Genomic DNA, 144179 nt, shown 5'->3' on the forward strand with positions numbered 1-144179 from the left:
CAACACTGTAGGTGTGCAGTTTCACACGCTGGGTTTCTACCATAAGGGGACCAGTGGAGCAGACGGGAAGGAAAACATCCCCTGAGAGGCTGGTTCAGCCTCCTGCTCTGTGGGAGGGCTGGGAATCAGCCTAGGAGGAGGCCAGAGGCAGGATGGACGATGGACGGGTGTTAGTGTGTGGCTAGAGCCAAGAACAAATGTGGGTGAAGGAGAGAAGGTCTAATTTAGTAAGGCTTGTGTCATAACTGTCTCTTCAACAACCACAAGCTACAAACTGAGCAAGATGACTGGGCATCCTTATTTAAAGATCCATATATACCCACAAGTATTAAAGAGCCATATAGACCCAGGAGTATTAATAATGCAAGCAGGACTCTCTCTTTCTTTCTTCTCCTCCCTCTTTTCTCTCTCCCTCCCTTCCTTGTTAAGATTCTTGTTCTATAAATCAGTGGCCATGTTAAATAAAAAAAAAATAAAGCTAATGAGTTAAATACAAGATTAAAAACAGTAACAATACTCTTGCCTTTATTTTCTTCATTTCTGAGCCCCCTTCTCTTTTTGTAAATCTTGGATCATGCCCAAGTAGTAGTTTCTGTACATCTGCCCTGGGAAAAAAGATGCCAATGAACAGTCTTCATTGATCTTATAGACACTTCCATAGCTATTATATGTCAAAGCAGAAGGTACCTGCAACTGAAAGTAGGCTATCCCTGTTTGTCTGGGTTCAAAGAGAGAAAGCACAGAAGGTACACATTGAGGTGGTCAGGGAATCCAAAAGTTTGTGAAGGTCTCAGTTTCCTTCTCTGACCCTAAAGAACTTTCTCAATAGCATCCTTAGTGACTTTCCACATTTAACTTTAGTTATGTTCTTACATTTTATATCATTATAACATTAGTTGCTCACATGTTTCGAGTGCTTACCCTATGCCTGGCACTGGGTTAAGCCGACTACTTATATTTTCTCTGTGTCTTCATCTTAGCCTGGTGTTACTCTCCCATTTTTCAGATGAGGAAATTGAGATGTTGACTGACTGGCAGGAGGTCACAAGCTTATGATGAGGTTTGTGCTGAAGGCTACCTGACACCTTTGTCTCTGTCTCTGAATTCCATGCACATTTTACTGTATGAATGCCTCACTACAGCAAGCCAATGGAATAGATGTTACGCATCCTATAAGAGGGACACTGAAGTTGAAGGGATAAATGTACAGTTTCACCATTGGGAAAAAGCAAAAGTAGAACTGGCACTTGGGGCCATTAGACTTCAAATTCAGTGTTCTTTCTCTTATACTTGCAATTATCAGCCACAAAGACTCAATTATCAGCCACAAATGACTCTAAAGCAACTTTAAAGTCATACTCCTATATTGACATACCTTCAGAGTGTCCTTTGTTTTTTGTAGCTAAAACTTTTAGGAAGAACCTGCATGCCCCAAAGTGTCCCTGTTTGTCATTTTAACCTTATAAACATGAGCTCTGTGACCTTGCGCTGAGCATACCCCAAAAATGGGTCTGCTATTTTTTCCTCCTTCAACTTTGACCTTAAACTGAGCATGCACGGGAATGTGGTAGCCCCTACCATGCTCTGAATAAAATCTCCAGGCTTCCTTTGTTGAAGACAGTGCTGATTTGAAAATACCTCCACTGTTCTCCTTGCTTGCTGCAGGTGCTAAATCTCTGCTCTTCTTGGCCATGCTCTTGTTGGCTTTGTACACACCAAGATGGGAGCTCATGGTGTCTGCTTACACATTGGTCCTCAGTCACTGGCAAATGAATTCTTCCAGGGCCTCTTGCCTGGGTCTTTCATTACCCAAGTCCCAAACTCAGGTGTTTAGTCCTTGGGCTGAGGAAAATAAGTCACAAGACCCTCAGCAGTTATTACCAAGGAACACTTTCCAGTGCATTTTAACCACAATTGTTCTCACCTTGGTTTGGCTACATGATTAATTTCTCAGGGTCCTTGTAGGCTTTTTTCTTTTTATTCACTGATTCCTTTTTGGCATCCCATTTGACAAGCAAGCCTTCCTTCTCATTGGTGTTGGTTTCCCTTCACTCTTCTGCCATGGGCCATTCATGATAGTCTATGCTCCACCCCAGATATGATCTCCCTGGAATCTCAAACTCCTAATGTTCCCTGGAAGGACTCATACATTTAGGGTGGGTAGATAACCAAAAGGGAGCTTTCCCAGCGTTTGAATCCCAGCCCTCATCCCCATATGCTCCCATCTTGGCTTCTTCATCCTCCCAGAAAATTTTTGAGGTGGACATAGGATGAATACAGCTCCAGCCTGTGAGGGAGAGCTTGGCATCAGTTCCAAACTTCCTCACTGCCAGGAGGCCTGGTCATCATCGTCTGCTCCCTTTCTCCAAATAAAATGACCCATTTAAGCCAGATTTTTCTGATTAAGGAGCTTCCTACTAAATGGCTTCAGCTGTACTTGTTGATTCATGAGCTTAGAAAAGAGCGCTGTTCAGTTGTGGTCCTCCCCCTTGGTCAAGGGCCTGAGTGAATCATACTGCTCTGGTGTCACCATGGCAGGACACACGCCACCCTCCAAGAGGCAGCTGCTGTGGGGGCGACTTTTTAATATTTTAAGTATGGAAATGTCCAAACATACAACATTAGAGCAAATGGTACAATGCGTTGAACCATCATCTGTCAGTTTTGTTTGATCCATGGCTTCCTGCTTCCCCCATCCACAGCCGGATTGCTTAAAATGAAACCCAAAACATTAGCTCATTTGATCCAAGAGTATTTTTGTATATTTTCTAAGATATAAAGACTATCTCTGCTTTGTTCATTTATTTGTTTTCTTGTGACACAGTCTCCCTATTAGCTCGGGCTGATCTTGAACTTAGGATCCTCCTGCTTCATGTTCCTAAGGGCTAGAAGTACAGCCATGAACCACTATCCCAGCTTTGAACAATCATTCCTTAAAGTTATTTGATATCCATTCAATGTTTGAATTTTCTTTAAGGTCCCAGTGGGAGGTATTGGAGACTGAATCCAGAGCCTTTGAGCTCAAGCCATAGTACCTAGCCCTTTTCTTTCATTTCTTGCCACCATGCCTGGCTTTCCATAAATATCTTTTTATATTTGATTCATTTAAATGAAGATGCAATCAGTTCCTACTGCATTTGAATAATGTGATCACTTATGGTTTTTTTAAAATCTGTTTCCCTTTTCTTTTTTCATCTTTCTCTGAGAGAGAGAGAGAGAGAGAGAGAGAGAGAGAGAGAGAGAGAGAGAGAACTGAGGTTTGAACTCAGGGCCTAGACACTATTCCTTAGCTTTGTTGCTCAAGGCTGGTAATCTACCACTTGAGCCACAGCTGCACTCTGGTTCTTTGCTGGCTAATTGGATGGACTTTCCTGCTTGTACTGCCTTTGAACTGAAATCCTTAGATCTCAGCTTCCTGAGCAGCTAGGATTATATCCTACCCACCAACATCTAGATGTAAACAATTTCCCAGAATATATGTTCACTGTATCCTTAGCAACAAAGAAATCCTCAAAGTGCCTTACCAACAGAGACCTTCCTGACACTGTTGAGTTCATTCTTTCCTGTGGGTGTGACATGAAGCCATGCGCCTTTTCCTGTTGGAATTCTAGAGTGCTGAACAAATCCATTCACCCCAATAACTCACAGTAATTAGCACCCAAAAGGTGTGTCTCACAACCCAGCAGGCTCTTTACAACCTTCATTTTACAGATGAGGAGCTGGTGGGAAGGAAGAGTCCATTCTTTGCATCCTCAGTGGATTTGAGCTTTGGAATCAGGTTGTCTGATAGATCACCCCAGACTTAACCTTAACTTTGCTTTACTATATAAGGCCTGGTTTCTTTAGTGGAGTTCTTTGTCCTTGCTGGCTGTGTCCAACCCTGAGGGAGTCAGGGAACAGGCCTCCTACCCTTTCTCTCTTTCACAAGTCTACACAAACCAGTATATCATACATTTTTAGCCCACACAGATACTTTGTACATTCCTTTACAGGCACACCATGCACTAAGCCCAGCTACATGGCCCATAGGCCAGCAACATAGGGTGTACTTCTACAAGCACTGCCAAGGAGCACACGTGTGCGCGAGCGTGCGCGCGCGCGCGCGCACACACACACACACACACACACACACACACTCCTGTTTGTTTGTTTTTCCCTGGTTGTATCCAGAGGAAAGCCTACTTGACTTCAGGTAGAAAGGTTGTCTATCTACATATCTATCAAGCTATCCTTTTTTAAATTTATTTTTAAATGATGGTACTAAGGTTTGAACACAGAGCCTTAAGCTTGCTGGGCAAGTGCTCTACCACTTGAGCTACATAGTCCCACATCCATCCATCCATCTATCCATCCACCTATCCTTCCTTCCTTCCTTCCTTCCTTAACAGGCTTTCTTAAGTCCTAGAAAAGCTCAAGGCTTTGGGACTCCTGGGCGCTATGGGCGACTGTGGAGTCTGCAGGATTAATGAGGCCAGTGTTGGGAGGCCCATGCACAGTGAGGAGCAGGTTGGTTAAATAGAGCTAAATTGAAATTCCCCATCTGAAGGAGGGGAGCTCTCATCTGTGGTTCTAAGCCATAGAAAAAACACCAACTGCTAGCAAGATAATCCAATTTCCTTTCTCAGTGGTGGGAAGGGGACTGCCCGGGTCCTCCTGCTCCAACTTCATGCTGGGTCTCAGTCTGGCTAGAACTCTTTACCCCTCCAGCAGGATTCATATCAAAGCCTCCGCCCCCCAGGGTTCATTAGAAGGCATTTATTTCTGCATATTCTTGAAGGGTAGGAGGGAGGATAACTTGATTCGCAATGCAAATGGCTTGGCTGTAATTTCTACTCTCCCTCCCTTCTCACAGGGAGATTTTGCAGGTCATTAAAAATATATGATTGTCTCCAAAATAGCAGTGACAGCCGCTGTGCTGGGCAGGGCCAGGTGCTGGTGTTTGAAGGCTACAGGATGATTCGGAATGGATTCCCCAGGCAATGAAGCCATGCCCTCGCTCGCTTGTTTGCCAGCATCTGGGCTCCAGATCACAGGGATGGATAGTAACTTGGTTCTGAGGCCAGTCAGGGCTTCAGCCCTCATCTGTCTTTTGCTCAGTTTTGCCTTCAGCTGCTGAGGGGCACTGGCAGGATTTTCCATCTCTGAGCTCTTGTTTTCATCCTCCATAAAGATGGGGTTAAATAAGGAGCTGGATGGAGAGCAGGTGGTGCACAGTAGGTGGGTACCAGCTCTGCTTGCCAGGTTCTCTCCCACTGCAAGCGTGTTGCCTGTCCTGTTTCACCCTTCTTTATCCCTCTCCCCTCTCCAGTTGTTGATGATGATCTGGTCTTTCCCATGATGCTTCAGGAAGAATCCCCAGAACTATATAGGCCTTTACCCTTAATCTTGTAGACATCATTGAATAGAGAGGTGGAAGCAGAATGAGAGCACTGATCTAAACCAATAGCAAGAAGAGAGTTTAGACCAGACAGGAGGGAAACTTCCTCCAGGATTCTCTTGGGAAGATGGATGGAAGCCCCTCTACCCTTAGGCCAGCCAGAATCCACAGATGCTCTGAGTTGTAAGGATGTTATGATGTACTGTCTAGATAATAAACTGTGAGGAGCACAGATGATCACCTACCACTATGACAGGAAAGCTATATATTTTTAAGGTTCAAAAATTCATGTCAGGGCTGGGAATGTGGCTTAGTGGTAGAGTGCTTGCCTAGCATGCAAGCAGCCCTGGGTTTGATTCCTCAGTACCACATAAACAGAAGAAGCCCGAAGTGGCGCTGTGGCTCAAGTGGTAGAATGCTAGCCTTGAGCAAAAGGAACTCAGGGACAGTGTCCAGGCCCTGAGTTCAAGCCCCAGGACTGGCAATAAAATAAAACGAGAGGAAAGTGATAGTAGATAGTTGGTAGAAATTTACACCACCCTTGTCTTTCAAGAGATGGTGTGTTCTGAAAATATGCCAGTGATGTTCAGGAAAGGTTTAAGCAAGTCTGGCTGACAGTGGCAGTCCTCACCTTTGAGGCTGATGTCATGAGCTTGTCAAATTAAACAAATGATACCTTATGTGACGTGAGATCTAAAGGAACGGTTATACAAGAATTCCAATTTTTAACAAATTTATTCAGCATGAACTCCAACTCTCGTTCTCTCTCTCTCTCTCTCTCTCTCTCTCTCTCTCTCTCCACACATACACATACACACACAGACACACACAGACACACACAGACACACACACACACACACAGAGGTTAACATTCACAGTTTGGTTTCACAGTTTCATGAAGAAATTCAGGCATCTGCTCTATAGAAGGGATGTGGAGACAGATTTAGTCCAGGTGTCTGGGAAGAGAGATCTCCTCTCCTCAGCTTGACCTCCTGCTGCTCTTCAATACCCCACCCCTCCACCCTCCATATCTGTCTTATGTTCCAGATGTTCAACTCTTTGCTGCTGAAACCTTCCAGGCCTATGCACATTTTGACCATGAAATGCTTTTCTCCTGCTTCTCTCCCCAGAGACCACCTGTTTGTCTTCTAATAGTGTCTTCTCTGGGCTTTCCCCGGAGGCAGCTGGTCTGTCAGCTATCAACTGTGGGAGAGCTGTGGCTGTCCCTGGGTCAGAAGCAGGCCCAGGAAAGCTGGACTATGAGCATCCCAGGGACTTACAATAGAGCCCGGATGATGATGGGAAGGAAAAGAAAAGAAGACAAAATATAGGCAGAGGGATAGAAGGAAAAAGGAAATTTTTGTGTGTTTTTTTTTCATTTTTTATTGTTATTATAAAGCTGATGTTTAGAGGGGCTACAAGTACCTCAGTCAGGTAATGAGTACATTTCTTTTTGGATAATGTCACCCCTTCCTTTGCTTTCTCCCAGTTTTTCCCTCTCATCCCCAACCCACAGTTGTATAGTTCATTTTTAATGTGTGCTGTTCCTTACATAATTTTTTCACCAAGAAATTATAACAATTTAAAATTTGTATATAATACACCTAATTACACATCCAAAACAAATAAAACTGAAGTGGAAAGTATTAAAGGATAAACATATAGTATGATTTTTTTTTTCTTTTGGATCAGTTGTGAGGCTTGAACTCTGTGCTTGGGCACTGTCCCAGAGCTCTTCAGCTCAAGGCTAGTACTCTACCACATTGAGCCACAGTGCCACGTGCAGTTTTCTGGTGGTTAATTGGAGATAAGAGTATCAGGGACTTTCCTGCCCAGGCTGGCTTTGAACTATGATCCTCAGATCTCAGCCTCCTGAGTAGCTAGGATTACAGGCATGAGCCACTGGTGTCCTGCAGTAGTTCTGCTCTTGTTTTGTGTTGGTCGTGGGGCTTGAACTCTGGGCTTGGGTGCTGTTCCTCAGCTCTTCAGCTCAAGGAGAGCACTCTAACACTTGAGCCATAGTCACTTCTGGTTTTTTGGTGGTTTATTGGAGATCAGAGTCTCACAGACTTTCCTGCCAGGGCTGGCTATGAACCATGAACGATGATCAGATCTTAGCCTCCTAAGTAGCTAGGATTACAGGTGTGAGCCACCAGTGCCCACCTTTAGTTCTGATTTTTATACCTAGTATCTGAAAAGGCATTAGTTATAAGAAAGCATTAGTTATAAGAGGCATTAGTTATAAGAAGTCTCAGGTCTATGACTTTTTGTTGGCATGTTTTATTTATTAATAAAGTAGGAAAAGAAAAACGTATATTATACATGTTAATGAAATTCAAATAGCTGTAAGGGCTTGATGGCATGCATCTTCATTCCCAGCTATAGGTTGGGACAGGAGGATAATGAATTTGAAGCCAGCTTGAGCAACCTAGCAAGAACTCTCTCTGTGTCTATTTCTGTCTCTGTCTCTCTGTCTCTGTCTCTGTCTCTTGCTCGCTCTCTCCCCTTCCTTCCTTCTCTCCCTCCTTCCCTCCCCCCCCACCCACCCCCCCCCCCCCCCGCCCCAGAACTCAGGGCCTTGTACTTTCCAGGCAAATGCTCTTCCACTGAGCTAAATCCCCAACCCCAAGGTTTCTCTTCTCCAAAAAAAAGTTAGCTACTGCTGGCACTGGTGGCTCATGACTGTAATCTTAGCTACTCAGGAGGCTGAGATCTGAGGATCATAGTTCAAAGCCAGCTCAGGCAGTAAGGTACGAGATACTCTTATCTCCAATTAACCACCAGAAAACTGGAAGTGGCTCTGTGGCTTAAGTGGTAGAGTACTCACCTTGAGCTGAAGAGCTTAGGGACAGCCCTCAGGCCCAGAGTTCAAGCCCCAGGACTGACAAAAAAAAAAAAAAAGGTTATCTACTGAGATAAAACACATACCATTTAAGTCACTTTAGCATTTAAATCACTTTCCATGTACAATTCAATGGTATTAAATAAATTCATAATGTTAGCAACCATCTAAAGAATGGCAATTACAGCCAATACTTATTTCTCCAATACAGAAAAGTCTCCCCCCCACCCCACACTTCCTGAATGAATTTGGTTTTTACTATTGCTGGAAAAATGGAGTTTGACCACTCTGAATTCTGACCATGAAGCTCACTTTCTTTGTCTAAGAAAACACACACAGAGTCCTTCTCTTTCAGAGCCAAAGGGCTAAACTTTTTGTTCCAAATTCTTCCCACACAAGCCTCATTAAGGCTGTGGACTCCAGGGGGAATCCCACATGAGTGCTGGAGATCCAGGTGCAGCAAGTGGGAATGGTCCCTCTTTATTACTTAGCATTTACTGAGCCTTTTAATCATTAACTAGTTGCCCTGGTGGAGTTAATCCCCTAGGCATCAATAAGAATGGTCAAAACCTAGCAGAAACTGACCTGACTGGGTTGTCCTGTTCTATTCCCAAACAGGTCTGAGGCATCAGCTGGGGCTATATGATGCCGAGGCAAAAACAGTGAGTGATTCCTGTTTCATCTGCATCATTTACCAGCTGTGTGACCTTGGATGCTTCCTCACCTGTTTTCTTGGTGGTTCTATGGCTGGCTTCAATCAGGGAGTGCAAATAGGTAGCAGATGCTCCACCACTTCTGTGTACCCATCAGCAGGCAGACATTACTAATCAATCACAGTCCTCCCTCTGCTCCTGGACAGAGCTCCATCATCCTGAGCACCTCCAACTGAGTGGATGCTCTGTGGGCTGCTGCTCATGCCTGGACTCCATGGTCTTTACGATTCCTTCCAGGGCTAACTCAGATAATTTTAAGCATTGGAGCTATTGATTGTGTTATGGCAACCACTAGCAACAGACATCATAAAACTGTGTTCTTCTATTCCAAGGATTCCCAAAGAATCTCAATCCTAAGAATACTCCAATAAGGATGACATTCTATGGTCCCAGAGGTCAAGCTTGCCTGAAACAAAGAGGGTGGCCTATTACTCTAAAACAAACTCCAAGCAAAGAACACCTGATTGGTGTTGGTGGCTCATGCCTGTAATCCTAGCTACTCAGGAGGCTGAGAAATGAGAATTGTGTCTTAAAGCCAGCCAGGGCAGGAAAGTCTGTGAGGCTCTTATCTCCAATTAACCACCAGAAAACAGAAAATGGAGCTTTGGCTTAAAGTGGTAGAGTGCTAGCCTTGAGCAAAATTGCTCAGGGATAGTACCCAGGCTTTGAGTTCAAGCCCAATGACTGACAGAAAATTAAAAAAAATTAACAGCCACCACTGTAACCATTACCCAGGCATTAGGAGTGAGGACCAGGACCTGGTCCTCCTGTGCAGAGGGGCAATTCCTACAAGAATTTAGAATTAAAATTTAGGATTAAATTTTGATAGGAAACTTGGGGAAACAATCTGGCAGTTCCTCAATATGTTAAATATATGAATACCATGTGATCTAGTGAGTTACTCCCTGGTATATTATATCTAGAGGAAATAAAAATATACATCCACACAAAAACTTATACCATGTTCATAAAAGCATTATTCATGATAACTCCCAAGGTACAAATAACCCAAATGTACATCAATTGATGAATAAATATATACAAATGGTAACTGTGTGTCTGTAATCCAAGTTCTTGGAAGGATAAGGCAGGGGATTGAGAGTTTGAGGCCAACCTAGGCTACCTAGCAAGATCCTGTCTCACAAATAAAATAAAACAGGATAAAATAAATAGGTACAGGGGCTGGGAAGGTGTCTCAGTGGTAGAGTGCTTGCCTTGCATGCTTGAGGCCCTTGGTTCGATTCCTCAGCACCACATAAGCAGAAAAAGCCGGAAGTGGGGCTGAGGCTTAAGTGGTAGAGCACTAGCCTTGAGCTGAAAAGCTGAGGGACAGCGCCCAGGCCCAGAGTTCAGGCCCCACAACCAACCAATAAATAAATAAATAAATAAATGGGTATAATATTCAGCCATAAAGAGAAAGGAAGTACTGAATCATTCTCTAGCCTGGATGACACCAGGAAACATTATGCTAAAGGAAGAACCTGATACCAAAGACCACAAAGTGTAACATTTCACTTATATGAAATGCTCAGGCTATGCAAGTACATAAAGACAGATTAGTGATTGTGTAACACTAAAAGAGATACAGATTTGGAGATTTGGAAGTGAAGACCAAGAGTTGTGAGTGTTTGGGGGCTGATGATGAAAATGTTGAAGAGCAGATTGTGAGATAAAGTAGAATATATACTTTTTTTTTTAAGGCAGGTTCTCAGTATGTAGCCCAGGCTGGCCTCAAACTCATGATTCTCCTAACTTAACCTTCTAAGTTCTGGGACTTGAAGGGCTACCATACCTGGATCTATTCAGGTCTTACCTTGCTCCTGTGTAACTTACTAGGTGCCCTCCAACACTTTCCTGACACACTGCTATGGTTCACGTTTGTCTGCATGCCTTCACTGGTTAGATGCCTCCTGTCCCCTTGCCCCATGTCTTGCTTTTGTTCATCTTCTTATCAGGCAAAAATTGCCTACTTCCTTGGGAAGCTGGAGCCTGTTGGAAACCTCCAGACCCCAGGCAGCACTTGTCACTGTAATTCTATGCAGGTTTCACAGCTTGATATACTGTGATTCTCTGTTCACTCACCTCCTTACCTCCCTCTACTGTAAGCGCCTCAGGCTGGGATGATGCTTTCAACAGGTGGGGTCCCAGGGTCTATCAAAGGGCCTGACCCATGATGATTGGCCCTCAGAACACAATGAGACACTTGGTGTCCCTGAACTCATGGCAGGAACCTGCATTATTTTAGTAAGTGGGCTAGATGGTTGCCTTTTAGAATGGCGAAGTGAGCATGGTTCATGTTTAGGCAGAGCCCTTGCGAGTTTAATTTGATCCTAGGACCAGCTTTTTCTATAGAAATCCAATTGTTGTATGGAATGAAGACATGTTGCCCCCTTAATTATGGAAATCTCCTTCGGACACAGGATCAATTTCTTCTCTACTGAGGGAAATTCCTGAACATCTCAGTTTTAAACAAAAGAGAAAACAACATCCTGGTGTTTATTTCTTTGTCAAGAGACAAAGTGGTTAGAAACATGAAGCATGATGAAAACCCACCATGTGTCCATTGGTTCCCCACCATGGATACAGAGCAATCCAGAGTGATGATCTTAATTGGTTCTCCAAGCTCATCCCAGTGTATGTGTGGTTTGTGATGTGTGTATAACTGTATAAACTGTACACAATTAAAAGCATACATGGCTTTTACATACACAGCTGTCCCTCAGAATCCTTGGGGAATTGGTTTTAAGATCCCTACAGATTCCAAAATCTGCAGATGCTCCAATCCCTTACCTAAAATAACCTAGTGTTTGTTCCTATAGACATTCGGTTATTTCTAGATTTCTTTTTTTTTTTCTCTTTGCTTATGTGGTGCTGAGGAATCAAACCCAGGGCCTCAGGCCTATGCAAGGCAAGCATTCTACCTTTGAGCCACCTTCCCAGCCCCTAGTTCTAGATTTCTTAGAATACCTGCCATAATGGAAATGCTGTGTAAATAGCTGTTATACTGTATGGTTGAGGATATAAATAAATATATGTATATATTTTTATTTTTATTTTTATTTTTTGCCAGTCCTGGGGCTTGAACTCAGGGCCTGGGCACTGTCGCTGAGCTTCTTTTTTGCTCAAGGCTAACATTCAACCACCTGAGCCATGAGACTCTTATCTCCAATAAAACCACCTAAAAACAGGAAGTGGCTATGGCTCAAGTGGTAGAGCGCTTGCCTTGAGCAAAAAAGCTCAGAGATAGTGCCCAGGCCCAGAGTTCAAGTTCCATGACTAACCAAAAAAATCCAAAATTTTGAGCTGAGATTGCAAGAATCCACAGATGTGGAAAACTGCCTACATGAAGGACTAAATTCACACACAACTACATAGGTATATATGACGTATAAAACCTTTGCATGATTTTAGATTTTCATCTTTAACAAAATGTCATCTGTTACCATAAAATAGCATGTAAATACAATACTATTTGTATCTATACTCCAAACTTTTTTCAAGCATTTCAATTAATTAATTTTTTTTCCAGTCCTCTGGCTTGAACTCAGGGCTTGGGCACTGTCCCTGAGCTTCTTTTTTCTCAAAGCTAGCACTCTACCGCTTGAGCCACAGTAGCACTTGTGGCTTTTTCTGTTTATGTGGCATGGAGGAATTGAACCCAGGGCTTCATGCATGCTAGGCAAGCACTCTACCACTAAGCCACATTCCCAAGCACTCTTTTTTATTTTTATTTTTTAAATTGAGACAAGTTCTTACTGTGTATCCCAATCTGGCCTCCAACTTACCATCCAACTCTTGATCCTCCTACCTCAGCCTCCTGAGTGCTGGGATTACAGGTATGTATCACTGCTCCTTAATGGATCTTACTTGGTACTACCACTCTTTTTCCTTTGAAGCTACCTATTTCCATCATCACTAATTCCAAGAAGCAGAGCTCATTGTCTGCCATGTAAGGGTGAGAAAAACAAGGCTGTGAGTTAAAGGAAGCACCAGACTTGACAGAGTCAAGTTCCAAACCTTCCCAGGTAAAGTCTCACACTCCTCCGACAGGCCCCAATTGCAGGGGAGAGCACTTCTGCGCATGCACATTGGAGGAGCCTGAGAACTAGAAAGGGTAGCTACAAGTTGGACACAACCCAATTTGATCCTCATCCCCTCTTGCAAGTATCACAACAAGCAAGAGTCAGTGTTTTAGTAGGACATCACTGTTTCGTACAATTCCTGGGCTTGAAACCTCACATGCAGCAAGCTGTGGGTTGATAGCAAACCAGTCCTCTGTGTATATCCAAAATAAGTGATGGCCCCATAAAAACGTGGATTTCTTTAATCTACTGAGGGAGCACCACTGACAAGACACCACAAGGGCACAGCTGTGTTTACTCCAGGGTCACCTAGTGTTATTTATAATAAATGCTAGCGCTTTTACACTTTGAATATGAAGTATGTTACTCCAGGACCAGACGCCGTTAATGGGCCCCCAAGGCTATGAACACACCAGCCAGACTGAGATTTTATAGCATCTATCATGGGACATCAGGATCCTTATTAAAGAAGAGAATTTTCTTTTCTTTTTTTTCTTTTTTCTTTCTTTCTTTCTTTTTTTTTTTAAACAGCATTTTCCAGAGCACCATATTTTCTGGGCCCAGCCCACAGGGAGAGCACTGCAGTGAACGATATTGCATTGTAGGCCGTTAGACAGGGTCCGAGGCCATAAATGCGAGGAAAGAAAATCATCAAATAGTATTTATTATGTGCTGTCCCAGGCTGATGCAGTGTGAGTGAGCCCCACGAAGCAGGTTAGAATGTCTTGACACTTTTCCCCGAGGAGCTTCTATTCAGAAAGAGAATGCTGAAGCATAAGTAAAAATTATGGCCTAATTCTCCATGTGCAATAAAGAATAAAAATGTAATTAACTTTGATTTACAGTGTGCAGTACAAACCTTGATCTACTCAACCCTCTGGAGCCAACAGAAGGTCTTTTTCATTTCAACCTTTGTTTTATAGCTTATCAACTGGTTCGGAGGCTCTTTTCCTATTTAGGAAGCCAAATTTACCCAATATAATCTTATCTCTCTTTGAGGTCCAAGAATCTCCCAGTGTTAGACTGATGTTTGTAGATGTTAGTTGTTGGATCATGTAGTCTGGCTTTGATGTCCAAACCCAGCTCTGCCACTTCACTAGGTGGGTGGCCTGACACAATTTGTTCTAGCAGTAGGGGATTCTGAGCCTTAGTGTCCTCATCTACAAAATGGAACTAGAAATAGTAACTATGCATTAAACTGATTGATAATACAGTTCGTATTATCTGTCATATCAAGACAAGATGGGTTATACAGTAGCTTGATCCCAGAATGTATCATAGAAATGTAATTTGCCTGCAGTAAATGTGCTGCTCCCACCCACTCATCCCTCAGCAACTAGGAAAGTCAGAAGTGAGTCGCTCAGTCATGTTCCTTACCTAGCTGAGCACAGCTCTCAGCGATGTGGCCTCACCCAAGGTTACATCGCACCTTCCCCCAAATGGAGAATGTGGATAGATACAAAGCTTTACCCTTTTTCTCAGTTTAGGACAAGTTGGAGGAGCCATCCTACCTCTAGCGTTGCCTGCAGGGCCAGCTATGACTTAGATGCAACTGCCTTACAGGCAGGTGTCTATCGAGTCCAGCTTTCCCCACCCGAGAGCTCTCTCTGCTAAACCTGTCTCCCTCTCCCTCCCCGCACTGCCATCCAAGTCAGAGTCCCCTTCATTCGAAACCAATCTAAGATCTGGCTTAAAAGTAAATTACTGGCTTAAATTTTTCTTGGCATCTGAATATCACTCGAGCAAGGGCTATGATGAAAAAAAATGTCCACGGATTTGTTTACTGCTTGTTAAGGTTTTGGCTATCTAGATTTGTTTCTACTTTCTGTTACCACAAAATACCATAAAAATGTAGTGGCTTAAAACAATATGCATTAGTTCTCTTATGATTCTGAAGTTCCTAAGTGTAAAGTTGGTCTCACTAGGCTAAAATCAAGTCTATTCATCTTATTTGGATATTCCAGGGAAGAATCTGCTTTCTTGTCCTTTCCAGCTTCTACAGGCTGCCTGTATTCCTTGGCTCTTGGCCTCCTTCCTCCATCTTCACAACCAGCAATATAGCAGAGCCAGTTTCTATCACATTACCCAGTCTTCCTGTTTTGCCTCCCTCTGACTCTCCTTCAGGGCCCTGTGATAACACTGGGCCTACCAAACTACTCTCCCTATTTTAAGGTCAGCTGATCAGCAACTGTAATTCCATCTGCAACAGAATTAATTCCTTCTTGTCATGTGATATAACGTAAGTTTGTGGGCATCTTTGGGGGACCTTCATCCTGCCTACCCCATAAATCCAACCTAAGCCACTAAACCAACAAGACAAATGGGAACCAGACCAAAGCAAGGAAAGATGGACTTACTCAGACAATTACAACATGTGTATATTTTGTCATAAGGGACAGTTCAGGAATTTGAGCAGCTGGGAAGCCGTTATGATAAGGAGGTGTTTGGGAGGAAGTAAGCACCGGTGGACAAAACCAATCCTGCACAAAGTAGAAAGGCTGTGCTTTGAATAAATTATCAAGGGTCCTCCGTAGTAAGTAAGCCTCCCTGGCTGAATCATGGAGTGTTGGGGGTTTGAGAAAGTGTAGGAATGGTGGTCCGCTGTCTCTGACATTATTGATCATCAAATGTCAGGCCACATAAACTACCTGGACAACTTTTGTCAAAAGTTACCTGGGGCAGGGCAGGGGAGTGGAGGCTGGGAAGGTGGCTTAGTGGTAGAGTGCTTGCCTAGCATGCATGAAGCCCTGGGTTCGATTACTCAGTATCACATAAACAGAAAAAGCCGGAAGTGGTGCTGTGGCTCAAGTGGTAGAGTGCTAGCCTTGAGCAAAAGAAACTCAGGGACAGGGGCTGGGAAGTTGGCTCAGTGGTAGAGTGCTTGCCTTGCATAACTGAGACCCTGGGTTTGATTCCTCAGCACCACATAAGCAAAAAGAAAAAAGCTGCAAGTGGCGCTGTGGCTCAAGTGGTAGAGCGCTAGCCTTGAGCTGAAGAGCTGAGGGACAGCGCCCAGGCCCAGAGTTCAGGCCTCACGACTGGACCCAAAAAAACCCCCAAAAAACAAAAAAACAAACTCAGGGACAGTGCCCAGGCCCAGAGTTCAAGCCCCAGGACTGGCAAAAAAAGAAAAAAAAATGTTACCTGGCACTGTGTGGGCTCAGCTGACATGCGGGGTTTTCTGGGAAGCAGAAGGCATTTAATACAGCTCAGGGCAGTTATACACATGGGCAATAGCTGACTTCTTAAGAACGAGGCTGCACGCCATTCTCAAATTTGCCTTTTTAGAGTCCGGAAACTTTTTTGGGGGGTGGGGTGGGGTGGGTCATGGGGCTTGAACTTTGGGCCTAGGCGCTATTCCTGAGCTCTTCAGCTCAAGGCGAGGGCCCTAACACTTGAGTCACAGTGACACTTTCGGTTTTCTGGTGGTTTATTGGAGATAAGAGTGTCCGGAGTTAGTTTCCTGCCCAGGCAGGCCTTGAACTATGATCCTCAGATCTCAGCCTATTGAGTAGCTAGGATTACAGGTGTGAGCCACCCGTGCCCTGCTGAGTCCCCAAACTCTTGAACTAAGAAATACTACCTTTGGCTGAGGACCCAGCATTGCAAAAAAGAAATGGGCCAATGTGGAACCCTTCCCTCAGTGATGCAGGCCTTTTGTTCAGTGTATAACTCACTCAGTGGCAATTTAAAAGGTCAAAGACAGTTCCAAAGGACTTGGCGACCTTGTCCATTTCCCTTGGCTCAGTGGAATGGAGTCCCTTGTGAATCTGTGGAAGGACATTGAAGTTAAGTTTTAAATAAACATACCAGAGCATATGCATCCCACACGAGTTGCCCCTTCAAAGCAGTTTCCTTGGAAGACGAATCACTTAGCCCAAGATGCTGTTAAAACCCTCTAGGTGGTTTCTTTTTAGACACTGCAGTGAATTCTTGAGAGGATTTTGATGAGGGCATATATTTATCCTTTCAAGATGGGCTTTGTTTTTAATAATAGCCAAAATTCATTCAGATCAAAGTCTGGGGACTGAGGTGCATAATCGAGTGAATGCCAGTTTAGAGTAAAAGACGAGGATGATAATATGGAGTGAGACCAGTTTTCTTGGGAGGCTCTGTGTGCTCCTGAGGGTCAAAACATGAGGATGATGGCAGCATTGCTGGGGTAATTTGGCAGTTTATGAAGTGACTTCATTTGAAGGTAGCAAAATTTAGGTTTTCTTTTTGGCTGGACTGGGACTTGAACTTAGGGCCTCACACTTGCTAAGGCACAGCTCTACCACTTGAGCTAAGTCCCCAGTCCTATAACTTGCTCCTTTTTCTTTCTTTATTTCCTTTCTTTCTTTCCTTCTCTTCCCTTCCCTTCCCTTCCCTCCTTCTCTTCCTCCCTCCCTCCCTTCCTTCTTTCCTTCCTTCCTTCCATCCTTCCTTCCTTTTGTCTTTCCTTCCCTCCTTCCTCTGTCCTTCCCTCCCTTCTCCCTTCCCTCCTTTTTTGGTGCTGGCACTGAGGCTTGAAATCAGGAGTGGACATTGTCCCTTAGCTTTTCCACCAAGACTGGCACTCTACCAATTGAACCACAGCTTCACTTCTAGCTTTTTTTGCTGGTTAATTAGGGGTAAGAGTCTCACTCATGGCCTTTCCTTCAAACCTCAGTTGTCCAATCTCAGCTTCCAGAGTAGCTAGGACTACAGGCATGAGCCGCTGGTGTCTGGTAACTTATTTATTTTTTAAAGTCTATTACTTTACTTCAGGGAAGCCTGCATCATAGTATTTAGAAGTAAGGGCTCTGGTGTCAGTATTGGAAGTTCAGCTCCACCATTTGCTAGCTGTGTAACTACACAGAGTCACTTAACAAAGCTTGTTTTTTTATCTGAGAAGGGAGGTTATAATACTACCACACAGGCTAGCTTTGAGGAATACATTAGGTCACAGATGTAAAGCACATGGTAAAATATGGAGTCTACTACATGGCATGGTATAAATATTCAAAAAATAATGGTTATCATTTTTTTCATGGTCATAACATGTACACATACACATAACCATACATATTGGTTGCAATTGTGATCTACTTGATTATCCTAGTCACTATTATTTATTAAACACTACTGGTTGGTCAGACGCTTGAAGCCTCACTTACTATATAGTCTCTTAGAAGTAGGTCTTTATCATTGACCCATTTTTACAGATGAGGAAATTGAGGTCTAATGAGGCTGAGTAAGTTGCCCAAAGGCATTCAGCCAGGAAGCTGTAGGCTAGGATTTGAGCCCAGCATTCTGACACACAGGCTGGTGTCTTGATCCCTTCCACAGAGCCTGAAATCTTGTCAGTTCTCATCTGTAGGACTGGAGTCCAGTGTGGTCAGTAGACCACATAGGTGGGATTTGAGAGTAAATCCCTGCTTACCAAAGTGGTTGAGAACAAGGAGCCACAGGGGCATCATCTTGTACAGAGCTGGCCTAGAAGCAGAAGCTGCAACCTAAAAGGAATGAAAACTTCAAACAAAGAACATACACGTTGTGTGGCTTTGCTCACCTCCTCCTACCCCGGAGGTACATACAACCTGCAGCACAGTGACCAGAGCAATGTTCTGAAAGCCTTTGGTGATAACCTAAGTATAAAAACTGCCCTGCTGACACCAAGGATCTCCTGAAAGCAAGGGAAGTGCTTCCATCAGATAACCCAAATTCCAGTGGGGAGTGGAGGAGGTGACAGACACAACCACTTAGTGCTCCTCTTTGGCCCACAAGTTGACACTGTGATCATGCACTTTTCCTGACACACGTTCCTGAAGTGGGTCTTGGTATCTGGGGCTGGCGGGTGGGGCTGGGCATGCCTCTTGACCTCTACACTGGCCTGGGACTCCCCCATCCGATAGTGCTTTCTATGTTGTCACATTAAGTCACAATGGTCAGGGGACACATCTAATGGTGTTCATAGTTTTGTCTCTGGCTGGTCTGGGATATTCATTCATTCCCTTTTTAAAATTCTGCACTTCTGTTGTCTTCCTTCTGTACCTGAGCAATTCCACACTGGGCTGCCCTGCCTGTAGCGTTCAGACCTCCTGGGAGTGATTCAGTAGCTCATGCCTACTGGGGTAACAGATTTTTGTCAAAGGCACTTTTTTATATGGTTCCATCTGCTACATATTTTTATCTGTTCTTAGTTGTTGCTGGAGTAGCCCTGTTAAACAATCCACATTGTGTATGCGGCTTGGCTTGGGAAGGGACAGAGCCATGTAAATTTAAATAGATGCTGGGTAGAAAGTGTTTTGTTTTCCATGAGAGGAACTATGTATCTGAAATTGGCAAGGCTCAACTATGCCTCCAGTGATTTTGCCTAAAATGATTTTCAATCTCCCAGTTTTTCTCCACAATGAAAACCCTGGTGTTTTCTAGTTCAGTATCAACCCTACCCCCATCCCAGTAAGTCACTTTTAGGGCAAGAAATTCTATAATTCTCCATCCATCCATCCATCCATCCATCCATCCATCCATCCATCCTTCCTTCCATGCAGGCTAGGTCTCACTATAGAGTAAAGGCTAGCCCTGAACTCATTATTCTCCTGTTTCATCCTTCTTGTGCTAGGGACTTCTTTATTAAATTTATTATGTTGAAACTTAAATATTTGCTTGAAGCTGGGTTCCAGTGGCTCAAGCCTGTAATCCCAGGTACGTAGAAGCATGACATCACATGGCTCATGGTATGAGAACAATCCAGGCAACAAAGTCTGTGAGACTCCATCTCAACAGAAGAAGCTGGGCATGTTTTGGAGGAAAGCCTAAAACAGGTGGGTCTTTGTCCAGGTGCATGTGTGGGCAGGAATTGAGACCCTATCTCAAAAATACCTGGCAAAAGACTGGAGGCTGATTTGTGCCAGTATGAGTAGGAAAGCTGAGCAAGTTCATGAGGCCCTGAGTTACCAACCAAAATAAAATAAAACAAAATCAGCATTATTTTTTTTTAAAGCAAGAATTTAGACTGGTATGACCAGTCTAGCATGCTCCAAGACTCCTCCATAGCCAAGCATATGATTCTCTATTTTGAGTAGTGGACATATGTGTGAGTCTCTGTGGCCCAAACAGCCAGTCACCATTCTAACCCAAACATCCACTTCATTCAGTAACTTAATAAATGCTGGCTGCATGAACAACTGAATTAATTAATGAATGCATACTGTGTTCTCACTCCAGGGAACACACATAAATAGAACAGTTTCCCTGCTTTGAGGAGTTTATACTCTGAAAGGGGTGACAAATATATAAATGGAAGTGTTGTTAATTTTGCTTTCTTTTTAATTTTACTTATTATCATAATATAGAATATCATAATACAAATTTTAATTTACCTAATTCTTTGTGTGTGTCAGTCATGTTGTTGGTATGTAATACATTTTCATACAGTGACTCTTCTTTTGTTCTAAAAAATAATTATTTTGGGTCCTGTTTTAAAAGTTAGAAAGAGAAGGTGAGCAAGTGACAGAACCTAAATGTTGTTGGCTCCCAGGCATGTTTGATTCCTAAATCACCTTGTGCATGTAAGATGTGTGAGCCCTACTGATTCTGGAAAGAAAAGCAAGATGACTCCATGATTTGACCTCAGAGAAAGGAAGCTAGTGGTATTGATATATTTTCAGTTCTTTCACTTAAGTAATTAGGACCTCAAATTTACCTGAATTCAAAATAGGCAGGAGCCGATGACTATATATAGTTAAAGAGTACCCATTTTCTGAAAACATGTTTAATCACTAAAAGACTATGATGTCTTTAGCCACTGTAAAAACATACGTAATAACACATATATAGATTTATTTATATACATAAATACATGCATTTGTATATATATATATACACACACACACACACACACAGGCATACATATACTATTAAACATAGTTGAGTATGCTTAGATCAAAATATTTACACTGCATCCACCACATTTTTCCACTTACCTTTACATATAAATTTTAAAAGAAAGTAAAGCTTTATTCCCTCACTATAGTGACAGGTTTTTTTTCTTACCTGTAAGCAGAGCCTAAGGGCAACTCTCTGAGCCTCAGTTTCCCCATGGTAAAACAAGGGGTTGGGTTTAGTGACTGGCAAGGACCTGCCAACTCCAGCATTCCAAGCATTTGCCTTTGATTCTGTGTCGAGATCTCCAGGAGCTGCTAACACTGGGAAAGTTTTTGCCCATTTCAATTTAACGTTTTTTAGAGTACATTTCTATCACACCACAGTTAGGTCCCATTGTCAGAGCTGTGTCTTAACGCTATTTCCAAGCTTGTTTCTTATTCTCACTTGACAAATGCTGTCATAGGGCTCCATCACTCCTAGGCTAACAGCTACCAATAAACACAAAATTATTTCCAACCGGCTAACATGCTGTTTACTTTCCAGAAAAATTGCACTTTCCAATCTGACAGTTGATCAAGGGGTACCCCGCTGCTGTCAGCAGGGAGAAATGTTTAAACACAGAGATGGGAGTTTAAACATTTTCTCATTATCACAGAATAAGGGGGAAAAACACAAATAAATAAATAAGTAAAAATGGCATCCAGACTCTCTAACCCCCCACTGGGAGTGTAATGAAGCTGTGTCATGTGACCAGAAGGAGTGGGCTTTTATCTCTGGGCCACGGTATCTTATTCAAGTGACACCTGTCACATGACCCAACTTTGGTCTTTTATCTGCCTTCCCCAGCCACCTTTTTGGGGGAATTGTCTTTCTAGAAATGTGCAGCCCATTGCAGCCCTTGTCCTGGACTCAGGGAGTATCGGTACCTTAACCCCTTAGATCTTTCTCCATGTGTTGTTTGAAACAACATATTATAAAAGTAAAACCAGAAATGGGAAAGGTCTCAAGGAAGAAACAAAAATCTATGGCATTATTGTATTTCATGTAAAATTTCAGGAATTGGGCACTTGTCTGCAGAGAACACTTATCTATATTTTAACAAGTCCAATTCTCAATTTGGGATCTGTTCTCTAGAGCAGGAGGTGAATGCCACTCAAGTACACTTCACTATAGACCTGCTGCAATGGTAACTAGCCAGCCTCACCGAGTGACCTGCAGTCACCACTGAAGCTCAACCAGGTGCCTGCAGCAACCCCAAAGCCACCTCCAAGTCCAGTATTACTCTGGAACCTGACTTGGTTTCTTGATTTCCTTTCTTTTAACATTGCCATTGGCTTGAACTCAGGGCCTCAAGCTCTTGCTGGGTCTTCGTTGTTCATTGCTGATGCTCTACCATTGAAGCCACAGTTCTACTTCTAGCTTTTGCTGGGTAATGGAAGACAAAAATTTCTTGATTTTGTCTGCCTGGGCTGGCTTAAAACCTCACTTTTCAGACCTCAGACTCCTGAGTAGCTAGGATTATAAGTTTGAGCTTGATTTGGTTTCTTATCATTGTCCAGTCTCCCCTTGCCAGGAAGATCCTGTGGTCTTGGGCATATTGAATTCCCCTGTGTCTTCTTCCACTTTATTCCACTCCCTCACCACGTGTGCAGCTGCTGCAGTTGTTGCTACAACTAATAGTACTACTACAATTACTACTAATACTACTATTAGTAATTCTGGCTAATTTTTATAGTGCTTACTATAGCACTATTTAGAATACTTCCCCCCCCACCCCCAGTCCTGGGGATTGAATTCAGGGTCTGAGCACTGTTTCTGAGCTTCTTTTGTTAATGGATAGCACTCTACAACTTGAGCCACAGTGCCTCTGGCTTTTCCTGTTTATATGATACTAAGGAATCGAACCCAGAGCTTCATGCATGCTAGATAAGCACTCTACCACTAAACCACATTCCCAGCCCTATTTAGAATATTTTAAAAGTATTAACTCATTTAATACTCATTGACTGCTCTCTGAGATAGATAATATTATATCTGTGTCTTATAGCAGAGAGAAATAAGGCATTTATACAGAGAAATAAAGCACTGTGCCCAAGGCGATGGTTAGTAAGTGGCAGAGTCAGATCTGCACAAAAGCAGTCTGGCTCCTGACTCTGTATACCTTCTTGGCAGCTTTTAAGGAGTTTTTCTCTTTTCTCATCTCAGAAGACACATCTCTTACCCTCTCCCAGGCCAACTGGCTCTTCAACTTGCTTCCATCTACCTCTGAATCTTCACCCACTCCCTCATTCATTTATTTTGTAAGCATGCCTATACATCATACACTGGCATTACTAGTGATTAAAATATACCAAAATCCTTATTCTTGTGGAGCTTACTCTCTACTAGGGTGTAAAAAAAAATCCACTAAACATAAAATATTGGTAAATCATATACAAAAATAGATCAAGAACCAGCAACATAAGGGGCGTGAAAAAGAGTGCTGGGTTGCAGTCAAAAAAAATGTGATAGGGTGTTCATTCAAAACACGTTCTGAAGCCAGCCTGGGCAGAAAAGAGAGTCATGTTCTTCTTTTTTTTCTTTTTCTTTTTTGGTCCATCTTGGTGCTTGAACTCTGGGCCTGGGTGCTGTCCCTCATCTCTTCAGCTCAAGGTGAGTGGTCTACCACTTGAGCCACAGAGCTATTTCTGGTTTGTTTTGGTGGTTTATTGGAGATAAGAGTCTTTCTTGCCTGGGTTGGCTTTGAACTGTGATTCTCAGGTCTCAGACTCCTGAGTAGCTAGGATTATAGGTGTGAGCCACTTGTGCCCGGCATTTTTTTTTTTTTTTTTTTTTTGCCATTCCTAGGGTACAGTGACACTCTTATTTCCAATTAACTACTAAAAAACTGGAAATGGCACTATGGCTCAAAGTGGTAGAATACTATCCTTGAAAACAAAAGCTCAGAGACAACATCCAAGCCTTGAGTTCAATCCCTAGGACAAAACAAATCTTCTGTATACTGGGTAAGGCCTGAACCTGCCATCCCAGCTATGGTAAATAATGCAAATAGGAGGCTCATGCTCTAGGCAAAAAATGAGACTCTATCTCAAAATAACCAGAGCAAAGGGCTGGAGGCATGGCTTAAATGGTAGAACATCTATGAAGCCCTGAGTTCAAATTTCCACACCTTAAAAATTAAAAAAAGCAGTAAAGTAATAAACAGAAAAGGATATCATCTTCTTACTTTGGACAGTGATGTATCTTATCTGCTTTCTGGAAATATGGCAGCATCTCATGACAATGAGAGAAACTGGACTGAGGACTAAGGCAAAGGACATCGACGCTGCAGTGAAGAAAGATGGAAAGGCCTTGTATGGTCAACCCAGTCGCTTAATGATAGAGATGTGTGAAATTATGTCCTATGGATCAAGCCATTGGATGTGGGTTTTCAGTTCCTGACAGCACAAAGCATCAACTCTATTCTGATTTCCCTTGTATGGAATTCTCTTCTTTCTTCTTCAATTACCTGCCAGGCAAATTCCCCCTTGAAGGAAAAGCTTGCCATCACCTCCTCTGAGATGGGCAGATGGGTATGTTGTCACTGGTTGGCTTTACTTCCATCTAACATTCCAACACACTATAAGGTCCCTGAGGGAAACGTTAATCCAGTGCCTAGAAATATGTCAAGTGAACTAACAAATGTATTAGAAAGATGATTTTATATTTTGGTTTATTTTGATTTATTTTACGCAATTGCCATGTCCCATAATAGTGCTCAGAATGGGGCTAATAAACTTTGATGAATTCATTACTAAGCGCGCATCAGGTCTTCTCTTAGTGCACATTTATCTGCTTAGGGATATAGGAAAGTTAGAAATACAAAATGTGAAGCTCAGTGGCTTCACCTGGACTAAGTAACACAATCCTGGAAATTCCTTTATGGAAAGTGTCAAGAACAATAAAAAGAGATCAAATCTTCTTTGTTGATGTAGTCATCAGGAAAAGACCTCTGAGCTTTTCCGTTCTAAGAACTGTAATTTCCCAAGATAATATTCCAGAAGTTAACCTCTATTGGATTCTTTCAAAAACTTCATTTTAAAAGATGAAATTCTTCAGGATTAACTTTAAGGTGGTATTAGAAGTACTCACTTAAAATATCAAGACATGTTAGGTGTCATAACAAACTTCCATAAAAATCCTAAATCTATCCTTCCTTCCTTCCTTCCTTCCTTCCTTCCTTCCTTCCTTCCTTCCTTCCTTCCTTCCTTCCTTCCTTCCTTTTTCTTGCCCCTCTCCTCCCTTCTTCTTTATTTTTTTCTATCTTGTGATATTGAGAATGGAGCCTAAGCACATGTTCCAACACTGTCCTACAGGACTTTTTTGTAACAATGGAAAAGTTCTTTGTATTATACAACGTGATCATCACATGAACATTTGAAAACTGGTCAATGTGATGACTGAGGAATTGATTGTTTAAAAGTTAACTTAAAGCCGGGTGCTGGTGGCTCACACCTGTAATCCTAGCTACTCAGGAGGCTGAGATCTGAGGATTGCAGTTCAAAGCCAGCCCGGGCTGGAAAGTCTGTGAGACTCTAATCTCCAATAAACCATCAGAAAAACCAGCAGTGGCTCCATGGCTTAAGTTGTAGAGAGCTAGCCTTGAGCTGAAGAGCTCAGGGACAGTACCCAGGCCCATAATTCAAGCCCCACGACTAACAACAACAACAAAAGTTAATTTAATAGATAATCAAACAGAATATAAATAGTTTCTCATGTGGCATTGCATGGTAGACAGTGTATGTCTGTGTTTTATGTGACCTAATATTGGGCAGACCACTGTTACACTGTAGTAACAAATAACTGCCCCCAAATATTAGTGGGTTAAAATATAACAGTTTTATTTCTCTTTCCCACTAATATTCATCACATATCATCTGAGAACTCTTCCATATCATCTTGTCCTAGGATCATCTAAAATGCTGCTGGTTACAGTAACAGGCCTGAAGGGCCTTTGACTAGCAATCCAAAGACACAGAGTCATTGAGTAGACTAGATCATGTTGCTCTGTCCACCTACTAAAAACCCAGGAAGGGCCAACCAGATGCCTGGGAGACAGAAGTATTAGCTGAGTAGCACTGAGGAGTAAGTAAGCACCACTAATCAAATCGGACCCCTCTAAATCAGTTTTTAAAATTTTAACTGTCTTTCTATCAGTCAACAAAATCATGGGAGGAATAAAACCATACACAAATACCAGGAATACTTACATAATTTTATTAAGCTTTTGAACAGGTAACTCCATTAATTAAAGGAGAAAGAAAATGAAGCACAAGCACAATTTATCTTTCATTGTAATTAGAGAGAGTAATTGTATCGATGTAGATTTTAAAATAGCCTTTCTTAGAAAATAAAACAAGTCTACTTATTCTTGCTATGACACAGTCTTACCAAAATTCCAAACATGGTCTATTCACAGTTGGTGAAGAGTTATTTTCAGAGAATGTTGGTGGTCAGCAGTTCTAACCTCTGCTATGGAAATCCCTTCTACTGGTCTTCATGTCTTGGGGGTGAGTGCAGCGGAAGTTCACCCCTTTTTTATTTGTGGGAACATGTGAACAGGCACAACTCTACAGACTCTTCCTGCTACATCACTTAAGTAGCATGCTTGAGCTTTTCATCTGTCCTAATTCTGTGGCCACCCTTTTGAGCACACCAGACACTTGCTTTGAATCCCCTAGATGGAATTTCTCTAACCCTGAGTTTTCTTTTTTGTAGTTAACCTTCCCTATAGCTTGGCCCCATGCTTCTCTTTTCCCCTATAACCTTCCCTGGAGCATGCCCAGAGTTGGAGGTGGGCTAGGGAAAGCACAGGCTTTGGGAATAGAGTTTGTACATCAAATCCTAGCTACTTATATTTGATTCTTAATCTTCTTTGTAAAATGGCAACCAACTGCACTGAAATCTTAGCATTATAAAGAGGATTACTCAGGATTAGGTCTGCAAACTAATAGGTGCACAATAAATATTTCAATATGACATTTAAAATGGGATGCATGGAGTTGAACATAATAACTTAAATATGGTCCGATCCATAGAGAGGAGCCTATTTCCTTTTCTTCGGACAACATCTTAGCCCTTCATTTATGTGGCCTAAAAGCATTAGCACTATCTGTTGGAGGCAGCCAGATTATACCATTAATTCACATTGTACTTCAAAGTGCCATTTTCCACTAAGTCATAGCCTTACTTAAGTTGTAGGCATTTAAAAACCAACATAGAATAGAAATTAAAATCAGATAAAATTTGATAGGAATAAATATTGCTTTGGATTGTTACTCATTAGCTCTTAGTCCTCTGAATCATGTGCTACAGAGAAGCTAAAAGTGTTGCATATTCTACAGATCTGATAAGCCTGTGGATAACAGAAAAATCAGAGATACTGAGACAACCGGGCCTGAGGTCTGCATCTGAACTCTGGCATCCTATGGACTATGGAGGAGTTAACGTCACTGAGCCTCAGTTTCATCTTTCATAAAATGAAAATAATAAACCATGATAATAGTATTATTTCAATGAGTTGTATTCTAAGTTGTAAGTGCATTCTCTGATTTTATTCAAGTAATTCATAAATATTTGACTAGGGCAAGACTCAAGTATGAGCCCTTTACCACATCACTACTGGCCTTCCACTAGGTTGAATGAATAACCATTGTTCTCTGAGTCCAGGACCTGTCTGTCCCATCATCCAGCCCATACCACTTCACATTTCAGGTACATCTGGGCAAGCTTTGTCCAATGTCTTACTTAATGCTCATGAAGGCAGATTTCTTTGGTCTACCTATGCATGTTTCCTCTCCCACCTCAGATACTGGGAGACAGTTACCATTTTTTAATTCTCTCTTAATTGGTTTTCCCTTGCTCTTCAAAAGGAGACATAGAGGTCTCTGGTTTCAAGGCTCTGATATTTCCTGAGATGATACCCCGGTGAAGTAATTTGAGTTTCCCTGGCTTGTTTTAGAAGGAGTCATTGTAGGAAACGGTGTATTGGCACAGGCAGATCTCCTCTTACTTGAGGGGTATATGTGTGTGTGCATGCATGTCTGATGGCTCTACAAGGCCTGAATCGCATCTTTGTAGATACTCTTTTATCACACCATCAGCTGGCTTATTACTTTTGCCATCACCCTGAACCACAAGGGTGAAATAGAAGGAGATAACCTGAAATTCAGTTCTAACCAGCAGCTCAATTCAAACTCCTAAAATCTGAGTGGGGTGGGGGTGGTAACATTCCCATAGTCCAGTGAGTGACTGAAGAAGCAGTGCACTCTCCCAGGAAATGATAACAAGTAGTCTTTAACAAGTCCTTGTGTTGACAACGTTATCTAAGAGATCATCTTCCCTGGAGACGTCTAAACTTTAATCCTCTCCTCGCCACACTGTTTTGTTGTTGTTGTTGTTGTTGTTGTTGTTGAGGGTAAATTGTAAATAAATACAAAAGTGGCAGGCTTCTGTAAGCACCTGCTCATTTTCCAAGTTCTCTCAATTGTTTGTCTCCTGCCTCTTATCTTGGAAAATCAACCTTGTGACCTAAGGATGGATCAAAATGATTGGAGCTGTTTCGAAGTCTTCTTAGACTCTTAGTCTATGTTCACTTTTGAATCCAATCAGCATCAAATTCTAGACAATGAGAATAGCAATTCCACTGCTTTATTTTTAGGTATTATGTGTTTGAGCATCGTATCTAAAACATTCCAGGACATAGGTGATGATGTTAAAACCCTGGTCCAGTATAGAATTATATTTGAGGCTTCTTAGTAAGCAAATAAAACAGAAATAGTCTGAATGTAGCCCTGAAAGAAAATGAGGAATAAACAAAATAAAAATAATGAACAGCAGAGTATAGAGTTGTAAGAAAAACCTAATGGATTGAGGGTTAAATAAAGGAAAAAGTGACAATAAATTATAGAAGATATAATATCGTAGACCTGTTAATAAGAACAAAGAAGTTTTAAAAATGACCATGCCTGTAATCCTAGCTACTCAGGAGGCTGAAATCTGAGGATCATGGTTCAAAGCCAGCCCAGGCAGGAAAGTGAGACCCTTATCTCCAATAAACCACTTGAAAACTGGAAGTGGTGCTGTGGTTCAAGTGGTAAAGGCTTGCCTTGAGCTGAAGAGCACAGGGACAGTACCCAGGTCCAGAGTTCAAGCCCCACGACCGACCAAAAAAAAAAAAAAAAAGACCCAAACCAGCCGGGCACTGGGGACTCACGCCTGTATTCCTAGCTACTCAGGAGGCTGAGATCCGAAGACCAAGGCTCAAAGCCAGCTTGGGCAGGAAAATCCATGAGATTTTTCGCTCTAGAAAACTGAAAAACCAGAAGTAGAACTGTGGCTCAAAGTGGTAGAGCACTAGCCTTGAGCAAAAAAAGAGCTCAGGGACCATTCCCAGACCCTGAGTTCAAGCTCTACAATTGACAAAAAAAAAAAAAAGAAAAGAAAAGAAAAGAAAAAAAAAAAGATCAAAACCTATCTCAGGGGTCACAACTGAAATTCTAACGCACCACAACCCACTGTTTGAAATACACCAAGCTTTGAAATAACCTGAGAAAAACACCAAGTATAGTACCCAACATGTGGCAGCACCCAGTAAACTTTAGTTCCTCTTCATTCTCTGTTGTAGACATCAGCATACATTTTTTTTCTTCGTGCCTAACACTGACATTTTGAAGATGTATCAAGAGTCTTAATTTTGAGGAATTGCTGCCAGTTACCAAGTCCTAATGCCCCAATTTACATTCTGACTCTCCTAAAAAGTGAATATTTTAACATAAATTCAATTCAGTGCAAAAGATTTACAGGCCCCCAGTGTCCATGTGATTACAGCTTTTAGTCTCTTCAACTTCAGCACTGTCAGAGTTTGTGGATCCTAAGCCATTTATTAAACAGTTTAATTGCTCTAACTTCTCCCTCTGTGGTTCATCTCCTACAGGTTTTATCTCCTTACGTTAGTTCTGAGGCCTTAGGGACATCACAAGATTACTCCAATAGAGGCTAAATCTGCCTCCTCCCTTCTTCAATTGCTGGCACAGGCACCAGGCTTGACTAGCTGCATTTAATTGATTTTCTACTGTGACCAATTTATGTCTACAAGTAATAGTTCTTTGTGAAAGAAACTGTATGTACATCAGAAAAGTAGCATTATCTCTTTCTCTCCCTTCTGGCTGTGTATATAGGACAAAATCCATAATAACAACAATAGAAATAACGATAATGCTTAAAAGGCGCCCATATCCGAGACCATTTTCATTAGTGTCTTTGATAATTTTATGAAGGATAAACCTTTCACATTTGGAGACTGCAGGTAAAATTCATCCTGTAAGGAAACAGCAAAAACTACTCTAGAATATATTTGACCTGAAGACTATCATGTAATTGTACTGCCAGTTAGTAATTCCAATTATTTATTGTCAAAATACAAACATGTATTTCATAAAAATGCTCTAGGGAACAGCGATGTCTCAACTTCCCTGTTCTTTGAAGACAAGATCGTTGTTGAAGAGCCAGAAGGCAGACATCCTTGATATGTATTTGCTTTTAAACGGTGACAGAGATCCAAGAGAAAATGGCAAAGAGCTGAGTCTTGCCCTGTGAGTGACATGGGACTGCACACATAGCATGTGCCAATGGTTACCATTTAGGCCTCAGAATTCTGTTAGGGAGCATGGACAATGTGTGTTTGTTAAAACCGTAGTAAATATCATGCTTGTGGTTTGAGATATGGCAAGTGTCACCAGAAAAGCTGGTTGACCCTGAACAGGAGCACCACTGTGATTCCTCTATACAGAGTATTGTCCTTCCTATTCTTCTAGAGGCTTCTGTACTGTGGTGTTTTTTGGCATTGTCCTACCTGGCTTTCTGTGCCTGTTAGCAAAACTTCTTTTAGTGTGTGGTAGCTTTGGGGAGACCCTCCACAGCACCCCTTCCTCTCAAGATTACCTTAGAGGATAATTTATACCACTAAGGTGACTAAATATCTCAGTTTACTGGGGACTGTGGCAATTTTTGAATGGAAGGACTGACATCAGTCTTAGGCAACTGGGATGTGGGTCACCTCTGATTTACTCTTGTCAGCTGACACAGAGATCTATCTGGCTAAGAGAAAGCAGCATCCATTCATCAATGGAAGGTCTCATCGTGTAGAGGGGTAAATAGCAATACACAGCTTAGGAATGAAGGTCTAAGTAGTCAGGCTAGGCTTCCTACAGTTGGGGATAAAGAGCTAGATTCAGAGCAGAGGTGCTCTGAATTGGTAAACAATGACCTGTCCACCTGGTAGTGATAGACTTTCAGTTCTGTCCATCAAGAGCTGGACTGGTGGGATCGCTTACCTGGAAAGACCTTGGTGGCCTCACGCTTTCTTCTTACCAGCATTTGCTAAGTCGGGTTGGGAGGTGACCCTTCCGGTAGGAGGCCAAAAGGTCACACATTTCTGGCTTTAGCCTCACTCCTGAAACTGTGAACAAAGACTCTTCTGTAGGAAGGGAAAGAGAAAAGCACCAACATATTATTCCCTGGGTTCTTTCCCAACAAATGTTACCCGAAGAGACATCAACAGGGCAGACTTATTTACTGTTTATACTGACTCATCTTGCTGACTCTGCTAATAGTTGTCAAGTGTTTCCTATTTAATTCAGTTCAATCCATATTTACCAAGTGGAGACTGGAGGCTAATGTTGGAAAGGTTTGGGAGGCACATTGAAGGAAGTGAATATCATACCAACGAGACTGGACTCTAGTCCCAACAAGGAGACACATCAAGCATCAGGCTGGCTATGTATTTTAGAAAGTTTTAAGTTCTGTTTCATGTATTAGGCAATCTATTTAACTACATACACTCTAGGTAAATTTTATAAATTAAGAAATACACACTGTAGGTGAATTTTATAAATTAAATTATAAATTAAATTAAATTATTTAGAACATACACTTCTGTGCACACACACACACAACTTTCACCCTTACACATGTACAGATAGTCCTCAACTTACTGATATATCTATTATAGCAAATCCCTGAATTCAATTTCAGCATTAAAAAATGCACTTAACACACTTAACCTAACTTATTGAACATAATAACTTGGCAACATAGTACATGGTAGAGTGTTGGATGTTTCCTAGTGATTGAGTAATTGGGAGGTGTGGCTCTCTGCCCTTGCCCAGAATGGAGTAAGAATGCCACCATCCCCTAAAAAGATAAAATTTCAAAATTTGAAGTCCAGTTGTCCTCTGATCCCTGCTTCCAGGACACTGCAGATACTCACACCTAAGGATGCTCTTGTCCCTCATTTAAAATGGCACAGTATTTGCCTCTAACCTACACATATCCCCCTCTAGACTTTAAATCAGTTCTAGATGATTATACCTGACACAATATACATGCTAGGTAAGTAGTTGTTACAGTGCATTGCTTCAGAAATATTGTTGAGATAAAAGTCTGTTCATGTTCAGTACAGATACAATTTTTTTCTGACTGGTTGGTAAATATGACGTTGATAGAAATCAGGGGCACAGAACCCTCAGGAATAAAGGGTCCACAATAGGATTTCTGTTGAATGTATATGGCTTTCTCACTCTCATAATGTAAAGAAAAAAATCTTAAATTCAGGAAGTCTGTATTTAGTTAATTGAGCACCCCTGCAGTTTGCATTTCCATAAATGACTAGGGGAATCATTAGGGATCTGCTGTTTCTAAGTGCTCACTAAGCTACAGCTATGAGTCAGGTTCTTTAGAGGTTAAAATGGAGTTCCATGGTGCAGCGGGGAGAACGTGAGGTGGAGGGATAAATTTCCTGGCAGACCGCTGTAAGTTTAAAGAGCTAAATGTATGTGTATTTTCCTTAAATGCAGTATGTTTTCAACAAAGAGTAGCCACTGTCATAAGATATCATCTGGAAAAAACCAGCAAAGGATAGGAACCATGTGGGTCACCAAAGTACACACATGTGCACGCATGCACACATACACTTACATGTACACACATACCCACACCCCCCCCCACACACACACATTTTCCTGAGGATATCTTTTCACTTGGGCACTTCTTTTGCAAGATTTACAGGCCACATGAATTTGAGTTGCTCAAAAATATCCCCTGTTTTACAAAGAGAGAAATTTCCATGTTTAGCACACCAAAATCATAAAACTCCTTAATGTTATTGTTTGCTGGAAGCTGCTCACACCCAAAGAAAGAAATAAACCTGCAATGCTGGGCCTCCCTCACGTGGACTGCACTCTGCTTTGATACTGTAAATAATCTGTGGCTTTCACGTCTTTGGCTTGGAATTATAAAAGCTAGAAAGGGGAGACCTCAAATCTTGTTGATATGCATACGACATTTTCACAGGGACATTATAATATGCACTTTTGCATTCTACTTTCTTTTAGCTCACATCATAGCATAAACAGTTCAACAGTTAAAATAAACAGTGTATATACTTTACAGATGACTAAAACCAAACTGTCTTAGGAGCTCCTCTCAGGGAGAAACCTCCTCTGACCCTGGGGACAGTGACAGGAAAAGCCAGAATTTCCCTCAGGCCTTCTTGCCCCTCAAAAGCAGGGGAAGGAAGGAAGGGAAAGGAGGTGAAAGAAGGAAGAAGGAAAGGAGGAGAGAGAGAGAGAGAAAGGGTGAGAGAGAGAGAGAGAGAGAGAGAGAGGAGAGAGAGAGAGAGAGAGAGAGAGAGAGAGAGAGAGAGAGAGGAGAGAGAGAGAGAGAGAGAGAGAGAGAGAGAGAGAAGCCAGTTAGTCAAAAGAATTTAAGTTTAGCTGTGGACTGTAAAATTCTCTTTCCCAGCTCACAGAAAAACAAGAAGAAAAAGAGGGAGGGGGAGAAAGAAAGAAAAAGAGAGAAAGAGAGAGAGGAAGGAAGGAAAGAAGGAAAGAAGGAAGGAAGGAAGGAAAAAGGAAGGGAAAGAAGGAAAGAAAGAGGAAGGAAGGAAGAAGGAAAGAAAGAAAAAAAGAAAGAGAAAAAAGAAGGGAGGGAGAGAGAGAAGGCAGGCAGGCAGCAGGCAAAAGCTATAGAACTGCTTTCCAGCAATCTCACAAATGCAAGCCTTTCCACTCTGGTGACTCCTCATTAGTTTACTGAATCTGACAGCATAATTATCACAGCTGCTTTGCGCTTAGAATAAATAAATACGAAAGTGGGTGTTTAAAAATTTTTTGAGATGGAAAATTCAGTCATCTAGACAGTCAGTAGGACAAATTTATTTAAAACTTTTAGATTCTTATGTATTTAGATCATTTCTGAACAAGATAATGAGATAGTTGTCTTTCAGTTTAATTGAGTCCCTAAGTTCCTGGCTGCTGGCTGTCACCCCTTTCAAACTTTGCTTTAACTTTCCTCTCTTTAGAAATCTGATCCTGGTGTCTCCATTTACTCTTCCTGGGCTGATAACCTGGGGAAGGTTGGTGCACTGGGGTGCAGAAAGTGACTTAATGGGATTGAAGGGCTAAATAACCTTTCACAGGAAACAAGATAATCAAATCTCCTTTGCTTGTCTGCCACAGCTAAAAGAGAAAGCATTCTTACAAAGAGCTTGGAAATCAAACTGTCCTTTCAAAATGTCCTGTCAGGTGGTGTTTGCACTATTCTTCCACATCATCAACCCATCAGCTAGAGTCACTGAGTATGTATAATTATTCAAAGTGTACACGTCTTCATGCTGAGGTAGCAATTTTAGCTCATGTGTATGTATGGAAGCCTCCTATCTTCAAAGCCCAAAGGATCACATAGTACCTTAAATTGAAGTTGCTAACTAACACAGAGTGCACTTACGACTCTGACTAGGGGCACAGAACATATGAATTTCCCATTAGAGCAGATGACTTTCCTTTCAAATTAATTAGTACCTATTTATCTTTTCCTCTCTCTCCCTCCTGCCTTTCATTCTCCAGGGCCAAACTTCTATGAACCCTTGTAGTCAATGAGTTAAAAGCTTTATAAAGACAAACATACTGTTCACTCTGGGGTAAGGGATACTAGTTAAGCTCACTCTGTAGATAAAGAAACTGAAGCTTGGAGGGGAAAATAAACACTAAAGAAGAAAACACAGTTTTAAAATTTTAAGTGTAGAGCTCAAATTGCCTGCACCATTTTGAGTGTGTGTGTGTGCACGTGCACAGGCGTGTGCATGTGCACGCCAGTCCTGGGCTTGAACTCAGGGCCTGGATACTGTCCTAGAGCTTTTTTGCTCAAGGCTAGTACTTTATTACTTGAGCCAGAGCTCCACTTTCTGCTGGTTAATTGGAGGTAAGGGTCTTATAGACATCCTGCCTGGGCTGGCTTTGAACCTTGATCTTCAAAACTCAGCTTCCTTGAGTAGCTAGCAGTACAAGTGTGAACCACTGGCTACCTTTTGATTTTAACTCATTCTTTCAAATAATAAAAATAATATAGTACCAATATTAAACAAAACATTGAAGAAGAGAAAAATAATCTACAATTCCTCTAACTAGAACATTTTTTGCATGCTATCAGCTTTGCTCATATGCAGTGTAGTTTTTACAAGTACATTCCACCATGCGATTTTGCATTCTAGTTTCTTGTAGCAAATGTCCCAGCAAACACTTCCATAATACCATGCACTCCTGTTGATGACTTTAAATGGTTTTATATGCTCAGCTAGTGGGCCAACATAAGTTCAATCAGTTCTCTAGAGTTTAATATTTAAATTGTTTTAATTTTTATTGAATAATTTTAAAGCATAATAGACACCATGGTAATGAATATTCTCATTAATCTAGGTTTTATTTTTTTCTGTTCTTTGGATAATTTTCAGGAGAATAAGACAAAGTACAGTGATGAAGGGAGTGAGCTTTCATTTGCATGTTTCCTGATGCGTGTGTCATCATGCTCTGCAGAGATCACCCCAATTTACACTCCCATCAGTGGAGAATCACTGTACCCCAACCTTCATAGCACTGAAAGTCATTTGGTCAAAGGAAAAAATAACCAATTTAACAGTTATTTGTATTTGTTTAACCTCTTGCAAAGCTGTCTATTCCATGTGCTGGTATGCTATTGTCTCTTATGTAAACTGCTACTTCAAGTATTTGTTCCATTTTCCACTTGATTCTTAATGCTTTTCTTATAAAACTCTATGATTAATATAGCAAACAAAAACAATAATCACCATTAAGTAAGGAATCTTACAACTCAAGGGTGATGAAATGTGGCACAAAGAACAGAATATAAGATCCACGAAAGATGTGAATCGCTAGTAATTGTAAAATTGAGCCCTCCAAGGTGAGATAATTAAACACATTACTTAAAGACATGTGGAATCTTTCCCTGGAAGGATGTAAAATAAATGGAACAGTAGAAAGTGCACAGATTGAGAATCAAACTCTTGGTTGTAATTCTGAGTTTGCTATGAAGTTCCTATAGCCTTCACAGGAGCAATGAGTTAGTGGGAAGGAAATGACTTGGAAGTCTCATGTGAAGTTAAATCTTTGCTCTACCACTTACTAGCTGTGTGACTTCAAGCAACTGACCTCTTTCAGTCCTCATTTCATTTCCCCCTCCTTCCTCCTTCCTTCTTCCCTCCTTCCTTCCCTCCCTCCCTCCCTCCCTCCCTCCTTCCTTCCTTCCTTCCTTCCTTTCCTTCCCTTCCTCCCTCCCTCCCTCCTTCCCCCCTCCCTTCTTTTCTTCCTCCTCCTTCCCTTCTTCCTTCCTTTTCTCCTCTTTTCCTTCCTGTTTTCTTTTCTTTGACCTTCTGGACAGGGTTTAGCCACGCAGCCAAGACTGCTCTCAAGCTCATGATCCTCTTGCCTCACCTTCCTAAGTGCTGGATTTACAGGCATGTGCCATTATGCCTGGGCAGCCTCAATTTTCTAATCTATAACATAATGAATGATAATAATCCCAGCCTCACAATTAGCATATAGTTTGAATGAAATTATGTAAAGAGCACAGATGCCCAACAAAAGGCAGTTACTATGATTCTTCTGTGACACTGCTACATAATGAAGGTGTTGGGATAGGTAGGGTCTATGATCCTTACTCTCCGTCTCTAACTCAGAGTCTCTTAACTCTTTTCTGAATGGTTCATCTTGGAGATTCAGCCTATGGGGCTAACACATTTAATCAACTTAAGGGATTGGCAGAGTTGAGAGACTTGGTTTACCTAGATGTCTCCTAATAACAAAAATCTATGCAACTATATTGCAATTTCAGATCCCTTTAATGTAAAGGAATGGGGTAATGACAACTTTGAGTATAGAAGGTGAATAAATATGCAATGGTAGATACTTTCTAATTTGTATCTTAATATATCGCTTTTTAAATATTGATTAATGGACAATTTAAAAGATGGGAAGAATTGTCTAACTTACATTATGAAGTCTTAGAATCAGCATAGAATCAAGACACCTGGCTCAGAATCGCTCTTCCATAACTATCCCCAGCTTCTGAATCTTCAAAAATATTCTGATTAAACTTTGAGTAAACCAGACAACAAAAACAACAAATAGCTGGGCACCTGTGGCTCAGGCCTGTAATCCTAGCTACACAGGAGGCTGAGATCTAAGGATCATGGTTGAAAGCCAGCCTTGGCAGGAAAGTCTGTGAGATTCTTATCTCCAATTAACCTCCAGAAAACCAGAAGTAGCACTGTGGCTCAAGTGGTAGAGCGCTAGCCTTGAGATGAAGAGCTCAGGGACAGTGCCCAGGCCCAGAGTTCAAGCCTCATGACCAACAAAAAAGCAAAAGCAAAAACAAAAACAAAAAACCCCAAACAGATGAAGTCTAAAATCCTATAGAAGTATACTAAGAGTTAACTAAGCCTCATTCCTATGTGTTTAAAAATGTTTAAATGGTTGCAAGAACAGACATTAGGCTTGAGAGTAAAAACTGTGATGGAATGAGTTAGGAATATATCACTATTATTAAAAAAAGACAACTTTAGAATAATATTCAATAGAATTAAGAGGAATATGGTATTCCTTCCCCGAGTGCCCTTCCAGCCCAGCCATCTAGACTCATCATCTTTCAATGCCTACTCAGAGCCACCTTGGGTCCCCACAGGCATTAATCTGGCCTTCTCTGGACATGTGGAATACTTTGCATCTGTTACTTGATCTGTACTTGTTCATATACCTGTCTCATTTCCTTAAGGATTGTAAGCTTTTTGAGGACAGAGTCCATGACTAATTCATTTTTTGTGTCCTTCTACATCACACCTACTAGACTCTCAATTAGTCTTTGATGAATGAACTGCCATATAATTCTCCCTCTCCCATTATGTTAGAAACCTGAGTCTAAGATGGATCCAGAGTCTTAGAGATAAGAAAAATAACTGGAACAGACTGAGAATAGGACACAATGAATGAAACACAATGATTTAAAAAGTGTGAGATATAGAATCTGTATTTGAAAACAACAGAGGCAAAAGCTAAGGAAATTAATCCTAGAGAAGTTACTTTGGGAAGTGATTTTGTCATAGGGATCTACAAATGCACTAAAGATATAATTGCTCTGTATATCATCTTTATAATAACAATAATTTTTTTTTTGGTCCGGTCATGGGGCCTGAACTCTGGGTCTGAGCGCTGTCCCTCAGCTCTTCAGCTCAAGGCTAGCGCTCTCCCACTTGAGCCACAGTGCCACTTCCAGCTTTTTTCTTTTTGCTTATGTGGTGCTGAGGAATCAAACCCAGGGCCTGAGGCATGCAAGGCAAGCGCTCTACCACTAAGCCAACTTCCCAGCCCTAAAAAAATTTTAAAGATATAATTGTTACACTATCTAAAAGAAAGTTTGGAGGTGTGTGTGTGTGTGCGTGTGTGTGTGTGTGTGCGTGTGTATGTGTGTGTGTGTGTGTGTGTGTGTGTGTGTGCGCGCGCTAGAACTCAAGACCAGGGCATGATACTCCCTTAGCTTTTTTGCTCAAGGTTGGTGCTCTACTACTTGAGTTACAAGTCTATTTCTGGCTTTTTGATGGTTAAGTGGAGATAAGAGTCTCCTGGGCTTTCCTGCCTGGCTAGCTTTGAATCTTGATCCTTAGATCTCAGCCTCCAGAATAGCTAGGATTATACACAGGGCTCACCAGTGGCTGGCCTGAAGTTCCTTTAATGGAGGGAAACAAAATATAGCTCAGTTTTAACAGGACACCAAGAATGGGGCCTCCTGGAGGACTTTCAGTGCAGAGATATTAGGGTGATATGAGAAAAGATAGATTAGAATGCCAGGGTTTCTATGAATCTATCTATCTATCTATCTATCTATCTATCTATCTATCTATCTATCTATCTATCTATCTATCTATCTATCTATCTATCTATCTACCTATCTATAGACAATACACCAGGTGACACACAGCCTTTGTAAAATTACTTGTAAAACAACTGCCAGCTTTTAAGTGTTAGGATTTTATTTTTTCCTAAAATGCTAAGACCTGTTTTAAAGGCGATGGGGGATTTAGCTCAGGAAGGAACAGTAGAGACTCAAGCCTGGGATTTGGAAAGAAAATAGGACCAACCCAGGGAGAGAAAGACAGCCTTTGATGTCTTGACGATCAAGGACCGTGGCTTAAGGACCAGACTCTTAAATCACGTGGCATTTACTGCCCTAGATAAAAAGTATTTTTCTGGATCAGTGTGTGTGCTTCAAAATGGCTAGGTTCCAAGATCAGTCTTAACTTTCCAAGGGCAAGATTTGGAAGGTTTCCTGTAAGGACGGAGTGGAGCCAGTTTCTAGAAGGGGCAGCCTAATGATTTTCTACTCCCCCACCCCCAAATCATTAAACAGTGTTCCTTTCCCAGAGCCTAAGTTCATAGTGAGGGCAAAGGGAATTAAGTGAAGAGGATGAACCTGTGGCTAAGATTAGAGAGTTGCCATGGGCCTAATTTTAGGTCCGCACTGCCCCAGCTGACATCCTGCACTGTTGGCTTGGCTATGAGGACCAGGCTCCCTGGCCATCTGCAGAAGCAATTAACTTGCTGTTGGGTATGTTTTGAGAGGGACTACCAATAATTTCTCCTTCAACAAATGTTTCTTCAGGTGTTCAAGAGTCAAGGAGGGAGAATGTGAGAGCTTTGCAGACAGTCCCACATGCCTGCCATTCTCATATTCACGCTTTTCTACTTAAGAGTGAGCTCCAAAAGGGAACTAATCCTGGAATTCCTGGTTTTTCATGGCAAATAACCCCCTGATAAATTTCCTCTGGCTCCGAGCTTATGGCTACAACCTAGAGAAAACACAATTCAGGACTTGGTTTGATGAAAATCGACAAAGATGGGTAGGGGCCGTTCTTTCATTTTGTGGAAGAATTTCTACAGCACACTTTCCTTGGGATTTTAAGCTGTCCTTTGCTCCACACATATATTTCTCACTTGCAGGTTTCATGCTTTAATTGTCTTCTTCAGAGGGTAGACAATAAGAGCTGGCTTCTTACAGATCAAAGGGGAAACAGAATATATTTTAAAATGACAACTCTGTTATCTTGCAACCAGACTTTAAAAAAAAACCCTAGAATAATAAACATATAAACATAAGCATCCTAAATGATTCTATACTGAAGTGCTCCCAGAGAAAACCATTTCTTGCCTAATTATGGCAGAGAAATTCTCTTTGCACATCACTCCCAAGAGCAAGTCTTATTTTTACACAAGTCTCATGCCTGGGGCAGCCCACCTCAAGGATGGGGGCTTTATATGTCTCCGTAGGTTGGGATCTTGGATACTCATGGATCCTCTCCATGTGCAAAGAAGGCTCTTAACAAAAGGTTTTTTTTGTTGTTGTTTTGGTTTTGGGTTTTTTTTTTTGCCAGGGGCAATGAAAGAGCAGGCTGGCACTGCCAGGCCAAGAGAATGCAACCCTCAGTGGTTGGATAATGTGCCCTTGGCCAGGACCACTGTTAGAAAGAGGTAAACCCCAGTCCCATCAGCTTCTTCCCTGGCCTCCTATTTTCCTTTCCAATTTTCCTGGTAGCTGGCCTTTTTGGGGGTCCTCATGTCACTCTATCTCTATGTGCATTTCTACCCCTTCCCCAAACACACATGCATAAGCACATGCGTGCACACACATACACACACAATGCCTCCTCCCTGCTTCCCTGTCTCTTGGCACCGACTCTTTCATCTTCTCCCTCAGGGATTCGAGATGTCGCTGCAGGAAGTGCTTGTCCGCCGAGGCGGCAGCAGCAGAGCCCCGTGGCTTTGACAAACCTCATTTAATTGGGAGGAAGCCAGGAGAATTTGAAAGAACTGAAACATCCACGAAACTCCTTTTATCAGGCATAATTTAAACTCTGCATGGAAAAACCCCTATATGTATAAAGAAAAGTCAACTTCCCTCCTGCTGTGAGCACTCCTCATCTCCCCCCAACCCCCAGCACAGGCAGGCTCCTGCAAGATTCCATCTTTTCATTTTTCTAAAAGTGTCAAAGTAGATTTGGGTTCTGTGGCGGGGTGAACAGAGGAGGAATACAGATTGTTCTGTCTCTCTCATCTGTGTGTATGTGAACGCATACACACACACACACACACACACACACACACACACACACACACACACACACATACACACACTCCTCTAGATGTACATTCACTAGAGCCCCTCTGTTGGTGACTTTGCTGTTAGTTGCCCGGGAAGAATCAAAACCCAAGTTCCTACCAACACATCAGTTTGGACAGTGATTGTTTCATCCTAATTAGCCTTCATCAGGCAAAAAGCTGGTACCCAGAAAACTTTGAAAAGCGCAGCAGTTTTCCTGTACAATAATAGACACTGAAGGAGGACCACTGGGGAAGTAGAAGTGGAAAGCAGTGTGTGTGTGTGTGTGTGTGTGTGTGTGTGTGTGTGTGTGTGTGTGTGTGTGTGTATACATCCAGGCATGTACACTTGTACAATGTGGTAGAGTTGGAAATCCCAATGCCCAAAGAAGAAAGCTGAGAAGGAAGGATCTAGGGGCTCAGACTGAGAAGAAGGGAAGGGGATGGGAGAGTAGAAGGGGTCCTGCTGGAGTAGGGCAGAGGTCTGGGGAAGAATTGCAGGTTGGTAGCCATGTCTTTCATCCCACCCATATGCCAAACCCTGTCCCTCCCCTCCTTCCACATTCCTCTTCAGATTCACCTCCAGCCTAATCCATCTCCCTTGAATTATTCTCATTTCTCCAAAGAATTGCCTTTAACACATGCAGTCTCTGAACATCTGCAGTTGATTACACACAGATTTTAGCTGTTTAAATATGATTTGTGCTAATATGTAGACGAGGGTGCCCTGTTTCCTCTTCTTTACCCTCTTTTCCTCCCACTCCACAAGATCCTTAAGGCCAAAGACCAGTCCCTTGTTTTCCTTCACTTTTTATAGCATTTCCTATGTTCTTGACACTTCATGGCAACTAAAGAAATTCCAATGACTGACCTTCTTACAGGTTTAAGTAAGACATTAACCTCCGTTGTATCATAAGGGTGATTTTGGGAGGTCTTAAACAACTCACTTTACTAATAAAAATTGAAGTCACAAACTAAGAATTTGGGGCTGTAGCAGGACAATGTCCTAGACATGCAACTGTGTTCACAGACCCTGGCAACTTGCGCCAGTATGCTTCTTGGGTATATGTCTATGCCTCATGGGCAGTATTTCCTCACCCCATCATACTCCTTCCTTACCTCAATGTACCCCCGCCCTTCGTACCCCATCCTTACCCACTGTACCCCAGCTCCATTTTCCCCTTACTCTCATCCCTGACCCTTTCCCCCAGTCTGAGCCCCTCGACCCTCCTCCTTAACTTTCCTTTCTCTGGGTTAAGACTTCAAAAAACTGTTTTCTGTTGAATGAGGAATATTTTCAAAGAGATCTCAGCTAAGGATAGTCTCCCCCTCTTCCTCCAGAGGGCCCTTGACTGCCCACATCCTCCACCCAGCCCTTCCTGGCCACATTCTGAGAAACACGAGGAGAGCTCCAGCCACATGACTCCATGGCGGATCTCAGATTTGGAGGATGACTTCAGGCAGAGCAGCAAAGGCTGATTTCAGGGTATCGTGGGTTTCCAGTGGGAGGCCAGCCCGGGAGGACACTTCCCCTCCCCCAGCACCCCACCTCGGCACTTCCTTCGGCAGCATCATATTACCAATCAAGAAAGGCCTGGCTCTCCTCTCTTGACATATCCATGTCACCTATCATCTTACTCTCTTACTCTCGGTGGAAAAAAGAGCAGGGGCTTGTTAGAAACTTTGGTTTTGCTTCTCCTGGCAGATGCTAGCTAAAGCAAACAACCAGACGCAACTTTCATCTCAGCCAATTTCTAACTGTAAGTGTATGTATGTGAAATGTTTGCATCATCCCAGGGAGGATCTTGTCACCTCTCCTCCCCGGGGCTTTCGAGTTTTAGAGAATTTCATTGGAAACTCAGGCAAGATTGAGTCCTATCTTCCTTCTCTCAGGCAAATCAATCTCTGACTTCCCTGCTGGGTACAAATTCTATGGTTCTCCTATGTTGAGAGAACACTTAAGACATGCACTGAGACTTAGCACATATGAACATGTATGTATGTCAGGTCACATATACACATGCACACACATACACACTCCCTCACCCACCATCAGGAAGGTGGTACAGCTGGGAAGGCAGGGCACTGAAATAATGGTGAACCAGTGCTTCCTGGGCAGACACTCGGTCTCTGGGGAAACCTTTCAACATCTGGGAGGCCAGGTCTTCAGCTTCAGGAACTCCACCCAGCCTAGAAAGAAAAAATGGGAGAGAAAAATAGTTTCTCCAGAGGCCTCCATTCTGAAAACATAAAGGGAGAAAACAAAAACTGAAGAAAAAAGTTGGTGGAATTTAGAATGGTCTCTGCAATAGAACCTTCCCGAGATTACTAACGTTGGTGGCAACTGGAAAAATAACTCCCATGCTAAAGCTCTTAACTAGCCCATTACTAAGATGAAGGGAGAAAACCTCAACATTCTCTCCTTTAGTTCCCCACCCTCTGCCGTGTCTCTGGGTACCATGTGCACACAAAAGACAGAGAACTTGTAATTATAGAAGCAGAAATATGTAATTAAGATTCTTCTTGGAGGGCTACAGTAGTCCCAGCCAAGCAAAAAAGCCTGGCTGAAAATATCTTCCAGGCTCTGGTCTCCAAAGACACCAGGTATTGAATCCTAAAGAGGTCAAAGGAAGAGAGACAATTCTGGAAGGTGTAGTTTGGTTGGAAAAAATGGCCCCAATAAACCTTAGAGCTTATTCCATCCCCAGGATGGAGCTTGGTTACTCTGATAAGGTGCAGAGTAAGAGAGATCCTTAAGCAGTCAAATCACAGTAAGGACTAGTCCTCATGTTGAATTTGATATTTGGAGATGAGCAAACACATCTATTGAGCAACAATTGTATGCTAGTAGGTGGTTAGGTTTGGGAGGTACAGGAAAAAATTTTTGGCATCTCAGTCTAATAGAGAAGTCAGATACTCACCAAATTATCATATAAATACTTAAATGGGACTGTGAGGAAAAGGCTTTGCTCTGGTCTGAATGTTTGTATCCTTCTAAAATTCACATCCTGAAACCTGATGACCAAGGTTGTGCTATTAAAAGGAAGGGCCAAAGCTGAGAATGTAATGTTAGAATGTTCAAGGCTCTGAGTTTGATCCCTAACACTACATATAATTTGTGTATATATACATACATATATACATATATACACACACATATACAGCAGGTGAGGCCTTTGGGAGGTTACTAGGTTATGAGAGAGGAGTTATTATGGGATAGAGGAAGCCCTGAATTTCAGGCATCATTTAGGAAGCACAGAGACCTTACTAAACACCGAATCTGCTGATACCTTTGATCTTAGACTTTCTAGTCTGCAGAACTATGAGCAATAAACTTACATTGATTAGAAACTATCTATTTTGTTATAGCAGCCTGAACCTCGTCATCCTGGACTTAGAGTAGGAGGAGATGGTCAGAGCAGGCTTTCTTGAGGATTGATGTTTGAGCTAAGATCTGGAGAACTGGGGACAGGCAAGGAATAGCCACTGCTGGTATGTTTCTAAGGTCCTTGTGCAGTCTGGGGTAGCTTAAGGAAATGGATCACTGAGCTGGGGTTCTAGCCAAGAGGAAGAATGTGTGCTTAGCATGCATGAGGCCATGCATAAAAGTTGGGTAGAATCAAGGCTTATTGGCTGGTTTGGGACAAAGACAGGAAGAGAGCCCTGATAGAAAGGTGAAGAAGGTGGTAGGGGCCAACCCTGCAAGCCTTGCATGTTTATAGTGCCTATTTACTTACAATACTAAAAGGTCTTCCACAATTTAATGCCAATCATTTCGGTGCAACCATCCCTACAACCTACAAATAAGTTTACAAACAGAAAGCCATAAGAGGGAAAACTGCAGATTCCTGAAGATCTGAAAAGTCATAGGACTGATAGCTAACATTTAGTTAAGTTTCATGGCTCTAAACTAATAAAGCAAAAAAACAGAAGTGCTTGCTGAATGTCAAATCTGCATACCAACTTAAAGCACCTTCCTAGGTGCAGGATGCAGAGGTCCTGACCCCAGGTTGTAATTGGACTAATTTTTGAATAATATTTGTGTAAGAAACTTTCAAATATCTGATTGCCATGAGGTAAAACTATTTCTGCAAATTGGTTACTACTCTCCAATTCCAGAATAACTGATTCATAAACAAAATAAAAAAGTTTAGGGGGCTGAGAAGGTGGCTCAGTGGTAGAGCGCGTGCCTTGCATGCATGAGGCCCTCCCTGGGTTCCATTCTTCAGCACTACATAAGCAGGAAAAAAAAAGCCAGAAGTGGCGCTGTGGCTCAAGTGGTAGAGCACTAGCCTTGAGCTGAAGAGCTGAAGGACAGCACCCAGGCCCAGAGTTCAGGCCCACGACCGGACCCCCCCCCAAAAAAAAAAATGTTTAGAAATTCCTAGTCCTTGCAAATCTCCAGGCCAGTTAGCACAGAAAGGAACCTAATGGTGAAGAGCTATATATGAGCCATGACCTAATGGAGGCTGGCAGGGAACCTCCATCCAGAGTGCCTTTTCCAGGCTCTGTAATAACATAACACAGTATTTGCCAATCCAGCAAAATGAGTGTGTACTTAGTAGGCTCATGTTAAAGAGGTTTTCCATCAAACCCTAATGAAAGTGCTGTGTCCATTAATAGGCCTTGCACAGTTCCACTGCACCTCTGTAAGAATCATGGAGAAAGGCCACTACATTGACAACCTGATTCCACTGACAATGTGTATAGACCTGTGTACCAGATATAACTTGTTTACTCCACTTACTTAGCAGCAATTACTTGGTCAGTTTCTTTGAGCCTCACTTCCCTCCTCTTTAACCTGGGAACACATTATATAAGGACTGAATATACTAATATATGCAGTATCCCGCTGAGCAACTAATGAACAAAGTGAGTAAAGTTAGACCTCTTAGCAGAGCCCTTCACAGAACCAAGAATTTTCTCATGTGATAATCTGTTGGGCAGGTAATCTAACCTGTCCAATAGAATGTCCCATGCTGAAGGAAATGCTGTATTTCTGCTCTGCCCAATATGACAGCCACTTCCCCTATGTGGCTATGTCTCCCGAGGAATGTGGCTAGTGTGATTGAACACCTGTCTTACACATGGCTACTGTTTTAGGACAGCTCCAGACATTGCTTCTTGCTTGAAGATTTGAGCAGAGAGAAGGTAGAAGATTGAGTGAAGGTCAGATATTACCAGGAGCAGGAGAAGAGGCAGAAGTGGTAGGTGCTATATGGTCAGAAAAGCTCAGCACTAGAAGGAAAGGCTGAGGGGGGACAGGGAGAGACAGCCAGAAGCTAGTAGCATTGTGCACAGCAGCAGCAGCATGAGTATTAAGGTGCTTTGCAGGTTTGAAGTTAGATTTACTTTGGAAGTCAGCAGTGAAATAAAGCAAACACTTAGCAGGTAGCACAAGAATTCTAATGTCTCAAGCCAGGTACCAGTGGCTAACACCCTATAATCCTAGCTACTCAGGAGAATGAGATCTGAGGATCAGAGTTTAAAGCCAGCCTTGGCAGGAAAGACTGTGAGACTCTTATCTCCAATTAACTAGCAAACAGCCAGAAGTGGAGCTGTGATTTAACTAGTAATATGCAAATTGAGCAAAAAAGCTGAAGGATAGTACTTAGGCCCTGAGTTTAAGCCCCAGTCGTGGCACCAAAAAATAAAATAAAATAAAGTAAAATTTCTCTAGCTATGGGTTAGGGAGCGATTGTACATCTCCAATAAAATAAATGACAGACAACAGTTTCCTGGAACATGTCTCCAAGACAATGGGGAATATCAGGTTCTACGGTGCTTTTGAAAATAAGCATTTGGGTTCTATAGGGCAGTCTAGGGAATGCTTTTCCTCTAAATAAAAGAAGCTTTAGTAGTATCAATTCTACATTCCTAACTTGTTTCATTCTTTCTACCATGCTATTCATTCTGTGACTTTAAAGCATGTGAACAGTATGTACGGAGCAATCACACAACATTTGGTTAGATTAAACAATTCCACATTTTCAGAGAGCAACATTGAAACGTTCACTTAGGATCTTGGTGGGTGAAACTCTTCCACGTTTCCCCACCTGTGAGACTGTGTTTTTCTTTGACATTTGAGCTCCCTTCCTCTGTCTCTGATGTTTTCCTCGCTGCCCTTTTTGCCTCCTCACTGAAGCAAAAAGAACAGAGCCTCGGCTAATTACTCTCAGATCAAATAATGCTGGTTATTGTAATTGGTCATTGTCCGAAAACACTGAAGTTCTTCTTAGCCCTGAGGTTGCCTGGCACAGCTTAGTTAGCTAACTATTCCCGGAATGTCTCTATTATCTGTTTTACTTTGCAAAAGAAACTAGGGATTTGTTGAAAGCTGGTAATAAAAGTCTGCCCTGGTCTGAGCCGAGACTGAGTTGAGAGGGCCTGGGAAAGCATGACCTCCATGAATCAAGTTCCCCCTCCAATGGCCACTCAATGATGTTATTTGGTTTCTCTGTGTCAGAGAATAATAAACCCACTAGGTTTTCTTGCAGGCCAACACTCCCACAGTTCTCAGGGCCTGGGGCATGGTTGAGGGGCACAAAACAACTTTAATGACCAAACTCACTGAAAGTAAAATGGTTCATAGAGAAAAACTAACACACTCCCAGGGGGCTGGCGGGTTGGCTCTCTCCCAGAGTGGGGTTCAGGGCCCCCAGATGGAGGCGCTGGGGGTTGTTGCTCAGTGGATTGAGGTCTGGGGGAATTTCTCTTTGCCTAAAGAGAGCTTCTTGATGTGACACTCACCTGTTCCAGACAATCTGAAGGCTTTGAGGCTTAGGCAGCAGGAACCATTCTGGAAAGCACATAGAGAAACATTTAAACACACACACACACACACACACACACACACACACCCCAAACAAACCAAAAACCCCCAAAACACAGCCCTCCAATCGGTTGCTAAAAAAAATACTATTAAAATTCTAAATGCTCTTCTTGGCCAGGATAAATGAGGATTCCAATTTTAAGCTAACTAATGATTTTTTTTCTTTCCCATTGTGGGGCTTGAGTTTAGGGCCTGGGCACTGTCCTTGAACCTTTATACTCTAGGCTAGCATGCTACCACTTGAGCCACAGCTCCACTTCTGGTTTTTGAGAGGTTAACTGGAGTTTCACAGGGATTTTTCTGCTCAGGCTGGCTTTGAGCTATGATCTTCAAATCTCAGCCTCCTGGGTAGCTAGGATTACAGGTGTGAGTCACTGGTGCCTAGTGATTTTTTTTTAAATGGCAATATTAACTTGTGATTTTTAAGGTAGACTCTCACGCTGAACTTTTGTGATTCAGTGAAAGGTCACTATTATAGGTTGCATTGTGCGCCCCCCCCCCCCAAATCCATATGTTAAAGTTCGAACTGTTAGTACCTAAGAATATGACCTTATGTAGAAATAGGGTCAAGGCAGATATAGTTAATTAAGATCAAGTCAGAAGGGTGGGCCCTGATAAAACCCAACTGGCATCCTCATAAAAAGGGAAAACTTGAAGACAGACTTCTATCAGAGAAGATGATGTGAAGACAAACAAGGAGAAAAGAACCATCTATAAGTCAAAGAGAAAGGCCTGAAACAAATTCTCCCTCACAGCCCTTAGGACCAACTTCATTTGCAGACCCTCTAGAACTGTGAGACTGTAAATTTCTGCTTCTTGAGCCACTCTGTTTATAGTCCTTTGCTGTGGTAGTCATAGCAAATTAACACAGTCAAAATACCCAGTATATTTAACATATACTGTGTGCATAGAGTTGTGTCAAGTGCTAGGGGGATGCAGAGAAATCAAAAGAAAACTTCACCCTTGCAGGGCTTTCAATATTCATCACATGAAAAGTCATGAGATGACTGATAGTACAGAGTCCCAAGGACTCAGTAGTGATAGAAACAAGGAAAGCTAATTTTATATGCCACTATGGTAAAATAGAAGTGAAACCTGGCTTGAATAATCCAAAATAGATGACCATACAAATTGTAATTTTATTTAGAGCCTTCAATAATGTTTATTCACACATATGTGTTTCTATTACTTCTGATATTAGTATCAACCCAAACTAAAATGATGAAAAGGGTAATTTTTCATTCAACAAAATTTCAGTGACTGTCAGGTATAGCTGTATATGCCTGTAATCTCAGCAGAAGAGGATCTTCAGTTCTAGGCTAATCTGGCCAATATAGCAAGGCCCTTTCTCAAAAAGAAACCAACCAATCATGTTTCCCTGCCCAAGAAACAAGAGTAACTAAGTGTCTACTGTATGTGAAGACCATAAGAGAAGCTGTAGCAGACATTAGCTGATGCAGCTTATAAATATCTTCTGCTGGGCGCTGGTGGCTCATGCCTGTAATCCTAGCTCTTCGGGAGGCTGAGATCTGAGGATCACGATAAATTGCCAGCCCAGGCAAGAAAATCTGTGAGACTCTTATCTCCAATTAACCACCAGAAAATCAGAATGGAGCTGTAGTTCAATATGGTAGTGTGCTAGCCTTGAGCAAAAGAGCTCTGGGACAGCACCTAGACCCCGAGTTCAAGCCCTATGATCACCACCAACAAAAAAAATCCCCTCCTCTTTCTTTTGAGATAGGGTCTTGCTACTTCACCCAGGCTGGCCTCCAACTCGCCTTTTGCCTCAGCTTCCTCCTGGCTTAAATTTCCTGCTTTAATTATCCAAATTGACCAAAGTATATATTGATGCTTGTTTAAAGTATTTCCGCTTTTTGTTTTTCTTAGGCTTGAAATATAATTGTTCTGGTTCTGAAAATCTTCCTATTTCTATATGAAAGGAATGAAGTAAGACTGTTTATCACAACTAAGAATTTAATCATAGAGTCACAAAATCATTTTAAGAACACTGACATATTTATATTGGTATGTGTATAGAAAAAACTAGACTATTGACTAGATAATGATTGTGGTTAAAGGGGCTTACCTTTTATACTTGTATGTTTATTTTCCTAAAATGAATTTTCGTTTTCAGTACTGAGGTTTGAACTCAGAGCCTCACACTTGCTAGTTACACTTAAGCCATGCCTGTAGCCCCAAACACAACTTTTCAGAAATTGCATATGCAGCTGGCCCTCTGTTTCTACAAGTTCTGTATCCATGGATTCCTATCCAAAGTTTCCTATCCAAAAACTCAACCAAGCATTGTTTTTAAATAATCATAATGAACCTGCACAGATTTTTTCTCTCACTATTGCCTAAACAACATATTATAACATCTATGCACATGAATTAGTCATAATAAGTAATGTAGAGATGACTTAAAGTACATGGGAGAGTGTGTTGTTGGTTATACACAAATATTGCATCATTTTATATAAAGGCTTTGACTACCTGCAAGTTTTGGTATTTGAGGTGTACTAGAACAAATCTCTGTGGTGCTGAGATATGCCATTAATATTTTCCAATTTCAAAAATAACTCCAGACAGGGTCAATATGATCAAAGTACATTATATGAATATATGGAAATAGCATGGTGAAAAATCTACTATGTTTTATTTAATACACCGGAATTTTTTTTTTTTTTGGTCGGTCGTGGGGCGTGAACTCTGGGCATGGGCACTGTCCCTCAGCTCTTCAGCTCAAGGCAAGCGCTCTACCACTTGAGCTACAGCGCCACTTCCGGTTTTCTGATGGTTTATTGGAGATAGGAGTCTCACGGTCTCTCCTGCCCGGGCTGGCTTTGAACCTCGATCCTCAGATCTCAGCCTCCTAAGTAGCTAGGATTACAGGCGTGAGCCACCAGCGCCCGGCTACACTGGAATATTTTTTAATTAAGTTTAATTAAAAATTGAAATTCAGACAGGCACCAGTGGCTCATGCCTGTAATCCAAGCCACTCAAAGGGCTGAGACCTGAGCCTTGTGGTTCAGAGCTAACACAGGCAGGAAAGTCTGTGAGATTCTTATCTCCAATTAACCACAGAAAGGCTGAAGCAGTAGAGCTTCAGCTCAAGTGATAAAGTGCCAGCCTTGAGCAAACAAAGCTCAGGGACAACACCCAAACCCTGAGTTCAAGCCTCAGTACCAGTACAAAACAAATAAATATATAAACAAATACTTAAATGTATGTTGGATTTCTAGTGCTAGAGTTGTGGATAGAGAAATGTGATATCAAAAGAGCCTAAAAGCTGAAATTACAGGTACAATCAAATATGACCACAAGCCTGGTGATTTCCAGTTCCAGGTGGATACAAAAGGAAGCAGTAGATTAGAGTATCTGGCTTTTTTTTTTTTTAAAGTATGTTTATTTTCAAACTACTTTCTGCTGCCTATTTCCAGTTCTTCCCTGGGCAAAGAAATTAACATTTCTTCACTCGGCTTACATCCCAAACACTAATCTAGGTAATGAAATCCATTTCAATCTCCCATTTTTCATCTTCCCTTTTTAAGAGTTCTGAACTGTTTTTGGGGGGCCTTTAACATTGGTCTACGATTTCCAGCTTTAGTGTTATTCATATTGGAAGTTAGATTCATTTGAGTACTGACTGAAGCAAGATAACTCTATAGCCTTGGTGACCCTCTGTTTCCTCAACCTAAGCTGTTTCCAAATCTGGGAAATGGGAGCCATTTTCCAGTTGTGGGAAAGAGAACATATAATTAAGCATTTGGCTCAAAAATATTAGTCCCATTCCTTTGCGTCCTATTGTCCTTCCTCCCTGTTTCTGCAGAGGTAGCAAGGTCTAAATAGGAGGCTCTGGAGGAGAGCTGGTTATTAGCTTCACCTGCAGAGCTTTTAAAAGCAAGCAGCCCTGGCTCCACCCCCCAGAGAGTCTGATTTAACTAGTCTGGTAGGGTCCAGGCATTGGTTAGTTGTTGTGCTGTTATTATGTCTTTAATGGTCTCCAGATGTCTCTGGTGAGGCTGAGACGGAGGATTGCTGGTCTTGCCAAGAAGGCACTCACCAGCAACTCGACATGCTCCCCTGAACTTCAGTTCCTCATTTGCAATCATTCAAGTGAGGCTGCTGAGAGAATTCCATTAATCAACATATACAAAAATGGCATTGCTGAACCTAGTATCTGACGCATACTTGATATGTTGTTCCAGGATATGAAAGAGGAAATGTGACAAGGGAGAAATCAGCTCTCATAAATGCTACCAAATAAAACAAAACAAAAGGATGACCTGTAAGACTTGTTCTAGGATCCCAGGAGTAACAACATTTTGAACTTGAGGTCCATGTCCTGTGTAGATGGATAGTAAGATTCACCCCACATCTGTTTTGTAGCTGTATTAGCCGAGATAGAGCAACTGATGTGGCCCAGGTCAGTTAGGGAGATGCTAGGGAGCTCAGCCAAAACTGATCTGTGGTCTGCCCTCAAATTCAGGCAGATAACCAATTGCTGAATGACCTTGTATCTCTCCCATCGATTTTTCCCAGTAGTTAAGATGCAGGCAATCAATGTGAGAATAATCCACAAGCAGATAGGCATTTCACACAACACCCTTTCAAGAGGAGACTGTTTCTCTGGCTTCAATAGCCTCTAAAAATAATAGGCCTTGAGGTAGCTTGTTTTCCTGCTCTTTCCAAAGACAGTAGTAAATCATTTTTCCTCTATCTCTTCCCTCTACAGTTCTCTTTAGAAGATGTCTCATTTAAGTTCAATTGGGATTTGGGAAAGGAAAAGCAAAGGAAACTTGCAAAAGAAACTAATAAAAGCAGCATATTTAAATTTCTAAAGTAAATGGAGTAAAGTTAAAATGAGAACTGCGTTGCTATAGCAAATGATAATCCATTTTTTCATACATGTTTAATAGAACTCATTTCACAATTCACTCCAGTTTAAGAATCTTAGTCAACAGAGAATTGTTGGCTGGTTGATTAAACATCACTGGGGCATTCTGAGTCTCAGCTCAGGGTAAAACATTTTCCAGTTACTATAGTCTTGCCACAGCTGCCCTAGGGTTATCTTATAGTGTGGTCTACTGAACTATACCTCTGGAATTTCCTGAATACAATACATTCTTGAGATACCATATATTTATATAGTTGATAATGTTGTTAGCCTTGTTTCACTATCTCAAGCAGTAACTTTAAAAGTGTACCACACACATTTGTAGTTTCTTTTCTCCTTCCTGTGCCTCACCCAACCCAAATGCTAGCCCCCTATGTCTCCAAACTGCTGATCAGAAGCTTCTTTAGACTTTGGCTCCAAGGGTCTTGACAAGACTTTATGTTTCTCGGTGCGCATCATCAGCACTTTGGAACGTAGTGTTCTCAGGGACCAGGCTCCTTGGCATTTGAAGCTGGCCTTCCAACTCAGATTTGTGGCCTGTCACTTTTGTAACCCTGCATCACCCAAAACTTTCTGTTGTTCTGAGACATTATCCTTAGAAACCTGTTTCTCAGGCTCAGAAGAGGAAGGAGAGACTAGACATCACTCCTGGAGAATGGAGAGTGAAGAGAGAGGACATAGCCTCTTATAGGGAGCACCATGGTTAATGTCTGTCTACCAAAGGGTGTCTGACTTTAGTCAGGCTTTTTAGTGTTAATCATATTTAATGATACATCATTTAACATTTGTCACTTTCTTGTAGGCTCTGTAAGTATTCTAGGGCCACCGCAGGTGGGCCCTTAAGAATAACACTAAGAATACACACAACTGGCACAAAATAGTATTCTGTGATATTGTTGTTATGATTGTTTGTTTTTCTGCAGTCTATCTGGCTGTTCCTTCTTAGCGTCTGAAGATTCATTTGGGAGGATGATTATTTTTTTGGAGTGGAGGGAGGGGACGGGTGTTAATACTGATCCTGCAGGATTCAGTACTGTCTTTTCTTCTTTCTCTATACCCTTCCTTGGGGGATTAAATTCATAGCTGGGGCTTTGGTGCTAACTTTAAACAAATTACTCCCAATTCTGTATTTCTAGATTAGAACCTTATAATCACAAGCTGTACTTCAAAATTGCTTTTCTTATATTTCCATCTGACTCCAAATGAAAGACCTTATAGTAACGACTATACTATTACCTTCCCCATAAATTGATTCCTTTCCTTTTTTATTTATTGAAGTAAATGGTGCTACCTTACCCAGGAAAATCTAATCAGTTATAACTTCTCATGGACTTTTCCTTGTAGATGCTTTAGATTTACCTTCTCCTCTCCTTCCTCATTATTACTGCTCTAGTGGAGACATCCTAATTAGGTTGTCTCCAATATAAAGTGTTGCCACATTGCTTCCAGTCTCTACCACCAATTCAATTCTGCATATAGTCTTCTAGACAATTTTTTCTAAAAGTTAAATCATTTCCTTATTTATTTATTTATTTTTTGGGGGGTCCAGTCGTGGGGCCTGAACTCTGGGCCTGGGCGCTGTCCCTCAGCTCTTCAGCTCAAGGCTAGAGCCCTTACCACTTGAGTCACAGCACAACTTTTAGCTTTTTTCTTTTTTGCTTATGTGGTGCTAAGGAATCGAACCCAGGGCCTCATGCATGCAAGGCAAGTGCTCTAACACTGAGCCACCTTCCCAGCCCTCATTTCCCTATTTAAAAACCATCTGATGTCTTCTCTTGGCTAGTAGGACAATTTCCAAACCCTTAGGAGGATGACCTGGCACTTGTCAATGTGGTCCTTGTTCACAATTCCAGCATTTTCTCCAGAGATGGCTCTCTGTCAAGTCAATATTCTAAATGCCCTGTACAATCAATGTGATTGATTGATTAGCAGATACTTAGTTTTTCTACTCTTCTGCATGTAATTCCTTTATTTGGGACATCCTTTTCCTCTTGCTCACCTGGAGAAAGCCATCTTCCTCCAGTTAATCTTTCTCTGAGTCATTGTGGAGATTCCGTTTATGTCTTGTTCTCTCAAAACCATCCCCAAGTTCCCAAAGTCAAGGGCAACTTCCACCAAGGTCCCTAAAGGTCTTCTGGGATGCTGTTATAATATATTTTTCAGACTGTGTGACTGAATTATTTTTCCATCTAGACTATATTGGTTGAGAGCAGGAATCCATGCTAGATTTCTCTTTTAATTCTCTAGTTCTAGAACTTAACATTTAATGAATGTTTGTTGAATGAGTGAGAAAAGTTGATGTTTGAATAAAAAATAAAAATAACACAAATTTACTACATACACCTTACTCTTAAAATGTTAGGTAACTCAAGAGATCCCACTTGTGTCCGTCCATCTCTTTTACAGAGCTGGCATAAGACACTGGTCCTGACAGTGGAACACAGCCCTGCCTCTGCTTTGAGCCGTTCCCTGGCATGTGCTACCTCTGGGAACTGGGAAAGTCCATTGAAGGATTTTCCTTTGTTTTTAATTTTTTTAAACACTTAAAGAGCATTTATTTAATTTTAATTGACAAATAGGCAGAGTTTCCTATTAGAAAGCAAGATTTTAGCTACTTCCCTCACACTTTTTCCTCATCTTAATTACTTTAAGATCATCTACTCCCCCTCTATAAAAACTAATAATTGCCACCAAATAAATTAAAGATGAGCAAACTAAAAATAAATATGGAAACTAGAAGAAACTATTAATGAAGATCAAAGTGGGCTGTGTATCTAAATTAATTTCACTGACTGATGCAGGGGATGGGTTAATAAAGATGTTAATAGGACCTCCCCAGGAGCTTGCGGCAGTGCTGTCCAATGACACAGTAATGAGCCCCGTCGCAGTTTATACATTCTGTGATTGCTGGTGGCTTCATTAGCTGTAGCAAGGGAGGAATGCTGGGGTCCCAGGGCAGCGCTGATGTCACAATCCACAAACACATTTCCAAGTGCACAGACTGGAAAATAAAGTCTGTGAAAAGACAAAGTAATTTGGAATTGGACTTGGAAAAATATCATTCTCTTGTCTCCAATGTATGGCATTGGTTAAATGACCAAATCACTGTATTTGCTGCTTGATTAGTTAAGGTGACGTGGAATTTTATTTTATTTATTTATTTTTTTTCGGCCGTGGGGCTTGAACTCTGGGCCTGGGCGCTGTCCCTCAGCTCTTACAGCTCAAGGCGAGCGCTCTACCACTTGAGCTACAGCGCCACTTCCAGTTTTCTGGTGGTTTATTGGAGATAGGAGTCTCATGGTCTTTCCTGCCCGGGCTGGCTTTGAACCGCGATCCTCAGATCTCAGCCTCCTGAGTAGCTAGGATTACAGGCGTGAGCCACCAGCGCCCAGCGGTGATGTGGAATTTTGCTATGAGCACTACTTTGAAGCCCAACAGGTATAGATAGTCTGAGTCACTCCCTTACTGGCTGGGTGACTCGAGAACACACACACACACACACATACACACACACACACACACACACACATCTGCACATATGTGTGTATGTATATATCTTTTTCTCTATAGATATTTCTAGAGGCAGAGCTAGATGTCTCAAACTTAGTTTCAACTCTCCTGAGTAAAGAGTAGATATTCATATTGTATCTATCATAAGATAGATGTGACTTCAAGTAAACTGCTATAGGCAAAGTGACTCTAACAGGTAGTGCTCAAGGAATTGTAATTATTACCTGGAGGCATAGTGCTTAGACATCTAGAGCAGTTTAGGTGTGGGAAACAGTAGGGACCCCTGGAAACCACTTAGGTATTTGAAAACAGAGTCATTTCTTACAATGTGGGAATCTAAGGAATATTTAGGCCCAAACAAGCAAAATGATAAGTAAATTCTGGTGCCATAGGGCATGTCTGATGTCTAGGAGGCCAAGATTTCTAAGGAGCTAAATATAAAGAAACAGAGGTAGCATCAGTATTCCCACACCTGTCATTGGGCCTGCACCACAGTGAGCCACTGAGTAGCTGAACTACTATACTACATTTCAAAAAAAAGAAAAAGAAAAGAAAGAAGAAAGAAAGAAAGAAAGAAAGAAAGAAAGAAAGAAAGAAAGAAAGAAAGAAAGAAAGAAAGAAAAGGATGAAGGAAGGAAGGAAGAAAGGAAGAAAGAAAAGAAAGGTAGGAAGGCTAACTTTGAGCATCTACTAAAAGCTAGGCAACCATAGCTGGGTGCCAGTGGCTCATACCTGTAATCCTAGCTACTCAGGAAGCTGAGATGAAGATCACAGTTAGAAACTTGTCTGGGACAGAAAAGTTCATGAGACTCTTATCTCTAGTTAATCACCAAAAAGCTGGAAGTAGAGCCCTAGTCTTAAGCAAAAACGTTCAAGGACAGTGTGCAGGCCCAGTGTTCAAGCCCCATGACTGACCAAGCAGTGGATGCCCTTAATTAATGCCTCTCTTACCATTTTTTCCCCAAGTGTAATCCACCAAATAACTCCTTCAGCTAATGTAATCAAGTTGATAGTGAAGTAGGCACTATCTATGATTATGTTCACAGAAGACACAGAGATTTGCTCAGAATCCTTTGAGCCAAAGCATAATAGTTCCTTAACATCCCAATGGGGAAAAGGCTGATTTTAGATTTCATTCTTCCCCTGTTCCTTAGTGGTACAAGGCCTTCACACTGGATGTAAAGTCAAAACAAAACATTCCAAGAGTGAGACTTCACATTGATCCATTGCTCTAGAGCCACTATTCCAGCCTTGTTATTTCTTGCTTCCACCTGGTGGCCGAAAGTTGAAAAAGCAAGCACGCCAAAAATCAACTGGGCATGGGCAGGACCCGTGGGCCCTCTGTGGGCCCTCTGAGCCCCTCTGGTGGGGCTTTTTGTACTGTTTTCCCGCCTTTTGATTCCCTCCAGCTTTCTCTAGTGGAAAAGTCATGTGAGATGTTCTTTCCTGGGACAGAAAGGACTGGGATAATCCCAGATGCTTCCCTGCAGCTGAACTCATGTCACCAATCAGGCATGATTTTCAGCAGATATTTCTTAAAAAGTTGGAAGTCCTCTGTGGACGCGATTCCTTCTCTATGGGAACAGGCATCAAAGAGACAGGAGTAAAATGCTTTGCACGCACATCAGGAACTAATTGCCAATTTGGCAAATGCATTGACTAATGTCATGCACTGTTATTTCTAAATCCTCTCCTGTCCTTGACCCCCAGTATCTTGATGTAAACTTGGAACCATTAGTGGAGTAGGATAAACTCTTCTGGTGCCTCAAATGGAATTGAGAGGGATTTAAACTCAGCGCTTTTGAGCGGTGGAATGAACTCAGCAGTACATTAATGCTAGGATTTGAGCTCACGCAGCGTGAGCGCTTTCAAAAACCGTGTTTAAGGAAGCAAACAGAGCCACGACAGACCCTTTCAGGAGAGCAAAAGAAGTTTGAAGAAACAATCAATGACACGTTAAACTCCACAACTGGGCTGCAATCATGTGGGCAAAAAAAAAAAAAAAGGTTCTCTTTATCACAGGATCTTTGCATCTAATGAGATGGTGACTGGACACCTCCAGTGGAGTAAGGCTCCCGTTTACTTTAGCTGAGACATGTCCAAATATTTAGCTGATTCTCTGAAAAGCCCTACATGATTCTGTAGCAAATGGGTTTTTAAGGTATGATCTTATCAGCTCTCCATTGCCTTTGGGAAACCTATTTAAAGGGGATTTAGAAAAAGAAAAATCAGAAATATATTGTGCTCAACAGCACACATGTTTAACTTTTTTGTTCCCTCCAGAACTTTTTGTTTTGTTTTGTTTGTGCCAGTCTTGGAGGTCAAACTCAGCGCCTGGGCACTGTCCCTGAGCTCTTTTTGCTCAAGGCTAGCGTTCTACCATTTGAGCCACAGCTCCACTTCTGGCTTTCTGGTAGTTGATTGGAGGTAAGAGTCTCAGGCATTTGAACCTCAATCTTCAGAGCTCAGCCTCTTAAGAAGCTAGGATTATAGGCATGAGCCCCTGACACTGTCTTCAGCTTAACTATTTTAATGGTCTTCAGATACCAAGTTTAGGACCAATACCTTGCCAGTTGATAGTTTATCTTCCTTGGATCTAGCTACTGCATTTACAATTGTCTTTCCTCAGAGTTCCAATGGTGAACCCCACATGGTGGTTAGACATGTCCTCTGCTTAGTTGGTCCCTAAATGTCTGAGGCTCAGATGGTAGTTGCCCTAAATGTATTTTCTTGGGAACAGACAGTGAAGATAAGAAGGCTGAAGGAAGTATTTCTATAGTAATCCACTATTTAAATTCCCACAACTTCCTGTCCTAGCAAATCTCAGCCAAGGTGAACGTCAGTTTGCTCGAAACTTCTAGGATCTTCTGTGCTATGAACCCACTCCATCCTAGTTGGCCATGAAATAGAACTTTAACCTTTTCAAGCTCTCGGAATAGTCGAACCTCCTCCAAGGTTTTTCGGCTTGCTTCCTAGGGTAGTTTACCAAGGCTCACCAAAATTTTCCCCTCCCTCACCTCAGCAGGTCAGCACAGCCCCGGTCCCTAGGCGGTTTGATTAATGGGTCTTGGTTAATTGTGTGAAAGATGGCAGCCCTTTTGCAAGTGTGACCAGTTTATTGTTCAGCCAATCACAGGCATCTCAGTTAGCATGTAAAAAGGGGGAGTGATTCGGAGGGGGGAAGGGGAGTGTTCTGGCAACTAAGTCAAAGGAGCATTTTGGGGGGTCACAGAGCAACACCCACTTGTTTGAGGGTATGTTACTATGCTCTGCTAAACCTGTAAACCGCATGCTCAAAGCACTTTTTTTTTCTCTTCCCTCTGTTTTCAAGCTTTTTTTCTCCCTCCCCTCCATAGTGCAAGCAAGCAAGACACTGGCTACTCTATGGATGGAGTTCACGTCCCAGGGTTTTTAATATTTCACTTTTATATTTCGGTTAGAGAATGATCCTGCTGAGAGTCTGGGAATCTGGGCTCGTCAGAACCCCTCACTGACACTTGGATATATTGCTCTGAAAGCTATCCCAGGAGAAAAGATTAAACAAAAAAAAGCCTACTTTTCAAAGCCTACTTCTCAATCTGCCCACATCAAAATAAGACAACTGGCCCTTTGAAGTAGAGGACACAGTTCTCAGACAGTTTGCTTCAAGTGGGGAGTGAAGGGGAAGGAAAGAAAGGAGGGAAGGAAGGAAGAAAGGAAGGAAGGAAGGAAGGAAGGAAGGAAGGAAGGAAGGAAGGAAGGAAGGAGACAGATTTTAAAATGATACACCACTCTCACCATCCTAGGTTTAATCGGACACAAAAGTCTGCATTGATGGCTAGAAAGCCTGCAGCCTGCTCAGCAGAGCACCAAGAAAACTGGTAACGCGTGGGAGAAGCCTGACAGTAGAGTTAGCACTGGGTGATTTCTTTTTGTTTCTTTTTTCTTTTTTTGGGGGGTGGGGGTGGGGTGGGGTGTGATGGGGGGGGTGTCCTGGGGTGTGAACTCAGGGTCTAGGTGCTGTCTCTGCTGAGCTTTTTTTTTTTTTTTTTTTTTTGTCAGTCATGGGGCTTGAACTCCAGGCTTGGACGCTGTCCCTGACTCTTCAGCTCAAGGCTAGCACTCTACCGCATGAGCCACAGTGTCACTTCCAGTTTTCTGGTGGTTTATTGGAGATAAGAGTCTCATGGACTTTCCTGCCCAGGCTGGCTTTGAACCCTGATCCTCAGATCTCAGCCTCCTGATTAGCTAGGGTTATAGCTGTGAGCCATCTGTGCCTGGCTTCTGAGCTTCTTTTGATCAAGGCTAGCACTCTATCACCCCATTACCAGCATTCTCTAAGTACTGACTTGGAGATAAGAATCTCTTAGACTTTCCTGCCCAGGCTTCAACCTGTGATCCTCAGATCTCAGCCTCCTGAGTAGCTAGGATTACAGGTGTGAGCCACCAGCACCAGCTGTCTATGAGCTTTCGTGCTCAAGACTAGTGCTCTCCCACTTAAGCTCTACTTCCAGATATTTTTTGTGGTTTATTGGAGATAAAAGTCTCATGGACTTTCCTGCCTAGGATGGCTTTAGAGAGTTATCCTCAGATCTCAGCCTCCTGAGTAACTAGTATTACATGTGTGAGCCTCTGGTGCCCAGCTAGCACTGGGTGATTTTTAAAACCTGTAGGAACAGAGCCTGTATTGTTTTTGCAGACATAGTCTAGACAAAGCCTAGAAATGGTGGAGTGGATGTTGATGGGCTTTGATAGTTTTCCCACGCCCAGAGCAATGGGGCTTCCTCAAACTGGTTGGATAAAGATATGTAAGGAACTAAACAGCACAGAACAATCCAATTTTTAAGATGGGCAAATGAATAGACATTTCTCCAAAAGCATACATATGGCCACTAAGTACATGAAAAATGTTCAGTATCACTAATCATCAAAAAATGCAAATCAAAACCATAATTAGCTGTCACCTAGGTAGTTAGAATGGATTTTATTTTAAAAAAGACAAAAATGATAAGTACTCGCAAGAATGAGGAAAGGGGGGAAGTCTCATATATACTGGTGGGGATGTAAATTAGCACAGGCATTAAAGAAAACAGTTGGGTGGTTCTTCAAAAAAGCTAGGATTAATCCTGGAGTAAGTGGCTTATGCCTGTAATCCTAGCTACTCAGGAAAGTGAGATCTGGGGATTATAGTTCAAAGCCAGGTTAGGCAAGAAAGTCCATGATATTTTTTTCCTCTAATTAACTACCAAAAAAAAAAAAAAGTTAGAAGTGGACCTGTGGTTCAAGTGGTAGTGTACTAACTCTGAGCAAAAGAGCTCAGGGACAGTGTCTAGGTTCAAGCCCCAGGACCTGAACAGAACGAAACCCAAAACAACAACAAAAGAAATCCCAAATACTAAAACTAGAATTATGCTATGATCCCCCAATCCCACTACTGCATATGTAGCCAAAGAAACAAAACCAGCATACCATATAGACATCTGCACTTACATGTCTATAGTAGTACCACAATAACTAAGACATGGAATCCATCTAGATATCCATTAACAGAAGAAGATGAAGAACTGTGATACAGCCAGGCATCAGTGGCTCATGCCTATACTCCTAGCTGCTCATGAAGCTCCAAAGTCAGCCCAACCAGGAAGGTCCATAAGACTTATCTCCAATCAACTACCAAAAAAGCCCAAAGTGGAGCTGTAGTTCAAATGATAGTTCAGGGACAGCACTCAGGCCCTGAGTTCAAGCCCCAGGACTCGCATACATATGCACACACATACACACACACACACACACACACACACACACACACACACACACACGAAAAGAAAACATGATACACACAGAAATACTATTTAGTCATAGAAAAATGAAATTCTATCATTTGCAGTAATGTGGATGGAACTGGGATAAGTCAGTGAAGTGAATCAGGCACAGAAATACACACAAATTTTGATGTGTGAAAGCTAAAAAACTTGGTCTCCTAGAAGTAGAGGAGAGAGTTGTGGTTATCAGCATCTGGAAAGTGTGAGGAGGAGAGCAGGTCAAAGAAGATGTTTAATGGGTACAGAGGAAGTTAGAAGGAATAATTCATTTCTGGGCGGAGGTATAGAGTGGTAGAGTGCATTCTTAGGACATTCAAGATGCTGGATTCAGTTTCAGCATTGCAAAAAAAAGGTATCAAGAGGAATAATTTCTCATGTTCTATAGCTCAGCAGGATAACTTCAATTGGTAACAACTAACTGAACATTTCAGAATAACTATTAGATCACTGGGATATAGTTGAGTGGATGAGCACTTGCCTAGCACATGTGAGGCCCTGGGTTCAATCCTCAACATCCCCAAAACAAAAACAACAAAATAGCAAATGGAGAGGATTTCTAATGCTCCCAGCACAGAGGAATAATATGCTAACTGATTTGGTTATTACACATTACATATACGGACTGAAATATGACACTGTACTCTATAAATATGTACAATTATATGTTAGTTTTTAAATGTACAATTACATTACATTAATGTCCAATGTCCAATGTTAATTGTGCTGGCTGAATGTGAAGTTGGGAGCTTTATTACTACTTGGAATGAGAAGGACAGGAATGGAATCTTGTCCAGAATGGTGTTAGCATAGTTCTCCTCTATGACAATTTTCTGGCTCCCATCACCTCTTCTGTTCCCCTTAAATGATTAAAGTTCAAGTGTGTAGCAGCATCAGCAGCAGCAACTCTGAAATGGGGGTAGGGGAAGCTCAAAAGGGACTTACTGATTCATATAAAGGGAGGCTCCTGGAAGAGATCTTGATGACCCATTAAGACAGTGCTTAGGCTTGCGTTATTAATATAGTCTGATATTGAGCCCAAGATATGCCAGACGCTGAAGATTTGCAGCAGCAGGGTTAGACATCTTGGCTGTGGCTAAAGTTACAACTCCCTTCTTTCCATAAGCTTAGCCTCACCCATAGTCTTGAGCTTCCCAAGCCAATGGAAGCCGCACTCACAAATGAGTACCCAGGTAACAAGGAGAGTGGGTACAAGAGTAGAGAGTCCAAACCCAAGTTCTAGAGACCCACAAACATAGCACATCCTTCTGTGTTGCGCTACACCCTGTGTAGCACCTAGCAGGTAATTGCTTAGAAAAGTTGACTTCTCTGAATTAAACACTTACTAGAAAAATAACACAAAATGTGAGCCTTCTTGGTGCTAAGCCTGGAGAATTTCTTTGTAAATAAAAATGGCATATTGCTTGGACTTGGCAGAACAATGAAAAATGTAGAAATTTTCTATTTTATTGGAGCCTTGTTACCCTATTTCACACAGAAGTTACAGGGAAACATTTCGGCTAAGTTTCTGTTATTTTCATCAAGATGTTCTATGATTGCCAGGACCTACTTAAAATCCAAATGGGTGAAGTTTGGGAAAACAGCATATGATAATCATGGAAGCTTCATATTTACAGCATCTAGAATGTTTCCTGTGACCCTAAATTTTTGTTCCCATAGGTGGTAGGAAAGTGAGGAAAGTAAAAGGACCAATGTTTACCTGGATGGAGAATTGGGTGGAGGGGAAAAAGCATAGGCAGGATAGAAAGATGAGAGCCAGGTTCTGGAAACCATGGTAACTGGAGATGGACTATTGCATTTTGAACCACATTCTCCACAAAAGGCTTTTCCTTTTTCTCTCAATTTCACAGCAAACAGAAAAGGTACTGTTCTAAGCTCTCTGGCTGGGACAACATTTTCCTTATTGTGTTAAATTCAAGCAAAATAGTAAGAAATGGTAAACCATTGTAAGTGAACAAAAAATATAATCATTCATAAAACAGTCGAAAGGATTTTAGTCTGCTGTTAGTTAGTTTGTTTGTTTTCTTTTTGTCAGTCATGGGGCTTGAACTCTGAGCCTGGGCACTGTCCCTCAGCACTTCAGCCCAAGGCTAGTGCTCTACCACTTGAGCCACAGTGCCACTTCTGGCTTTTTCTGTTTATTCCTCATGTGCTGAGGAATTGAACCCAGGGCCTCATGCCTTCAAGGCAAGCACTCTACAACTGAGCCACCTTCCCAGCCCAGTCTGTTGTTAGTTTTATGTAGGATTTAAAAGTAGTAGATGTTATATTACTGCCTCTTATATCTGTTGTTTTCTCCTTCTTCCTTCCTTTCCTTTCTTTTATTTATTTATTTATATTGTGAAAATACTGTACAGAGGGGTTACAATTACATGGGCAAGATAATGAGTACATTTCTTATCAAGCATTGTAGCCTCCTCCTTTGTTTCCCCTTCCCATCCCTTCCCATCCTCCCCCTGTCCCCCCACAATCCTCCCCGCCCCCCCTTTCCTTTCTTTAACTAATGGTCTTGGGGCTTGAACTCAGGGCTTGGACACTGTCTCTGAGCTTTTTTTTACTCAAGGCTAATGCTGTACCACTTGAGCTACAACTCTACTTCCAACTTGTGTGTGTGTGTGTGTGTGTGCTTAATTAGAGATAAGAGTGTCACAGATTTTACTTCCTAGGCTGGCTTCAAACGGTGATCCTCAGATCTCAGCCTCCTGAGTAGCTAGGATTACAGGCGTGAGCCACCAGTGCCTGGCCCATTTCTCCTTCTTTGACAATCGTACTATGTAACTTAGGCTGGCTTTAAAATCTATATATACAAGCCTCAGCCTACTATGTATATAAGTGACATGAGCCGCTATGCCTAGCCTTTTGTTCTCTTCTTCCTCTTTTTTTTTCTTTTTCTTTTTGTTAGTTGTGGGGCTTGAACTCAGGGCCTGGGTACTGTCCCTGAACCTTTTTGCCCAAGGCTAATGCTCTACCACTTTGAGCCACAGAGCCATTTCCAGTTTTCTGGTGATTAATTGGAGATAAGAGGCTCCTTGACTTCGCTGTTTGGCCTGGCTTCAAACCTTGGTCCTCAGATCTCAGCCTCCTGAGTAGCTAAGATTACCGGTGTGAGCCACTGGCACTTCCTGGGATCTTTTCTTCTTTGATCACTTTTTACTTTCCCTCTAATATTTTGCTCTCAGGAAACCATGTTACTCACATACAGTTGTTTGTAATAACTCAACACTTTGTAATACCAACAACTTGAGAAGGTTTTGGATTTAATAATGGATGAGAAAAGAAAATAAAGACTAGAAAAATCTGACGAAGCACATTCATCTTAATCTTGTCCTCCTCAGTACACATCTACTCCCCATTAATCCTATTAATGGCAGTATAGCTTGGATATAGCTTTTAATTGATCCTCTACTTTTTGATATTGTCATTTACCCTGCCTTACTGCTTATCTCCTCTCTTCTGATTCAACATCCTTTAAATGATTTCTGGGTAATCTGAATCACTTGGTATGACTTCATGACTACTTTTTTGTTTTCATGGATAAGACTTTTTCTTGTTATTCTTTTTGATAATGGGACTTGAACTCGGGCCCTGGGCACTGTCTCTGAGCTCTTTTGCTCAAGGCTAGCACTCTACCAAATTGAGCTACAGCTCCACTTCTGGTTTTCTGGTGTTAATTAGGATTACAGGTGTGACACTTTTTTTTTTTTTTTAATATATGTGTGGTATTGCCATTTGAATTCAGGGCTTGATACTTGTTAGGCAAGAGCTCTACAACTGAACCATGCTCCCAGACCGACAGAGACATTTCAAACACCTCCAACTCTTATGCAGTCAGTTTTGTAGGACAAAATGAACAAGTGTTGGGTCTAGAAGCAATGGATGAATTCTTAATAAGTATAATCTAGAGGCATCATACATGGTTTGTCCTAGGTCTAGCAAGGCTCTAACTGCTCTCTGTTCTTTAGCTTTCCTCCCTGCCCCTCCAGTACTTTGTAAGTTCAATAACCTGGCAAGTCAAATCAATGATAGTCAAGGGGCACAAAAAGTGAGGTCATGCCAGGCACTGGTGGCTCACGCCTATAATCCTAGCTACTCAGGAGGCTGAGATCTGAGACTCGCAGTTCAAAGTCAGCTCAGGCAGGAAAGTCCCTGAGATTTATTTCCAATTAACCACCAGAAAACCAGAAGTGGAGCTGTTTCTCAAAGTGGTAGACTGTTAGCCTTAAGCAAAAGAACTCAGAGACAATGCCTAGGCTCTGAGTTCAAGCCCCACAAACCACCACCACCACCAACAAAAAGCTATACCATGTCCTCACTCAAGGATTTAAAATCATATTGTTCCTTTGAACTACTGGGTATTAGAAATGGCTGTGAAACTCATGGTAACAATAATTCCAAATGACTTTTTAGCTTGCTACTTGTGTTTCACAGTCTCAACTACTATTTTAATACCTTTCTCATAAAAGGGTGAGTCAGGAAATACAGGAATCTAGAAATCTCATTTTTGCTGTTATGTTCACAATACAAGATAGACACTCTATGTAACCAATGCTCTCTTGTCATTGCTGATCTTCACCATATTCAAAACCTTGGATCAATATTACCTGGATTGTAGTTAGGTAGCTTGGAGACTCCAGGCCAAGTATCCTCTGTAGGGACACCCAACACCTGTATAAAATCACAGAAAAATGAAGGAAGATGAGGAAGGGAAAGAAAACTAGGTATGGAGCAGAAACAAAGATTAAAAAGGGCAGATGAACGAAGGAGGAGGACAGAGGAAGGTGTCACCAGACACCAGCTGATATACATGAGAAAGAAATTTTAGTGTTTCTGATCTTTAGTTTATTGGACAATCTCGAGCATATCCCTATGAGCCTATGCTCACTGACTGGCTTGTTATCTTGAGGCAGATTACACAGCCTGGCTGAAAGCCTTTCGCATCTGCAAATTGTCATGCGTGAGGATCCATGAGGATCAGGGTTGGCAGCTAGGGATATAGAAAAGCAGCAGTGGCTGTCCCTTCGGCCTTACATCCTGTCACCACAAGCATATTGACCGTAGAGACACTTGACAGCTTAAATCATACCTCAGGATGACCATTCAGCTGTTCCTCCGTGTGCTCAAATTAAAAAGGATTCAGATTACTGACCTCTGGGCAGTGGAATGCTAGCAAAAAAAAAAATCATTACAAATTTATCTCTAGTCCCTTCTACAAATTCCATCTCTTCTCTTTGTTTTCTCTGTGCTTAGCACCTTAGAATATGGTATTTGATGTTTCACTGGTGGATTGTAATGGCAACCCCCATTGACCCATGCTTTTGGTGACCAAATTGAAACTTAGTTTTTCATGAAGAAGTTATATGGAAAGAAAAATGTCTTTGAAAATAGGAAGCCAAAGCAGAGTTTGGATGGAGCTGTCACTGGGGCATTATTCTTTTAAGATAATCATAAAAGCCCGGAACCAATTACACAGGGAGTCTGTTTTGTGAAATAAAGCACAAATAGCTTTCATTTCATGACTACCATATAGTGCTTCTGCACGGTGCTGAACAAAGATGTTTCAAGTTTTATGGTAGGAAGTTAATTGCCTAATAATGGCTAAATATATAATCAGTGAGGAATCTAGGATCTTAAATCGATCCATTTGCTGCCTAGGACTCTGGCTGAGAAATATGCTTCTGGAAGCCCATGAAGCTTGTCCACAAACAAAAGACATTAAAGTGCTATTTTTGTCACATATAATAATAAAATCATACCACCCAGTAAAATCTTCTTGCTTTGATCCATTCTCTAAACAAACTGGAAAGTCACTGAGAGGATTATAGGCTTTTCCTATTGACCACCCTGAGCCAGAGGGAACTCTGACAAACTAGGAATCCACTTTGAAAAACCAACGGGACTAATTCTTCTTTTGTAGGAGAGCACAGCTCATTCTGCTTTCTCAAGCTACCATCTTATGTATTTGCACAGATGTATTTGTGAATGGGTGAGTGTGAGGCATGGCTACCCATTCATTTGTTGGTTGGCAAATCCCAATGGAAAGAGAAACAAAATAATGAAAAAATAAAGGAAATAAGTATATTTTCTCTAAGGTGAAAGTTATCAAACTTGTTGGTTACTTTGTATTATGTTTAACTAATGCCAACAAAAATGGATACTAAACTTTTGGGACAGTCTTATGCTCAAAGCCTCAAGGTTAAGCTTTTAGAAATTAAACAAAATTTCAATGTATTTTTAATGGAAATTTGATGATCAGTTTCCATTTGGAAGTTATAGAATTCTTTTTCACTTCAGACAATTACTACTAAAGCTTCCCTTCCCTTTCTAAGAAACTGAAGACCAAACATTGTTGATTTAATCCCATGAGGACTCTTTCAGAACAGCTAGTGAGTTCTGTATCTTAGACCATAGTGGCTATAGAAGCTGTCCACTGCCTTTGCTGAAATGGAAACTAATGGCATTTGGACTGATAGATTTAAAATTGGAATAGTTTATTCTCAGTTTTGAACTGAGTCCAAAATTATTTGACCAAAAAAACCCAGTTAACTGCAAATTTACATTTTAAAAATTGGCCACAAATCTATTATCTATTACATAGATACCTATTACATAGATATAAATACATGTATGAGTGCACACAGAGGAGATAGATGATCAAATACTCAAGGGGAAGTGGCTCAAGTGGTAGAACATCTGCCTAGCAAACATGAGTCTCAAAGTGCAAACCTCACTAACTGTGGTTAGATGTTGGAAAATTTAGAATAGACTTATTTATTTCAAAGAAGCAATTCCTGCATGAAGTGCCATGAGACCTCAAAATAAATTTCATATTTTTATCTGTGTAGACCACATTTAGTAAAACTCAAACTCAGGAATGATTTGTAATCTGCTTAATTTTCTAGTTTAGTTCACAGGCAACAAAAGTGAACATAGACAAACGGGACTGCATAAAACTAAAAAGATTTTATACAAAAAAAAATAGTAGAGTATGGAGACAACCTATGGAATATTTCCAAACTATGAATCTGATAAGAAATTCATATCCAAAATTTGTAAGAAACTCTAAAGAACTGTATAGGAAGAAAATAAATCACATGGACTTCAATACAAATTTCTCAAAAGAAGATATGCAAATGAAAAAATGTTTAAAATCAATACTATCAGAGAATTGTAGGTTAGAACAACAATTAGTTATAATTAACAGCACAGAAATATCAACTCTTTCCCATTGGAATGATCACAATAAAAAAGATGAAATGTAATTTTGTACTGTTGGTGAAAATGTATGTTAGAAAAGCCATTAAAAGAAAAAGTCTGAGTGCCAGTGGCTCATGCCTGTAATCTTAGCTACTCATGAGGATGAGATCCAAGGATCACAATTTAAAGCCAGCTAGAATAGGAAAGTCTATAAGACTCTTATTTCCAAATAAGCATCCAAAAGCCAGAAATGAAGCTGTGGCTCAAGTGGGGCATTAACTTTGTACAAAAAAGCCCAGGGACAGCACCTAGCTCTGATTTCAGGCCCACGACCAGCCCACACAAAAATAATGAACTAACTCTCTAAGTAATAAACAAAAGAGAAAGAAAAAAAAAAAGAGAAACCAACCTGTGGGGTTAGAGGCATGGCTCAGGTGGTAGAGTGCCAGCCAATAAGTCAAAGTGTCAGATAACAAGTTTGAGTCCTGGTCTCAGACAAACAAACAAACAAACAGTGATTAAGGAAGTACGTAAGTTCTTTCAAAATGAAACAACCCTATAACCTAGAAATCCCACTACTGAGTATACACCCAAAAACATGAAGTGAGGACATAGAGGGGACATTTATAATCTTGCATTTATTGCAGCATTAGTCACAAGATATGGAACTAACAAGTATCCATCAACATAAAAATAATGTGGCACATTATCCATAATGGTATAGCATCCAGGCTTAAAAGGGAATCTTGTCATTTGTGGCAATATGGAGAACACCGTTAAGACATTATGTAAAATAAAATAAGCCAGACACAGAAGCAATGAATACTTTATGACCTCACAGGTACAGCCTAAAGAAGCTGAACTCACTGAAGTATAATAGTGGTTACCCCAGACTAAAGGAAAGGGGAACTGGGGAAATGTTGGTTGAAGGATACAAAATTTCAGGGAGATAGGAGAAATAAGTTCAAGAGACCTGTTGAACAACAAGGTGATGATTATGTATTGCATTATTGAAAATTGCTGAGTAGATTTTAAGATGTCTTATGGGTAAGGGCAGATAAGTATGTGAAGTGATGTATATATTAATTGGCTTGGCTTGGCCAAATCCACAATGTTTATTTAAAACATTTGTTGGTGCTAGAAAATAGCTCAGTGGAATAGCAGTACATGAGGCATATATGAGGCCAGAGGGTCCAACCCCAGTACTACAAAAATGAATGAATAGTTAATTTAAATTTAGAAACCCACGTCATGATAAATATGTATACATTTGTCAATTGCTAAATAAAGAAATCAGTCCATATGGATATACTTCCTAAAGAAATGTCAAGGTCATCAAATGTAATGTCAGTGGTTTGTTGGTCACTGCTGGAATTCTATTACTTGAACCACACCTCCAGCCCAATGTTAATGCTTTTGTAAAACATCACATGAAATGTTTTTTCCTATGGCATTTTTGCTATAACCTTATTTATATGTGTTTGGCTGGGTTGAAAAATTATTTCCTATGAAGATTATACATTGAGCTGGGCACTGATTGCTTACACCTGTCATTTTAGCTACTCAGGAAGCTGAGATCTGAGAACCACTATTTAAAACCAGACCAGAAAATAAGGTTTGTGAGACTCTTACCTGCAATTAAACATACACATGCGCGCGCACACACACACACACACACACACACACACAGCCAAAAGTGGAGCTTAGCCTTGAACACAAAAGCTCAAGGATACTATCCTAGCCCTAAGTTCAAGTCCCAGGACTAGCACCAGAAAAAAATGACAAATGAATCCAAAGTTCTATAGTCCCTTCTTAGCTGTTTCTTTCCTCATGCACTTCCCACCTGGCCCAAATTTTTGTAAGGTCCGCTCCTGGATGGCCAGCAGACTCCACCCTCCTGAGCAGCAAAGTCTCCACCCAATACCTGCGTTACCTAGGCAACTGGGACACCTGGAAGAGGTCACATCTGCATCCACTGAGGCCACATCTGAATTTGATGTGGCCACACCCTTCTCTGCCCATACCCTAGATAAAGCCTAGCATAGGCCCAGATGCTCTCTCGCTGCTCTTTTCTAGCTCTCTCTGCTCTCTCTGATCTTTTCTAGCTCTTTCCTCTCTCTTTCCTTGCTTTCCCAGCTCTCTCTCTTTCCTAGGCCTTTCCCAGCCACGTGCAGTGCCAACCTTGCCTGGTCCCAGCAGGTCTACTGAATAAACCTACCCCTTACCTGAATACCACGTGCGTGCTGCAGTTCTTACTCAGCTACCTCTTTTTAAAAACCTAACAATTTTGATCATATTTACATGTGGAGATCAAAGTGAAATATATTATTATTATTGTGTTGTTGTTGTTGTTGTTATTTAGCACTTATTTTCAGCCAGGCACTGTAGTAGGAAAAAATAAGTCTAATCTAATTGAGATGCAGTGGTGTAAACAACAATAATGGTATTCAATGTGGTGATTTTCCTCATGGTTTCCCCAGAACTACAGATGCTGGAACAAAACTGCTAGACAGAAGTATAAGAAAATATGACTTTTAGAAATGACAAAATAATGGCATTTGCAGGGAAATGGATGGAGCTAGAAGGAATCATGTTGAGCGAGGTAAGCCAAGAACGAAGAGACAAACAGTACATAGTCTCCCTGATAAGTGGATGATAAATCCAAAATGTTAGGTGATATGACAAAACTAACAGGACTTAAGAAACAAAGAACTCCTACTCATCTGGTTGAACCACTACCAAATATCCCCATGCTGCTGATCACATATATGGTATATAACATATGAGCACCGTTATATATTACAGACTGTGATAGACAATTTGCTCCAGGAAAGTTAGAATGAACTTGTGACTTTAAATGAGCATCATTATTCCACAATACTGTGAATTTCCGGAAATTAAGTAATCACTTAATCACAATCAAAAAAAAAAAAAAAAGAACCTTGGGGAAGGGAGGGAGGGAGGGGATGGTAGGGGGAAAACAATGGAGGGGGTAACAATGTTCAAGAGGAAGTGTACTCATTACCCCACTCATGTAACTGTAACCCTCTGTATAGTATCTTTACAATAAAAAAATTAAAAAAAAAAAAAGAAAATATGACTTAATGAATCTGACCTCCTAGCACCCAAAATGCTTAGCTAAGTAATCTAGAACTATCTCCTTGAAGCACAGGTTGAAACTTGAGAAATAACTAAGGGAAATAAACCTAATAAACAGAGGACAAGATTTAAAAAGACTGAAGCCAGAATGTTCTTTTTTTGTATTTTGTTTAAAAAACTCACAACTTCATAGAATGAGAGAATCAAACACAATTTAAGACTCTGAGACCTTAGAAGGTTGGCTATAGTCTTGGTTTACCAGAACTGTGTTCAAAACCCATGAGTTCTGACACCAGACCAGTGTTATTTCTCATCTGTTTACTTATGTTTAATTTGAGATGAGCTGTCATGAATATTAACAATAAAACCACTTGGGTTTACTGAAGTGTGATAGACACAACATGATTTCCTGGTAGGACTTGTTGGACTGATTTGTTAAGACAGATTCACTCTTTTTTTTTTTTTTAGAAGTTTATGTCCAGCTCCAAATCTGACATGTTTTACTTACTAAATCACATAGTTCATTCTTCAAGGGGCCAGGGCTGGTCACCAGTGTTAGCTTACAACTTGAACTAATAACTCGAGTGGCATTGTTCCAGGAAACATCTAGTCTATTCTTTCTATTCTATGATGGCTGGGACAAAAAGACAAGTTTCATGTGATTCCATGGACAGGAGTACCTAGAATAAGCAAATTCATACAGATAAAAAAGTAGCTGCGTCCTAGGGACTGAAGGGACATGGTGCGTGGAAGCTAGTGTTTAATGGTTGAGGTAATGCAAAGGTGCTGGATGTAATGTGTTACAATGTGCAAGCACCTTGTGAGATGAACTGTGCACTTGAAAGAGCATGTGGATGAGTGTGGTAATTACTTCTTTTACACTAACATGAGAAGTCTCTGTCTCCGCAGAGTTCAAGGTACACTTGGTGTTTTATCTTCAGTTGGGAAGGATCCAGGGCCAACTATATGGTTGAATTAGAGTTGAGGGTGATAAGGCAGGTGGGACTGGAAGAGACTGCCCCAGGAAGTTGAGACAATAATGATAGAAAACAGCAGCCTGGGTGGTTATCAGTGGGTAGCTTCCTAGGCTGCGTTGGCACAGCAAAGGTTTTCCTAACTACTAAGAGCTAAGGTACTTAGTTCTCCTGTGGCCAACCTCGGTTTCTACAACCTTAATATATAGTTCAGGATCTCAAAGCAGATGGACCGCTTCATTTGTCTCTAAGACAATTTGGGTTCAAAGTGTGAAATGTAGATGGAAGTTTTTCTCTTACCTCCCAGATCTTCTCCAGCTGTTCAAGGATGTTGGAAACCCCAGGAAACAAAGGTTGACCCTGCAACATTTCAATAAAGATGCAGCCTGCACCCCTAGCAGAGGAAATAAGAGTTGTCAAGGCAGCCAGATACTTCAAACTGAACAATTAGGGTGTCTCCTTCTAAGAAATATTCTGGGGTCAGTAAAATAAGAGCTACCTGCTTTTGAAAATCTTGGGCAAAAAAAATCCTTTGTCAAACAAAAGAACAATTTCAAGATTTTTGTTAAAATGAACAAAACCAGAGTTGGGAGCACACTTTAGTTATCAAAACTTTCAGGTCATTCAAGCTTCCTAGCTCTCCATTTTAGGAGAGAGAGGGGAGTATGCACTTTGCATATCCTTTCAGTCTAATGTGTACTTACTATAAAAAAAAATCTGGTTGATGTGTCATATACCTATAATCCCAGCCTTCCAGCAGCTAAGGCAAAGGAATCACCAATTCAAGACTGGCTTGGCTCTATAGTGAGACCCTGTTGAAAGCAAGCAAGCAAGAGAGAGAGATATAGAGAAAGAAACAGACAGAAACAGAGATAGAGTGTGGGAAGGAAGGAGGGAAGTTCTAGGAAGGCAGGAAGGAAGGAGGGAGAGAGAAAGGAAGAGAAAGAAAGAGAGAAAAGGAAGGAAGAAGGGAAGGAAGGAAGAGAAAGAATAGGAAGGAAGGTGAGAAGGAAGAAAGGAAGGAAGAAGGAAAGGAAAGAAAGAACAAAGAAAAGAGGAAGGGAAGGAGAGAAAGAAGAAAGAAAGGAAAGAAAGAAGAAAAATTTTTTCAGTCCCCTTCCTCCCACACATGGCAAGTTAAATTATGACAGGATCAGTGTTTTTTTTTTAACTTATTAAAAGAGCTGTTATAAACTCAATTATAGATTTTTATCATACTATTACATGTAAAATAAAAGGAATATCAAATAAAATAAATTGGCTTCAATATTCCAACATTTTACTTTTGGTACTCAAAACTTGATTGAGACTCTTTGATGTCTGTGTTTACCCACACTGTCATCCTCTGTATTAAAAGGTTGGTGATACAGCATTTCTTAAAATAAATCATAAAAGAACCAAGAGTCATAGAGCTGGGCTTCTAAAGTGGCTTTTGCAATTACATAGTTAGCTTACTTTTGACTCCTGTTTAAAGAATGTTGCTAAACATGTCCGATTCACTCCTCCATAGCCATTTGGTTCATAGGGGTATAAAAGGACAAAAAAAAAAAAACTCTCTTGCTTGCAGGGTTTTCTTCCAAGTCACTGACACCCACTCTGCAAGTTTTGATGCTGGCTCTTTTGATGTTCACACTTGTGCAACCATGCTCTAGTTCCAACTGCAGCTTGGCTGCCTGCTTTCACTGTAGGCTGCTGATAATTATAAAATGTACCCCAACTTAGCAGGAAATGTGCAACTTAAAGTAGATTAAACAGAGAAAAATATCTGGTCAAACTGGAGGATAATTCCTGAGGGGCAGGAAGGAATGAGAAGTATTTTGTTAACAATGCATGCATATTTTTATGTCATATGTGTACTACAAATACATCAGATGACTGATGGCAGAAATTATCCCTGCAGTTCAATATTCTTAGTTTTTTTAAAAATTAGTTTTATGTGTTCAGCATAATGTATAATTTTGCAGACTTCATCATTTTGCCATTCTTTTATGGCATAATAAAAGAAGGACAGTTAGTGAAACATTTCATTACAGGTGATCATACTTAAAGATGTATTATCAAGTTCATTTATAATATAGTTTTTTAAACATTACTTATGTTTATTACATATGATAAGTGTTTTTCCATCTAACTATAAACACTTTCTATTTAATTTACTTTCATTAATTATATAGCAAGAAACAGATTAGGGGGAGAGTACTGGGGCTTGTACTCTTTTTGCTTGGCTTTTTCACTCAAGGCTGGTGTTCCACTATTTGAACTACATTTTCACTTACAGATTTAAAAAAAATTTTTTTTTTTGGCATGTATTAGAGATTGAACCCAGGATGTTGCTCTTGCTAGGCTAGTGCTCTACCACTTGAGCCACACTCTCAAGTATTAAACTTCCTTTGTCTAACAAATCTAGAATATAAGGTTATTCATATATACATGTGTGTGAATATATATGTGTGCATAGTGTGTGTCTATGCTTATAGAACTCTTACAGGACAGACAAAATTCCAACATCCATAAGTAAAAAACTCATTGGGTGCCAATGAGTACTATAGAGTACCATGGTTACTATAAGTACATGGTTACTATAAGTAACCATTATTATTTGAAAACTATACATTTTTCTGCTTCTACATTTGCTTCTCAAAGCTGTTTTAGTTTTTATTTACTTCTTAAACTTAAGAATACAAGTCATGCGGCCTACTCTGTTTTGCCCACTCCATGCTGGCCTTAAGCAAATATTATAAATATTCTGAACATTCAGGTCCAGACAGGGAATCGGCTCCTATTTCCTTTTATTCTGCTGTTTTGTTCTTAAGTCTTCATTCCCCTGGCTCTTCCTACCTTCTGTATCCTTCCCTTCTCAGTGGATTTCTGGTCTGTGGAGACGCCCTTGGGGCAGCCCATGTAGATAAAGGGAAACTTCACACGAAGGGGAAAAAAGGACCAAGAGGCATCAAACAGCAAATTCTTCCAGAAGGAATGGTTGTACTGGGTCATTTTATTGCCCCAAATGTGGTCCTTTCGTCAAGTCAGAGGAAACAGCTTACTTGTGGTCTACTTTTTTCTGGTTATCTTGCTAACTTCCCTCTATTCTAAACATGAACAAATTCTTCCATAAGACAAAATCCTTAGGCAATGGCTAGTAAGGAGGGTGACATTGCAGGGGTTTTAAGTTTCTCAGAGGTGCAAGGAGCACATGAAAATTGTGGTGGTAGAAATGAATCCGAATCAGAATTTTTTTTTTGCCATTGAAGTTAATTCAGAATTGCATACTATATGGCAGTGACAGAACATTTCCATTTGCTTCCCCTAGACCACATTTTACATCCGAACATTTATATAGAGAAGCCTGATAGTAAACAATTAGACAGAGACAACTTTCTATAGTCTCTAAACCAGCAGCTGCCTGACATCTGTTCTAAAATAAATTCTTCAAGGCCCAATATATAAGACTGAGCCCTTAAAACATTATGCTAAATGAAGTAATCCATCTACACGAGCTACTAGGACAACCATAGAGACAGACAGATGGAAGTTAAGACAATAAAAAGTAGAACAGTGCCTAAGAGGTGCTTTGGGGAGGGGTGGAGAAGGACTGTTTATTAGCTACAGCTTCACTTTCAGGTGATGAAGGGTTCGGTGGATGGACAATGGTGCAGCTCATATACACATTTGGGTTGTACAAAGTACCACTGAATTATATACTTGAAAATGACTAAGCTTGGTACACTTCATGCCATTATATTTTAGCATAACACAGAAAAGGAAAACATCACCACCAACATGGAGAATTTTCCTCTCTAAAGTCTTTAATGGACTCCTTTAAAGTCTGGAAAGGACAAAGAGAAAAAAGAGGAAATGTGGGGAGCCGAGAGAACATTGATGACTTGCACTGAAATAATCAATATGGCCTAATTTTGCTTTTCTCATAATTAACCAGGACCAGGCTCCTTTGCTCTGGCCCCCTACTGACACTGCACCACCAGGCCTCATTGTCAATGAGAGGCCCTTGCCTGGCAGGCTATAATTGCTTTCTTTAACACAAAGGCACTAATACTTAGCTGAAGCTTACTTGCTGTCATCTATCTCCTAAAAAGGCATTCAGCAACCCTCCTATTGGGTTACACAACCTAGCAGAATAGGAATTGTTTTCACTTTTTTTATTCTTTTTCAGTTGGAAATCTCTCTACTCACTGCCTCTTTTAAGACTCTGAAAAGAAAAAATGAGGGAGAAGAGATTTCAATGTAAACATCCACATTCTAGCAATTACTTTGAGAGTGAACAAATGTAGTAAACTCGCTGGAAGATGCCTATTGTTCTACTTCTACATTACTTTTTTAGTGTTATTAGGCAATAATGATGGTATGAATTTGAATAATGGCAATAAAATGTGTAGTTGAATTTTTATAAGTGGCATCCTTATTCATGGTAAAATTCAGGGAATACTAATCAATGGTATAATGTTCATTTTCGTGTATGCAGTAAAAAAGGGTATGAGTTACATGTTTTCAGGGAGACTTAAAGAGCTGGTAGAGGAGTTGAGGAAATTACCCAGTATGCAGCACAGAAGGTGCAGGAGATGGAATGTATGAAAGAGAGAATAAAAGATAGGACTACTAGACTACAGTTCAATAATTTTGTTCTTTAGAGCTCTAGAAAGACAGAAATAGAGACAATGGAATACAGCCAAATTTTTTTAAAGTTGCTGATGAAAGGCATGAATTCCTAAATTGAAGAAGCATTCTAGACTGATCAAAATTCCACAATAGCCTCATCATAGTGAAGACTGCATAGTAAGAAGGGAAAAGAAAGAATTCTTAACATGCAGAGAAAATGAGAGCTCACTTGCATAAGGAAGGCTCTAAAGCTAAAAGTGAACTTTCGACAGCAACCATGGCAGACAATTGTATCTTCAAAATTGGGAATTAATTCTATCTTCAAAATTTTGAGAGAAAACAACTGTCAGTCTAGAATTACATCCCAGAAGAATTGCCTTCCAACAATGAGAGTTAATCTTCACATAAACTAAAGCCAAGTAGGCCACCAACAGGCCCACACTAAGAAAAATTCTAACCTCAGAAAAATGGAAAGCTACTCCAAAAGTAAGATCTATGGTGCATAAAGAACTCATGAACAGGGCTGGGAAGGTGGCTCAGTGGTAGAGCGCTTGCCTTGCATGCTCAAAGCCCTGGGTTTGATTCCTCAGCACCACATAAGCAAAAAGAAAAAAGCTGGAAGTGGCGCTGTGGCTCAAGTGGTAGAGCGCTAGCCTTGAGCTGAAGAGCTGAGGGACAGTGCCCAGGCCCAGAGTTCAGGCCCAATGACCAGACCTCCCCCCCCAAAAAAAAGAAAAAAAAAAGAACTCATGAACAGCTTCAATTTTATTTGTATTTAATGAATTTAATAAAAAAAAACAGCTTCTATATTAGTAAAGTAACTCACTGTGTGTATATGTAGGCAAGAGTTCTACCACTGAGTTCCCAGACTGCAAATCATATTTTGGAACAATTTTCTTTTTTAGTGCTGGTGATAAAACACGGAGCCTCAAACATGCTAGGCAAGTGCTCTATTTCCTAGCTACATCTCCAGGTCTGAAGTAATTTTAAACTTACAAAAAAGTAACTCTTATATCCTTCCAACAGATACTCCATTGCCAAAGATGTTTCACTTCCATTTTAGTTTATCCATCCATCCATCTACCCATCCATCTGTAATCTATCATCTACTTATCAGTCCATCCCTCCATCCTATCTATCTATCTATCTATCTATCTATCTATCTATCTATCTATCTATCTATCTATCTATCTATCTTCCTTGAAGTATCAGAGAGCAACTTGTGACTCCTAAATACTTTTAGGTATTTGCTAAGAACAAAAGCATTCTCTTCTATAACAAATAATAATTATTTTAAAAATCAAGAAATTAAACATCAATCCAATAGCAGATGTTTAAATTTCACTCTTTCATAGCTCCTTTACCTGTAAGATCCAATCTAGTGCACTTAGTTGACATGACAGGTGTCTCCTTTAATCTGGAATTTTTTTTTTTGGTCTTTCTTTGCTTTTTAAATATCTTTCATCATGCTGGGTATTGGTGGCACGTGTCTGTAATCCTAGCTACTCACGAGGCTGAGATCTGAGGGTCGAGGTTTAAAGCCAGCCCACTCAGGAAAGTTCATGAGATTCTTATCTTCAATTAACCACCAGAAAACCAGAAATGGTGTTGTTGCTCAAAGTGGTAGAGCCCTAGCCTTGACCACAAAATAGAAGCTCAGAGTCAGTGCCCAGGCCCAGAGTTCAAGCTGTTGGACCAGCAAAAATAAAAATAAAAATAAATCAAGATTTGGTGGTAGACCAACACTAGGAAAATTACACCAATACATTTCTTTTAAAAATGCACCCATTGAAAGCAATGATTGACAAATAGGACTGTATAAAATAAAGAGTTTCTTCACAGAAAAAGGAACTATCACCGTGAATGGGAGAAAATACTCACCAGCTATTCAACAGATAAAGGGTTAATATCCAGATTACACAAAGATTAAAAGAAAGGCAGCAAGACAACAAATAATCCAATTAAATGGGCAAGTGAACTGAACAGACAGTTCTCCCAGGAAGAAATACAAATGGCTAATAGATCCATGAAGAAAAATAAAGGAAATGCAAGTTAAAACCACACAAAGATTCCATCTCATTCCAGTCTGAATGGCAGCTATCAAGAAAACAAAAACAACAAATGTAGGTGAGGATATTGAAGGAGGAGTTGTTGGTGTGAATATAAACTAGTGTAACCACTATAGAAATCAGTATTGAGATTCCTCAAAAGACTAAAAATAGGCCTTCCTTATGACCCTACCATACCCTATTAAGTGTATCTCCAAAGAAAAATAATACCAGCATTATTGTAGCATTGTTCACAAATAGCTAAAAGTTGACATCATCTAAGATGCTTAACAACAGAAGAATAGATAAAGATGTGTGTGTGTGTGTGTGTGTGTGTGTGTGTGTGTTTGTATGGGCAAAGATGTATGTATAGATACACACATCTTTATTTATATATGTATATATATCACATCTTTATTTATAGTATATATTATGTAATGAAATATATAATGGGGCGAGATGGGAGGGCAGGGATGATAAGGGGAAACAAAAGAGGAGGCAACAATGCTTGATAAGAAATGTACTCATTACCTTGCTCATGTAATTGTAACCGCTCTGAATGGTATTTTCACAACAAAAAACTTATTAATAAAAAAGAATAAATGAGATGTAGAACTAAAAAAAAGAAATATATAATGGAATATTACACCGACATAAAAGTGAAATCATATCATTTGTGGGAAAAAATGGATGAAATTGGAGAGCATCATGTTGAGCAAGACAAGCCCAAAAACAAAATATTGTATGTTTTCACTCATATGTGGAAGCTAGACCTACAAGACATATTCATGGGCATGTACATATGATATATTCACATATATAATTATATATATGGAAAAACATAGAACATGAATCTAACTAAGGGACTACTTTGGAGGAGAAGGGAACAAAATAGAAGATGAAATCTGTTGAAATAGTTTTAGAAAGGGGGAAAAAAGAGTAATGAGAGAGGCCTGATTAGACTATAATAGTCATGTGTGAAAATATAACAGTGAAATCTACTCCCCTTCCAACACCTCCTTTATACATGAAAGCTAAATAAAAAGCACCATTGGGTTGGGTGCTGGTGGCTCACACCTGTAATCCTATTACTCAGGAGTCTGAGATCCAGATGATCAGTTTGAAACCAATCCAGAAAAATGTTCACAAGACTCTGTCTCCAAAATAACCAGCATAAAACTTGACAGGAGGTATGGTTCAAATGGTAGAACACCAAACAAGCAAGCATGAAGCTCCAAGATCAATCCCGAAACTGGCAAAAAAAAAAGGAGGATACTATAGAGATGCCGAGTACTGGGCTTTGAACTCAGAGCCTGATGCTCTCACTTAGCTCTTTGACTCAGGCTGACACTTCATTTCTTGAGCCATACTTCTACTTTCAGATTTTTGCTGATTAATTGGAGATAAGGGTCTATAGGATTTGTTTGCCTGGGCTGACTTTGAATTAAGAACTTTGGCCAGGTACCAGTGGCTTACACTTGTAATCACAATTGCTTAAGAGGATGAAATCTAAAAAACAAAACAACAACAACAAAAAACTATTATAAGGTGATGCACAAAGAGATTACAGTTCTATGTGACAGGTAATGGGTACATTTCTTTTTTTTTTTTTTTTTGGGTCCGGTTGTGGGACCTGAACTCTGGGCCTGGGCGCTGTCCCTCAGCTCTTCAGCTCGAGGCTAGTGCTCTACCACTTGAGCCACAGCACCACTTCCGGCTTTTTTCTTTTTTTGCTTATGTGGTGCTGAGGAATCGAACCCAGGGCCTCAGGCATGCAAGGCAAGTGCTCTACTACTGAGCCACCTTCCCAGCCCCATGAGTACATTTCTTTTAGGACAGTGTCACCCTTCAAGAGGCTGAAATCTTGGTAACAGTTTGAGGCTAGCCCAAGAAGAAAAGTTTGTTAGACTCTATTTCTAACATAACCAGTGGAAAGCATGGCTGGATACATGGTTCAAGTGGTAGAGTTCTGGCCTAGCAAGCATAATGTCCTAAGTTCAAACCCCAATATAACCAAAACAACAACAACAACAAAACTTTGTCTAAAAGCATAACATCAAGCTGGTTCATTGGCTATGACTGCAATCTTTACTACTTAGTAACCTGAGACCTGAAGGATTGTGGTTTGAAGCCAACCAGGACAGAAAAGTATATAAGACTCCATTTTAACGTAATTGGCAAAATGTTGAATTGGATGTGTGGCTTAAGTGGTAGAGCATCAGCCATGAGCAAGAAAGCTGACCAAGAGTACAAGTTCCTGAGTTCAGTCCTGGCATTAGCACATATACACAAGAAAACTATAACATTGAGATATGAAAACATAAGCCCTGAATCAAGAGAGACTACTTATAACACTTATAAATGAAAAATAGATTAGTATCTAGAATCTATGAAGACCTATAAGTCAATAACAAAGGAAGGGATTCAGAGTCAGGCCAACAGAAAACAAACCATATGAATAAGTAGATCATAGGAAAAAAACCCACAATGAACAGATGTCCAATCTTACTAGTTATTAGGGAAATGCAAATTTAAATCACAGCATGCTATCATTCTATACATTTGATTAGCAAAAATGAAGGATTAGCCAGGCATTGGTGCTCACGCCTATAATCCTAGCTACTCAGGAGGCTGAGATCCTAGGATCATGGTTCAAAGCCAGCCCAGGCAGGAAAGTCCATGAGAATCTTATCTCCAATGAAAACCACCAGAAAACTGGAAGTGGCGCTGTGGCTCAAGTGGTAGAGCGCTCTTGTTGAGCTGAAGAACTGAGGGACAGTGCCCAGGTCCAGAGTGCAAGCCCCCTAACTGACCCCCCCCAAAAAAGAACTATAATACTACAAATTTGGTGTAGATATGGACAAGGTATATCCTTTGCCTATACTGCTGGTATATCAACTGTTACAACCATTGTGGAAAACCAACTGGCACTGTTTTATAAAATTGAATATTGACATGCCTTTGTTGTATATAGCACAGTTATCTCTAGAGTATTCCTTAAATATAAACATCATTCTGTCCAAAGTAACAGAAACAAAACAGAAAAACAGAAATGTTTGTCATCAGGAAATAAGTTGTAGGTATACAGATCGACATGGATGAATCTTAGAAAGATAGTACATGAAATAAAGACAAATCTCGGAGTATCAAACAATGTAATATCATGTTTACAAATGCTCAAAACAGTTTAAATTAATATTTATTTTATTTTGTTTTATTTTGTGCCAGTCCTGGGGCTTGAATACAGGGTCTGAATGCTATCCCTGAGCTTTTTTTTTTTCCCCCAAGGCTAGCACTCTACTACTCTGCCACTTCTGGTTTTGTGGTTAATTGGACGTAAGAGTCTCAGGAACTTTCCTGCCTGGGTTGGAACCATGATTCTCAGATCTCAGCCTCCTGAATTAGGATTATAGGCATGATGTACCAGTGCTGGGCTAAAAATAATATTTTAAAGAATGCAAATTAATGCAAAACTACTATTTTAAAGTAAGGAAATAAAGAACAAAAGGGAAATAAACCCAAATTTAAGTAAAAGCCACCCCCCCCCACCAATGGAGGGCAGGTTGATGGGGAAGGCATGTCAGCTGGTGCTGATTATATCCCGGTGGTTACAGTGGTAGGGGGTCAGGGGGTTCACCATATTATGCTTCTTAATCTATACCAGCTCTTTCAGTTTTGACACCACTGACATTTTGTGCTGGAGAAGTCTTTGCTTGGGAGCTGTCTTTCACATTACAAGATGTTGAACAGCATCCCTTATCTCTCTCTCCAGTAGAGTGTCAGCGACACTCCCTCCTGCCCCTCAGCCATGACAATGAAAAATGTCTCCAGACATTGCAAAATGTCCCCTGGGGAGCAAAACTGCCCCTGGTTGAGAATCATGGATCTACCTACATATTATATATGTGCTTGAACATTTGAAATATTCTGCAATAAAACAATGTTCAAAATTGATGGGTAGAAGTTTCACTCTGTCAGTGAAACACAACCAGGAAGACATCATTAAGAGCTGAGCCTCCCTGAGTCTGCTGAAAGCCTTTGATGTGAGCCCGCAGAGCTGGGAGAGCTGACAGCTTCAGGGGTTTTGACTAGCAGGTGATATTTCTAGAAATGATATCTAGTACCAGAAACCTATGACTCATAAACACTGGAGGAACATTTTTGCAACCTTTCTCAATTCTTTACAAAATCTAAAAGCTTAGGTTTGCCTTTCAGGGCCCTGTTTAATTCTTTTTTTTTTAAAGGAAAAAATCTATTATTGACTGATTGATTGATTGATTGATTGATTCATTGTGTGTGTGTGTCTGTATGTGTGTGTCGGTATGTGTGTTTGTGTGGTGGAGAGAGAGTCCTGGGACTCAGGACCTAGCACTGTCCCTGAGCCTTTTTTTTTTTTTTTTTTTGCTAAACATTAACATCCAACCACTTGAGCCACAGCTCCACTTCCAGCTTTTTGAATAGTTAATTTGAATGAGAGGCTTTCCTGCTTGGGCTGGTTTTGAAGCATGATCCTCAAATCTCAGCCTCCTGAGTAGCTAAGATTACACATGAGCCACTACCTCATTATGGCTCATTTTTAAAAAATGAGTCCATGTTTAAATTCCTTCTAAAGCCTTAAGAGACGTCCATGTATTATATTAACTTAGAGGAACTGGCTACTGAACTCATTCACATGTCTAGCTGATTGTGATAGCTCCAGTGTGTGGTCTCCATTGGTTGTTCTCAGTGACAAGTGCCTGCGATACCACGTTCACTGCGATGGCCATTAACCCAAGTGCCTCCTCAGCTATGGGTTCTGACACTTGACTACAATCTCAACTCATCTCTCAGGGGGAGAGGTTATTCCCTTCATTTTTTAAAAATGGAGAGACAGCAATTGTGAGGTTATATGACATTTTCAAGATAACAGAATCCATGGTATTTATTAGAAATATAATTGGCATGATAGCTGGGTGCCGGTGGCTCACACCTGTAATCCTAGCTACTCAGGAGGCTGAGATCTGAGGATGACTGTTCAAAGCTATCTTTGGTATTATCTCTTACCATATGTCCAGCTCAGAGGAATATTCAGTGGCTCCCAGCAAAGCATCAGGAGGCCGGTACCAGAGGGTTACAACTTCTGAAGAGTATGTCTGGCTAGGAATAGACTTGGCCCGAGCAAGACCTGCCCAGAGGAAAAAGCATAGAACCCATTGTCTTGGGCCTTCCCGGGAACACATAATGCCCTATCCCAGGGAAAGTATAAGTGGGAGAGCAAGCAACATTTAAACATGACACACATTTAAGGTGTTTCTATGAAAACCACTGAATATCTTGATCCTTGGACATCATTATATTAAGAGGATATCTGAAAATTTGGCTTCTTTTGTAGCTAGATGTGCCAGCCAAGTGTGGTCAGGTGACTACATTCTTGCCTACATAGCATGAACAGAGTGACATGTGAACTTCTGGGTCAAGTGCTTAATGGAGGGGTTAAATATTCTGCATCTGTTTTCTCCTTTCTCAGACTGTGATGAGCAGGAAGAGACAATCTCCTTCAGCCACAGTATGACCATTCGACATCTGCCCAACAAGGAGGGCACTAGACATATAATGATAAACAAAAGTAGACCTCAGCTGTCTCATAATGCTTATAGTCTAAGTGAAGGGGGGAAATCAGTTATATACAGCAATATCTATATCTCTCTATCCATCTAAATACACATATGCATACATGTATGTGTGTGCATTTGGGTAAATAGAATTATAAACTTTAAGTGTTAAAGTAGAAAGATATAGTGATAGGGAAATGTACACCGTTGTATTGGTGGGAATACAGGCAAGCTTCCATACTTAGGTGAGCAGGAATGAGCTTTCATTCTTGCGGGAGACTCTAATATGGTCTGGTGTTAAGCTCTTTTTCCTCCTTGATCCAGTCTGAGAATTTGTAATATCACTCAGATGAAGGGAAACCTACTAAGTACCCATCTGTTTTCCAAATGTCTCTATATCAAAAGTGGACATGGCTTTGGCCATCTGGCTAGACTGGCAGCTGATGGAATCCTGAGAAGTTACCAAGCTCTCCCTCCTTCTTGCCTCATGTTTCCTGTAGGGTAGCTTGATATCCTCACAAAGCATCATATTTCCAGGCCCCCAGTTTTCAAAGGCCAGGCCTCGTCAATACTTTAGACAAGTGTACACAAAAGCATCATTGTTCACCAGCCAGAAGGCGACTTGAGGAGTGACTTACCGAAATCAGCCAGTTTGAGCTCTCCCAGGTGACTGATGAGCAAGTTCTGAGGTTTCAGGTCCCTGTGAAGAACGTGTTGGTGGTGGATGTATGCCAGGCCCCGCAAAAGTTGAAACATGAAAAGCTGGAAGGAATGAATATTACTGAAGGACATTCGAGCTCCTATGTGTTGATTTCTCCTCTAAATCAAAAACAGTCATCTAAAAGAATATAGTGAAAGTGTCTCTTGAGAGACGAAAGGAAAAAAAAATCCCATTTGTTCAGAGGGAGGAAAAAGGACAAAGAAAATTAAGTAACTGGACTATATCTTAAACAAGGGATTCTGGCTTTTCCTGACATCTCGTTTCCTTGATACTGAATTACCCTTCCCTAAAAATCTGAAGTGGAACTTTGAAGTTTCCTGGGAACACTAGTTCTTGATTTAGATGTGAAAGATACAATTTTTTTCCCTATTGATGATCTTGGCAGATAAGATCAAAGTTGACCTGGAAATGATATTTTAAAGTTTGTAACAGCTTAAGTTTTCCAGGCTTTCTGATAGGAAACCCTTTTAAAAGCACAATACAAGGAAACTCAAGTAGGAAATATATCTTTAGATGGTGTTAGGAAATAAAACCATCATTATCTTTATAAGCCTTTTTTTTCATTCAACTGTGCCTGGGAACAGTTCCTGAACTTTTGTACTCAAGGCTAGTGCTCTACCACTTGAGCCACAGCTCCGCTTCTGGCTTTTTGATGGTTAATGGGAGATAGGAGTGTTGTGGACCTTCCTGCTGTGGCTTGTTTTTAACTGCAATCCTCAGATCTCAGACTCCTAAATAGCTAGGATTACAGGCTTGAGTTACAACACCAGGCTTATCAACCTATTTTTAAGGCCTTAAATTCAAAGTCAAAAACAGAGACATATACAGTATAGATGAAGAGGAATTAAAGGCCAAAAGAAATGAGCTCCTCTCCAAAATATAAAATGATAAAATAAAATTATAATAATAAGTAGTAAGATGAAGAAAGAAGAGTGTGATTGTAAGGGATACATTCTGGCCCTTTATTTTAAAATGTTTCATGTGATGATGAAACTCCAAAACCAAAGGTATCACCAAGTTCCCATCAACACTGAAGCTTCAGGATGAAAGAATAGGTAGGGCTCTTGCTATTTTCCAGAGCCCTTGGTAGTGGAGACTTCAGACACCTACTTATGCCAACTGAGAACATGTTCTGGCAGTTTAGAGAAGAAAGAGCCAAGCTTGCATTCCGGGGATCACAGGCAAAATGGCAGAGGAGAGCCATGAGGATAAATCCGTTTTCCCCCCATGGCATCTTGGAAACTATAAACTTCAGAGCTGCTTAGGAACAGAATTAACCCTAACAAATGATATAGAGACATGGGAGTCAAGCTCTAAGGATTTTACCTGCTGCACACAGCATACCTGCAAATGACTATGGAAGTTCCATGCTCCCACCTCAAGTCCAAAGTCATTTAAAAATGATTGAGACAGCTGCCAGTGGCCCATGCCTGTAATCCTAGCTACTCAGGAGGCTGAAGTCTGAGAATCATTGAAGTCAGTCTCAGCAGAAAAATCTGTGAGACTCCATCTCCAATGAACCAGCAATGTGCCAGACTAGAGCAAGAAGGCTGAATGAGAGCCTGAGATTAGGAATTCAAGTCCTGGTACCCACAAAAAATAAATAAATAACTAAATAAAATTTAAAACATCAGAAATTTCTTAGGACTTCTTCAAATGTTCACTGATCCTATGAGTCTTCCTAACATTTTTGTCTTCTGAGATTTCCAACACACACATACATACACACACTATTCATTTAACCACTCACTATAACACTAAGCAACCAAAGCACAAAATTCTTATATAGCATTTAAGCCTCTCAGTTTGTTAAAAATATACATATAAATGTTAGACAATCTAAAGAACCAATTTAAACTCCAGCCAAAAGAAAAGATCCCATAGTATATCCTTAAAAATATGTTCCAATGAGAAGACACTAAGGAAAGAGGGAGAAAAGGGCAAGTGAGAGCAGGGATTAGGAAGCCAGTGACCAGGGAAGACTACAGCATTGGAAGGTAATTTGTCCTCAACTTATAGATGAAAAATCAGGGCTCAAGAAAAGTAAAAACATGTCGAATATGATGGAACATGCCTATAATACTAGCATTTGGGAGGTTGACTCCGCCTGGGCCATGTAGTTAAACAGACAAGAAGGAGGGAATGAGCTGGCTAAGTCAGAGACAGCTTCTCAGTCGGTCAGCTTGAAATGCCTTTCATGCCCCAAAAGTCAGCAATTCTAATTAGCCACACCTCCTCCCACCTTCCTGCTGCCCAGTCCCTCTACTCTCTGCCTCTTCCAGTATTTGTAAGCAAGAGGCTCTGCAGTGTTAAGATATGTATCTCACAGTCACAATTGCAGGCCATGCAGACTAAACTCAACACCCACTCACTCTGATCCCATGACCTGGGATCTTCCTTCATCAATTCCCCCATCATAATACAACCAAATCCTGGGGCATTTTCTCACTCAAGTTAAGTCAGATGGTGGGCAGACTCTTTCCAGGTTTCCCAGACCCCAGGGATTAGAGCAGCTTCCAACACAATCAGGTTGAGTAGGAACAAAACAATTCAACTGAGCTAATGCCATCTGGGCTAGGAGTCTTTCAAAAACTCAATTTATTGTTAGGTGACAGTGGCTCCTGCCTGTAATTCCAGCTACTTGGGAGGTTAAGATCTGAGGATTGTGTTTTAAAGCCAGTCCAAGCAGGAAAGTCCATGAGAAAGCTTACCTCCAATTAACCACCAAAAAGCCAAAAGTGGAGCTGTAGCTCAAGTGATAGAGTGCTAGCTTTGAGCAAAAAAGCTCAGAGATGGTGGTCAAGCATAAGTTTAGCATCAGGTCTGGCGCGCACACACACACACACACACACACACACACACACACACACACACACACACACACACACACACACACACACACACACACACACACACACACACACACACACAGAGAGAGAGAGAGAGAACCCATTCGCAGTCAGCCAACCCAATTCAGAAAAGCCCAAATCCTTCCACTCACCAGGAACCCTTGGACTTGTTCTATTAGAAACCAGATACAGGTTCACTTCACTTCAGCTGCCTTTCTTTGTCATTTTTCAAAATAAGTCTCTAGCTTTGTCTTGTCTTTGTCTTCTAGCTCTTGCTTTGTCTTCTAGAGAACCCATCTTCATCCTGAGCTGCATTTCTTCTTTTTCAACCTAGTTTCTCTTTTCTTTCTCAAATCTTTTCACTCTTCCTTCTCCATTACTCAGTCCATAGTTAAATTATAGCACGCTCCTTTCTAGTTCCTCTCAATTGAGACATGACTTAACTGCTTCTCTCTGCATTCTTAAGTAAATGCTACTTCTCCCATAGTTTCTTCATAGCCTCAATCACTGAACAGTAGAATGAGCTGCCTTTTCTTCTCCAATACCACTTCAATCCCATCACTCTCCAACCTGAGTTCTGGGTGTCCCTTAGATATCCATGCCATCCAGCTACATCTTCCTCCACCCCTGTTCTGGTTGTCATCTACTTATCTGCTTGTCACTACCTTTCACTGACGACTGGTATTTGGGCCACAGCTGTTTCTCACAAAACCAGTGCCCTTGAGACTATGTCTAGCCAAACTCCTCAGCTTCTATGATCTGCTTCTTCAGTCCTCTTCATCCACTAAGTCCCATGATCATATGCTAAATCTTTCCATCCTGTGGAAATGTTTGTCCTCTGAAATCCAAGTTCACCTTCTCATGGAAAGTGTTTCTGCTTCTGCAGTAATCATTTCGTTCACATTTTTTAAAACCATGGTCACCAATGCCTTTTGCTACAAAATCCAAGATATGTCTCTAATTTCTATATGTGTCAGTGTTAGAAACTTTACTTTTTCCCACATTCTTCTGATTTTTTTCTCCTAACCCCTCTGATTTTTTTTTATAGGTTCTACTTCTAACACATACATTGCTGTGCTTTAGGATCCCTTCCTTGACTTTCTTCTCTTATTCTTCTGCCACTCTCTCCTAGTCATCTTACTCCCATACATGGCCACAGTGAACAACTGTATTCTAATCATCTCAAAGTCTTAACTCTAACTTAGATTTCTATTTTGATCTTAAGTCCTACATAGTCTGAAGGTCACCTGAACATCCCATAATCATCTCACTCAGCATGTCCAAAACATAATTGACTATAAATATCCAAAATCCATTTTCTTCCCATTCTTCCATCTCAGTGAATGCACAAACCATTCATCTTACCACTCAAAGCCAAAGAAATTTGTGCTGACTTTTCCTTTACCTGTCCATTCTGGCTAATTGATATCTATCCCTTTTTCTTTCATCTCACATTTGTATCACTGCTGTTCTTATCAGCCTTACTGTCAAGGTTAGAACCCAGCATTCAGGGAATAAGTAGCAGGATGTACTAGGAGAGTTAGAGCCTGGGGATGTAGCTGGTTAGGAAAAAAGGCATATGGTAGGTCAGTGGAGTATATTTTTGTTTCCAAAAAAGCATTTTTTCTCTTTCCAGTCAAAAAAATACCCCAAAAAACCCACCCATCTATTTTCCTTTCATTGAGATGGGGCCTTGCTAACTTCTTGACTGGGTTGCCTTGAGCCATGATCCTTTCAATCTTTGCCTCCTGAGTAGTTGATAATCTAGACATGAGTCACTTCACCATACATTTTTGTTTGCTTTGAGACAGAGTCTCACTACATCACTTAATCTGGCCTTAAGCTTACCACCGTGTAGCCCCGGTTACCTGGGACTCATCATCCTCTTGCCTCAGTTCCATCCTGAGTGCTGGGATTGCAAGCGTGAGCTATGACACCAACTCCTAGCATTAACACTGCTAATTCTAAACTCTAGGGTTACTGAATTAATTTTAGTTTTTGGAATATACCAGTCCTTTTCTGAAATTCACTCAGCTCTATGGGCCTTGAGCTCATACAGCTTTCTTACTTTTTTTTTTTTTTTTTTTGGTCGGTCGTGGGGCTTGAACTCTGGGCCTGGGCGCTGTCCCTCAGCTCTTCAGCTCAAGGTGAGTGCTCTACCACTTGAGCTACAGCGCCATTTCTGGTTTTCTGGTGGTTTATTGGAGATAGGAGTCTCACGGTCTCTCCTGCCTGGGCTGGCTTTGAACCGCGATCCTCAGATCTCAGCCTCCTGAGTAGCTAGGATTACAGGCGTGAGCCACCAGCGCCCGGCTCAGCTTTCTTACTTATGACTGCTACTTTAGCACTTGAACCCTGCCTCCAGCCAGCATTTTGCTGGTTATTTTGGAAAGGGAATCCTGTGGACTTTTCTCCCTGGGATGGCTTGATAGTTTTTACCCCTCATTTGAAATTCGTCACAAATATCCTATAATAGCATTCCTGTATATTTTTTTTCTCTTGGCTTTACAATAAGTCCCTTGTGCAGGAATTACATGTTCTCTATCTTTTTTTTTTAATCCTTCTCTGCATTTCCAGGTCACTCAAGACTGATAGGTCTTTCTCAGTTACTCTTTTTGCATCTGTTCTATTGACTCAAAATCTCTGGTTTCTTTGCACGTACACACTCTCTTCACTTTCTACCTCAGGTTAAACTGTCTTCACATTCTACCTTGGGTTAGTGTAGGGACAGGATCATCACTTTAATTCTTCTTGACAAGCTCTTCAACTTTTTTACTCAACTATGTTTTTTCCCATATGTCTGATGACCTCCACTTCCGAATCAATCCAAATGCCCATCTCCTTCCATTCTTTGTTCAAATTATTAAACACTGCCTTTAAAAAAGAAAAAGAATATCCCATAGCTATGTGCCAGTGGTTCATACTTATAATTCTAGCTACTACAGAGGCTGAGATCTGAGGAGTATAGTTTGAAGCCAGCCCTGACAGGAAAGTCCATGATACTCTCATCTCTAATAAATTACCAAAAAAGCCAGAAGTGGAGCTGTGGTTCAAGTGGTAGACCACTAGTCTTGAGCATAAAAGCTCAAGGACAGAGTCCAGGCTCTGAGCTCAAGCACCAGGACTGGCACAAACAAACGATCATGATCATGCATATGATATAATGATTTTCATTCTTACCAGGGTCCTTAACATCGTCTTCCTACTTTCCCTGGCTAGTTCTGTCTTCCATTTTCTCCATAGCTATTTAATTTTTTGTACTCTCCTTAAGTTCTTGCCCTCAAACTTTCTTTCCAACCTGTACCTCTAAGACTGCATTTAGAACCCTTTACTATGTATTCCTGTTGTATTTCTACTTAACATGGCCATCTTACTTTACATTTTCCTGCTATCTTACAAGTCCATATATCTTATACATTTTTAAGTCACTGAGATGAAGGAACACAACTTTTTCATTATTGAAACCCTAGAACTCAATATAGCACTAAGTACTCAATAAATATTTCTTGGATGAATTAATAAATAAATTCATAAGTAAATATTTGTTAACTGAATAATTACATCATATATGAATCTCAGAGGGTTATTTTAGGAATCAATTAATGCCAATAAAACCAGAGGGAATGAAAAGCATGAAATATAAGTGGTTTTGAAAATTCATAGCAGATGTATCATTACAGCTAGTTAAGCATTTATTATTTCTATTCTAATGACTGGGAGAATGGAATTTAGTCCCATATGTATAACAGGAGCAGCTAGAATAAGCAATGCAAATTTTATCATGGACGTCAACAGTCTGCAATGAAGAAGGAATTCATTTTAAAAGTGCTTAGCTTCATGTTTTTCATTTTACTTACTTATTTATTTATTACTTATTTATTTTTGTTGTTGGTCATGGGTTTGAACTCAGGGCCAGAGCACGGTTCCTGAGCTCTTTTGCTCAGGGACTACCACTTTGAGCCTCAGCTCCACCTTTTTCTCTAGTGGTTAATTGAGACTCAAGTGGTGCAGTGGCTCAAGTGGTAGAGCGCTAGTCTTGAGCTGAAGAGCTGAGGGACAGCGTTCAGGCCCAGAGTTCAAACCCCATGACTGACATACACACAAAAAAAGTCTCATGGACTTTCCTGCCAGGCCTTGCTTTGAACTGTGATCCTCAGATATTAGCCTCCTGAGTAGCTAGGAGTACAGGCATGAGCCACCAGCACCCAGGCTGTCTTTCATTTTTAATAGAATTGTTTTTATTGCTTTATATGTCTAAAGATGTATGTATGCTGGCAATGATTGACATGGTTAGGCTGCCTAGAAAATAGCTAGACATTGCCCCATAATTCAAGGAACTCTTAAAAAAAATTATTTAGAGTATCAGTATGTACATCCTCTAGTGTCATAGGACTTTGCTTTGTGGTGGCAGTCTGTTTCAAAATTCTCCTGTGGTGAACAGGCTAGAAGAGAGCCTATCCTTAAAGTACTTACCCTAACATTGTGAGGATGAAGCCCTCCTGGATGCTGAGACATGTACTGTGCCAGATCCGTGTGCTAAGCAAAGCAGCAGAGAAAGACAATACAGAGCAAGGTTAGTGGTGCTTGGATAGGGTCCTAATGCAAAACATAGACCTGACTGTCAAGAGATACAACAAAGTTATGGGTTTAGTTTAGACTAAGATATAAAAGGAGGATAACCAGGTTCTCTAAGCCCTGCTGTCAAGGTCAGGCAGTGTGTTTTCCTAGCTGGTTGCTGATAGAAGGAAGCTTGGCACAAACAAGAGGCGCTCGTTTCAATGACTGGCACTGAACCTGACACAGGAATTTTCTTACTCTCAAAATGTCCTTGGAGGCAAGTCAAGAGCTAAACCTTATGGGTTTTTTCCTGCTCATTGGCTCTTTTTTCTTTTCAAAGTTACAAATGAATTATTCTTTAGTGAGCTTATGTACAATTTTTATATATATATGTTATATATAATATTTTATATATTATATATATATATATGTTAAGTTCTACTCAGATCTGATGAACACTAGATTTTTTTGTCTTTTCTTTTTTGGTACTGGGGATCGAACCCAGGACATTGCACTTGCTAGGTAAGCGCTTTGCCACTGAGCTACATCCCAGCCCCAACACTAGATTTTTTTTTAAGTGCAAACATTTTATGTTGAAAACAAACTCAAAATCCTAGTCTATTATTGGTGGAGAAAGGGACAGCAAAAACAAAAGAAAAAAATGAGTAAAGAAACAGGGCTAAAAGGTAGTTGTAAAAACAGTGTTTCTACTAATCACAATAATGAAAATTTCCATGATGCCTTCTACATTGTAATGAAAGTTTCATTATGCCATAAAATATTAACAGATTTGTTATATAAGCACTAGGCTTTTCCTTCATGTGTAAGAAAATGCTGGAGAACTCACCATGTATTCAAAAACAAATGTCAGTGTCTCTTTGGTGTGAACTATGTCATGCAGGAGGACGATATTGGCATGCTTCAAACCCTTCAGTAGAGAAGCTAGAGAGATTAAATGATATGTTAAATCAATCACTGATAATCAAAGTGTTCTTTAAAATTATGAAGCAGGATTTATATTTCAAACATTTCAGATCAAGCCTCCTGGGTTTTTACAGCTGGAAATAAATCTCTTTGAAATAAATAAATGGTAGAGGGGCTTCATTATTTTTTAAATGGTGAATCACTACATTTATGCAACTTATTATTCTTACAGGCTAGAGTGGTTGCAAAAAAGTATGTTTCCATTTACCTAATCAATTTCATCAGAGCACTCAGAGCACTTTGTGAATGCTCCCCCCCTGGGAATCTCATCATCCCAGCTTCAGAGCTGTAAGAAAGGGACCCTGGGGGGATTACAGCCATTGGAGGAGCAGAAAATACAGTGTTCTTCCTTCTAGAGCAGACTTTCTAACATGGAATCAGACTCAAAAAAAAATAGGAAAAAGAAAACACAAAATGGCATCAAGGTCAACAGCACCAGTGGTTGTGATGGATAAGAACATGGAATGAAGAAACCTGATAAGAGAGGACAGGCTTTCCTAAAAGGAATGTTCCAGACCTCCATGGAAAGGAGAAAATGCAAATGTGAAAAGAGCCAGCCAAACTTGGAGAAATCCCAGAGTGAGAGTGCCAAGTGTCTCTTACCTAGTCAGAAATGGGTTTTCTATGAGGTTACCCAGTAGGCAGCCAAGTATTTATTTAATTAGTTGTGCGATGATCAAATGCACAATCTTACCCTATAGATGCTAGGCAAGTGCTGAAGGCACTCTTTAAAAGGGAAAAGTCACCACAAGAGACCAATAGTCAGAAAAGACTTAAAAAGGTATCTCTGGGTATTCCAGAGATAGGAAGACTTCTGGCTTTAAAAGGATGGTAGTCAAAAAATGCATAATAAGAGCAAGGATAAGAACCACATGGTTATCTCAATAGATGCAGAAAAAACATTTGACAAGATCCAACACCCCTTTATGATGAAGGTTCTGGAAAAATTAGGAATCCATGGAACATTCCTCAATACAATAAAGGCTGCATATGACAAACCTACAGCCAGTATTATACTTAATGATGAAAAACTAAAGCCATTTCCTCTTAACTCAGGAACAAGACAAGGATGTCCACTCTCTCCACTTCTCTTCAATCTAGTATTAGAATGCCTAGCTACAGTGATAAGACAAGATGCAGACATAAAGGGGATCCAAATAGGGAAAGAAGAAATAAAACTCTCCCTCTTTGCAGATGACATGATCTTGTATTTAAAGAATCCACAGACTAAACTCCCAAATTACTCAAGCTGATTCAAAACTTTGGCAAAGTAGCAGGGTATAAAATTAACCCTCAAAAATCAATGGCTTTTCTGTATGCCAACAATGAGAAAAGTGGGGCTGAAATCAGGAAAGCAACTCCATTCGTAATAGCCCCACAAAAAATAAAAGACCTAGGAATTAACCAAAGAAGTGAAGGACCTCTATGATGAAAACTTTAAAAACTTGAAAAAGGAAATCAACACAGAACTTAGAAAGTGGCAAAAACTCCCATGCTCCTGGATTGGAAAGATCAACATAGTGAAAATGGCAATACTTCCCAAGGCTGTCTACAAATTCAATGCGATACCTATCAAAATTCCAACCTCATTCTTCAAGGAAATAGAAGAGGCAATCCAAAAATTCATATGGAACAATAAAAGACCCCGAATAGCAAAAATGATCCTCAACAGAAAGAACACTGCTGGAGGAATATCAATACCAAATTTCAAGCTCTACTATAAAGCCATAGTAATCAAAACTGCTTGGCATAAGAACAGACCTCAGGACCAATGGAATAGAATTGAAAACCCAGACATGAACCTATAGACCTATAGCCATCTAATCTTCAATAAGGGAGCTAAAAAAAATAGAATGGAAGAAAGCCTCTTCAGTAAATGGTGCTGGCAAAATTGGTTAACTACTTGTAGAAAACTAAACCTAGATCCTTATATATCACCCTGCACCAGAATCAACTCCAAATGGATCAAAGACCTCGGAGTCAAAGCAGACACTCTGAAAACATTACAGGATGGAATAGGAGAAACCCTAGGTCTCCTTGGCACAGGCCCAAATTTTCTTAAAAGAGACTCAGAAACACAACAAATCAAAGAAAGGTTGGACAAATGGGATTGCATGAAATTGCAGAGCTTCTGCATGGCAAAGGACATAGCTAGCAAGATCAATAGAAAGTCCACAGATTGGGAGAAGGTCTTCACTAGCCATACAATGGACAAGGGTCTCATATCTAAAATATACCTGGAACTCAAAAAATTAAATCCCCCAAAAACAAATCTTCAAAGAAACAACTGCCCAATAAATAAGTGGACTAAAGACAAAGAGAAACTTCTCTGAAGAGGAAAGAAGGATGGCCAATAGACACATGAAGAAATGCTCAACCTCCTTAGCCATAAAAGAAATGCAAATCAAAACAACATTGAGATACCACCTCACTCCAGTTAGCATGGCTAAAATCAAGAACTCTAATAACAACAGATGCTGGAGGGGATGTGGACAGAAGGAAACCTTACTGCATTGTTGGTGGGAGTGTAAACTTGTTCAACTACTTTGGAAAGTAGTATGCAGGTTCCTCAAAAGACTCCATATAGAGCTCCCCTATGACCCAGCAATCCCACTTTTGGGCATTTACCCAAATGTTCACAAACAAGATCACACTAAAGCTACCAGCACAACTATTATTTATTATAGCTAAATTATGGAACCAACCCAGATGCCCCTCAGTAGATGAATGGATCAAGAAAATGTGGTATATATACACAATGGAATTCTATGCCTTCATCAGAAAGAATGACATTGCCCCATTTGTTAGAAAATGGAAAGGCTTGGAAAAAATTATATTAAGTGAAGTAAGCCAGGCCCAAAGACACATAGGTCCCATGCTTTCCCTTATTTGCAATATCTAGTATATGTCACAGTCAGGCAGGTTAGATAAGTTGATGTTAGGGAAATGAATCCTAAGACATGTATTCAAATGTTTTTTTTTTATTTCATGCAATTGTTTCCAACACATTTATAAGATTATTTCTTTGTTGCTTTGATGTCCCTCCCCCACGGTATAACCCCTGCTTTCACTGTATTTGATGTCGGTATAATTTGTGGAGGGGAAGGGGAAAAACAAATCGTTTAAATAGGGATGCCGGTGGACCCATTGCAACAATGAGATGTACAAGTCGTTATGTCAAAAACGAACTTTACAACTTTGGTGCGGGGAGGGGGGGCGGGGGGGGGGGAGGAGAAAGGGTGTGATTGGGGGGGAGGACGGGAAGGGATGGGAAAGGGAAACAAAGGAGGAGGCTACAATGCTTGATAAGAAATGTACTCATTATCTTGCCCATGTAATTGTAAGCCCTCTGTACAGTATTTTCACAATTAAGAAAAAAAAAAAAGACTTCATAGCAAAAAAAAAAATGCGTAATAAGGAAATCAGCTCAGGTCATGAACAAATAGTGCCTTTAAATTTTAAAGGAAAGGAAAAGTTAAAGTACATAATAAGCCCTATAGTGTTCTGTAGGTTATGCCTGTAGTTCTCCATTTTACAAATCTCCTGCACCAACTCTGTCCTGGTATAGAATTTCATACCATTAAAAACAAACTCAAATCATCCCTTAAATTTAGGTATAAAATTACCTCACCCATGTTGCAATGACTCTGTTGTTTTGCCCTCCTGACAGTCAATATCTTTTCTACTAAGGAGAAGCTTTTCTCCAGGAACCAACCCTCCTTTTAGTCCATTCCTTTCTGGTAAGTTTAAGGCAATTCTAAAGAGTGAACATGTGAAATGGAACTGGCCAATCAGAGCATAGCACCTTGCTACCCACAGTGATTGATTCAAAAACTTAGGCTTTGAGAGACCTCTATTTTGGTGGTGCTATTAGCAAAGAAGTACTTTCATTTCCACTGTGTGGGTTGTATTTGTATCCTGATTTAGGCAGGAGCTGTTAGGACCAGATTACCAATGCATAGTGAGAGCATGCCTGGGAATAGAAGTAAGGCAGAGATAGACTGAGGGTATAGCTCTAGTGCTTTCCAAATATGCAAAGGCCATGGGTTCCATCCTCAATGAAGAGAGGAAGGGAGGAAGGGAGGAAAGGAAGAGGGAGGGGAAGAAAATAGAAAGGAAAGTAAAGAAAGAAAGAAAAAGAATGGAAGGGAAAGAAGGGAAAAAAAACAGTTTGGAGTAATGGAAGACATGGATTCCTAGTCTAGTGTCACTGTAATTATCAGATTTGTGAGCCAGTGAATCCTCTTTTTTAAGTAATATTAAGCTCTTATCACCAGAGGAGTTCTATCGTTCCTGCTAACCCTTGTTCCTAGAGTCCTTATGAACAAAACTTACTGCTTCACTTTTACCAATGCATCGTTTCATAAAGGTAACTGAGCGGTTTCTCAGGCATGTGGGTCGTCTCAGAACGAAGGCTATAGGGGAAGAGAAAGTGACTTTCTCTTTTGGATGCCGCCACACCTCCCTGTACAATGCTCAGCCAAGAGTAAGCACTTCATTTATCAAGCATATTTATTGAGTGTCTTAAAGGAGAACTGTCTGGGGAGCCAGGAGCCCTGACATGAATCCTGGCCCTGTCACTTCCTATCTGAGTAAACTCTGGAGAGTTTCTCAACCCAAGTCTCCATTTACTCCTTTGAAAAAAAGAAAGCATCCTCCTAACTTTCCTTCATAGGGCTGATGTAAGGATGGAATCAGACTCCACACAAAGAACCCTTGGTAAATGGAAAGTGCCTTGTATACGCAAATTGAATTAACATCTACCCTGGTCTTCTTGATCCTCCTTTCACCTTGAACCCATTAAAGGCCCACTCCTAATCTTTTTTTATTGTCAGTTATGGGGCTTGAACTCAGAGCATTATCCCTGAGCTTTGCTTCTCAGTGCTAGAGCTTTTTTAGCCACGGTACCACTTCAGGGTTTGTTTTTTCTTTCCTGGTATTTAATTGAAAATAAGAGTCTTAGGGACTTTTCTGCCTGGTCTGGCTTTGAACCACAATCCTCAGATCTCAGCCTTCTGAGTAGGTAGGATTATAGATAAGAGCCACCAGTTCCCAGTTCCCACTCTTAATCTTAAAGTCTTATTTCTGCTATCTTTCTGCTAGAGTTCTCAACATCTTCCAAATTTACAGCAATGATTTTTGGGAATGCTTGTATTTGTTTATTTTTATTTATAAATTATTTCATTTTTTTCTTTCTGTATACAACATACACTACTTAATAAACACATGTCAAAATTAGATTTGGGGGCTGTCTATGTAGCTCAGTGACAGAAACAAATTGCTTAAAGTATTAACATATTTTAATTTTATTTTAATATAATCTTAGTCTAACTTAAATATATTGCTAAAACCCAGATTGTTTAAAACATCATGAAGCTATGTTTTATTAATTATGGCTCCAAACTATCATTTGCTAAAAAGCTTAAGGAACAATATCTACTTGGATGAAGTTTACTGCTAACAACAGTGAGTATAAAACTTCTTATAGTTTCCTTGATAATTTCAGTTTTATAAGAGTTGGAAGAATGTCAATTTAGCCATTTCTCTGTTGGCCACTTATATGTGTTTTATTAGTCTTATCTTCAGTTCACAATAAGCGGAAGTGGGCTTAAGCCATTATTCCCTTTATGCAGTTCTAGCACACAGCTACTCTCAACTTTCATTCATACTCTCACCCAGCCGATCCACATACCCTCTGGCAATGCCTACAAAGCATATCCAGAACTTGCCATACCCTCAGGCACCATGCCGAGCCAACCTACATACTATCTTAGCCAAATTACTGCAAATGATTCCTAATTACTCTCCCCACTTCTTCCTTCCTTTCTTTGGTCTTGTCTTCATAGAACAGTTAACAACTACCATCATTTTTTTCATGAAGGTCAAGACAGGTCCTTCTAGTTCCCAACCCTATAGTGACCTCTCATCATGTTCAATAAAATGAAAGGACTTGAGGTGGTCTGCCCAGATCCTGCTCCATCTAGCTGTGCCCCACTCCTAACCTCCTACCTCACACCTAACACCTCTTCTCACTCCTACCCTGCTCTCTTGGCTGTAGCCACATTCACTTCCTAGCTGTCCATAATCACCAGCAAATGCAATTCCTCTCTGCAGTTCTATATTTGCCATTGCTCTGTCTGCCACCCTCTCTTCTCAGCCATTCACAACCCTCCTCTTCAGTTCTATCATGGCTGTTCAATGATCCCTGTGAAGACAGGGCTTCCTTATCTGCTCTAGATGAAATAGTAGCTCTCTAGCCTGACCCCTCCTCCAGAAGCCTCTATGCCTGAGCCCTCTGTTACCTCTTCTAACTACTTGGCATAAAAATACATACATATAAGACCGGGCGCTGGTGGCTCACGCCTGTAATCCTAGCTACTCAGGAGGCTGAGATCTGAGGATCGAGGTTCAAAGCCAGCCCGGGCAGGAGAGACCGTGAGACTCCTATCTCCAATAAACCAATAGAAAACCGCAAGTGGCGCTGTAGCTCAAGTGGTAGAGCGCTTGCCTTGAGCTGAAGAGCTGAGGGACAGTGCCTAGGCCCAGAGTTCAAGCCCCACGACCGACCAAAAAAACAAACAAACATATATATATATATGTGTGTGTGTGTGTGTGTGTATGTGTGTGTGTGTGTGTGTGTGTGTGTGTGTGTATACTATCCCATAATACATACACACATATGTTTATTGTCTATTTCCACCAGACTTCATTGAGAGCAAGTAGTTTTGTCTATATTTTTTTGCTTATCTATATCCTCAATATATAGACAGAAAAATGTCTGGCATATATGAACACTCAATAAGTACTTACTATTGAATTTGAGGTTATTCCTTATGTTGTATTGTTTATTTACCTATGCTTGGCTGGTGAAGGTTGTTTCTGTTGAAGATATTTTTACTCCTTCTTTTAGTTACTTCCTTCAAATAGATCATAAATTTTCTGTTTTATGGCTCAAGACTACTGAAATAACTATATGAATACTGTGAATTTTGCTGAATAATTAATAGGGAATTTTCATGAAAGAACAGATGTTGTTCAAAGCCTTTATCCCACAGTGGTCTTGGTGTACGGTTTGCCCCACCCACAAGTGAACCTAACCCTTCCCTTAGCATTATATGTGTAGGTCTTAAACCCAGGAAGGAAAGGCCTTTTTTTTTTTTTTTTCGTTTCCAAGGTATCTCATTATCTTTGCAGTAGGATGTGATATCTGTTCTGCAGATTGTACAGGATAGAAATGTAAAAGTCAACAGAAAGGGGAAGATCTGGAAATCAGCATTCTGACTCGGATAAAACTGTGGTTTAAATATGGCAATAAACTTATACATATGGCAAGTATGCTTATTTTTTGTTTTATTCAAAGAAAAGATGCAAAGATAAACTGGAGAAGGAGAAGTGAGGTCTTTAAAGCTCCAGACAAGTCACAATGGGATTTCTTTGGCTAGAAGTTGGGGTTACTAAGGATCAATCCCAGGGCCTTTCACATGCTAAGCATGATCTCTATTACTGCGCAGTACCCTAATTCTAATAAAGTTTTATAGTGATTATGATGATTATAGCTATGAGTATTAGCATACCAGGCATTGTTATAAAAATTTTATATGTATTGACTTGGCATAATCATAAAAATCACCAGTCACAAAAGAACATGAAGAAAGTAATATCATCCAAAAAGTCAGGGGAAAATGACCCACAACTAATCCTTATTCAGCTCATAAGATATATAATGATTTAGATGTGATACTATAATAATGTGAACTATTTAATAATTTAAGGCGATTCTTTTCATTTGATAGTGGTATACAGATATTTAACTTCTTGGTTTTCCTCATTTTACTGGGGTTTGTAGCTGAATTTTTTTTTTTTTTTTTTTAGAAAAACTGATGCTTTGCAAGTGCAATGGTTCAGTATGTTCCGTTCTGCTTGTTCTGCTTGGGTTTAGACAAAAATAAGAAAGATGCTGATGAGAAATAGCAATCATGGGGCATAATGGTATGCACTGACTGGCTGGTAAGTAATGCTCTCTTGAGTCTGTAGGCTCTTTTAGAACATGCTTGAATCTGTCCATCTTTGCTATTCCAGCATGCAGTGCTCAAACAATTGTGAATCGATGAAAACCAGGACACTTGGAATGAGTTTATGGAGGAGTCAATAATGTAGCCTGTCCCAACTCCACTAGACATGGAATACAAAATAATTTTTTCATCCCTGATGTTATATTTTTCTTTTACTTAAAAAGCACAAATCAAGTCTATGAGTCAAGTTATGAAGCTTAGGAAAAGATATAATCTAGAAAATATTAAAACAAATGTCAGATAAGTAGTTATAATCTGATGTGTTTTGGAATGATAGATAGATAGATAGATAGATAGATAGATAGATAGATAGATAGATAGACAGACCAATGTTACTATGCTTGTAAATATGCCATGTCCTTGACGTGATTGATTGCCACCAATGGCACACTTTCCACCAGGACTCCCCTCATCTATCCATGGTCATAGGTGACTCAAGAGTTCCTAATCACATGACTTCAGCAAGGTTCCTTAGTCTATTTTTGGCTCAATTTTTCTCATGTATAGATTGGGAATAATTACTTGGCAATGTTTACCACTAGTGGGTGATCTTAAAAGATTCTCAGCTGAAACTGTTTCGAATTTAAATATGGTCATTACTGCTTCTGTAAAATCAATGGTAGAATTGCTGAACACTGAATATTATGTATTTTTAAAATGTTTCCTCTGCATTTTTCTTCATGTTTATACAGACTGAATCACTAAAACAGACTTCTATTTTTAACTCCTGCTAAAAAGAAATGCTTAAATCAAGCATTTCCAAATTTATATAATAAAGTAGAATTTTAAATAGTATAGCGGTGGATTCTAATATATACAAACTTGGGTTACTAACTCTGTGACTTCAGACTAATCTCTCTGTCACTCTGAGGTTGATATCCCTTTATTACTACTACAACAACAACAAAAATAATGTATTTTTACCCCTAAGAGTCAGCTTGGTGATTAAAAAAAAAGATTATGGAAGGGGGTATATCATAACACTTGGTTCTCAAAAAAAGGCCACTTATACAACTGCTTCCTAAACAAATGCTGATAACAGTTTGAGAGTCCTAGGTTCAAAATAGAAGTTGACTATATTTAGAAAGTAATTAAAATAAGTCATCTTATTAAGATATTAGTATAGCGATTAAGAAAAACAAAAAATGTTTTGTATAAAACCATAAAATATTAACCTATTCAAATAAAGTACTTTTCCTAGCCATAAAAATAAACATTTGAAATATAATTCTGAGAGAGTTATGAGAGATTTTCTAAGTTGCTATGAAGGTCTCTGAACCTTTTAGCCAAAGAATGAGGGGAGTGGGGGACATGCCTATTTTGTGTACTGCCACTTCGTAGTCAAAAGAGTACCTGGCACTGCATAAGCATTTGTAGAGTGAAAGTACAGGATAGGAAGTTACAGATGTCTGAATCAGAGAGGCTTCATTTGAAAGACTGCTTTATAGTAGAATACTATTATCGATCTTAAAAAGGCTGTTAAGAGGACTGAAAGAGGTATGAAAAGGACCTGGCACATGTATCGAGATATGGTTTCCATAATAGTGCTTTCCATACTTTCACTAATTTCATAAATATATCAAGATCAAATGAGAACAACTAGTCTATTGGTTAGTCTAGTACTACAAACAATTATGAGGCTAATCAATGGCTGTATGTTTTCTACCTACATACTGAGAAGCTGTATATATAGCAAAATTCTCTTCACTAAATCTGGGACAGCCAAGCCATCAGAGCAGCCAAAGTACTCAGGAAAACTAATTCTGCTACAAAGCTTTCTAAAGAAGGCTGCATTACTCCATCGGTCTTTCTGCATGTGGCTTTCAGTTGCCTTTTTAGCTAGTGACCCTGGATTTTAACTAATGAACTCCAGCTGTTCTTATTTTCCTTCCAGCCCTTCTAATTTAACCTCCTGTCTCCCTGGTCTCACATCCTTAAGAGTTCTTACAGGAAAAATGGGACAGTGCCAGAATTCTCAAATGAGGCCTCCCATCTTCTCTCAGAGGGGAGAGAACCCCCCATTACAAGGCTCCAAGCCCTAACACTGGTGGAAAAAGAAACATTCATTGTTAGAAACTGGAAGCCTAACAACCTCCAATGTGTCAAAAATCCTTTTGTGGTTTTTAATATTATACAAGCACAGCTTTCAGTTAGGGAAGTCCATAAAACAAACGAAGAAAGTCTGCAGCTAAATGCTAAGTGTAATTGTAAACACCTGTGCGGGAGAGGCAGCTCCTGGTAAATATGCAACCAAAGAAACATTTAGCATGCGGAACAATATGGATCCAGCTTTTCTGAACATGCTGAGAACCATCTGTTAGCAAAATCCACACACACAAAAAAGTGGTTTCACTGTTAGCACCAAATGTGGACTTGGAAAACTTGGCTGTGGGCAATAGCTGAGCAAAGCTGAGCTTGAGCAAGCAGTAAACGCTGGTTGCCTAGAGAACAAGGTGAGCCTGGGCCTTGACAGCCAGCTTTCAGGTCAGTGACCTGTGGATTTTTACTACCTTCAGCACTACTCTTCAGTCCATCTCCACATCTCTGCCCAGATGCAATCATCTTGTCATGGGGCCTGCTAATAAGTACATCAGTACACACAGCTTCCATTATATTGAACATTTAAATGCATGCATCTCTCCATCATGCATCTGATCCTTCTGGGGTGAGTCCCCAGCGAAACGGATAGCCATTTGGCTCTTCTACTTTAATTTAAAATGGTGCATTTCCCACGGGCTCTGAAAGACTTTTGAAAATGGCATCAAATTCAGTTATAAACTCATTTTCAGAATTGCTTTTTCCATGGCTGCTTGTATAATCCAGCCTTTTAACCTTGGTTCAAAATCTACTGACTCCATTAGCTAAAGTGAGACCAACTCAGATTCCTTTCAGTTTACCATCTTTTCTACACTTGTTTCTTGGAAAATCTGCGCTAGTAAGACCCAATACAACTATTTTAAAAAAATCAAGGTTTTCTTTCTTCATAATGCTCATCAATATGCTTTGTATATAATATGTGCTCAGTGAAGAAGGAAGATTAGCAGTTAAAGGGAAGAAAATAAGGCCAAAGAAGTATGTCATTTCTCTGGATTTTTGCAGTCATTTCAAATAGCTCATGTAAAAAGTTGATCATTGAATGTTTACTGCTTTCACTATATTGACTTTTCAATTGTTTTTTGGTGGTGGGAGGGGGGGGGTGCCAGCCCTGGGGCTTGAATTCAGGGCTTAGACTCTATCTCTAAGCTTTGTGATCAAGGCTAGTGCTCTACCACTTGAGCCACAGCTCCACTTCGGGCTTTTCTGGTGTTTAATTAGAGATAAGACTTTCCTGCCTGAGTTGCCTTTGAACCATAGGCCTCAGATCTCAGCTTCCTGAAGAACTGGGATGACAGTTGTGTACCACCAGCAACTGGCTGGCTTTCAATTTGTATTGTATAAATCATCAGTTATCTCTATGATCAGTAAGTTATCTATCACTAAAGGGAAATGAGGGAGAATGAAATAATAGCCACCATTTGTTTCAATCTGATTAGTCTGTGATAACTGCTTCAAATTCATGTTCTCATTAAAGGTATATACTTCATGAAATAAGCACTACTACTGTCTGCTTTCTGCAGCAAAATGAGTTGGATAGATGCCGGGCGCCGGTGGCTCACGCCTATAATCGTAGCTACTGAGGAGGCTGAGATCTGAGGATCGCAGCCCCAAACCAGCCCAGGCAAGGAAAGCCCGTGAGACTCTTATCTCCAATAAACCACCAGAAAACCGGAAGTGGCACTGTGGCTCAAGCGGTAGAGTGCTAGCCTTGAGCTGAAGAGCTGAGGGACAGCACCCAAGCCCAGAGTTCAAGCCCCATGACTGACAAAAAATAAAATAAAATGAGTTAGATAAGTAAGCTAATCTACCCAACATCACACCACTAGAAACTAGTAGACCTATAAACCCCAATCCACTCTCCCTTACTTACTATATTGCCCAGGGCACAAAGCAAATACACGTAAAGCAGATCTGTTGAGTTCATTTCTCCTGTCTTACCTTCCCGGATAGCTGTGAATGGGACTCCTTCCTCTGCATTCATGCTGATAACTTTTAACGCCACTAGTTGTCCATTTATCCTAGAAAAGGGTACGGGAGACATGGCACATGCTTACTGATATGGTTCAAAGCAGAAATCTATCTTTAACCAAAACTTTCCTTCAAATGTAATCCAACATATGGATATACAGTTTTCTCAAAACAAAAAAGTTTGATATACATATTGAATATAGACTGCATACAAGTATTTCAAATCTGTATTTCTCTTTACTAAAGTGGAATGTGGTGGTGGTGGGGATTTAGAATATTTAGAGAAAAGTAAGAGACAAGGAGAAACCATGCCTCTCATAGTATTCTTATGTGCATTGCTGCTTTTCTTCCTTTCTTTTTGTGCACTTATTTAGTCTACCCTTATTCTCCATCGGACTTCTGGTTGTGCCACTACACAGTCTCCCTGATTGAACATTTGTACTGCTTTGGTCTGTTTACAGCAGGGGAACAGGAGCATCCTTTCTAAGTAAAAGTGAACACATCCTTTCTCTGCCCCAAATCAACTGTAGGCCAAGTGCTGGTAATTCACACCTGGAATCCTAGCTATTCAGGAGGCTGAGATCTGAAGATCACAGTTCGAAGCCAGCCCAGACAGGAAAGTCCATGAGATTCTTATCTCCAATTAACCACCAAAAAGCTGGAAGTAGAGCTATGGCTCAAGTGGTAGAGTGCTAGCCTTGAGCAAAGACCTCAGGGACAGTTCCAGGACCTGAGTTCAAGCCCCAGGACTGGCACAAAAAAAAATTAAAATAAACTGTATCTCTACCAGATAACAGCAAATTCTTGCACTGGAGTCCTAGGTACTACTGATCTATCCAGGCCTATCACTATCTGTATCTCTCCATCTTTTCCCCATTTTGTTTATGATAGAAGATGAGTGCTGAGAACAGAGAAATATTTTAATAGAGTAGGATCCATATGATATTGTTAGTAATCTTTTCATTTGACATTTTATCTTATCACTCATGCTTATATAATGTGATATTTAATAATAACTTATTATATATAAATATGCCACAATGTATTGGGCCAATTCCAAATACCTACAATTGTTCCTACCATGATGCTCATATCTATAGCTTAATCTTTTCACACAGCCCCAATTATATTCCCCCCACCCCCACCCCAAGACACGATCTTACTAAATATCCTAGGCTGGCCTCAAATGCACAAAATCCTGCTGTATAGGGCTTGAACTCAGGTCATGGACACTGTCCCTGAGCTTTTGTGCTCAAGGCTAGTATTCAACCACTTGAGCCATAACTCCACTGTTGGTTTATTTTTAAGTAGATAATTGGAGATAAGAGTCTCAAGGGAACTTCTCTGCCCAGGCTGGCTTCGAACTATGACCCTCAGACCTCAGCCTTCTGAGTGGCTAGGATTACAGTCATGAGGCATGAACACCTGGCTTAATTTTGTTTTAATTGTCCGGGCTCCCTTTCAGGATTACATTTAGTTGCCATGTCTCCTTAACTCCTTTTTGCTCTGACAGTTTGCAGACTTTTCCCTTGTATTTGATTACTTGAGTTATTTTGAGGAGTACTGGTTATATATCTTTGTAAGATGCCCAGTCTTGGAAATTTTCTAATAATGATTAGACTGGGATTATGAATTTTAGAAAGATAGAGTCAGCTTCATCATTTTGTGACTTAAGACTTGGGAGCAGGGCTGCTACTGAGCTTGAAGGGCAGGGCTTGACTGCTCACCTGGTACTGAATCATGTGAGCCAAGCTTCCAGTTCTGACTGTTTGCTGGCTAGTTGGAGGTAAGAGTAAAATTTTTGTTGTTGTTGTTTTTTTGTTTTCCTGCCTGAGCTGGCTTCAAATAGGAATCCTCAGATCTCAGCCTCCTGAATGGGTAGATTGTAGGCATGAGCCACAGGTGCCTGGCTAACTTACAACTTTGTCCTCCCTGGTTGTGGGGCTTGGACTCACAACCTAGGTGTTGTTCCTGAGCTTTTTTGCTCAAGGCTAGTGCTCTACCACTTTGAGCCACAGCTCCACTTGCAGGTTTTCTGCCCCCAGTTTTGAATTGGGATCCTCAGATCTCAGCCTCTTGAATAGCCAGGATTAATACATGTGAACTACCAGTGCCCAGTAACTTACAACTTTTGAGGTTGACTTTAACCTTTGTCGGAGGTAGCACTTGTCAGGTTCTCTACTGCAAACTTACTGGTTTCTCCTATACAGTATGTTAGAACCAGTGTCACTAAGGTGTTGCCTACACTTAAGGAATGGGAAGCTAGATCCACCTCTTCAAGGGAGATTATCTACATAAACTACTTGGAATTCTTGTGCATAGAAGATTTATTTCCTCTCTCCTCATCATTAATTTAAAAACTGAATCATTACTTGGTATAGACTCATAGATAATTTATTTTTTGGTTTATAATTTAATACTGCCTATTTTGTTTCTCAATTTTGGCAGGGTTGTCATCTGAAAGCTCTGTCAATTGGTTTCATGTTGTTTTGCCAAACTCTCAGCAATGTTGATTTGTTTTTACCATCATATTTTGGCCTATTCAATAGGCAAAAGCAATTGCCACATTTTAATTTCAACTTCTGTACTTACAGAACTGAATTTTCATGAGTGTATTTTTTTTTCTATTTTCTTTTGTGCTTTGCCTATTTATCTGCCTTTTTATTGGGATATTTTGCATATACTTTTAACCAGTTACTTTCATTTGTCTTCTCTTGTCTTTGAAGTGTGTGTGTGTGTGTGCCTGTATGAGGGCTTGAAGTCAAGGCCTCTCAATTAGCTTTCTTGCTCATTGCTTGCCCTCTACCCTAGGAACCATACCTCCAGTCTGGCATTTTGTTGGTTAATTGGAGATAGGGTCTCAGATTTCTGGGCTGGTTTGAACCTTAATCCTCTAGGTCTCAGACTTCTGAGGAGCTAGGATTTGTAGGTGTGAGCCACTGGCACCTGGCTGAAGTCAATGGTTAGTATTTTCTAAAGTATTTTGTTTAGAACATGGCTCTGCAAATTCTACTTCATTAAAAATTTTTTAAGACATTTGGTCAAATATGCTTGGTAATGCTTTACCCTTCATTTTCTTACTTCTTTTTAAGTAGTCAAAATGTACACTGGCATTTTTGAAATGCTGAAAGCATCTATGATAAAGGATTGAATTTGATTTTGTTCAAAGGTTGCCAGTGTTGACTGGATGTTTCAATGAAACATCTATTGAAGTGTCTTGGAATTGGAACACCCCAGTTGCTCCTTAGAATGTACTTGGATAGATGACATTACATGGAACCCTTTATGGGTTCTGACTTGAATGTCAGCCTAATGTTATGCAGAATTCACTTCATTATTTTTTCTTCTAGCTCTAGTATGCTTTCTTTTTTTCATTTAACCCTTTAGTCCACCATACCCATAATGCATATATATATATATATATATATATATATATACACTTATCCCAAATGGCCTAACAATTGTTCTAGCTCTATTTAATACTGTCTTCTTTTCCTTCTGACTTGAAATACTACCATAATTATAATGTAGACTTATCAATACTTAGGTTGTAATTGTTCTAGCTATAGTTTCTCATCATATTTCTTTTTTTTATTATTGTGAAAATATGTACAGAGGGGTTACAATTACATGGGCAAGATAATGAGTACATTTCTTATCAAGCATTGTAGCTTCCTCCTTTGTTTCCCCTTCCCATCCCTTCCTATCCTCCCTCTGCCCCACCACCCAATCCTCCTCCCCCCGTCATGTTTCTTTAATGTGTCTTTTCTTCTACTTATCCTATACAATTTTAATTGTCGTAGCTTAGAATATACAGTCATCTCTCTATATCTGTGAATTCTGTATCTGTATGAAAACCAACCACAGATTGAAAATATCCAGAAAAATGCTGTGTTTCTATGGGACATGTACTGACTTTTTTTCTTCTAATCTACTAAGCAAGACAATACAACAATGATTGACATGGCATTTACATTGTATTAGGTATTATTAGGCTATACTCAAATATTGTGCCATTTTATATAAGGGACTCACTTCAGCATCCACAAATTTTGATCTCCAAGGGGATCCTAGAACCAATTCCCAAAAGTTTTAAGGAATCATTCTATTTGACTACATCAAAATTCAAAGTTAGAGAATCAGTAACATTTTTATATGCTATTAGATTTTTCAAATCCAAATATTCAATACTTACCACAGGCCCCAGCCTGGTCATCGTTCATACACATTGTGCACACACATACCCAGCTCCTTCCTTCCCGCATCTTCTTCCATCCCTTTTTATGCCTCAAACTCTCAATAATCCCCCTCCCTCTGCTTCCTGCATCACCATGCCTGGCTTATATGATATTTTAAATTAATATCTGACTATTAGTAAGCTATTAGTTGGGATAAGAGCACCTAACTTTCCCACCCTATCTAAAAAGCAGTGGAATTTAGATTTCCAAAATACATACTTGACTTTTAGATAAACAGTGTTTTTCATTTCCAGCCATTTTCTGTATTTTGCAAGCATAGAAACCTCAAGGTGTAACATTTTTTGCACACTCCATACTTTGCAGAAACCCAACTTCCTTTTCTTCTTGGAAAGCCAAGTGGAAGGAAGAAGCAGAAGCCTCAATAGACCTCAGCAACTATGAAACTTTGCATAAGGAAAATTCTAGAGACACCTTAGCAACTCCAGGCAGTCACTGTTCTTTGGGTCAAGAATAGAGAAAGTCTAGATGCTTTGAATTGAATAGAAGACAGGAAAGGCCATCAGACGTTTTAGTGGGCTGACTTCAATTGGAGCAGAGCAGGTTTGTTTTCCTTTCAAGGCTATTTGAATCATCTGCTCGCTCTCTCTCTCTCTCTCTCTCTCTCTCTCTCTCTCTCTCTCTCTCTCTCTCTCTCTCTCTCTCTCTCTCTCTCTCTCTCTCTCTCTAATGGCCCCACTGTCTTGCACATGTCAAATGCAGTGAAAGTGATGTGTCATCTGACTCTATAATGTAAAGTGATGGAGTGGGGCCCTCATTTCAAAAATCTCCCCAGTCCTGCATCAACTCACCTGCTAATCCCCTTGTAAACTGTAGCATAGGAACCTTCACCCAACTTCTCCAAGTTCAAGTAGGATGAGGCTGCCCCAAAAGGAAGGCTCTTCCTCTGCATAAAAGATAGAGAAGTGTGAGAGACTGAAGAAAGGAGCAGGTGTGTGTGTGTGTGTGTGTGTGTGTGTGTGTGTGTGTGTGTGTGTGTGTGTGTGTTACTCTCCTCACAATCCCAGGACACTAGACAGCATTGTGGAGGGTGTACCTGAGAAAGCCCATCAGGAACCACCTTGTAAGGGGAACAGCAGACATCCATTAAGTTTACTCACCCATTGGAACCGTTGCCCAGCATCCTCCTCCTGAAAAGAATCGCTGTTACTCCTTGGCCTTTTACTCACAAACTTCCGGGCACTGACAGTCTGGGGTCCCTTGGGGTGAAATGAAGTCATAGAACAGGATGCTTCTTTTAGGTCTGCTAGCTAGAGAGAGAGAGAGAGAGAGAGAGAGAGAGAGAGAGAGAGAAACAAAACAAAACACAAAAGCAAATGCATGGATAAAATGTGTGCAAATCAAGGTTCTGTAGCTTGCAGAACTGATTTTCCTTTGTTTGCCTCATACTTTTTCATCCTATGTTTTCTAAGTTTTCTACTTCCCAGAAGGAAAAAAAAAGCAGCTTTCTTGAAAGTCAGATCCCTAAAAGAGACCATAATGGTATCAACTGCTGAAATGCTACATTCCTTCTTCACCTGAATGCTTATAATGCAGAGATTAACCTAAATCTCCTTGATGGATTCTTTCCAATTTTTTCTCTTTGATTCTGACTCCTCTCACTTCCTCCCTCTCCCTCTCCCTCCCTCCCCTCTCCCTCTCCCTCTTCCTCTCCCTCTCCCTCCCTCCCTTCTTCCCTCCCTCCCTTCCTCCTACTCACTCAATTACTCAATTATTCAATGTATAACTTTAGGAAAATAATCATTGCTAATAGTTACGAGAAAATTCCTGAAATTTTGAATACACAACAATACTGCAGCTTGCTTTCTTTGGTTCAGCCCTGTGAGTCAGGACCTTCGAGATCTCAAGAACAGAGCCACTTTCTCTACTTCAAGTCAAGGCACACCACAACCAAAGATGATTTTTCCCTTCTGGTTTACAAGCACATCCCCAAACTTGATAACTGCAGCCATAAATTCTCTGTGACTTTAATAGAATTTTTTTTTCTTTTTATGGGCTTTAGACCTACCGCAGAAAAATCAACCCGTGCTACATGGAAGAAGAATGTCTGTCTGAACTCCTGAGTTTATCGTGAAAGCAAGATGCTTTCTCCTGAGATGCAAATACCTCTAGGGCAGCCTCCATGCTCCCAGGCTGAGTCCTCCGGCAGCTGCGTGCCTCACCTCCCTCCGGACAGTGAGAGCAGCCGCATCCAGGCTGTAGCCTCTTTGTGCACAGCTCTTGACCCATAATCTTCTCAGTTCAAGGAGAAAACCTGCACTTGAACCTCTCCCTCTCTGCCTCTCCTTGTCCTTGCTCACTCCCTTTTAGCCAGAGGTCAGCAGTGTGGAGCTTTCATATGACTCACATGAGGGCTCTGCCTGAAGCAGCCTCATGACTTCAGCAGTTTTCCTTATCAGAGCAAGGAAGTCTCCATCAGAAGAGCCGGCTGCTGCTCCAGCCAGACGTGCACAGCCCCAAACAGGGAGGTGCAATCTGGACACAACACAGTTGGGCAGAATGCCAGCCATAGCGAGCATGTTTGGTATATGTATATATTGTTTAAATGAATTTACCATGTGACAATGTGACAGTATCATTGTGATATGTAAATTCATTTGCCTTCCTCCTGTAAACATGAACACACTGAGAAGTAGTTTGTGCCTTTTATCTGAAAGCAGTTTTTGGTTTCCCAACTTTAAAAACAAATTTGCAACCCGGCCAATTTTTAGTAGTCAAAGAAACCACAGACTCATACAACAGGAAGAAAACTGAAGACATCTAGTCTATCCTTTTGCCTCCAATAAAGCTGCCTAACAGTCCTTAAGGAGTCATTCATTTATTCAGATACTCTGTGTGAACACCTATGTTCTTACTGTATAGATGAGAAAGCCGAGAGAGAGAGAGAGAGAGAGAGAGAGAGAGAGAGAGAGAGAGAGAGAGAGAGAGAGAGAGAGAGAGAGAGAGAGAGAGAGAGAGAGAGAAAAGAGTTTGTGCTGGGCATGATGGCACATACCTGTAATCCTGGTATTTGGAAGGCAGAGGTAAGAAGATCCAGAATTCAAAGTCAAGTTTGAATTACATAGCAAGAGCCTGTCTCCAAAAAAAAAAAAAAAGTCCTAGACCAAGTAAGTTCATGAAGATTTTCTTTTTATCATTCTATTATTATATCTTACAATCATTTTTTCTTTTTTTTTTCACACTTTCATTAGAGGACTTCATTTTGACATGCCCATATATGCATCCAATGGAACTTGTTCACTGCTACTGCTCTACCACTTGAGCTACACCACCAGTTACATGGACCTTAATCATATTCACAAGTCATAGAATTTTTTTTTCCTCCTGCTGATCCTAGGGCTTGAACTCAGGGTATGAGCACTGTCCCTGAGCTTTTGTGTTCATGGCTAGCACTCTACAACTTGAGCCACAGCTCCATGGTTGGCTTGTTAGTGGTCAGTTGGAAACAAGAGTCCCATAGACTTTCCTGCCTAAGCTGGCTTTGAACCATAATCCTCAAATCTCAACCTCCTGAGTACCTAGGATTGCAGCTGTGAGCCACCTGTGCCCTGCTTAGTCCTAGGATTCTTAAAAACAAGTCTTTGTATTAGCCAAGCAATTATATACCTAAGTCACAACTATTCTACAATAGAACCTGATTTTTAAAGCTTTACATTCATGTTTTGATACTAGAAACAAGATTTTCTTCTTATTCCAGAGAAATTGTTAAATATCCTTCAGAATTTTAAAACATGTAATAATGTACAGTTTTATTGTCTTGTTGAGAGTCAAGGGAAAATGTCAGATGACTTATTAAAATGTATCCCAGCTCTTATGTCCAAAACAAAAAATTTTGTTACCAAAGATTTCTGTGTAAAAAACGAGTCAGATGATTTCCTTTTGGGTCAGCTTGGGTTGGATGTCCTTCAGGCAGCCTGCTGGGCTCTTGGTAAGAAAAGCCATTCCTGCTCTCCACAGGCATGCCCACCCTTATAGAATGCAAGGACTCACATGGGAAGTTCACAGGTATGGAGAGGCCTGTGTGCCTAAGCCTAAGTAAACTAACAGAGACTGGCTTCAGCAACTTCCTGCAAGGGATGATGGCACAGTCCGGAGTGTGGGAATTGCCGACAGGGCACACTTCCACCATTTGAAACCAGTGTAGTTGTGTATCTTAGGCCAGCTCAGAAACATGCTATTCCCTTCCTTCCTTTCCTCCCCTCTCCTTCCCTCCCCTCCCCTTCCTTCTCCTCTGGAATAGCATGTGCCATCCCCTTCCCTCACTTTCACCACAGCTTCTGTTCCCAGGATATCTGGATTAAGATAAGTGGTAACCATGGACAATTAGCAGCAAAATGACATGCTATGTACCATGTAAGGCTAGCATGTCCATCCACCACATTTGGGGGATTATTTTTACCTTGTCAACTGTTGTCAATTTAGACTACCATGTTTGAGAGTTTGCATTTTTTCCCCATTTCCTCTTCTGTTTCAATTTTAATCAAGTTATTTGAAATTATGGTCTACTTAAAACTTTTCTAGAATGTGTAGATTATCACAGATGCTTAACAGATAATAACAAGATAAGTAGTATGAATTAATGACAGAAACATTTTTAAAATACTGAAAAATACTCAATTGTTATAAAAAATAAAACAAAGAGCCAGATCACTAGTATTATCATTCTAGCTACTCAGAAGGCAAAATTCAGGAGGATCATGGCTTGCTGCCTAAGCAAAATCTTTGTGAGGCCCCAATCTCAACCAATAAAAAGCTGTGCATGGTGGTATACAGTTGTCGTCCCAGCTGTCTGGAAAACATAAATAGGAGGGTTGAAGTCTAGGCCAGCCCCAGGTAAAAACACAAGACCCTATTAAAAATACCTAATGTCAGGCACTGATGGCTCATACTTGTAATTCTAACCACTCAGGAGGCTGAGTGGTTAGGATCTGAGGATCTCAGTTCAAAGCCAGGCCAGATAGAAAATTCCTTGAGACTATTATCTCGAAGTAACTATCCTCCCCTCCCTCCCCCCCCCAAAAAAAAAGACACCTGAAGTGGAGCTATGGCTCAAATGGTAAAGCACTAGGCTTGAGCAAAAAAGCTCAGGGAAAGTGCCTAGGCCAAGTTTAAGCCCCAGGACTGGTGTGCATGTGTGCGAGCACGTGTGTGTGCACACACACAGAGATTTTTTTTTTAAAAGAATGTAAAAAGGTTGGTATCATTGCTCAAGTGACAGAGCACCAATGCAGCCATTACAATGCTCTGGATTCAAACTCCAAATCTACCAAGAAGAAAAAGAGCGAGAATTAAAAAGGCCTAAACCATACAACAAATGAGCATAATATATTAGATATTGTATGGAAGCTGATTTGAGTAAATCAATTGTAAAATGACATTTCTGAGACAAGTATGGAAATTTAAATATGGCATTACATTATTCTAAGAATTTATTTGTAATTGGCATGGTGATTAAAAACAGTCGAGTAGTTAGAGATGCATGCTAAAGTACTTACAGAAGGTATGACATAATTTCCAGGCTCACTTTAAAAAATTCTAGACAAACAATGCTGGGAATAGAAAACACAAAATTGGTTAAGGTAGTAATAATGGCTTATGCTGGCCAATGGTATATTAAGGTTTGATTTTGAGTTTTAAATTTTTTTCTGGAATAATAAGAAAAGAAAAAGAGCAATATACTTATAAAATGCACTCACAGCAAATCTTTACATTTTGGTTATTTTCCTGCCTGTTTTCAACAAGGGTATATGAGGCTTTCAAAGAAACTACAGCAATCCTCCCCCATTATCAACTTCATCAAAATTGCTACCTGTCAGTGCTTGCTCTGTGCCCAGCTCCATGCTGGTTTAGAGACTGACCCTTGCAATACCATGACAATACCTAGGCTGTCATTCTTATCATTAGGAAAACTGAGTCTTATAGTTTAAGTAGTTTTTTCAAGGTAACCAAACTAAAAAATAGTAGAAACTCATTATAAAGCTCCCCAAAGACTGCATCGAAAACTTTTACAAATTTTATTGAATGAGAAGACAATAATAAATTATATTGTACATGGTATCTCTCCAGTTGTTCATTTTCCTTATTATTTATGAGGCCTAAACTTCTTTGTGTTTTTATTGTTTGCATATATTAGTTGTACAAGGAGGGTTTCATTGTGACATTTCCTTTTTTTTTTTTTTTTTTTTTTTTTTGCCTGTTGTGGGGCCTGAACTCTAGGCCTGGGTGCTGTCCCTCAGCTCTTCAGCTCAAGGCTAGTGCTCTACCACTTGAGCCACAGCGCCACTTGCGGCTTTTTCTGAATCGAACCCAGGGCCTCATGCATGCAAGGCAAGCACTCTACCACTGAGCCACCTTCCCAGCCCTCATTGTGACATTTCCACACATGTGTACAACAATGTCCAGATCAACCTCACCCACTCCAGCACGTACTTCTCTCTCCTTTCCCCACTTCTTAAAACAATTTCAACAAGTTTGATTGTTCCATTTTTATACATGCAAACAAACCACACTTTGGCCACATGAACTGTATTTATCATGAGGAAAATCATTATATTCAGAATAATCCAGGAATAGACAAGGACTCCAGTTACTTATTCAGGGACATGTAGCATTGCCTTTGGTAAGATATGTGAACATTTTTGGAAAGAAATAAAAGCTGAAGGGTACAATTCTTAAATCACACTTCTTCCTTGTTCCTGGATTACTTTAGCTTGCAACAGTTACATTCTGAGAGTGCTGCCTGCTGACAAGAAATGGAACTGCAAGCAGGTGGTAGCGAGGCCTCCTTTTTACTTTTATATACTTATACAGTCGGTCCTTATACTATTATTACACATTATTACATATTTGTAAATTGTGCTTAAATTTTTCTCTGAAGTTGATGTTATAAATTCCTGTGTTATCTTCTATTTCCACTGTCATTGAGAGTATGGTTCAAAACTGTGAATTATTGAAAAAGAATAGGAGAAAAATGCCCATATTTACAAATTTCACAATTTTTGAGACCTTGAAATTTCTGTACAGAAATGTCAAATTTCCAATTACCATGCCTTGTTTCCTAGATTTAAATTCCATTTTCTCTAGCATCTGGAGATGCAATTCAGAAATAGTTTACCAATTATGCAGGAAGCTTTAGATTCAATACTTAGCAAAGAAAAAATAAATACATCCATATTTTTTTTGCCCTAATACTATATTTCTGCCTTTTGTTCAGGCTTTCCTCACATTCTGGTCTTCACCTATAAAAGCGATGATATACTTGTGTGGATCAAAGCTTTTAACTACAGGGGCTGGGAAGGTGGCTCAGTGGTAGAGCCCTTGCTTTGCATGGATGAGGCCCTGGGTTCGATTCCTCAGCACCACAGAAGCAAAAAAGAAAAAAGCCGGAAGTGGCGCTGTGGCTCAAGTTGTAGAGCACTAGGCTTGAGCTGAAGAGCTGAGGGACAGTGCCCAGGCCCAGAGTTCAGGCCCCATGACCAGACCCCCCCCCAAAAAAAAAAAACACCAACATTTCACAAGTAGGTAGGGAAATCTAATTACAAGGTGTTCCTGTGTCAGAATGGCTTAGCTTATAAGGCAAGGCAATTATACTGAACACTACAGCAAAGAAAGGACCCATTGTCTAAAACCACAGGAATCCTTAGGTGTGTGTAGATGCAGAGAAGGTGGAAGACTTTCTCTTTCCGCCTAAGTAAAAAAAGACAACTAGGTTTCTGCAGACCAGATATTTTCTCTTCTGTTCTCTGCATGTATATGATTGCTTGAGTGTTTTGATTTTTTGAGTTTGAATGGACTAAATTTTATAATTTCCCTTTTTCAGTATAACGGCATGATTTTTCAGTCTAGTTCAATGTTCTGTTGTTGTTTTTTAAATTTACAACAGATTTGCCAATATAGCATAATCAGGTCCCACAGGGAAATAATTTGTCACATATTTAATCCAAGTCTTCTGGCCAAAAACTGAGAAGAAAAGTGATATTAATAATAAGACAACAGCCAGGCATGGCGGTATATACCTGTAATCCTAGCACTTGAGAGGCATGAGGATCATGAATTTGAGGCTAATGGATGATAAAGAAAGACCTGTCTTAAGAAAATAAAGAAGCTGGGCGCCGGTGGTTCACACCTGCAATCCTAGCTACTCAGGAGGCTGAGATCTTAGGATCATGGTCCAAAACCAGCCTGGGAAGGAAAGCCTGTGAGACTCTTTTTTTTTTTTTTTCTTTCTGTTTATGTGGTACTGAGGAATTGAACCCAGGGTTTCATGAATGCTAGGCAAGCATTCTACCACTAAGGCCCATTCCCAGCCAAAAATCTGTGAGACTCTTATCCTCAATTAGCCACCAGAGAACTGGAAGTGGAGCTGTGGCTCAAAATGGTAGAGTGCTAACCTTGAGCAAAAGAGCTCAAGGACAGTGCCCAGGCAGTGAGTTCAAGACCCATGACTGACCCAAAAAATAATTAATTCATTCATTAATTAAATTTAAAAAATAAAAACATGATTTACTTGTGAAACTTCCATACTAACCTGGTGAGTAAAAGCCAGGGTTTGGCCTCTGGGAGAGCACTGGGTGGTCCAGGTGAAAGGCCAGGACAAATGAATGGCAGGCTCTTCTTTCTGCTCACTATGGATTTTGCTGACATAAAGGCTGTCCTCTATCTGGTACTGGGCAGATTCCAGAAACTTAAATCTTTCCTGTATAAAGCTGTGTGAGCAATTGCCTCCTTCTTGGCAAAAGTCCCACTAGAAATTGGGAGATACTTACGTATCAAGTAGACAGTTCCCACTGAAGCTTACTTTGTCTTGCACATGAATCTAGTTTTACGAGTACCAGTACTGGGGATTGAATTCAAGGCTTCACACTCTCCAATGGATTTTTTTTTGCTCAAGGTTGGTATTCTACCACTTGAGCCACACCTCCATTTCCTCAATACAATTCTGAAAGTGTTAAATAATTTAAAAAATGCTAAATAAACAAGGAGTAGAGTAACCAGGCTTTGACCCAAGGAGATACCACTCTGAAGTCTGTACTTTTGTGAGAAAATTGCCCCATGTAGCTCGGTTTGGCCCGGAAGTTGCTATGGAAGCCAGCACAGGCATAGGCTTGAACTTAAACCTTCCTGACTCAGCCTCCTCAGTGTCATACACACACCTCCCATCACCACCCTCTCTCAGCAGCCTCCTTCACAGTCAAGGTTCAGTTAGAACCATGAGTCCAACACACATGCCTATGATTAAAAGGTAATGATATTTTTGTGCATCTTGTCATTGTCAGTTTGTATGAAATGCATTAAAATGCTCCCATTACAGATGCAAGTTATGAAACCCTGGCTTGTAATTGCTGATACGCATGAATTGTGTATAGACCCTCTGAAAGCCTTGCTCCCCATGTCAAGCTCAGATGCCTGAGCCCCATTATGCCCTTATGCCAGAACAACAGCCTTGTACCCACAGCTCCGCTCGGTGGCCAACATGAAGAACTTTCCAAATCAATTTCTTTCTCCCAGTTCCTCTTTCTTCACATACTATCTTTTCAAACCTCAAGTATCTTTACTTGCCCCAATTTTCCTTGAAATTTACTATACAGAATGGACTTGATTCCACCACAAGTAATCTTTTTTTCACAATCCCACACATTTATTGTTGTTGTTGTTGTTATTCCAGTACTGACATTTGAACTCAGGGACTCACACTTGCTTTTTCAATGGTTGTTCTATCAGTTGACCCATATCTCCAGCTGGTTTTTTGTTTTTTGTTTTTTTTGCTAGTTATTTTGGTGGTAGAATCTCAAGGACTTTTAAGCCCAGGCTGGTTTCAAATCATGATGCTCCAGATGTCAGCCTTCTGAATAGCTTGGATTGTAATCCTATGAGACAGCAGTATGAGACACCAGCACTTAGTCTACACACATTTATTTTTTTTTAAATCAACAACAACAACAAACCCTTTATTTTGTTTTCTATAATTGTTTCACAAATTCTGCTTATTCCTTTAACTACCTTTATTGCATACATAAGCCTGGCTAAGCCTTACTAGGACCTAGCAAGTAAGACTTGGTTTCAACACTGTGAAATGTAGAGGAGTTAACCATTCATTTTAAGATTTAAGGATTTCAGAGCCTTGTGCAAACTGCTTAGTTCACTTCCACTTCAGAAATAGTATCCCTGCTCCATATTGTGGTATTACCCAGAAGCCAGTGGACTCCAACCTCAGTAGTCCTCTGGAATAGCCTGGGAAGGAGGCAGAGACCCAAAGTAAAAAGAGATAATGCCTGAGGGTAGGCAGACAGAAAGAGATGAAGGAAAGAAGGAAATGACATGGGAAGAGAGGGAAAGCAAAAAAAGGAGACAGGTGCAGTGGCTCACACCTGTAATCCTGGCCACTCAAAAGGTAGAGGTGAAGAGGATTGAGGTTTGAAGCCAGACTGGCAAAAGTTAGTGAGACTGTATCGACAAATAAACTGGAACTAGGCCCAGTGGCTCAAATATGTAATCGTAGCCATTCAGAAGGCTGAGATCCAAAGGATCAAGATTTGGAGCCAGTCCTGGCAGAAAAGTCCACAATACTCCATCTCCCATCAAAACACAAGACTTGGAAGCATAGCTAAAGTGGAGCACCAACCAAGCAAGCTTTGGCTCTAAGTTCAAATGGAGGAAGAAGTGGGGGAGGGGAAGGGGGAGGGAGAGAGGGGATGGGGGAGAAGAAAGAGGAGGAAGGGGAGGAACAAAAGAGAGGAGGAAAGCAAGAAGAGAAAAAGAAAACCAAACCTGACATGGTGGCAAGTGTTTGTAAACTCAACTACAAGGGAGGCATAGGTAAGAGGATCCTGGTCCCAGGCCTGCTGGGCAAAAAGCAAAACCATACCTGAAAAAATAAACTAAAGTAAAAATGGGTAACAGTGTGTTTTAAATTAGAGCATTAGTTTATCACATACTAAGGCGCTGAGTTCAAATCCTGGTACTGCTAAAAAGAAAAAAGAAGGGAGGATAAAAGGAAGGGAAAAAGGGAAGAAGGAAAGAAAGAAAGAAAGAAAGAAAGAAAGAAAGAAAGAAAGAAAGAAAGAAAGAAAGAAGGGAGGGAGGGAGGGAGGGAGGGAGGGAGGGAACAAGAGAGACAGAAAGAGACAGAGAGAGAGAGACAGAGAGAGAGGGGGAGGGAGGAAGGGAGGAAGGAAGGAAGGAAGGAACGAACGAACGAACGAAAGAAGTAAGGAAGTGCCAGGGCACTGGTGGCTCAGACCTGTAATCCTAGCTACTCAGGAGGCTGAGATCTGAGGATACCAGCTCAATGCCAGCCTGGGCAGGAAAGTCTGTGAGACTCTATCTCCAATAAACCACCAGAAACCCAGAAGTGGTGCTGTGGCTTAAGTGGTAGAGTGCTAGCCTTGAGCTGAAGAGCTGAGGGACAGCTCCCAGACCCAGAGTTCAAGTCCCATGACAGATAAAAAAGAAGAAGGAGGAGAAGGAGCAGGAGGAGGAGGAGGAAGAGGAAAAGGTGAAGGAGGAGGAGGGAGGGAGAGGCATGTGCAACTTCCTTCCCTTTTGCTTCCTACTAGTTCTGGGATAGACATAAGGCATGGGGAGACAACAAAAATCACTCCATACTTGAGATGAATAAAAATAATGAGTAAATACTCTCATAATGCAACATTTCCAAAAACCAAACATTAAAGCAAAACAATCTATGGTGAACAAAATACTGTATTTGATTTGGGGGTTGCATTTTTTGATACTAGGTCACCCAGGCTGACCTCAAATTCAATATCCTCCCACCTCAGCCTCACAAATGTTGGGATTACAGTACTGCTCCACTATACTTGGCTTACTATCTGCATTTTAACGAAAATCAAGTGGCTGGTCTGCTTTACAACCGGGTGTTATATAAAGGAAATAGTCCTTGGCTGCTAGGTGGCTGTCCACTGTTCTCTAACATGCTTGCCCTCATATAATCACACCAAAAGAGTAGGTTCATGAGAGTCGACAGTGTTGTAAGAATGGTTTGATAAAATAAATAAAATAAAGAATAAAAAGAATGGATTGATAACAGGAGGCTTTATGTATAGGGATGTTTCCAAATCGTAGAGCTTTTCCCACTTGATGTAAAACATCAGAGGCTATTTAGAAAATGTAGGTGTAAGAGCACATTTCTTCTTTGGCCTCAGGTTCCAAAATGGCTGGATTAGGAGTTCAAAAACAACACAACTTACATGGCAGGCTCTATCTTATCCTTTCAGAACTGCTTTGTTTTAAATACTAGCTTTTGTGAAAAATGATATCAAAGGTTTTTATCTTCTCATTTCATTAGCTACACAATACTGCAAAAATAATGTTTTCAGCTTACAACAACATAAATCAAATAACCTTTGTAAACTAGCACAGAAATGAACCCATTATTTACCTCATTGTTTCTATGGGAAAATATGTTCTAAGTTTCACACAATGCACTTGCCAATAAATCTCCCAGACACAATTATAAATAGATGAACGAAAGTCCTTTAGCCCCAAACAACCATTCTTAATTTTAAGTTAAAAAAAGTAATACACAATACCCAGTTTACGATTACAATACAAGAATAGAATTCTTTTTTGTCAACAAAACAGAGGCAAGGAAAGAATAAGCCAGAGAAGTAACAGTTTTAGGTATGCATTACATAAAAATTATTCGGATAAGAATGTTTTATTTAAACAGATATTAAAATATTATTAAACTATGAGTGCCCTAATAGCTATGTCTCAACAATTCCTATATAGCACTTGCCTCTATTCTAAAAATAACAGGTTAGCATCTGCTTACCTGCATCTGGTGGTTAGTCATTCAATCCATTATTTTTTGGTATAAGATGAATAGAAGCATTCCATCTAAATCATCCCCCAAATTTAGACTACATGCCATCAGTGGGACTTTGCTCCTCATTTCGGTCATGAAGTTGAACTCCACATAAAGTACTCGCAGCTGTCCATGAGAGGTGGGTGGGTACCTTTGTCTGAAATCTCAGCCACTTAGAATCTCAGCACCCATTTCTTTTTTTAAAAATGAGAGTAATAGTGATATTTATTAAGAATAGTAAAGTTCATCAGAATAGAAAGGTATTGTTTTAGAGGTAAAAGTCTCCTCAGAAAGAGAAGTCAAGATTGACCTAACCACTCCTCCTTCCCTCCTTCCACCACCCCCAAAGCCAGGGTTCGAAGTTAGGGCCTTGCATTCACTTGGTTTGCTTACTTGCTTATTTGGTGCTCTACCACTTGAGCCATACTTCCAGCCTTGCTTTTTGCTGGTTATTTTGTTGTTGGTGGTGGTTGTGGGACTTGAACTCTGGGCTTGGGCGCTATCCCTCAGCTCTTCAGTTCAAAGCTAGCACACTACCACTTGAGCCACAGTACCACTTCTGGCTTTCTGGCGGCTTATTGGAGATAAGAGTCTCACAGACTTTCCTGCCTGGGCTGAGATCCTCAGATCTCAGCCTCCTGAGTAGCTAGGATTACAGGCATGAGCCACCAGCTCCTTTTGGAGTCCTAATAAATGACTGCCAATTTAAATAATAGTATTTACATATATGTGTAAAGGTACACCATATATATACATGTATATATGTGTGTGTGTGTGTGTACGTGTGTGTATACACAGACACACACACATACATGCACACACAAAAGAAGGGAGCCTAGAACCAGTGCTTCCTTGTTACTCATTTTGATCCCTCTGTCGAGGGCCTCATATGATCTTATTCTAGTTTTTATTGCTAGCACTCATGGGCCCATTTCTTTTCTTTTCTTTCCTTAAGCTTTGTTGCCTCCTCCTTTGTTTTCCCCCTACCATCCCTTCCCTCCCACCTCCACAACTACTCACCTTCCCCCCCCCCCCCATGCCACCGCCGAAGTTGTAAAATTCGTTTTCAACATAGTGTTTTGTACATCTCATTGTTATGATGGGTCAACCTGTATCCTTATTTAAGCATTTTGTTTTCTACTTATTTTTTACAAACAATTCAGACCTCAAATCCTCTCTTACTCTCAAAGCTCATTATCTGTGAGCACACACTGTAGGTTCTGTCTGTGAAATGCATCTAAGATCTAACTCCTTTTTACCTTCTCCTCTTCGTGATGGTAAAGCAGCAGCTTACAGACCTCTTTACTTCAATTCTTCTACTCTTATGCTGTTCTCCACTGTGTAGGAAGCCCAATGATAGCAGCCTCTGGATGAAGCCCTCCAAAGATTTGCCCATGTTGGATGTACTGGCAGAGCAAATGTCTGCCTCACTATCCAGTCATTGTACTTGATCTTTTACCCAAACGTTTAATCCATTTTAAAGACTTTAAAAAAAAATGACAAAGCCAGGCACTGGTGGCTCCCGCGTGTAATCCTAGCTACTCAGTAGGTGAGGTCTGAGATCACAGTTCAAAGCCAGCCCTGGCAGGAAAGTCTGTGAGACTCTTATTTCCACTTAACCATAGAAAATTGGAAGTGGCGCTGGGGCTCAAGTGGTAGAGCACTAGCCTTGAGCTGAAGAGTTGAGGGACAGTGTTCAGGCCCAGAGTTCAAGTCCCATGACCAACAACAAAACAAAACGAAACAGTGTCTCACTTTGCAGCTGGTCTTAACTTCTCCATCTTCCTGCCTCTTCCTCCCCAGTTCTGAGATTCTAGGCATGCACCATCATGCTTGACTCCTTTTCTTATTCCTTTCTTGCCTCATGAAACAGTCACATAGTTGTCCTGTTTGCCTTTTCAGTTACTGCCTCCTTTACCCACACTGCCAGATGGCCACATGGTTCATGTCATCACTTCCTAGTAGGGCTTTGTTCAGGAATCTTCTTAGAAGACAGACATTTCTCATCCACCTTTACATAAAATAGTACCCTTCTCTTTGGATTATTTTACTTTTCTTTAGTCTCATTAATATCACCACTACATGTTGGCTTGCTTGTTATATAGCTCAAGCTGGCCTTCAGCTCTTGGTCTTCCTGTCTCACCCTGAGATTGGAGACTTGTACCACATACCTGACCACATAGAGCATTTGTCATTTGCCAGATGTCATTCTAAGCACATCACACATGTTACACCAGTTAATCCTCACACTACCTCCAAAGTGGGTCATGTTACTATCTCTGTTTTATGGATGAGAAGATTAAAGCATACAGAAGTGAAATAACTTGTACCAATGTCACAAAGCCAAATGCTGAAGGTGAAATCTGAATACAAATTCTGTGGCTCCAGAATGTAGTGTTTTAGTAATCCCTCTATTGGTCTGTTTTATGTCTCTAACCATCATCCTATTTTATATTTGTTTATCAGCTCATACTCTTCTCTTACTCTTCTTATTTCAGTTGTTAGCTGCAAAGCCAACCATCATCCCAAACTTAGTGGCTTAAAGCAACAACTTATCATGTCTTAGGAATGGGGTCAGGAATTCAGACAGGATGTGATGAGGCTGTTTTTCTGCCCCACTTTGCATTGGCTGGTGTCCCTTTGCTACATTCAGCTGGTGATTGAGTTGGTCTGGAAAGTCACAAAAGCAATACTCACAGGTCTGGCATTCCAGGGTTCCTTCAGGTGGACTCTTCACATTGTTCCTTACCAAGCTAGAGGACAGCTGGAGCCTCTTTAGAACATTAGTTGGTGGCATCTCGGAGCAGGATATGGATATTACTTGAAGATTTTTTTAAAAGGATGTTTATAAGAAATTGCCATTCTAATTTTTCATAGTAGTTATATAATTTTATGTTCCCATTTATGTTTAAAATCTTGTTTAAGAATTTCCAGAGCTTGTGGACACCAGTGGCTCATGCCTGTAATCCTAGCTACTCAGGAGGCTGAGATCTGAGGGTCACAGTTCAAAGGCAGCAAGGGCTGGAAAGTCCATGAGACTCTTATCGCCAATTAACCACCAGAAAACCAGAAGTGGCGCTGTGGCTCAAGTGGTAGAGTGTTTGCCTTGAGCTGAAGAGCTCAGGGACAGGGACCAGGCCCAGAGTTCAAGTCCCATGACTGACAAAAAAAAAAAAAAAAAGAATTTCCAGAACTTAATTTCCACCACAATCTGGAGAATATGCATGGTCATATTGCCTAGCAATCCTTTATTATTAAGGTTTATTATTCTAAAGCATAGCAATGTGATCTAGGCCTATTTAAAACAGAGGGACAACAGGTGAATTTCAAGGCTTCCTTTTCCCAGACATGCCTTTCCTTTTTCTGTCTCTACCTCAAGAAGTCTTGCAGCTTAAAGGAGAAAGAAGATGCAGACTAATATATGACCACTGTGTAATATTGTTCAGGAAGAGGTTAGCAGAGTGTGAGAGTTGGACCAACCAGAGAAGCGATAGCAGATATTCTGAGTGGCGATGTATAAAGGTGACGGATAGGCTCAGCAATACTGTCTGGCTGCGTGTAAGTTTCGACTGCTGTTGGACACCTTTGGTTTTCAGAGGTGCCACTCTCAGGGCTGGGTGATTTTCTGTACTGGGCATGTTGTTAGCTGAACGGCTGCGAAGTAAATTTTACGGTTGGGCCGGGCATCCGGGCTGCAAAGGAGGTGAGACTTTGGTGAGCGAGATAAACCTTTTCCACGCTTGACTCACATCTGTGGTTGATGGTGTAAATATCGGTTTACAGGTCCCTAGCAACAGGGATTTCGCACTCAAGAGGGGCGTGCAGAAAGGATGGAGATGGAGCTGAGGATGGGGCTGCGAAGAGTAGTTGGAGAAACTGTGCGCCGGGCAAGCAGACTAATTTTACTGATTGTGTACTGGGAAGCCTGCGGGGCTTATTTCTTCGCAAAAAGACTAGAACACACACACACACACACACACACACACACACACACACACACACACACACACACACACACACACACACACACACACACACACACACACACACACACACACACACACACACACGCTCCGGGCCGCCCGTTGCCATGGAAATGCTGGTTAGGCCCGGATGACTACGTGTTGCATCACCGCTGAAGCGCGCTCAGGGACTGGCGGTTCGGGTAAAGCGGTGTTGCCCATATTTCAGTTCGCAGTGCCTGACGCAATCTGAATAATTTTGATCCCAGTCAGACGCCGTCGACCGTCTCTGGCGCCGAACCCCTCCTACTCTGGTAGCAGTCTTTTCCCGCCCCCTCCCCTCACCTAGCCACTGTCCGGCCCCGCCCCGGCCCTGAGGCCCCGCCCCTGTGAATCAGCTGATCTCGCGAATCCGCGGGGCTGTCGGGTTTGCGCCCAGAGCTCAGCGCGGCGCTGCCGGTGGAGCTTCAGGTGAGCGAGTGCGGGTTCCCGGGCGGCCCTTGGCTTCCGAGCGCTGGTCCGCCGGGACCTCCTGTGTGCGGGACATTGGGGTCCGGGATCCGGGAGCGACCCAGCGGCTCAGGCCGAGGCCCGGTGCGCGCTGCGGTGGCCTGCGGAGACAGCGCCCGCGTCTTTCCAGCCCTGCGTCCCACCGACCGGCAGGCGCCTGAGCCCGTGGGGGAGCCCGGGACGGTGCCCTGGCCCTGGCCCCGGCCTGGGCCCCAGTCCGGGCCCCGGCCCTCCCTCTCTGCCCGATCCCGCTCTTCTCAGGACGGGCGCCACTTCGGTAGTCTCAACTGCGTGGGATTCCTTCTCGTCCCCTCTTTCGCCGCCACCCACGGCTTCTTTACACCCATTCATTCCCGAGAATTTATTACATGCCCGTAGTAGGAGCTGAGCCGAAAAGACGGGGTCCCTGCCCCTAGACTTCGGTGAGTGAGCCGGGAGAGTTGCCCCAGGGTACAAATCCCGGTGAAGAGTGTACCCAAGCTATTGGGGCTTGAAAAGACAGTTGCGGGAAGGGGGGCTGCTGGTGGTGGTGGAAGAAAATTACTTTATATTAGTAGTTTAGCCAAATCCTCTAGCAGATTAAGTAATAGGTAAGGTTTTAAGGCGTTCTTAAGACAGGAAAAGAACATAGGGACGATCATGAAAGAAAGGTCCCGCAGGCTGGCGTTGTTTCTCCAGGTAATTGTTGGAGACACTATTGTAGACTAGTAGAAGTGAACTGCTGCTTAGGGAGAGCATTTTCTTTCTGGTTTAGGATGGAGGAGGAAATAAGTGCTGTCCCCAAATGAAGACATTTATTCTGTTGCTTTTTATATCTGTGAGTTGTAAGTGTTCTTTTAACCGCTACAAGGAACGAAAGACTGTGATGTTATGTTTATTTTGAGCAGGTACAAAAATTCAGCAAAGCAGTTGGTCACAATTTTTATATATAACATAATTATATAACATATTTACATATGTGTGATTTGGGGAGACCACTTGATCTTTGAGTTAATGAATCTTAAAGCAGTGAAGAATTGGCTTTTGAAATAAATTGCAGTAATACAAGTTTAGTGATTTAAGATCTGGACATACCTTGAGTCACATCCACTTACATCTTTGTTTGAGCAAATTATTGAACCTCTTTACCTCAGTTTCCTTATGTCTAAATTGGAAATAAAAGCACTTTCCTGATATTAATACCTTTATATGCAGTGGTTCACATCATATTTATTGCAGAGCCTTAATCATGGTAAATATTCAGTGCATATTAACTTTACATATGTAGACCTGTATGAATACAGTGTCTTAGTATATATGGCCCAGGGTGACCTGAACTCTTGTAGTCCAGCCTCGCCTCCAACTTGCCATCATTCTCTTTCAGGAGGGATCGCAGGTGTCCTTCTCTCTAGGTTCAGTACATATTAATAATGCCTTTTATACTTGTTGTTCCACTACAACATGAGCCAACTACATCATAACTTTTTTTCTCCTAACTGGTGGGAAAATTAACTTAATATTTTACTAGAACATCTATAGTTCATTTTCTTAAATCAAGGAGACTTTCTAGGTATTTTTATGGTATTTATATTTAGAGAAAAGATGATTTCTTACTTCCTACACTGGGATTAGAGTTGATGGGTATTCAAGGTTCAAAGTCACAGCAAGAAAAAAGGAAAGCCATTTCATAATATCAAAATTTGGAAAGATGATGGTCTGAAAAATAAAGGATCAAGCAGATATTTTGGGGGGAAAATGAGTAGCATTATGCAATCCATTGATTTTTAAAGTTGATTTTTAAAATTGATTTGGTGGGGGTCCTGGTAGCTCATGTGTAATTTTAGCTTGCTACCCAAGAGGCTGAGATATGAGGATCCTAGTGTGAAGCCAGCCTGAACAGGAAACTCTGTGAACCTCTTACCTCCATTTAACCACTAAAAAGCTGGAAGTGGAGCTGTGGCTCAATTGGTAGAGCATTAACCTTGAGAAAAAAAAATAGATTTGTACTTCATCGTCTTCCTCCTCTTCCTCTTTTTCTTCTTTTGGCAATTTGAACTCTAGGAAATTTGAATTCATGGCACTTAGAGTCTCAAGCCTGCTCAGCAGGTGTTCTGCTATTTGAGTCATTCCTTTAACCCAGCCCAAATTCTTTCTAAATTTGAAACATTCTGGTCTTTTTTGTTATGAGATGGGGTCTTACTATATATTTTTGGCCTAGAATTGTTTCTGTTTTTTTTTTTTTTTTTCTGTTTTTTGTTTTTGTAGTGCTGAAAATCAAACTCAAGTGCTTTACCACTGTACCATGTTCTCAGCTGGCATCGAACTTTTGATCTTCCTTCCTCAGCATCCTGAGTGTTGAGATTATAAAATACCTGCTCTTATGTTGGATATTTTGATTGTTAAAGAAGAAAGAATTTGTTAAGAACTTTAAAGAATCCTGATTTCAGTTTTTGTGTGATAAGGTGGAAAGAGAACTGTTCATCTCCTACTTTTTCATGAAAAACAGGTTTAAAGCAATTTTTGCCAGGTCCCTTCTAAAAGTGTTTCTGAAGACTATCACTGGCTTACAGTAACTTTCTCTAATTTTGTACTGATATGAGACTAGGTATGGATAAGTTGAAAAACTGAAGGAAGATGGAGTGTTTTTTGTGATTGCTGAAGACCTGCTTTGATGTTTTTTGATTTTTTTTTTTTGTTTGGTCATAGAGCTTGAACTCAGGGACTGAGCAATGGTCCCTGAGCTCTTTTGCTCAAGGCTAGCTCTCTACCACTTTGAGCCACAGTTCTACTTTCTGTTTTCTGGTGGTTAATTGTAGATAAGAGTCTCATAGACTTTCTTACCCATGTTGTCTTGTGAACCGCAGTCCTCAGATCTCAGCCTCCTGAGTAGCTAAGATTACAGGCATGAACCATGAGTGCCAGGTTGCTTTGATGTTTTGAAGAGCTGAGTAACTTCAAAATCATTTCGCTTTTTAAAAATTTTGCAGAATTAGGAAGTAGCACTCTGGCTTACAGTGGTAGAGCCTTAGCTTCAAATCAGGGACGATGCCCAGGCCCTGAGCTCAAGCCCCACAATGACAAAAATAAAAAAATAAAAAAAAAAATAAAGCAGAATTAAACACATTCTATTCTATTAAATAATGGAGATTTTCTTTTATTTTTTCCACAATTTTTAATTGTTATTATATAGGTGGTTGTGTGAAGGGATTACAGTTTTATAGGTCAGGTAATGAGCATATTTCTCTCTATATATTAAAAAAAAATTTTTTTTTGTCAGTTGTGGGGCCTAAACTCCGGGGCGCTGTCCCTCAGCTCTTCAGCTCAAGGCTAGCGCTCTACCACTTGAGCCACAGTGCTACTTCCAGCTTTATCTGCTTATATGGTGCTGAGAAATTGAACCCAGGGCTTCATGCATGGGAGGCAAGCACTCTTAGCACTGAGCCACCTTCCCAGCATGAGTATATTTCTTGTTACTGTTCCTTTACTTTTTCCCAGTTTTCCCCTCACATACACTAGAGATTTTCTTGCGTTTTTTTTGTTGTTCTTGTTGCCAGTACTGGAGCTTTGCACTTTTGCATGGCTTTTCCATACTACCTGAGCCACAGCTCTACTTCCAGCTTTTATCTCTTTGGAGATAAGAGTTCCTTGGTTTTGTCTGTATAGGCTGGCTTCCAACTTCAATCCTCAAATCTCAGTCCTCTGAGTAACTGAGCCACCTGTGGGGGTTTTAGAGTATTATTTTAGTTTATTTCTTGTGCATGTTCTGGGGCTTGAACTCTGGGCCTGGGCACTTGAGTTTTTTTTTTGCTCAAGGCGGTCCTCTACCACTTGAGCCACAGCTCTACTTCTAGTTTTGGTTTTTTTTTTTTCTTTTTCTTTCTTTCTTTCTTTCTTTTTTTTTTCTGGTTGTGGGGCTTGAACTTTGGGCCTGGGCACTACCCCTCAGCTCTTCAGCTCAAGGCTAGCATTCTACCACTTGAGCCATAGCGCTACTTCTGGCTTTTTCTGCTTATGTGGTGCTGAGGAATCAAACCCTGGGCCTCATGCATGCAAGGCAAGCACTCTACCACGGAGACAACTTTCCAGCCTTGTTTTTGTTTTTTTGTAGTTAATTGAAGATAAGAGTCTCACAGACTTTCCTGCCCAGGCTGGCTTTGAACTGAGATCTTCATATCTCCTCCTGAGTAGCTAGGATTGTAGGTGTAAGCGGCTAGTACCCAGCTAGAGTTTTGTGTTTTTAGTGATTTTTAAAAAATCTCTTTCCACTAATGACCAAATGATTCCCTTATTAGGCATAACAAAGTCATAGATTTGTAAGGTATCAGTGTTTAAGAAAATTCCTGGTAACCACAAATAAAATAGCAACAAACTATGACTGGGTTCTTTTATAGTATTACACTCATCTGTATCTCCTTTTCTTCAAGGTATATTTGATGATGGTATCTTTAGATCATGTCATTTTGCGGGTTTGGGGCCAAGAGGGCTTGAATTCAAAACATTATACTTACTTGGCTTGCTTGCTTGGTGTTGAGCTATCCATCCAGCCCTGCTTTTTTTCTGGTTATTTTAAAGATGGGAGTCTCAAGGACTTTTTTCTTCTGGGCTGGTCGGGAACTACAATCCTCTAGATCTCAGCCTCCTGAATAGTTAGTTACAGGTATGAGCCTCTAGTAACCAGTGTAATGTATGCCTTGATGTTTTTCTGAATGTAGATGAACTAAACTAGTTGATCCAAGTGGGTTGAGCAAAACTATTTAAATCAGTGAAGTATTGTATACTTCTTTGGGTTATTATATAGTTTTTTAAATTTGAAGAATGTGTAATTTTCTCAATTCTAATGAGAAAAAGAGTTTGTGTGAACTTGTGGTAGAGTGTTTTTCTGCCAGTGAATTATGCTCAGTTAGAAGATTAGCTTTAGTGTCATTACTTCCACATATTAACCCACTCATATTTCCTTTTATTATTATGTTATTAAATACTTTTCTTCTGAGGCAGTTCTTAAGTTCACACAACTTCTGTATCAGGAAGGTGGTGGTTTTAGAGCTAGACCGAGTGTTGGCATCTGGATGGGTTAACATTCATTTCAGGATTCTTTTTTTTTTCCCCACAGCCTGAATTTTTATGGAGCCAATTTCCTTTCTAAACTTAGGGCAGTTTCTCAAACAAACATATAGCAAGGGTGAGTGATTACAGCAACTTACTAAATCCATCTGTACATTAGAAGAAAAGTGAATAAGCTAGTTTATTCTTACAATTGGATACTTATCATTTAGTAAAAACGAATGAATTACATCTATACTCATGAGCAAGTATACAGTATTGGATGAAAAAAGCAAATTGTCAAACATATACAGAGAGAACTGTTTATGTACAGTTTTTTTTTTTTTTTTTTTTTTTTTGTCGGTTGTGGGGCTTGAACTCTGGGCTTGGGCGCTGTCCCTCAGCTCTTCAGCTCAAGGCGAGCGCTCTACCACTTGAGCTACAGCGCCACTTCCGGTTTTCTGGTGGTTTATTGGAGATAGGAGTCTCACGGTCTCTCCTGCCCGGGCTGGCTTTGAACCGCGATCCTCAGATCTCAGCCTCCTGAGTAGCTAGGATTACAGGCGTGAGCCACCAGCGCCCGGCTTATGTACAGTTTTAAAACAATATAGCAGCACACATTGTTCATTAATACACATCTATGAAAGCATAGACCCTAATTATGTTTTAATTGAGATATACTTTTAGGTATATCAGATAACCAAGCGGATGTCCTTCAGCTATGAATATCTTTTTCTTCTATTATAAAGAGCCAAAGGATATAAGAAAATGTGTTCACATCTGTTTAAAGCTGGGTAAGGAACACATAGATTTGTTATTTATTTTTATGCATAGCTATGCTGAATTTGAAACTAGCACCCAATATTTTTATTTATAATCAAGACACTTCCAGTGTGTTTTACTTTGTCACCTCAAAGTAGTAGAGTCTGGAAAAATAACTCTTCCCCTTCCCAGAGAAAAGGAACATGCCAGGCAGATCCACTGTGTAAATCTGTTCAGCAGAGATGAGACAGAACAATTATTTGGTCAGCTTTACTTTGTAGTTTGACTTTGTGCTCCTGGGAAATGCTTTCTCTAAGGAAAGAAGGCAAGAACCTTGAAAGGCTGCAGGAGAATTAAAATTCTAGAGATTCTTGGGAAATCCAGGCATGTGTTGATCATGAGCTCTCAAAGTTATGGAAGGAAATTGAATCGTAAAGAATTTGAACATAGACTGACTCTTAGAATTTTACTGGTTATAAGTTTTTCTTTAAGTTTACATTGTCTACATTAGTTATTAAACTTATTCTGATGGATATTATAATAATATTATAAAAGTTTATACAATATTATAGAATATTTCATGGGAATTTTACTAATTTTAGAAAATAAATTTTGAAAAGATACAGTACGTACAAAAGTAAACTATATTTGTATTGTTGGTCATTTATTTTTCTCATGTTTACACACCCTTCTCTTTCAGAGACATACTACAGTGAGAAGACTATAGTTTTAGTAGGGTTCAGCTTGAAATTAGCAACCATTAAAAAAATAAAAGAGAGAGACTATTATCTACATGTGGTGGTCACTGGGACCAGTAGTCCCAACTGGAGGCTGAAGGCAGGAAGATTGCAAGTTGGAGGCCAGCCTGGGCAACTTAGTGAGACCCTGACTCAAAATAAAAGGACCAGAAGCTGGGCTTGGTAGCACTTGCCTATAATCCTAGCTCTCAGGTCGTTTAGGTAAGAGGATCTTGAGTTCAAATTCAGCTTGGGTGAGATCCTGCCTCAAAAGAAAGACGTGTAGTTTGGTAGTAGAGTGTTTGATAGCATGCTTGAAGCCTTGGGTTTAACCCCAGTTTTAAAAAAGAGAGAGAGCTTGAGAAAGAAAAATTAAGGGTGCAAGAACCTGAGACTATGAGCTTTTCTGTCCCTGAATGCACCAAGAGCTATATTAGGGGCAAAGGAGAGAAAGTGTTATTCCTCTTGTACTAAGGTTTGAACTAATAGCTTTATGTTTGTTAGTCAAACAATCTATGGGATTTGAAAAGGCTTTCGCCATGGTGGTTGATTTGCCAGGCTTCCTTGCATGTTTAGTTTTCCTCAGCCTCCTATAGTGTCTGGTGAAGCACCAGTGACAGGAGATTCAGGAAGTAGCAGTTGTTAGAATGTAGTTATTTGTAAATTGTGTGTTTGAGATTAAGCTTGCTTTAATTCATGTGTAAGCACATTGACCAAGCTCCTAGAAGCAAATCTTTCTAAAGTATTTATCCTGGGTACAATACCAGATTATCTTAAATTGTTTCTTCTTTCTTTTTATTACTGTGTTCTTAGTGGCAATCCTGGGCAGCACTGGGCAGAAACACTGCCATTTGAGCCATGCCCCAGTCCTTAAATTATTTACTATATTCATAGTTTAAACTCTGGCTTACTACATTGTAATAGAATATAACCAGCTAAAACTTTAAACAGGAAGTGTTAATGGCTACATAAAATCTAGTAACTTTGTGTCCAAGTCACTAGTTACTCTGTGTCCAAATTCTTTTTATAGCGTTAGGATACAGTGTGCTTTATTGCCTTTCTATCTTAATGTCTAGTCATTCTAATCACCAAGTATCATTACTCTTATAACCGTAATTGTTGCTATTATTTAATCAAACCAGGGGTTTTGTGCATGTTAGGCAAACACCAGTGATCTATAGCCCCAGCCCCAAATATTTACTCTAAGCCAGTAAATGACACAAGAGAACAAGATTGAGTGCTCTGTGTAGTAAAATTTCTTGCATCTAGAGGGTACTCTATAGAGCACTACCATTCTCACCAAAAAGGCAGAACAAACCAGGTGCTAGTGGCTCATTCCTATAATCCTGGATAATCAGGAGGCTGAGTTCTGAGGATCGTGGTTCTAAGCCAGCCTGAGCAGGAAAGTCCATGAGACTCTTACCTCCGATAAGCCACCAGAAAACCAGAAGTGGAGTTGTGACTCAAAGTGGTAGAGTTCTAGCCTTGAGAAAAAAAGCTCGAGGAGAGCCTCCAGACGCTTGAGTTCACTCCCCATGACTGACAAATAACAGAAAAGCCAGAACATATTACAGTGGTCCCGTCTTATGTGCAGTTTTACTTTATGTTATTTGTAATGCAGAATTAACCACAATCCAAAAACATTGGGTAGAACATTCCAGAAATAAACTGTTCACATATTTTAAGTTACACATTGTTCTGAGTAGCATGATGAAATCTCACAAGGTGCCATTCATTCCTTTAAGCAGGTGAACCATCTCTTTGTTCTTTGTTTCCTTGCTATATATTGCTAACTACACATTTGTCACTTCAATAATCTTGGTTTTATCTTGATTTGGTAATGACAGATTAATTCTGGTACATTGTGGTATTGCTACAGAGTTTACAGTAAAAACCATTTATATATGGGAAACCAGTGCCTCAAAACTCTATACCAACACTTCACATCCCAGCCGGCCTTCTTTGTTTTGCTAAAAATATACCCTGTTCTTATGAAATATTAATCCTTCCACACATGTTCAGAATGCCATTCCCTGTCACTTTGGCTCTTGGACTTTGGTTCTGTCCTTTGTCCTCACCTTCCTTATGTTTTTGCTCCAGTGGTTTTTTTTTTGTTGTTGTTGTTGGTCGTGGGGCTTGAACTCTGGGCTTGGGTGCTCAAGGCTAGCACTCTACCACTTGAGCCACAGCGCTATTTCCAGCTTTTTCTGTTTATGTGGTGCTGAGGAATTGAACCCATGAATGTGAGGCAAGCACTCTACCACTTCCTTATGTTTTTATCCTGGCCATTGTTCTGTAGCTGTGTTCAACTCTCTCATCTCCCCAACTCTCAAACAACAGGAAACAAGACCCCTGATTTACTGCTCCATTTTTATGCCATTTGAAATAACATTTTTCTAAAGAATCTTCTAGTTCTTTGTCTTCGAATCCTCATTCCCCAAGTCACTGAAATTATGACCAAGCAAGCAGTGTCATCTACAGTAGAAATGTAGTTCACATTTTTTATGAGATCCCTGCTGCCTTGACCTAATTGACTTCCTCCTTGAGATGCTCTCTGCTTTCATGTGCTTAAAACATACTCATGTTTTCCCCCTTCCTATCAGAACACTCTCACCTCAGTTATCCTAGGTTGTCATACTATCCAGCTGCTAGGTACAAGAGCTCCTTACGGCCGGCTCTTATGCCTTTCCTTTCTCTTTACACAGGTTCCAATGACATTATTCATTACACTGAGCTCAAATGTTATTTGTGTCTTCCCAAGTTTTTATCAATAGCTGATATCTATCTTTTAACTCCATGCTTATATATTCAGCTGCTCATTTGATAAATACTGTTGGGTTTTTCACTTAACAACAAAAATATTATTTTATTAGACTTGTATCTTTTACTTGGGGATTTTGTTTCCCCCATCTTTCCTAATTTAGTAAATAGAACCACTAAAATAGTGGTATTCAAGACAGAACCTGGAGCCTATTCCTTTCCCCTTTCCCCTTTCCCCTTTCCCCTCCCTTCCCCTCCCTTCTCTTCCCTTCCCTTCCCTTCCCTTCCCTTTCCTCCCTCCCACCTTCCCTCCCTCCTTCCTTCCTTCCCCTCCCCCCCTCCCCTCCCCTCTCATCTCCCCCCTTTTTGAAATGGGTTCTATGTAGCCCAGGTTTGCATTAACTCTCTAGCTTCTTTCCTTAGCCTTCCAAATACGCCTTTTCTTTTTTAAAGATAAGTTTTGTTGTTGTTGTTTGGGGTGTGTGTGTAGTCCAAACTGGACTGGAACTCTTGGTAGTAGACTGGCTTTAAACTCATCTCCTGCTTGGCCTCAGGTGTATAGTACATCATTCTTGATACCAGTTTCTTTATGTCTACTCACCAAGTTGTAGTTCTCCTCTTAAAGCACTCACTCCTACCATTCATCCCTTTCTTTCTCACCAAATTGGCAGCTTTGTATGAAATTGAAGAGCCCAAGATCCCCTTCTTCCACTGGACCATGTTAGCATTTGCAGCCAGAATATTCCTTTCAAAATTAAATGTGGTTCACTGTAGGAGACCTGTAATCCCAGCACTTGGGAGACTAAGGCAGGAAGATCACCAGTTCAAGGCCAGCCTGGGTTACATAGGGAGACTTTGTCTGAAACAAAACAAAACAAAACAAATCTATGAACACATGGATGAAGAAAAATGCATACAAAATAGTTCCTCAGGGGCTGGGGGTTTAGCCCAGTGGAAGGGCCCCGCCCGCCGCATGCAAGGCCCTGGGTTCGGTCCTCAGCCCTGGAAAAAAAATAATAGTTCCTCAGTTTTCTATTGCCACTGTAACAAATTGTTACAGACTTTGTGGCTTAAAATAACACAAATCCTTTGTTTTGGCTAAAATGAGCTCCATCCACATGAGATTTTCTGCAGGCTTTCGAAGAGAATTCTTTTTCGCCTACCTGTAGGTTGATGCTACCTACATTCATTGGCTTATGTCTGCCTCTTCCAGTTTTGAAAGTCGACAATGTAGCCTGTCTCTGACCCAACCTAAATCATCACATCTCTTTCTGTATCTGCCTCTTCCATGGAAGAACTCTTGTGATTACCTTGGCTTCACCTGGATAACCAGGGTCTTCTTTCTATCTTCAGGTCAGCTGAATTGTTTCCTTGTACCCTAACATTCACAGTTAGGATCTGGGCTTTGTTAAAGACCCTGTTTTCACGTACTGTGTGTGAAAAAAGAAATTGCAAAGCAGCTTGTAGGGTTTTAATTTATTTGGGGCTTAAAAAGTAGTGATAGAAAGATGGATCGAGTTATAATTAACTTAAGAAAACTTTTCAAGAATCTGACACTAAATGAATAAAGATTCATTGGCTGTAACATTTTAAAATGATTGTCAAGGTTTTTGTTTGTTTGTTTGGCTGGCTGGCTGGTTTTGAGACTGGGTCTTGCCCAGACTGGCAAGCCTCAGCCTCTGAAGTGCTATGATGACAGAAATACACTATCCCAGCCAGTTTTGAACTTTTTCTTGCTAGGTCCTAAGAAAGAATTCAGTTTACATATGGTGAATCGATTGTGAGAAATAGGGTGTTCACTTCTTCATCCTGGAGGAGTTTTCTGGCTTTTCCTAGATATTGTTGAAGGCTAGTTGAGGAGACAGCAATTCCTTGATCACTGACAGATGAGTACCAAGTAGATCTGGCTTCAGAATTTCATTGCATATCATGAAATGCATTTTCAATAGAGCTAATTATTATCATGTACGAAGTATAATTGCACTTACTGATTCTGTTAAATAATATTAAATGTATTCATATTTATCTTTTGTTTACCTGGTACCGTTCCTCCAACATTGAGTGATTTAGAATCTTTCTAAAATAAGCACTAGGTAGGAAGTAATTTCCTGTAATTACCAGATGGGAAATGCTAAGAATTCGCAGGCACCTGGAGTAAACAGATGGACCATAGACCATTCCTGCTGGTCTGAACTGTTTGCAGAACACAGTGACCATGTATACCCTTTTGCAGAAAAATCACACATTTCAAAGGCACAGTGATTGTCTTTTTTTTTTTTTTTTCTGTGCCTGTCCTGGGGCTTGAACTCTTTTTTCTTTTTTTTCCTCCCACTGAAGGCTAACACTCTACCACTTGATCACTTGAGCCACAATTCCATTTTTGACTTTTTGGCCCTAGTACTTTTGTGTTTTATACAAGTAAGACTTCATTTTTTATGAGTCCCCCCGCCCCCCATCTTTGCCTTCTGAGTAACTAGAATTACAGGTGTGAGCCACTAGTGCCTGGCTTCATTTTTTCATGAGTTTTGATGCTCTTAAAAAATGTGAATTTCTGAGCTGGGAGCTTGCCTTGCATGCATGAGGCCCTGGGTTCGATTCCTCAGCACCACATAAGCAAAACGGAAAAAAAGCCGGAAGTGGCGCTGTGGCTCAAGTGGTAGAGCGCTAGCTTTGAGCTGAAGAGCTAAGGGACAGTGCCCAAGCCCAGAGTTCAGGCCCCACAACCGGACCCGAAAAAAAAAAAAAGTGAATTTCTGGGCTGGGCTCTGATGGTTCACACCTCTAATCCTAGCTACTTAGTAGGCTGAGATATGAGGTAATGACTCCAAAGCCCAGGCAAGAAAGTCTGTGAGACTCTTTTCTCCAATTAACCACCAAAAAGCCAGAGGTGGAGCTGGGACTCAAGTTAAGTAAAGCACTAGTCTTGAGCACAAAGCTCAAGGACAGCACCTAGGTCCTGAGTTTTAGCCCCAGGACTAGCACACAAAACAAAAATAAAAAAAGTGAATTTCTTCTTTTTTTTTTTTTTTTTTTTTTTTTTTCTTTTCTTCAGGTTGTGGAGCCTGAACTCTAGGCCTAGGCGCTGTCCCTCAGCTCTTCAGCTCAAGGCTAGCGCTCTACCACTTGAGCCACAGTGGGTTTTTTTGCTTATGTGGTATTGAGGAATGGAACCCAGGGCCTCAGGCATGCAAGGCAAGTGCTCTATCACTGAGCCACCTTCCCAACCCCTAAAAAGTGAATTTCTGAGTTGAATTGCACAGCAATTTTTTGTTTCTTTTTCTTTTCAACATTGACTTTCTAAATTTACGAGTCATATTTGTGGAGTAATGCATTGAATGGTGTGTTTTCTTTTTTCAGTCCAGGCTAGCCTTGAATTCATTGCCTCTTGGCTCTCTCTCTCATCTGAATGCTGAGATTACCACCACACTCAGCCATTCATCTGACTGGCTTTTTTTTTTTTTTTTTTGTGAAAATACTGTACAGAGGGGTTACAATTACATGGGTAAGATAATGAGTACATTTCTTATCAAGCATTGTAGCCTTCTCCTTTGTTTACCCTTCCCATCCCTTCCCATCCTCCCTCCCCCTCCCACCCAATCCTCCCCCCCCCCCAAGTTGTAAAGTTCGTTTTTGACATGACAACTTGTACTTCTCATTGTTGCAACAGGTCTACCTGTATCCTATTTAAACGACTTTTTTTCCCCTTCCTCTCCACAAATTATACCGACATCAAATACAGTAAAAGCAGGGGTTATACTGTGGGGGAGGGACATACAAAGCAACAAAGAAATAATCTTATAATTGCGTTAGAAAGAAATGCATGAAAGAAAAAAAACATTTAAAATACATATCTTAGGGTTCATTTTCCTAACATCACCTTATCTGACCTTTTCTGCTTGACTCATATATATGCTAGATATTGCAAATAAGGGAAAGCATGGGACCTATGTTTCTTTGGGCTTGGCTTACTTCACTTAATATAATTTTTTCCAAGTCTTTCCATTTCCTAACAAATGGGGCAGTATCATTCTTTCTGATGGAGGCATAGAATTCCAAATTGGTTAACTACTTGTAGAAAACTAAAGCTAGATCCTTATATATCACCCTGCACCAGAATCAACTCCAAATGGATCAAAGACCTCAGAGTCAAAGCAGACACTCTGAAAACATTACAGGATGGAATAGGAGAAACCCTAGGTCTGACTGGCTTTTTTTGAATGGTGGATTTTAACTGTTAGCTCTTTGGATTATGAGGCATGTTAGTTTTGAATTGAGGTTGATTTTAAGGGAAATACTGGTATATACTTTTTAGGGTTTGGGGGTGGGGGACTGGTCCTGAAGCTTGAACTCTCGGGCTAGGCTCTATCTTTCTGAGCTTTTTTGCCTCAAGGCTAGTGTTCTACTACTTGAGCCACACTGCCACTTCTGGCTTTTTGTGAGTAGTTTATTGATGGTAAAAGTCTCTTGGACTTTCTCGACTGAGTTGGCTTTGCACCACGATTCTTAGATCTTAGCCTCTTGAGTAACTAGGATTACAGGCATGAGCCACCAGCACCTGGCTAAGTTTTACTAAGTAGAAAACTATTTATTTATTTATTTATTTATTTTCATCAGTCTTGGGGCTTGAACTCAGGGCCTGGGTGCTGTCCCTGAGTTTTTGTGCTACAGGTTACTAGTACTCTATTACTACAGCCACAGCTCTACTTCTGGCTTTTTTAGTGGTTAATTGTAGATAAAAGTCTCACGGACTTTCCTGCTTGGGCTGGCTTCAAACCGTGATCCTTAGATCTCAGCCTCCTGAGTAGCTAGGATTTGAGGCAATGAGCCACTGGCACCCCGCTGGTAGAAAAAATTTTAATAATGTATTTTTTGTACATTACTAAAAAATGTAATTAAAATTATTTGAATCTGGGCCATTAATAAATTAATATATACTTCTTCATGTATTCCAGAGGCACTTAAAATATAACCTTAGTGGGCTGAGAAGGTGGCTCAGTGGTACAGTGCTTGCCTTACATACATGAGGCCCTGGGTTTGATTCCTCAGCACCACATAAGCGGAAAAAATCGGAAGTGGTACTGTGGCTCTAGTGGTAGAGCACTAGCCTTGAGCTGAAGAGCTGAAGCCCAGAGTTCAGGCCCCACGACCAACCAAAAAAAAATAAAAATAAAAATAAAAATGTATATATAGGACACACAGATATATATATATATGTGTGTGTGTGTGTGTGTGTGTGTGTGTGTATATATATATATATATATATATGTATATTATATATATATTTGGACATTGTCCAAAAAGAAATATACTCTTTACCTGATTTATGTAACTATAGCCCATTACCTGTATAATAAAAATTAAAAGTGGCTTTAATGTATTTGTAATTTTTGTGCTTAAATGATTTCTAGGTTGAACTAACTTCGAAACAAAAATAATTTGTTGGCTGGAACAGGACAGATGTTGTAGATAGGCTTTTCTTTGACATGTTTGGTACTCAATTTGCATTTTCATAAGTTCAGTGGGCAGGCTTAGTCTAGATATTTGACTTTGGTAGGCAGGATAAGAAATAGTTTGAATAGTTTCTCTGTATATTTTTTCCCCAGTCAATGTATATTTGTTAGAGGCCTGCCTTTTTTTCTCTCTCCTAATCCAAGGAATAAAATAGCAAGGCATTCTTTCATTGCTTTTTATGCTTAACTAATGTTTTCTCCTTTAGGTCTTAATGTGCTTTTTGCAAAAAGGGAATGATTTTGTGATGGAGAATTCCCCGTGACCGATGGACTCAAAGAAGAAAAGGTAAAATCATATTTTCATTCTCCTTTATTCTTCCTGGAAAAAAACAATAGGCAACTCTACATAATCGTAACTTTTCTTCAGTTTAATTTTCTTTTTGACAGTGAGAGTATAGTGTGACAATCATAGTTGATTGGTAAAGAAAAAAACTATTTAAATGAAGCCCATTAACGATGAGGTTTGTTGTTAGTTTGTTATGCTTATTACAAAGGCATTGTCTTCATTTCATCATTTAAAATTCTTGTAGTCATTTTTCTTCCTCACAAATAATTTTAGACTTAAAAGGTAGCCTTATTACTTATTAGTTTCAGTACTCTGTCCTTAGA

The 144179-nt window shown here is 40.6% G+C and overlaps 2 protein-coding genes across 2 annotated transcripts in view; one reads left to right on the forward strand and one right to left on the reverse strand.

Annotated features, from left to right (window-relative positions):
- Positions 1-27367: 27367 nt before the first annotated feature.
- On the reverse strand, positions 27368-113774 carry LOC138832559 (cyclin-dependent kinase 15-like). The gene is made up of 14 exons (XM_070030798.1): positions 113591-113774; positions 112585-112734; positions 112276-112370; positions 107199-107278; positions 94955-95049; positions 94024-94086; positions 86619-86742; positions 85433-85553; positions 74028-74121; positions 67062-67125; positions 48153-48201; positions 43453-43592; positions 31239-31381; positions 27368-28697 (listed from the first exon to the last, which is right to left on the reverse strand). The coding sequence occupies exons 1-13, from the start codon at positions 113711-113713 to the stop codon at positions 31272-31274; spliced, it is 1308 nt and encodes a 435-aa protein (XP_069886899.1). The 5' UTR covers positions 113714-113774; the 3' UTR covers positions 27368-28697; positions 31239-31271.
- Positions 113775-128658: 14884 nt separating this feature from the next.
- The window catches only part of LOC138823801 (alsin-like), a 55833-nt gene continuing 40312 nt past the window's right edge, over positions 128659-144179 (forward strand). Inside the window, exons 1-2 of the mRNA XM_070017709.1 lie at positions 128659-128743; positions 143777-143856. Of these exons, the coding sequence (XP_069873810.1) occupies positions 143837-143856 (20 nt within the window). The 5' untranslated portion in view covers positions 128659-128743; positions 143777-143836. The remainder of the gene's footprint in view (positions 128744-143776; positions 143857-144179) is intronic.

The sequence above is a fragment of the Dipodomys merriami genome, unplaced genomic scaffold (genome assembly GCF_024711535.1).
Source record: "Dipodomys merriami isolate MVZ:Mamm:240054 unplaced genomic scaffold, mDipMer1.0.p SCAF_1, whole genome shotgun sequence".
Taxonomy (NCBI): domain Eukaryota; kingdom Metazoa; phylum Chordata; class Mammalia; order Rodentia; family Heteromyidae; genus Dipodomys; species Dipodomys merriami.

Excerpts from the sequence above, each read along its gene's own strand:
- LOC138832559 (XM_070030798.1), bottom strand. The coding sequence starts at position 113,713 with ATGGGTCAAGAGCTGTGCACAAAGAGGCTACAGCCTGGATGCGGCTGC. Across the intron at positions 74,122-85,432 it reads TCCTCTGAGCTGGACATATG|GGGTGCAGGCTGCATCTTTA; the intron begins GTAAGAGATAAT and ends TTCCTCTGCTAG. Across the intron at positions 31,382-43,452 it reads GCTGTACCACCTTCCTGATG|AAGAGTCTTTGTTCACAGTT; the intron begins GTGGGTGAGGGA and ends CCCTTCCTACAG.